General features: G+C 35.1%; 4 protein-coding genes and 2 pseudogenes across 4 annotated transcripts; 3 read left to right on the top strand and 3 right to left on the bottom strand.

The window, feature by feature from the left end:
• Positions 1-5,891: 5,891 nt before the first annotated feature.
• LOC120149019 (putative receptor-like protein kinase At1g80870) lies at positions 5,892-8,471 on the bottom strand. Its single transcript, XM_039161957.1, is given in 2 exon segments — positions 5,892-6,974; positions 6,977-8,471. Coding segments are annotated over 2 exon segments (2,160 nt in total). The 5' UTR covers positions 8,255-8,471; the 3' UTR covers positions 5,892-6,092.
• Positions 8,472-33,988: 25,517 nt separating this feature from the next.
• Positions 33,989-73,253, top strand: LOC120148937 (annotated as a pseudogene).
• Positions 73,254-73,871: 618 nt separating this feature from the next.
• Positions 73,872-78,015, bottom strand: LOC120148938 (protein LOW PSII ACCUMULATION 3, chloroplastic-like). The gene is made up of 12 exons (XM_039161899.1): positions 77,637-78,015; positions 76,942-76,972; positions 76,562-76,654; positions 76,423-76,485; positions 75,957-76,068; positions 75,726-75,811; positions 75,335-75,393; positions 75,144-75,246; positions 74,998-75,058; positions 74,678-74,760; positions 74,525-74,605; positions 73,872-74,177 (listed from the first exon to the last, which is right to left on the bottom strand). The coding sequence occupies exons 1-12, from the start codon at positions 77,954-77,956 to the stop codon at positions 74,118-74,120; spliced, it is 1,152 nt and encodes a 383-aa protein (XP_039017830.1). The 5' UTR covers positions 77,957-78,015; the 3' UTR covers positions 73,872-74,117.
• Positions 78,016-80,918: 2,903 nt separating this feature from the next.
• LOC120149040 lies at positions 80,919-92,470 on the top strand (annotated as a pseudogene).
• Positions 92,471-98,719: 6,249 nt separating this feature from the next.
• LOC120149022 (LOB domain-containing protein 24-like) lies at positions 98,720-99,458 on the top strand. Its single transcript, XM_039161959.1, has 2 exons — positions 98,720-98,872; positions 99,162-99,458. Exons 1-2 carry the CDS (start codon positions 98,720-98,722, stop codon positions 99,456-99,458), a joined length of 450 nt encoding a protein of 149 aa, XP_039017890.1.
• Positions 99,459-104,440: 4,982 nt separating this feature from the next.
• On the bottom strand, positions 104,441-106,506 carry LOC120148956 (probable N-acetyltransferase HLS1). Its single transcript, XM_039161913.1, has 3 exons — positions 106,294-106,506; positions 106,062-106,192; positions 104,441-105,372 (listed from the first exon to the last, which is right to left on the bottom strand). The coding sequence occupies exons 1-3, from the start codon at positions 106,504-106,506 to the stop codon at positions 104,565-104,567; spliced, it is 1,152 nt and encodes a 383-aa protein (XP_039017844.1). The 3' UTR covers positions 104,441-104,564.
• Between the last annotated feature and the right edge of the window lie 16,233 nt (positions 106,507-122,739).

Genomic DNA, 122,739 nt, shown 5'->3' with positions numbered 1-122,739 from the left:
TTAACAGGTCTCTGGGTTGTTTAAAATTTTTAGAAACAAAAACAGAAGAAGAAGAAAAAACGAAAATTCCAGCGCATTCTGAATTGAAACTCGAAATCCATGGCGATTCAAAGAGATATAATGTGTATGAGAAAACAATGAAAACCCCAGAAAAGAAAACAAATTAACAAAATAGATGGTTACTCAAGGGAATGGGCATAAACAAAACTTCAAATCAAAGCGAAAACAGAGGAGAAAGAAGCTTAAGAAATGGGAAATGGGAAATGGCTGAGGAGTTTGTGGAAGGGTGGTGAGCGCAAATAAGGCGAGTGACTGAAATAATATAAGCAAACAAATGCTGAATTTCCAATTTTTTTTACAAATAATAAAAAGTTAGGGTCTTTGATTTTAGAAAATATTTTTTATTTTTTCTGTTTTTATTTTCAGAAAATAGTTTTCATTTTCTGTTTTTTTTTTAAATTAGAAAACATGTTTGGTTGATATAAATAATTTAATACCCCAAATTATGGGTAGTGACTAAAATGTAAGTTTTGAAAGCTTAGTGGCTAAAATATAAACTTTGTAAAAGTTTATGCACCAAAAATATAATTTTAAAAGTTATATATTTTAGCATGTAAACGAACAGTTTGACCTAAAACAAGAATTTTCGTGGTAATCAGATTTTTTATACGATATTTGTATTAAAAGCTATAAAACGATAAAGTTTGGTATAAAAATCGGGTAATCGGATCGAATCAGAATTTTACAAAAATTTGAAAGATGGTAGATAAGAGTTGGAAATATCATTTTTATATTTTAGATCAGAGAAATTTAGAACAAATCAGTGTAATTTTTCAGATTTGGCCGAACAGTGAAAATTTAGTGACTAAAATGTAATTTTTGAAAATTACATGGCCAAAATAGAAAATCAAATCCAAGTTGATTCATCTTTGACTAAAGAATATTTTAATGGAGAATATAGTAATGACATTTGGTAAATTTTAAGATTCATTAATGGCAACAATGGAATTTTTCATTAATTGAATTTTAAATTCAATTAAATTAGTTTAAATTGCCATGTGTACTAGGAAAATTACTAGAAAAATCAAGAGTTCTCCTCCTCCATCTGCTTGCTGCCGTGAAACCCCTACAAGGTGAGAAAAAAAATCCTTTTTCATTTTCGAGCTATTTTAGTAGGGTTTTGGATTAAATTGTGAAATAAAAAAATGTTCTCCGTCAAATTCTCTATCATTTGGTATAAGAAATTCATATTAAACATGCTTGAATGTTGAGATTTGGTGATCAGGGTTTATAAATTTTAAGGATTTGATGAAAGATTTTTTATGTTCTTGATTTTGGAAATTAATTCTAACGCTTATGTGATGATTAATATCATGCGTGAAGTCCTATATTAGATTCAACAAAGTTGAAGTTTATTGAGGTTGGATTAATTTTTATTTAATTTGATGTTGTAATGGTTAGAATAGCATGAATTTGGTATAAAGGAAGTTGAATTCATGCTTGAAATTAAATGGAAATCAAGCTTTATGGTTCTTGGAATATTTGGTCATTCAAGGAAAAATAGGAGAAAAATATTGAAAAATTCCCTATGATCTAGAATTGATATTAGATGTGTTCTATGTGACTTGGAGATCAATTTGGGAAGCTTGAATTAGAAAAAGGGTTGTTTTACAAGTTTTGAGAATTGTGGCATATTATTGTATTAATGTGATAATTGGAGGGTTCAATGTTGAATTTTAACATTTGAAATGCTGGAATTTTTAAGTTGGGAAGTTGGTTGGAACCAAATTTTAAGTTTGGTGAATTTTAGTGGTAGAATTCGAAAAGTCCTAAAGTTTAGGGACTTGATTGTGAGTTATTAAATGTGAAAGTATCATTTGAGTAAAATATTACTATTCTGGAAATTTTATTAGTATGTTGATTTTTGGATTTTGATTACAAGTTGGGGGCAATTTGCGAGTTTATTAAAGTAAAGGGTTGAATTTGAAAAGTGATGACTTGTCTACGACGTGCTAAACTTCCATTACCGTGCAAATTTAAGCCTCATCCTTATCGACGTCAAGTTTATGGTTGAACCTTATCCGCATCAATTTTTACATTAGATGGCATTTTAATTAGTAAATTATTAATAATTATGGCAGACCCTTATCCCCTGTCTACATTTATATCTTGATATACCTTGGCTAGAATCGTTAATGAAGTAGTCAATATAAGTATTAAGACATTAAGGCGTTGATTTTTTGTGGGGTAATTGTCACAGAAAAGAAGCAAATGGAGGTGTAAGACCTTTATTTGAAACCCTTCCAACGTGCCAAATCTGACAAAAGAAATATTATTATTTTTAAGTTTTCGAGTTCAACACAAAAAATGTAAGGAGTATACAGTTTAAAATTATCACCGGTCAGATATTATTTTATATTTATCTCATATTAATAAAAAAATTCACCTTTGGAATGAACACCATCAACAATGAGCTTCCAGGCCTCAACTGGCTCCTTTGTCCATATACCAAATGCATAGGCATACCTTTATTAATGAGAAGAAAAAGAAAGGATTTCATGAAATTAAATATGGCTCCTTACTCCATTGCATATGGGAATAGAGTTATGTTGTCGTTGTTTAAAGAAAATGTAAAGTTTTCAACATTCTATGCACACAGTACATAATTCTGCTAATAATAGTCTATTACCCTTGAGCCTCCGGTAGCCTCGGAGGTCGAAAGACCTCCTTTGGACGTTCTCTGGGAATAGTAGAGAATGGCATGTGGTTGGTCTGGTCAATGGTGCCAATGCAACCCTGAAAAAGATAGGCAAAAGAGAAAAGAGGTAAATTGCAGCTAGTTAGTGGAGAGTGGAGAGTGGAGAGTAGAAAGAATCAGGAAAAGGTTAACATTTTGTTTTGGTGAAGGCTTGAGATTAGGATATCCATTATTAATAAACATGATTAATTTTATTTGTTTTATTCTTATGACCATGAAAAGAGATTGTTGGAATTCAACTTAGAGGTATGAACATTAACCGATTAGATAGTATCAGTATTAATCATTATAATATATAGGGTATAGTTTATCCGATCATTCTTTTGTAAGTAGACTAAAATTATGTTTTGTGATTGGTGATTGGTGATTGGTTGTAATTGGTTTTTGTTGCAGACTCTGTTTTTTTGGGTAATAAAAGAAATTATTCAAAAAAGAAAAAGAAGTTCTCCATCTTATAATTGAATAAAATAAAATATACAACCATCATACCACAGTGTTGTTGTATGTTAACATTCACCATCATCAAGGTTAAATGACGCTAATATAAATTAGGGTAAACTACATTAATGGTCCCTATTATTTGAGTAAGTTTTTGTATGTTACACTAAAGTTTCAAAATTAATAAATAGGTCACTAACAATATCGATTTATAATAAAATGACTACTAACATTATCAATTTATAACAAAATGAACACTCCATCATTTATGTTAAATTAATGACATGGAAACATTAACAAAAAGGTTAATATTTCATTTTACCCTTAAACTACTGTTAAAATATCAAATAGATCATTGAATAATAATTTTATATCTAATTTAGCCCAAAAAAATTTCATTTTCATTTTTTTCAAAGCAAACCATTACCTTCATTATATTCAAACCGCTCTCTTTATAAAATGAAAATCACACTTAAACAATTAGGAGCACTTTCCTTAGTATTTGTTTTAACCACACTTAATCAAAACCTAAAAAGTCTAAAACTATCTTCAACTGCAATACTAATCTTCGAAACTCAATATTTTTGTTCCTATCTTACAACGTTGCGTTGGAGTAAAGTACTTATTGGTGTGCTCTATTCTCTCTTTAGCATTTAATTTTTGGTTCGTGTGTTACTAATTGTCTAAAATATATAATGAAACAGAAAAAAAAAATAACAGAATGGTTCGCCCTTTGTTTGTTTGTTTTTTTGCAATAAAGAGAAGACAACTTATTGTTTAAATATAGATGTTTTATTTAAGTGTAGTTGAAATAAATGCCAATAAAAATGTTCATAATAATTTAAGTGTGTTTTTTGTTTTGTATGGTGTGATTTGGATATAATGGAGGTGGCGGGGTATTTGGAAAAAATGAAAATTAAAAAGCTTTTGGAATAAATTAGATATAAATGCATTGTTCAAGGATCTAGTTTGAATACCTCAGATAATATCATATGACTTTATAAAAGAGTTTAAAATGTATGCCATATAAGGTACTATGATATTTACTCTGTCTTCCGTTGCAGCCTTCAGGTACCATGAAGACGCAATACAATGCGTTCGAAGTGAACCAAACCGGGTATGACAACTGCACGACGGAAGGAGCAGTGGCTAGGATTTTATACCTCTGAATAAGGCCAAGAGGTACTACTTCATTTGTGGGAATGGGCAGTGCTCCAAAGCAGATATTTTTTAGGGGGTAAAAGCTACAAGAGGCGTACCCTCGGTGGCAGGGGTGGGACAATGCTAACCGTTGCGTGAAGCATGTGTTTTGTTTTTCATTGAGACAACAGCCTGACCCCATTATTCTTTCATTAAATCAAAGTGAAGAAATATTACCGAGTGATAACTACACTTTATCCACCCCGATAATGCCACCACAATAAAACAGTAAATTCAAAGAAACACTATAATTTTTTTTCTTCATGATTTTGGTCTAAGAATTTGCCACGACAGTCACATTGCACCTTTTTTTTTCAAACGAGGGGGAGCTGGGAAGGAAGAGAGGGTCACTTTGGCTTATCCATCCTATTCTTTGCCTGTCACCCCCCATGGCCCCCCTCTTAAATTTCCAATTCCAATCATACACTATGCTATTAATGTATTCCCATCTTATTAAAAAATTTCATGTTATTGACATATGTATGCCCTCTAAAAAATATTTATAGATATGCGTTGGCTTAGACTATTAAAAAATAGAGTGTCATTTTTTCTACGGAATTCAAAAATTATGTTTGTATGACTTAAATACATGCACATATTTTACTAAAATCATGCAACTTACCACCACTTGGAGCTCCGGAAAATCTGGGGAAAAATACATTGAATACTCTGGGAAGCAACGAAAGCTTAATCTATTTCATAGATTTGGGGCTCCAATCTAATATTTAATTACATTTTGATCTTAGCTAGGTTTATAGAGATCCTCACTGAGTTTTCTTTGACTGTAATCCCCAGTGTTTTAGCTTCAGTCCATTATCATGATTAGGAAAGCGACTTTGTTGTAATAATAACTGCAAACCAAAATAAGTTCAAATCAGCAATCATTTCTGGTGAAATCAAAAAGCTATCTCTATCAAGGGGATAAAAATGCAAGAGGATTAAATAAGATGGACCGACATAAATTAAATTAATCCATGGTCCATTAATTCCCTGCAAATATACAACCCCAAAACTCCAGGGGGAGCGAGTGAGTGACTTTTATGTCATTATTGGAAGCATTGAATGCGGAGTTTGAATATTTATTTCTTCTTTTTATCGTGTCGTCACCACCACCACGGGGCATCTGCTACCATTTTTCTATAAAAGTAGATTGCTGCCTATAATTGTAAATAATTCAAATTAAAATTTCAAATGAAAATTAAGAAGAAAAAAAAAGCAAAAGGTGTTGCACCGAAATGCTTTTTTTTAGACTGTGCACCGTTGTTGAATAGTAAAAGCTGCATAATGTAGCAGAGAAGAGAGGGACAATACAAAAAATTGCTTCCAGAAAACTAAGACCCCATGCTTCCCAGTTTCCAAGCAATGCATGCCACTGCCACTGCCACTGCCACTGCCACTGCCACTGGTCATCTATATTCATAATGTTCGAATGAAGATTGTATGGAAACTTGCCTTCACAATCATAATTATATGCCTCGTGTTAGTAGAGAAAAAAAAAACAAAGTAGAAATAGTTCATATAATATACATACAACATCATCATAATACACACCTTCAGTCCCTCCCCATATACGTTTTCAAGTCACAACTTTGCAATCAATATCATCTAAATCCTATATTACACTCATCAACAGTCACCAAAACTCCAAACATGACAGCAAAAGCAGAACCAAAACTGAAGGATGACCAAAAATAAACTAATCTGCATTGGCCTTCTGTTTTCTCCTTGATCTGCTGTATAATTTAGATGGCGGAGACGGAGAAAACTCCACCGGAACTGGTGGGAGATCCATCTCCCCTTTCAAGATCTTTACAATCTCCATGATATCCGGTCGCAATTCGGGCATTTTCTGCAGGCAACTAAGTGCTAGATTTATGCACAAGCTTGCCTGCTCCTTATTGTATTCATCTTTCAATTTCTCATCAACGAGCTCTAATATGTTTCCGGATTGAGCTAAATGCCTACACCAGCTTATTAAGTTTGCCTTTTCGAGCTTCATAGGTGAAGCAAGGACATGCAATGGCCTCCTGCCAGATACGATCACAAGGATCAAAACTCCTAAACTGTAAATATCAGCTTTCTCCATTAGGTAGCCACACCCACTGTACTCCGGCGCAACATAACACAAAGTCCCTCTCATGCTCGTCGTGCTGCTTAGCTCACGACTGAAAAGATCCCCACTCCACATGTCGCTTTCAATGGAATTGTTGTTCTTTCTCCTCCATCCCCTTCTAAAACTGAACTCTCCATTCGCATCACAGGCATCTTGATCCGGTTCCCCGAACTTCTTGCTCCGGCTGAAATAAAACCCCCTTTCCAGATCAAAATGTGGCATTTTAAACCCTTTCTTCCACTTAATCTTAAGCTGCCTCAGCTTACTATCCTTTTTCCTTGTCTCACCTAAATGGTCATCTTTCCACCATTCTTGCATCTTCCTGTGCGTCTTTTTCCTGTTTTTCCTTTCTTTTGATTTAGGTTCTTTCTTCTCGAAACCCTTATCCAAAGCATCAAAGTCAAGTCCTTGCATCTGGGGTTCACCAACATCTAACTTATCCAACTGAGTTGAATTGCCCAACTCAATTTTCTCAGGACTTGCCTTTTCTCATCATCCCAATCAGGATTTGATGGACATATTTGGCTCCCAATCCACTCCATAACATAATCTTTACTGCACAATTCACCACTACCATCTTGCCTCCACCACCAATCCTTTCCCCATTGTTTCATACTGGCCGGCGTACCTGACGCCTCATCAGCACCCAAATTTGCACCAGAATTCAGCTCCTTACTATGATCAATACTACCCAACTCATCATCATAAGGCACAAACTTAGTATTCCAATCATCCCCACCAGTATCCACACAGGTAACCTCCTTCCCTTTTCCATTAATCCCACCCTTACAAGCACTATCACTGGCTAAGTTTGCATTAAAATTCAAAGAACTTAAACTCAGGGCCCTAACATTATAACACTTTGTACTATTTATTGAAGAAGAAGAAGCTTGTAAAGCAAGGGCAAAGTCTACCTCGGTGTTGTTACTCTCCATAGGAGTCCCAATAGCTGGTTTGTGTTCACCAGTAGTTCCTCCCAAAGACCCAGACAACTCTTGGCTCTTCCATAGCTCTTGACTGAACAAATCCACTCCAAACTCACCTTCTACCTTAATTCTCGACAACCCAAAATCTGAGATCTTTGCTCTATAATCAGAATCAAGCAACACATTGCTGGGCTTGATATCTCCATGAATTACCGGAGGATCACAACCCAAGTGAAGAAACTCGAGAGCTTTAGCAACATCGAGGATGACATCAAATCTTCTCTGCCAATTCATGCTCAAATTACCATCTCCAAAAAGTGATTCTTGCAAGTTTTTATTAGGCATATACTCGTAAACAAGCAAACGCTTGTTTTTTTCAACGCAATACCCCAAAAGGGTGACCAGAAAAGGTGATCTTAGCCCACCGAGAATCTGCAACTCGTTTTGGAACTCTCTCTCGGTTTGCAAGGAGAGCGTGTCAAGCCTTTTGATTGCAAACAATTTACCATCACTGACAATGCCACGAAACACGGTGCCTGAACCACCTTTGCCTATGATATTTGCGTCATCGAAATCATCGGTAGCGTTCTTCAAGTCCTTGTAACAAAACCTTTGGAGCTTGAGAGGAGCACTGGAGTCAAAAGGGATGGTTCTAGCTCGGTTTGAAAGAGAGTTCCAAAGATGGTAAAGGAAGTAAATTATAGTAAAGAGGATAACAGCGGAAGAAGAGATAGTTAAGACCAAGAATATAACTCTTGTCTTGTTGAGGAAACTTGGTCTTGGCATGTTTGAACCTGGAGATAAAGGCCTTGAAGGCATGCTTTCTTTTCTCTTGTTTCAGTTTCTGAGTATCTCAAATTCTCTTGATCTAGTCCCTGGATTCAGCAAGAAAACGAATTGGAAATACAAATCAGGAAATGGGTTTCTTTTTCTTTTAGCATTCCTATCTTCAAACAATGCCTACTTTTTTTGAATTGTTCTTGTAAATGTTGATTTATTGCTCTGTATCCAATGTGAGATTGCTTTACAGTTGGATGATGGAGCGAAAAATAAAATCTGATAATTGTAGTTTAGCGTATGATGATTTATGATTTTGACAAAATTTTTAATGGGATTCCTTTTAAAAAAATTGATTTATGAAAAGGATAAAAGAGGGTCCCCGAGAGTGTTCGACTGAAAGAGCATGTTTTGTTTGATGCAGATAAAGGCGATACTACTACTGTAAGATAATAAAAACAAAGTATATGGGGCGCGCAATATGTGGATTGCGTGATTAGGCTAACATCAATTACTCTGTTATATGATAAATGAGTTGAGTTGAGCTCGAGTATTATTGATTTCGATTCGATTTGAAAATTTAAAAATAGAATTTGACTCAATTCAAAAGTTCTTAAGTCTAAAATTATTAAGCTTGACTCGAATTTAAAACTATAAATAAAAGCTCGTAAAAGTTTGTAAAAACTCAAAATGGAAAAAAACTTAAATTTAATTCAATGGAAACTAAAACTCAAATTTAAACTTTAAATGTATGAAAATCTTGTAATGATTTTTTTTAAAATAACGCATAAATTTTATTATTATTAATATTTTTAAATAAAATCTTAATATATTATTTTTTTTCAAGTTACTCGCGAATTTTTAAGTTGATTATCAAATAGTTCGTTTCGGTTCGTTAAGAACTCGGGTCGAATCTATTCGAGTTGAGTATTTATTGATCTTCGACCGAGTCAATCTCAAATAACTCACGATTTGTTTCGTCTTATCTACGGTCTAACTCTGTACAACTCACACGTCAAATTATTTGTTTAGAATTTTTTAATTATTAAAAATACATGTATATCACAATAGTAGTAGTAGCTTGAACTTAATAATTTTAAAGAAAATAATACTGCTCTTTGTTAATAAATTATTTGATGAATTCTATTATTTTATTATTTATGAGTGACGTATTTAATAAATCATAATAACATTTATTATTTTATACGAGTCTGAGCTAGGGCTATAAATGAGACGAGACATGTCGCGAGCTACTCGAGATCGATTCGATCAAGGCTCGATAAATACTCGAATCGAATGGACTTGAGCTCGACTCGAATTCTTAACAAGCCGAAACGAGCTACTTGATACTCGACTCGAAAAGCTCGTGAGCAGCTCGAAAATATAATATAATAAAATTTTATTTTTAAAAAAATAAATTATTAATAATATTAATATTTATATGTTTATTTTTTTTTAAAAATACAATAAGACTTTCATATATTTAAAATTCATGTTCGAGTTTGAGGATTCAATCTTGTTAAATTTACGAATTTTTTTCCTATTTCGAGCCTTTTCGAACTGCTTACAAGTTTCAGTTCAAGATTTCGAATTTGAGTCGAACTTAAAAATTTTAGAGTTTTAAAAGAGTGTTACTAATTTTCAAGTTGGAATGTCATTTTCTTAACATACTTTACCACTAAGGATGCATCGTTTCTTTTCCATCAAAGATGTATCCATGCTGACTATATTTTCAAACCAAAGTATATCATATTATGCTGTCAAGTAATGGGTGGTGGAATGTGGCTATTGTGATTTGTGTCTACTTTCTTTCTCGTGCTTAGAGCCTACATTATTCGTGTATTTTATAATTTTTATGTTATTAAATTAATATATTTATGATTATATTATGTTATAATTCTTTTTTACGATGTAATGGTTTAATAGCAGAACTAAACATGGATGATATTGATATGAGTGGGGTCTTTCGTTGAGAATTAAAATGAAGCTTTGGATACTTTTTCCCCCCTCGGTCCTAAGCTATTGATGTCTTTGCATTTACTTTCTTTGCTTTACAAGTTAGGGGGTTAGGATCAAAGAATTTCATTCCCAAGAGAATGAAATCCACATTCTCATGTTTAGTTGACCGGAAATCTCATTTTTGGTAATATTTTATTATTAATAGTAGATTTTTTAGAGTATATTACCAGGAATGTCATTACCTTCCTTTCCTTAGGTATTGTTGGATTACCTTTATTTTGGACTAAAATGTCTTTAAATTTTTATTTCTTTTCAAAAATATCTTTCTTCTTTAATTGAATAATAAAATTCTACGAAGGTTAAATTACAAATTTATCCTTAAACTATTTTAGATTTACAAAAAAAAATATAATTAAAATTTTATATGAAGTTAAGAGATTATAATAAAATTTTACCATTTCATCAAACTTTTTTATATTTTCAATTTTGTAAAAAAATATAATTTTTATGAATTTAAATTTTTTAAAGAAAATATATAAATATTTTTCAACTTGTTAAAAAAACAAATATATAATAAGAATAATTTGGTCAAATATACATTCTAATAATCTTTTATTCCTTTAATCAAACACGGTAATCTTACATTTCTGCTAAACCGACCAAACACAAAATACAACAATCCTAATAATCATATTCCCTGGTAATCTTACATTCCCACTAATAATATATTTCGTGAACCACGTGTTTTCATCTTTTGTCGTCACGTGTCCTCAAAAAACATTTCTTTTAGAGAAAATAACCTCAGTGACCAAAAATGCCTTATAATATACGATTTTAACTAACTTTTTTTGGATTTGCCAAAATGACCAACTAAATCGCAATGCGATCGATAATTCGCAACGCGATCTCCGGTATCGCAAATCAGTTTCTCGATTCGCAACGCGATTCTGACTATCGCATTGCGATTTTCGTAAATCGCAATGCGAATACGTAAATCGCAATGCGAATACGTAAATCGCAATGCGAATACGTAAATCGCAATGCGAAAACGTAAATCGCAATGCGAATACGTAAATCGCAATGCGAATACGTAAATCGCAATGCGAATCTAATTATTGCAATGCGATTTACATAGCGCCATTCGTATCCAACGCGTATTTTTTTTCAAATTCCAAACACGAATATATTAATATATCGGAACACTGAACCGTCCACAGTATATCCCGTAATCGCAACTCATAACCTAAAACCTTAAATCACAACTCAGTCTCATCTCCATCTCTCACTCTCTAAGGCGACATCCGTCCCCGTCTCCGACGAAATCAGTCCCCATCTCCGACGATATCAGTCTCCATCTCCAGCGAAATCATTCACGGTCAGAAATAGAAAATCAACCAAATCAACCACCGAGGGTTAGTTTTTTAATTATTTTTATTTTGAAATTTTTGCATTATTATTAGGTTTTTCATATTGTAATTGATGATAAGTTTACTGGTGTTTTCAATAATAGATTAACCATTTCAATTAGATTGCTTATTATATTCATTCGATTGCTGCCAATACTTCTAAAATGTTTAGTCTTTAACCCTGTGAAGTTAGTATTTGTCTTTGTTTTGTCTTTTGGTTGAAGTAATGCAATCCATTCAAGTTTCTTTCAATTTTAGTATTTGAAACCGAGAATGACTATCGCAATGCGATTCTGTCGTTGCGATTTTCATTTCGCGTTGCGATTCTTGCGTTGCGATAGTCAAATTCGCGTTGCGATAGTCATTTTCGTGTTGCGATTTTCATTTTCGTGTTGCGATTTAAAGTTTCAGAAACTATTCTTCTTCTGCAAATTGAAACTTGAATGAATTGCATTACTTCAACCAAAAAACAAAGACAAATACTAAATTCACAGTGTTGCAAATTTAAGTTTGAAGAATAAACTACTACTCTTTATGTTTATTGTTCTTGTTATATCTTCACAGTGTAGTTTTTGGTATATCTAAATTGGTATGTTTATTATTTTTGTAGAACTTTTATTCGGCTCAATTGACCTTAAGAAATAAAGTAAGCCTGGCCAAAACAATTGCGTCGAAGCTTTCACCTGCACAAAGAAAAATATTTGAGGATACTTGCTTCGACCCATGGCTGAAAGTACAACATCCGGGTGGAGATGCTATGTTGACCCATCTGTTTCTTCAAACTATGACTAGCGATCTACCAGAGACTATACAACGTCGTGATGAAGAGATATGGTTCGATTTTCCACCCGCGTATACGTGTTTTGGGCGGGAGGAGTTTTGCTTAATCACCGGTCTACGCTTCGGACACGATGATGTAGATCGGTACACTAGACATATTACCCGCCTATCATGGTTTTCTCGGGTTTTTCCTGAGCTGTCAACGGAGAAGTTGAATTTACACGTGGAAGACTTGACGAGATTATTGAATAAGAAATATGGTTTTACTCGGATGGATGACGTCGATGTTGTCCGAGTATGCCTTCTAATACTTTTGCAAGTCAGCTTTTTAGGCAGAGAGGCCCGACAACCTATTCCTAATGATCTAATTAAATTGGTAGAGGACCTAAATGCATGGAACTTGTTTCCGTGGGGTTCGTATCTATGGAAAGCTACATGGAATAAGTTGTCGTCTGCCTTTGATGATCGAAAAAGTTGCTTGGCGATGGTTCCAAATACACTTTGTCAGGCTTTATTTGGGCCTTTAAGGTAATAATTTTTATATAATGTTTCCAAAATTATAATTAATTCTTTAACAATTACTAATGTTTGTTATTATATTGTTTGTAGATTTGGATATTTGAGGCCTTTCCGCCATGCAGACATATGCATTAAAAACTTCTAATGATATTCCTAGGGCTATTTCCTGGAAAAGGAAACGATCCTTGCAGCAATGGGAAGATTTACTACCGTATACTACAATAAATAATGTAAGTTAACACAAATACTACCATATGTTTATAAACAAGTTATTACTAGTACACGTTTAACTTTGTTTGAGCTTTTATATTGTTAGGAGGCCAACACCCACGGAAGCTGAGCTTGCCACTGATTGGTGGCAAGCTAGTAAGCGTTTATTTGATGGCACGGATGATGAGCAGCCACCACTTCGAGAGCCATCACCTCACCCAGAGCCATCACCTGATCGACCCGAATATACACCTCCACAACGAGAGTCATCACCTATTCTGTCACATCATCGAGCCTCTTCTCCACCATCACCTCATGATAGGCGACCGATAAAGATGTCACAACGTTTATCTCTCTCTGTTGTCCACCTCCACGGGATGAGTTAGGGGAGTTACGTAATGAGGTCAATGCCTTGCGTGAGGAGGTCGGTACTTTACGCGATGACAATGGTGCATGGCGTGTTGAGGTGTCTACTTTACGTGGTGAGGTAGCAGCTCTACGTGAGATTGTAGCATCGTTACAGAATGAGGTTCATACTCTACGCAACGAGGTAAGTTTAATATTTTTCATATTTAACTTGATGATAAATTTACTCATAATTTCACTTAGATTGCTTAGTAAATTCATTCGGTTGCTGCCAATACTGTTTAACTGTTTATTCTTTAACCCTGTGAAGTTAGTATTTGTTTTTTGGTTGTCTTTTGGTTGAAGTAATGCAATCCATTCAAGTTTCAATTTACAGAAGAAGAATAGTTTACTATCGCAATGCGAAAATGACTATCGCAACGCGAAAATGACTATCGCAACGAGAGAATCGCAATGCGAAATGAAAATCGCAACAACAAAATCGCAATGCGAAAATGACTATCGCAATGCGAATTTGACTATCGCAACGAAAGAATCGCAATGCGAAATGAAAATCGCATTGCGATTCTCTCGTTGCGATAGTCAAATTCGCGTTGCGATAGTCATTTTCGCGTTGCGATTTTAAGTTTCAGATTCGATTCTTCTTCTGCAAATTGAAACTTGAATGAATTGCATTACTTCAACCAAAAGACAAATACTAACTTCACAGTGTTGAAAATTAAGTTTCAAGAATAAACTACTACTCTTTATGTTGTCATTGAACCTGCACTAAACCTATATGTTGTCCTTTTAAATGTTTATATAAGTGCTTACTTCTGGAATATTATCTGATGCATTTTGTGAACAATGATATAATAATGACTTGGGTGAATACCTTGCAAGTTTGAAATATATTTGTCTTTGTTTTCACTGTTTAATATCATGTATGTTTATTTACTGATTTATGTATTAATTTATTTTTAGCGGCCTGCTAAGGTGGATGCTCTACGTTGGGTTTTTCTTGTAAGACGGAGTTCACGCATCAGACGGTGTGCACGTGCCATTACTTCTTCGTTCACCCCAATAGTGCGAAGAATCCGTAAGAAAAAACCCGACTCACCTGTCATCGTTCAAGAGGCCTCCCCTATCGTTCAAGAGGCCCATATCATCCCTCAAGAGTCTCCTCCCACCGTTCAAGAGGCCACTGTCATCGTTGAAGAGGTCCCTCCCAATATTCTAGAGCACGATTCACACGGCGTAATATATCGAATTATTGAGAAGCCCCCTCACGTGCCGGACATGATGGATGACTGTTGGCTTTCGTATAAGTTACCGGCTAGTACCATTCCGGCAGATGAAGTGGAGAGGAAACAACTACCAGAAACAATTCTGGATAATACCCTTTGGGCTAAGACCGCAGTTGATTTTTATCTACATGAGCGGAGCCAAGGGTGTTACGATGACATATACAAACTCAACGATGATATGCATTTGTTGATTGAACGGTCTTGGTGGGGTGTATTATTAGGGGTTGAAGACAACGGCTATTTCGATGGGGGAGTAAGTCTTATATTTCTTCTTATATTTCAGTTTGATTTTTTTTTAAATTTATGTAATTCACTAATATATGTCTTTTTTTGTAAAACAACATATTGATGCATGGGTGACACGTCTTCTAATTGAAAGGAAATTGAAGAAAAATATAAAAAAAAGCACGATATACAATTATGCCGACGTCTTTTCACGTAGTTCACTTGAAGAATCAACGACATGAATCATATGTGTTGGCTAATGGACAAGCTAAACTTTATCCTGCATGGTGGGAGGTCGATAAGGTTAGTATTTATTTGTTTAAATATTTTAAAGGTGTTCATAAATAAGTGCGCAATTTGAATTATTACATTTCGATGCAGGTGTTTTTCCATGTTTTGGAACGTACTCATTGGCTTCTCGTCGAGCTTCAGCTCCCATCCCTAAAGACAATAGTATATGACAGCATGATAAATTATATATCATTGTCTGATTTGAGAGATATTATTAAGGGATGGAGCTCTCATTTGGCTAAATTCTTGGATGCAATTAATTATTGGACTAATTCTGGAAATAAGAAGCCAAAGAAGTTCAATGTTACAGTTATCAGAGATGAGACCGTGCCACAACAAACGAAGAAAGCCAGAGGGGATTGTGGTCATCTCGTATGCATGTGCTTGGAGCGTTTGACAAAAGGAAGTACACAGTTTCTACCTCCCACCGATAGAGATAGAGGTGCAGTAGGCTTGTGGTTTCGGCATTTTATGGCTAGAACGATATATGCAAGACGTTGCCTACCTGCATCCGCGTTATGAAAGTGGCCATAAACAATTTGTAAGTCAAATGCAAGTGTTGTTAAACATATATACTCTTTTTGGTTTGAAAATGTTTGGTTAAGTAGCTAGAATTCAATAATTTGATGTCTGTAGGTTTTAGATGTGTAGAAAGTGTTGTTGATTCAATGTTTGGTTTCTGCAGGTTATTCATGAAGTGAGCTGCGTGAAATGGATGTATGGGTGCAAAAGTTGATTCAATAATTGATGAGGAAATAATTCTTATTATTATTTTTTGATTGTTTAATTGATTTGTAAAAGATGATTTGTAAATGTTGATTTGTTTAATTGATGTGTACATAATTATTATTTGTGCTTGTTTAATTGATTGAAATGTAATAGTTAATTTGTTGATTTCAATCTGCATTATGTTGAATGCAAAACAGACTATCGCAATGCGGAAATGACTATCGCAACGAGAGAATCGCAATGCAAAATGAAAATCAAAACGAGAGAATCGCAATACGAAAATGAAAATCGCAACGCGAAACTAAATTCGTGTTGCGATTTTCATTTTCACATTGCGATTTTCTCGTTGCGATTTTTATTTCGCATTGCGATTCTCTCGTTGCGATAGTCATTCCCGCGTTGCGATAGTCATTCCCGAGTTGCGATAGTCAATTCCGCGTTGCGATAGTCATTTCTGTGTTACGATAGTCATATTCGCGTTGCAATTTCCGCGTTGCGATAGTCAAATGAATGTCTAATAAGTGATAACAACTGAACATATCATAGCAATGTTCAAACTCAAGTTACTAATACATGCCTAACTGAAAATGTTAAAAGTTCACACATAATATACACATAATACAACGTTTGCATTTAAAAATCACCTAAGTTAACAGTCCCAAAAGGTGAAGCCGGTTGTGATTGGGATTTTGATGAGGATCCATATTTTGGTAGAGGAAAAGATGATTGTGATGGCACTGGTGATCCACATGTCAACCTTGTATGACCACTTTCCTTGCACCGACTACATATCGATCTCTTCTTCTCTTTACCCTTAGACGGTATACGATCGTGACTTTTTGGTCGGCCAGGTAGCCTTCTGTCCATGGCTGGTGGCAAACTGTTTGTAAGTCATCTGGTATGTCCCACTCAGAAGGATGTGGAATAGGGTAGACAATCTCGACATAAGTCTGTCGATATATTTCTGTAGTGTAGCAATCCATAGCGTATGCGCTTGAATCATCTTGGTTTAGATGAAGAGCAACTTTTATAACATGGCCATACGGATAACCAAATGTTTGCCATTTCAGACAACTACACGTGTTTGCATTTAGATCGACAAGCCCATTTAAGTTATTATCCAGAACTTCAAACAAAGTGTTTGAACATGGTTCAACTCTCTATGATGTTGACTTCACAACACGTTTCGTTATCTTTTTTTCAGTCCATGGTGTAACACGATATTCCAATGTTCCTGTAAATTTAAATAAATAATACTTAGTAAAATATATGATAAGTTACGAATTTAAAGAAATAATACCTGCATGGTTTCTTTTCTTGTAGTACCACTGTTGAATAGAGGCTCGAAAAAACTCCATTAACATAGTAATGGGTAATTTCCAGGAATGACGACTTAGAGCGTTGATTGATTCTGCACTATTAGACGTCATGAAACCATATCTTGCTCCAAGTTGATGTACTCTTGACCATCTTTCAAACCCGACATCTTCTAGTGTTTGAGCACACTGAGGTAAAACACGACTTAAACAGTTTATATGCTTTCCCGATAAGCTTTTACAGTCTTCTAGTATGTCCATTTGTGATTTTTTATACCAGCAGACCTTGATTTTAGATTTCTATACAAATGAACACCACAAAGTCCATGAAAAGCATCTGGGAAACACCTTCTAACAGCGTTGTCAATTGAGTTTGCCCTATCGGATATGATTGTAAGATTGGTAATAGGACCTATATAATCCCTAAGATGCCCCATAAACCATGTCCATGAATCAGAGGTTTCATATTTGCCAACCCCGTAAGCTATTGGCAGTATCCCATTGTTAGCATCCATGGCTACTGCTAATAAGTTTACTCCAAGGTATCGGCCTTTTAAATGTGCTCCGTCAACTATAATAACTGGGCGCATGCAAGTAATAAACGAACGAATCTACAAAATCATATACACAAGAAATATAATCATTTAAATGTGAAATGCATGTAACTAACAAAAATGAGTCAACAAAATTATATTGATTTACTAACCGCAACACCAATGGCGATAAACAACAACTCAAAGCGTCCATCTCTATCTGTTTTGATATGAGTTATCGACCTATGATTTTTCAGCTTTAAATTGTGACAATAAGCCGACAGTTGGGCAAACGATGCTTCTGGCGACCCCCTCAACAATTCCAAGGCATAACATTTGGCTCTCCAAGCTTGAGAATATAAGATACTAATCTTGAACCGAGCATTCATGTCAGTCATAATTTCATGTCCCCGATATACCCTGCCATTCAAAAACATTAACTCAGCCAGAAAACCACCCAACACCTTTTTGTTTGCCTATCTATGGTGAGGAAAAACTTGGGTTCTTGAACATGTATGTTTATCAATAAAAGTCCTAACTTGAAACATTTCGCAATCTTTTATCCTCTTTGCAATCATACGCCACGTACAGTTTTTGTCAATCATACACCTTGTTTCGAAACGATCTTTTCTTGATTTGTTAACTTTTAGTTGATAGCCATCTTCCACACATTTCGTATACAAAGCTATCTTCAAGTCTTCCTTTGTATCAAAACAATCATCTTTCTTGATACGAATAATTTTTTGTGTAACAATCAACTGCTATCTTTACCAACTCTTCTTCCGGTATCTGAAGTAATTCTGGCATATTCCAGTTATACTCCCGTGTCATTTTCTTCGGGGACTTTTCTTTGGGGATTTCTTCTTATTCTTTTTCTTCTTCAGGATTATATGAATTACAGAATGGATGTTCAACATGTTCATTTACAGTCGTAACTTCCTCCTCATTATCATCAACAACATCTTCCTCGGCAACGGCTGTTTCATCATCAAAATTCGGGTATTGACCAATATCAAAATCATTACACGCAGGGTCTATTTCTTCTTCTGAAAAATCATCAAAATCCGAGTATTGACCAAGATAAAAAGTCCGGGTATTGACCAAGATCAAATTTCGAATACTGACTAGTACTCACAATTTTTTCTGTTGGCTCATCATCGTCTAACTGGTCAATACGAAAACCGGAATTTGGTGCTGAAAGTTGATTGGGATTTGGATTAGGGAAAGGTTGTGGGTTTTGAGATTGTGTTTGGTATTGGAAATGTGGTGAAACAATATTTGCTTGGTGATGAAATTGTGGTGGAACCATTAAATTTTGAGCACCATAAACTGGGGTTGAAAAACTTAGTTGATTACTACCCGCTACTGACCCAACTTCACTACTTCTAGGTTCAACAACATACAATGTAACATCATTACTTGAAACACTAATGTAAGCAATGAATCGTTCAACATCTTCATTGTCGGTTAACAAATAAACTTTACCATTTCTCTGATAAAATAGCCTAAATCCACTTAGGGGCTCTAAATTCAATTTATTTGCAACACGTAACATTAGAGTTTCATAAGTTAACTTTTTTAATGAGAGTTTTAGTTGAAGATTCATGGGTAAAGGCATATATTGTAAAACACCATGAACATTCTCCCATGACCCTCCAAAACACAAATCTATCCAAACATGATCAACATTAGATGATTTCATTATTGTAAATTAATTTACTAAACAAACGAGCTGCGAAACTAAAACCTGTTGCCGGATAGGGAAGGATGTCGTTGGATATAGGAACGGATGTCGCCGGAGAGAGTGATAGATGGAGTTAAAATGAGTTACGATTTAGGGATTTAGGTTATGAGTTGCTACTGCTGCGTAGTTATATACCCAAAACATTTGTGTTGTGAAACTAAAACCTGTTGCGAATTCAGAAATCGAGTTGCGAATTTGAAATTCAGTATTGCGATAGTCAGAATCTCATTACGATAGTCAGAATCTCGTTGCGATAGTCAGATTCGCGTTGCGATTTACGTATTCGCATTGCGAATTAGGAAAATCGCAACGTGAATTTGGAAAATCGCAATGCGATAGTCAAAATCGCGTTGCGAATCTGGAAACTGATTTGCGCTACCGGAGATCGTGTTGCAAATTATCGATCGCATTGTGCTTTAGTTGGTAATTTTGGCAAATCCAAAAAAAATTGATTAAAATCGTATATTGTAAGGCATTTTTGGTCACTGAGGTTATTTTCTCTTTCTTTTATTAGTTGTATTATTATAAGAGAAAATAACCTCAGTGACCAAAAATCACATATAATATACGATTTTAACCAACTTTTTCCGGATTTGCCAAAATGACCAACAAAATCGCAATGCGATCGCTAATTCGCAACGCGATCTCCATTATCACAAATTCGCGTTGCATTTCGCGTTGTGATAGTTGAAAATCGCGTTGCGATGGTCTACAGTGTCGTTGCAATTTTCCCAATTCGCAATGCGAATAAGTAAATCGCAACGCGAATTGGGAAAATCGCAATGCGATACTGACTATCGCAATGCGATACTTACTATCGCAATGCGATAATACAAAATCGCAACGAGATACTGACTTTCGCAACGCGATTCTGACTTTCGCAACGCGATAATACATAATCGCAATGCGATTTTCAAAGCGCCATTAGTATCCTGGCCAAGTATTTTATTTTTAAATTCCAAACACGAATATTATATATTGGAACTGAACCGTCCACAGTATATCCCGTAATCGCAACTCATAACCTAAAACCTAAAATCACAACTCAGTCCCATCTCCATCTCTCACTATCTCACCCATCTCTGACGAAATCCGTCCCCATCTCCGGCGAAATCCGTCTATCTCCATCTCTCAGAGCCACCCTCACAATCAGAAATGGAAAATCAACCAAATCAACCAACGAGGGTTAGTTTTTTTAATTATTTTCTTTTTGAAACTTTTGCATTATTATTATGTTTTTCATATTGAAATTGATGACAAGTTTACTGGTAATTTCAATAATAGATTAACCATTTCACTTAGATTGCTTATTAAATCAACCGAGAATCGCAACGCGAAATGCAAATCACAACGCGATTTTAGTTTCGCGTTGCGATTCTCTCGTTGCGATAGTCAAATTCGCGTTGTGATAGTCATTTTTGTGTTGCGATTTTCATTTTCAGAAACTATTCTTCTTCTACAAATTGAAACTTGAATGAATTGCATTACTTCAACCAAAAAACAAAGACAAATACGAAATTCACAGTGTTGCAAATTTAAGTTTGAAGAATAAACTACTACTCTTTATGTTTATTATTGTTTTTGGTATATCTTCACAGTGTAGTTTTTGGTATATCTAACTTAGTATGTTTATTGTTTTTGTAGAAATTTTATTCGGCTCAATTGACCTTAAGAAATAAAGTCAGCCTGGCCAAAACAATTGCGTCGAAGCTTTCACCTGCACAAATAAAAATGTTTGAGGATACATGCTTCGGGCCATGGCTGAAAGTACAACATCCCGGTGGAGATGCGATGTTGACACACATGTTTCTTCAAACCATGACTAGCGATCTACCAAAGGCTATACAACGTCGTGATGAAGAGATATGGTTTAATTTTCCACCGGTGTATACGTGTTTTGGGCGGGAGGAGTTTTGCTTAATCACCGGTCTACGCTTCGGACACGATGATGTAGGTCGGTACACTAGACACATTACCCGCCCATCATGGCTATCCCGGGTTTTTCTTGAGCTGGAGAGGTCGAATCTACACGTAGAAGACCTGACAAGATTGTTGAATAAGAAAGATGGTTTTACTCGGATGGATGACATCGACATTGTCCGAGTATGCCTTCTAATTCTTTTGCATGCCGGCTTTTAGGCAGAGAGGCCAGACAACCTATTCCAAATGATCTAATCAAATTGGTAGAAGACCTAAATGCGTGGAACCTGTTTCCGTGGGGCTCGTATTTATGGAAAGTTTACATGGAATAAGTTATCGTCTGCCTTGGATGATCGAAAAAGTTTGCATGGCGATGGTTCCAAATACACTTTGACAGGCTTTATTTGGGCCTTTAAGGTAAGAATTTTTATATAATGTTTCCAAAATTATAAGTAATTATTTAACAATTACTAATGTTTGTTATTATATTGTTTGTAGATTTGGATATTTGAGGCCTTTCCCGCCATGAAGACATATGCAATAAAAACTTCAAATGATATTCCCAGGGCTATTTCCTGGAAGAGGAAACAGACCTTGCAATGGGAAGATTTACTACGGTATACTACAATAAATAATGTAAGTTAACATAAATACTACCATATGTTTATAAACAAGTTATTACTAGTACACGTTTAACTTTGTTTGAGCTTTTATATTGTTAGGAGGCCAACACTCCTCTACAGAGGCTAACACCCACGGAAGCTGAGCTTGCCACTGATTGGTGGCAAGCTAGTAAGCGTTTTTTTTATGGAACGGTTGATGAGCAGCCTCCACTTCGGGAGCCATCACCTCGTCCAGAGCTATCACCTCACCCAGAGCCATCATCTGATCGACCCGACTATACACCTCCACAACGACAGCCATCACCTATTCTGTCACATCATCGAGCCTCTTCTCCACCATCACCGCAAGATAGGTGACCGGCAAAGATGCCACGACGTTTATCTCCCTGTTCTCCACCTCCACCTCAACAGGATGATTTAGGGGAGTTACGTGATGAGGTTAATGCCTTGCATGAGGAGGTCGGTACTTTACGCAAAGACGATGGTGCATGGCGTGTTGAGGTGTCTACATTACGCGGTGAGGTAGCCGCTCTACGTGAGATGGTAGCATCGTTGCAGAATGAGGTTTATACTCTACGCAACGAGGTAAGTTTAAGATTTTTCATATTCGTAATTCATTCGGTTGCTGCCAATACTGCTAAACTGTTTTTGTTAGTATTTGTTTTTGGTTTTGTTTGTCTTTTAGTTGAAGTAATGCAATCATTCAAGTTTCAATTTGCAGAAGAAGAATAGTTTACTTTCGCAACATGAAAATGACTATCGCAACGCGGAAATGGCTATCGCAATGCGAAATGAAAATCGCAACGACAAAATCGCAATGCAAAATGAAAATCGCAATGATAAAATCGCAATGCGAAATGAAAGTCGCAATGCGATTTGTGTTTCGCGTTGCGATTTTGTCGTTGCGATTTCATTTCGCATTGCGATTTTGTCGTTGCGATTTTCATTTCGCATTGCGATTTCATCGTTGCGATAGCCATTTCCGCGTTGCGATAGTCATTTTCGCGTTGCGATTTAAGTTTCGTGTTGCGAAAGTAAACTATTCTTCTTCTGGAATGTTTATATATGTTGTCCTTTTAAATGTTTATATAAGTGCTTACTTCTGGAATGTTATCTGAGCATTTTGTGAACTATGATAGAATAATGACTTGGGTGAATACAATGCTAGTTTGAAACATATTTGTCTTTGTTTAATATCATGTATGTTTATTTACTGATTTATGTATTAATTTTTTTAGCGGCCCGATAAGGTGGATGCTTTACGTCGGGTTTTCCTTGCACGACAGAGTTCACGCATCAGACGTCGTGGACGTGCTATTACGTCTTCGTTCACCCCAATGGTGCGAAGACTCCGCAAGAAGAAGCCCGACTCACCTGTCATCCCTCAAGAGTCCCCTCCAATCGTTCAAGAGGCCCCTATCCTCCCTCAAGAGTCCCCCCCACCGTTCAAGAGGCCACTGTCATCGTTGAAGAGGTCCCTCCCACCATTCCAGAGCCCGATTCACATGGGGTAATATATCGAAGTATTGAGAAACCCCCACCGGTTCCAGACATGATGGATGAGAGTTGGCTCTCGTATGAGTTACCGGCTAGTACCCTTCTGGTATCTGAAGTGGAGATGAGACAACTACCGGAAACAATTGTGGATAATACCCTTTGGGCTAAGACCGCAGTTGATTTTTATCTACATGAGCGGAGCCAAGGGTGTTACACTGACATAAGCAAACTCAACGATGAAATGTTTTTGTTGCTTGATCAGTCTTGGTGGGGTGTGCTATTAGGGGTTGAAGACAATGGCTATTTCGATGGGGAGGTAAGTCTTATATTTGACTTATATATGATTTTGATTAATTTTTTTAAAAATTAATGTAATTCACTAATATATGTCTTTTTTTTTGTAAAACAACATATCGATGCGTGGGTGTCACGTCTTCTAATAATAAGGAAGCTTAGGAAAAATAAAAAAAATTCGTGATATACAATAATGCCGGCGGCTTTTCACGCAGTTCACTTGAAGAATCAACGAGATGAATCATTTTCGTTGGGCAACGGACAAGCTAAAATTTATCCTGCATGGTTGGAGGTCGATAAGGTTAGTGTTTATTTTTTAAATTTTCTAAAGGTGTTCATAAATAAGTGCGCAAATAAATGAATTATTACTTATGATTGCAGGTGTTTATCCCTGTTTTGGAACGTCGTCATTGGCTTCTCGTCCAACTTCATCTCCCATCCCTGAAGATAATAGTATATGACATCATGATAAATTACATATCACTGTCTGATTTGAGAGATATTATCAAGGGATGGAGCTCTCATTTGGCTAAATTCTTGGATGGGATTAATTATTGGACTCATTCTGGACACAAGAAGCCAAAGAAGTTCAATGTCACAGTTGTCAGAGACGAGACCGTGCCACAATAATCGCCGGGAGGCAGAGGGGATTGTGGTCCTCTCGTATGCATGTGCTTGGCGCGTTTGACGACGGGAAGCACAGAGTTTCTACCTCCCACCGATAGAGATAGAGCTGCAGTAGGCTTGTGGTTTCGGCATTATATGGCTGGAGCGATATATTCTAGACGCTGTCTACCTACATCCGCGTTATGAAAGTATCCATTGTTAATTGGTAAGTCAAATGCAAGTTTTGTTAACATATATACTCCTTTTGGTTTGAAAATGTTTGGTTAAGTACCTATAATTCAATAATTTGCTGTTTATAGGTTTTAGATGTGTAGGAAGTCTTGTTTGAGCAAATGTTTGGTTTTTGCAGGTTAATCCTTAAGTGAGCTGCGTGAAATGGATGTACGGGTGCAAAAGTTGATTCATTGATTCAATAATTGATGAGGAAATAAGAATTATTATTATTTTTTGATTGTTTAATTGATTTGTAAAAAATAATTTGTAAATGTTGATTTGTTTAATTGGTGTGTACATAATTCTTATTTGTGCTTGTTTAATTGATTGAAATGTAATTGTTGATTTGTTGATTTTCAATCTGCATTATGTTGAAGGCAAAACAGACTATCGCAACACGAAACTGACTATCGCAACACGAAACTGACTATCGCAACGAGAAAATCGCAATGCGAAATGAAAATCGCAATGCGAAATGAAAATCGCAACGAGAAAATCGCAATGCGATTTTCATTTCGCATTGCGATTTTCTAGTTGCGATAGCCATTTTCGCGTTGCGATTTTTCATTTCGAATTGCGATAGCCATTTTGCGTTGCGATAGTCAAATGAATGTCTAATAAGTGATAACAACTGAACAGATCATAGCAATGTTCAAACTCAAGTTACTAATACATGCCTAACTGAAAATGTTAAAAGTGCACACATAAAATACACATAATGCAACGTTTGCATTTAAAAATCACCTAAGTTAACAGTCCCAAAAGGTGAAGCCGGTTGTGATTGGGATTTTGAAGATGATTTCGATTTTCAGAATCTCGTTGCGAAAAATCTCGTTGCGAGTATTATCTCGTTGCGATAGTCAGTATCGCATTGCGATTTTCCAAATTCGCATTGCGATTTACTTATTCGCATTGCGAATTAGGAAAATCGTAACGCGATACTTACTTTCGCAACGAGATAATACAGAATCGCAATGCGATTTTCAAAGTTCGCAATAGGTTTTAGTTTCGCAACACAAATTTTTTGTGTGTATATATCTACGCAGAAGCAACAACTCATAACCTAAATCCCTAAATCACAACTCATTCCATCTCCATCTATCACTCTCTCCGGCGACATCCGTTCCTATATCCGTTCCTACATCCGGCAACATGTCTTAGTTTCGCAGCTCGTTTGTTTAGTAAATTAATTTACAACCATGAAATCATCTAATGTTGATCATGTTTGGATAGATTTGTGTTTTGGAGGGTCATGGGAGAATGTTCATGGTGTTTTACAATATATGCCTTTACCCATGAATCTTCAACTAAAACTATCATTAAAAAAGTTAACTTATGAAACTCTAATGTTACGTGTTTCAAAGAAATTGAATTTAGAGCCCCTAAGTGGATTTAGGCTATATTATCAGAGGAATGGTAAAGTTTATTTGTTAACCGACAAAGAAGATGTTGAACGATTCATTGCTTACATTAGTGTTTCAAGTGATGTTACATTGTATGTTGTTGAACCTAGAAGTAGTATTGTTGGGTCAGTAGCGGGTAGTAATCAACTAAGTTTTTTCTCAAAACCCACAACCTTTCTAATCCAAATCCCAATCAACTTTCAGCACCAAATTCCGGTTTTCGTATTGACCAATTAGACGATGATGAGCCAACAGAAAAAATTGTGAGTACTAGTCAGTATTCGAAATTTGATCTTGGTCAATACCCGGACTTTGATATTGGTCAATACTCGGATTTTGATGATGTTTCAGAAGAAGAAACAGACCCTGCGTGTAATGATTTGATATTGGTCAATACCCGAATTTTGATGATGAAACAACCGTTGCCGAGGAAGTTGTTGATGATAATGAGGAGGAAGTAGAGGCTGTGAATGAACATGTTGAACATCCATTCTGTAATTCATAATCCTGAGAAGAAAAAGAAGAAGAAAAAGAAGAAGAAAAAGTCCCCGAAGAAAAGAAAATGCCACGGGAGTATAATTGGAATATGCCAGAATTACTTCAGATACCGGAAGAAGAGTTGGTAAAGAAAGCAGTTGATTGTTACACAAAAGTTATTCGTATCAAGAAAGATGATTGTTTTGATACAAATGAAGACTTGAAGATAGCTTTGTATACGAAATGTGTGGAAGATGGCTATCAACTAAAAGTTAACAAATCAAGCAAAGATCGTTTCGAAACAAGGTGTATGATTGACAAAAACTGTACGTGGCGTATGATTGCAAAGAGGATAAAATATTGCAAAATGTTTCAAGTTAGGACTTTTATTGATAAACATACATGTTCAAGAACCCAAGTTTTTCCTCACCATAGACAGGCAAACAAAAAGGTGTTGGGTGGTTTTCTGGCTGAGTTAATGTTTTTGAATGGCAGGGTATATCGGGACATGAAATTATGACTGGCATGATGCTCGGTTCAATATTAGTATCATATTCTCAAGCTTGGAGAGCCAAATGTTATGCCTTGGAATTGTTGAGGGGGTCGCCAGAAGCATCGTTTGCCCAACTGCCGGCTTATTGTCACAATTTAAAGCTGAAAAATCCTGGGTCAGTAACTCATATCAAAACAGATAGAGATGGACGCTTTGAGTTGCTGTTTATCGCCATTGGTGTTGCGGTTAGTAAATCAATATAATTCTGTTGACTCATTTCTGTTAGTTACATGCATTTCACATTTAAATGATTATATTTCTTGTGTATATTATTTTGTAGATTCGTTCGTTTATTACTTGCATGCGCCCAGTTATTATAGTTGACGGAGCACATTTGAAATGTCGATACCTTGGAGTAAACTTATTAGCAGTAGCCATGGATGCTAACAATGGGATATTGCCAATAGCTTACGGGGTTGGCAAATCTGAAACCTCTGATTCATGGACATGGTTTATGGGGCATCTTAGGGATTGCATAGGTCCTATTAGCAATCTGACAAACATATCTGATAGGGCAAACTCAATTGACAACGCTGTTAGAAGGTGTTTCCCAGATGCTTTTCATGGACTTTGTGGTGTTCATTTGTATAGAAATCTAAAATCAAGGTCTGCTGGTATAAAAAAACACAAATGGACATACTGGAAGGCTGTAAAAGCTTATCGGGAAGTGGATTTCAATAAGCATATAAACTGTTTAAGACGTGTTTTGCCTCAGTGTGCTCAAACACTAGAAGATGTCGGGTTTGAAAGATGGTCAAGAGTACATCAACTTGGAGCAAGATATGGTTTCATGACGTCTAATAGTGCAGAATCAATCAACGCTCTAAGTCGTCATTCCCGAAAATTACCCATTACTATATTAATGGAGTTTTTTCGAGCCTCTATTCAACAGTGGTACTACAAGAAAAGAAACCATGCATGTATTATTTCTTTGAATTCGTAACTTATCATATTTTACTAAGTATTATTTATTTAAATTTACAGGAACATTGGAACATCGTGTTACACCATGGACTGAAAAAAAGATAACGAAACGTGTTGTGAAGTCAACGTCATGGAGAGTTGAACCATGTTCAAACACTTTGTTTGAAGTACTGGATAATAACTTAAATGAGCTTGTCGATCTAAATGCAAGGACGTGTAGTTGTATGAAATGGCAAACATCTGGTTATCCGTGTGGCCATGTTATAAAAGTTGCTCTTCATCTAAACCAAGATGATTCAAGCACATACGCTATGGATTGCTACACTACAGAAGTATATCGACAGACTTATGCCGAGATTGTCTACCCTATTCCACATCCTTCTGAGTGGGACATACCAGGTGACTTACAAACAGTTTTTCCACCAGCCATGGACAGAAGGCTACCTGGCCGACCAAAAAGTCACGATCGTATACCGTCTAAGGGTGAAGAGAAGAAGAGATCGACATGTAGTCGGTGCAAGGAAAGTGGTCATACAAGGTTGACATGTAGATCACCAGTGCCATCACAATCATCTTTTCCTCTACCAAAATATGGATCATCATCAAAATCCAAAGCTCATATGGTGTCAAGAAAAAGGCAATCAAAATCGCAATCATCTTTAAAATCCCAATCACAACTGTCTTCACCTTTTGGGACTGTTAACTTAGGTGATTTTTAAATGCAAACGTTGTATTATGTAGATTTTATGTGTGAACTTTTAACATTTTCAGTTAGGCATGTATTAGTAACTTGAGTTTGAAAATTGCTATGATCTGTTCAGTTGTTATCACTTAATAGGCAATCATCTTAATGTCTATCGCAACGCGGAAATTACTATCGCAATGCGAAATGAAAATCGTAACGAGAGAATCGCAATGCGAAATGAAAATCGCAACGCGAATTTCGCAATGCGAAATGAAAATCGCAACGAGGGAATCGCAACGCGAAATGAAAATCGCAACGCGAAATTAAATTCGCGTTGCGATTTTCATTTCGCGTTGCGATTCCCTCGTTGCGATTTTCATTTTGCATTGCGATAGTACTTTTTGCCTTCAACATAATGCAGATTGAAATCAACAAAATCAACCATTACATTTCAATCAATTAAACAAGCACAAATAAGAATTATGTTAACATCAATTAAACAAATCAACTTTTACAAATCACCTTTTACAAATCAATTAAACAATCAAAAAATAAGCAATAATTCTTAGAGAAAATAACACTTCTACTATTGAATCAACTTTTGCAGCCATACATCATTTTCACGCAGCTCACTTCTGAGATTAACCTGCATAAACCAAACATTTGCTCAAACAATACTTTCTACACATCTAAAACCTACAAACAGCAAATTATTGAATTCTAGGTACTTAACCAAACATTTTCAAACCACAAGCCTATAAACATACCAATTGTTTATGGACATTTTTATAACGCGGATGCATGTAGGCAGCGTCTCGTATATATCGATCTAGCCATATAATGTCGAAACCACAAGCCTACTGCAACTCTATCTATATCGGTGAGAGGTAGATACTTTATACTTCCTGTGATCAAACGGTCCAACACCAAGCATACGAGAGGACCACAATCCCCTCTGGGTCCTTTCGTTTGTTGTGGTGCGGTCGTCTCTGCTAACTGTAATATTGAGCTTCTTTGGCTTATTGTTTCCAGAACGAGTCCAATAATTTATCGCATCCAAGAATTTAGCCAAATAAGAGCTCCATCCCTTAATAATATCTCTTAAATCAGCCAATGATATGTAATTTATCATGCTGTCATATACTATTGCCTTAAGGGATGAGATCTGAAGCTCGACGAGAAGCCAATGGTTACGTTCCAAAACAGGGTTAAACACCTGCAATCATAAGTAATAATTCATTCATTTGCGCACTTATTTATGAATACCTTTAAACTCAATCTAAAATAAACACTAACCTTATCGACCTCCCACCATGCAGGATAAAGTTTAGCTTGTCCATTGCCCAACGCAAATGATTCATCTCGTTGATTCTTCAAGTGAACGGCGTTAAAAGACGTCGGCATAATTGTATATCGTGTATTTCTTTTATTTTCCTTAAGTTTCCTAATTATTAGAAGACGTGACACCCACGCATCGATATGCTGTTTTACAAAAAAAGACATATATTAGTAACTTACATAAATTTTAAAAAAATTATCAAATTAAAATATAAGAAAAATATAAGACTTACCCCTCCATCGAAATAGCCATTGTCTTCGACCCCTAATAATACGCCCCACCAAGACCGATCAAGCAACAAATAGATATCATCGTTGAGCTTGCATATGTTAGTGAAATACCCCTGGCTTCGCTCATGTAGATAAAAATCAACTGCGGTCTTAGCCCAAAGGGTGTTATCCAGAATTGTGTCCGGTAGTTGTTTCCTCTCCACTTCAGATACCGGTATGGTACTGGCTGGTAACTCATACGAGAGCCAACTTGAATCCATCATGTTCGGCACGTCAGAGGGTTTCTCAAGAATCCTACATATGACGCCATGTGAATCGGGCTCTTGAATGGTGGGAGGGACCTCTTCAACGATGACAGTGGCCTCTTGAACGGTGGGAGGAGACTCTCGAGGAATGATAGGGGCCTCTTCAACGATAGGAGTGGACTCTTGAGGGATGACAGGCGAGTCAGGCTTCTTCTTACGGTGTCTTTGCACTATTGGGGTATACGGAGACTTAATAGCACGTGCACGCCGTCTGATGCGTGAACTCTGTCGTGCAAGAAAAACCCGACTAAAGCATCCACCTTATCGGTCCGCTAAATAATTAAATACAAATATCAGTAAATAAACAGACATGATATTTAAACAGTGAAAACAAAGACAAATATATTTCAAAATTTCAACCAAAAGACAAAACAAAGACAAATACTAACTTCACAGTGTTAAAGAATACACAGTTTAGCAGAATTGGCAGCAACCGAATACATTTACTAAGCAATCTAAGTGAAATGGTTAATTTAAGTGAAATTACGAGTAAATTTATCATCAAGTTAAATATGGAAAATCTTAAACTTACCTCGTTGTGTAGAGTATGAACCTCATTCTACAACGATACTACCATCTCACGTAGAGCAGCAACCTCACCACGTAAAGTAGACACCTCCACACGCCATGCACCATCGTTATCGCGTAGAGTACCGATCTCCTCACGCAAGGCATTGACCTCATCACGTAACTCCCTTGACTCATCCCGTGGAGGTGGAGAACAGGGAGATAGAAGTCGTGGCATCTTTGCCGGTCGCCTATCATGAGGTGATGGTGGAGAAGAGGCTCAATGATGTGACGGGATAGGTGATGGCTCTCATTGTAGAGGTGTATAGTCGGGTCGATCAGGTGATGGCTCTGGGGTGAGGTGATGGCTCTCGAAGTGGAGGAAGTGGAGGCTGCTCATCATTCGTGCCATCAAGAAAACGCTGACTAGCTTGCCACCAATCAGTGGCAAGCTCAGCCTCCGTGGGTGTCAGTCTCATTAATAGAATGTTGGCCTCCTAAAAATATAAAAACTCAAACAAAGTTAAACGTCTACTATTAATAACTTGTTTATATATGATAGTATTTGTGTTAACTTACATTATTTATTGTCGCATATGGTATTAAGTCTTCCCAATCCAACAGACGTTTCCTCTTCCAGGAAATAGCCCTGGGAATATCATTTGAAGTTTTTATTGCATATGTCTTCATGGCGGGAAAGGCCTCGAATATCCAAATCTACAAACAATATAATAACAAACATTAGTAATTGTTAAATAATTAATTATAATTTTGAAAACATTATATAGAAATTCTTACCTTAAAGGCCCAAACAAAGTCTGACAAAGTGTATTTCGACCCATCGCCCCGCAAACTTTTGCGGTCATCAAAGGCAGACGATAAACTTAGTCCAGGTAGCTTTCCATATATACGAACCCCACGGAAATAAATTCCATGCATTTAGGTCCTCTACCAATAATATTAGCTCCTGAGGAATAGGTTGTCTGGCCTCTCTGCCTAAAAAGCCGGCATACAAAAGTAGTAGAAGGCATACTCGGACAACATCGATGTTATTCATCCGAGTAAAATCATCTTTCTTATTAAACAATTTCTTCATGTCGTCAACGTGTAAGTTCGGCTTCTCTATTGACTCATCAGGAAAAACCCTGGATAACCATGATGGGCGGGTGATATGACGAGTGTATCGGCCTACATCATCGTGTCCGAATCGTAGACCAGTGATTAAGCAGAACTCCTTCCGCCCAAAACAAGTATACGCCGGTAGAAAATGAAACCATATCTCTTCCTCACCACGTTGTATACTGTCGGGTAGATCGCTAGTCATGGTCTGAAGCCACAAATGGATCAAATTAGCATCTCCACCCGGATGCTGTACTCTCAGCCATGGCCCGAAGCAGGTTTCCTCAAACAATTTTCTTTGTGCAGGTGAAAGCTTCGAAGCAATTGTAGTGGCTAGGCTAACTTTATTCCTTAATGTCAATGAAGCCGAAAAAAATTTCTACAAAAACAATAAACATACCAAGTTAGATATACCAAAAACTACACTGTCAAGATATACAAAAAACAATAAACATAAATAGTAGTTTATTCTTGAAACTAAAATTTGCAACACTGTTTTGTCTTTTGGTTGAAATGAAAATCGCAACGAGATAATGAGAATCGCAACGCGGAAATGACTATCGCAACGCGAAATGAAAATCGCAACGCGAAATGAAAATCGCAATGCGATTTTGGTTTCGCGTTGCGATTTTTATTTCGCGTTGCGATTCTCTCGTTGCGATAGTTATTTCCGCGTTGCGATTTTCATTCTCGAAACTATTCTTCTTCTGCATTACTTCAACCAAAAGACAAAACAAAGACAAATACTAACTTCACAGGCTAAACAGTTTAGCAGTATTGGCAGCAATCGAATGAATTTAATAAGAAATCTAAGTGAAATGGTTAATCTATTATTGAAATTACCAGTAAACTTATCATCAATCTTAATATGAAAAACCTAAAATAATGCAAAAATTTCAAAATAAAAATAAAACAAAACTAACCCTCGGAGTTTGATTTTCCATTTCTGAATGATTGTGAGGGATTTTTGACTGTGAATGGTTGTGAGGGATTTCGCCGGCGATGGGGACGGAAATCTTCAGAGATGGGGACGGATTTCGCCGTAGAGAGTGAGAGATGGAGATGGGACTGAGTGTTGTGATTTTAGGTTTGAGGTTATGAGTTGCGATTACTGTGGACGGTTTAGTTTCCGATTTATTATGAAAAAATTCGTGTTTGGAATTTGAAAAAAAATACGCGTTAATACGATGGCGCTATGTAAATCGCGCGATAGTAAGATTCAATTCGCATTGCGATTTTCCTAATTATGAAAATCGCAACGCGAATACGTAAATCGCAATGCGAATTAGGAAAATTGCATTGCGATAGTCAGTATCGCATTGCGATTTTCCAAATTCGCATTGCGATTTACTTATTCGCATTGCGAATTGGGAAAATCGTAACGCGAAATTGGAAAATCGCATTGCGATAGTCATAATCGCGTTGCGAATTTGGAAATTGATTTGCGATAATGGAGATCGCGTTGCGAATTAGCGATCGCATTGCGATTTTATTGGTCATTTTGACAAATCCGAAAAAAATTAATTAAAATCGTATATTATATGAGATTTTTGATCACTGAAGTTATTTTCTCATATTATAACTTGTTCATTTTTTTTAAAGGACGCAATATTTTTTTTTTAAATAAACCGCCTGATATTATTAAAAACTTAAAAAGATGCGTATGTTCGAAAAAAACAAAAAGCTGATATTTATACTTGAAAACAAAAGGAAACTTCTTCCGTCCGGCCGTTTTGTCTCCTCACCGCTGTATACTCGTTCGTCTGATGCTCCGTTGTGATAAGGTTCCATGAACCATAGATCCTCGTCGCCGTTGTTTCATCCTGGGTCTAAGGTGGGTCGATACACCTCCTGTCTTCAGATACCTGATGCGTCGCTTTCTCTGGGGTTTCCTCCACCCAATATTGTTCTTCTCCTATTGCCACTGTCTTGGTCATTTGATGGGTTGTTCTATTTCCTTCACGAGGGGTAAAACGGAATGCACAATACTAGAAAGCTCTGGATCTATGTTTCACTTCCAAGATAAGTGCGCTAATCTCTTAGTTGTCCGGGTTTGGTGTGTTGAGCTTCTCCGTCACCGCTCGAAAATCACCCTCCAAAATTACTCGATTGAAGCCCAGGTCTGACGCAAATTGCAGTGTATGAATCGCCGCGAACACCGTAGGAATTCTAGAGGTAACCCTGCTGCATGCACCCATCTCTAGCCCTAAATGATTTCTGATAATCAGCGATTCAAATCGCGGTCGCGTTTTTAATTATTTCGAGGTTACCGTAGTTGTGGCCATCGCAGGTGCTATCGGACGCTATTGCGGGTGTAACGAGGAGCTCGGAAGGCGGTAAAACCACTATGTCACGGACAAATCACGGTCGCGGAACGTTTTTTTTAACCCTGCTAATAATAACTCTCGTTTGGCATCTCTTCTCTGTTTGTTTGAAGCTTGCATCATAGCTTACTTTCACCATATATGAAGGGGGGACCATCTAACTTCACCCCGATAGTGGTGGCCCATGGTTATTCCGTTTACCCTTTCAAGCGCTTGAGTTTTACTTCGGATCAGGGTAACTACTTCATCACTTTGCATGAACTTTCCTTCATGAATTCGAATGTTCGAGCATACCACAGTGTCCAAATACCCACTATAACTTCTGTATGTTTTTTGCTTTGAGGTGTTTTTAAAAACCCAGCTCAACCACTCCTTGAAATTCCATCAGCCACTCCGAGGAGGCCACAGGTATTGTAAACTATGCCATATTGCTTTAGCAAGTAAAAAATCTCTCAAAATGTGAATGCTTGATTCAGTCTCATCCTGGCATAATGGGCAATGCGGGTTATTGGTAATCCTGCGGTTGAATAGCACCCGTCTTTTGGTCCATAGTCGTGATAATGTTTCCATGCATTTATAATGATTTTCCTTTAACAGTTGCATATCCAAAGCTTCTGTAACGCAGATAAATTAATATCTAAATTACTGACATCTTCAATTAATAATTTGTAGCCACTTCGAACAGCGTATTCACCAGTATGTTCACAACTCCATACTTGCACATCGTGTTGATCAAACGTTGATATTGGAATCATTTTGATGTCTGTTGCCTCCTCAACATTGAAAATATGTCAATTACATCTGCACGTCATTTTCTTGTATTCGGGTTGATTAAATCAACCACTCGATCAAATTCATCGTTCCTTGTTGAACTAATCTTCCTTGGTGTCCTTCCTAGTAGCCAATAATCACTCCAAATGGAGACGTTAAGGCCATTTCCCACTTTCCATCTACTTCCTTTCTCTAAAAGCCCTCTAGAACTCCATATGCTCTTCCATATATAGGATGGTTGCGAGCCCAAGGTCGCATTGAGGAAATTTGTAGAGTGGAAATACTTGGCCGTAACATGCGGCTAACTAAGGAATTGGGATTGCTTTGAATCCTCCAGACCTGTTTTGTGAGGAGTACAATGTTAAAATTCGTAAAATTTCGAAATCTCATTCCCCCGTTTTCTTTTAGCATACTTATCTCAGGTACACCAATGCATCCCCTTCTTTTTCTTCGATTTATACCACCAAAACCTCTTCATTATACTCTCTAATTCTACACATTACGTTTTTAGCAAAAGAAAACAATTCATCGCATAAAGCGGTAGAGCTTGCAACACTGATTTAATAAAAACTTCCTTCTTCCTTTGTGATAGCGACAGGGTACTACATGATTTAATTCTAGACTAGAATTTGTCCTTTAAAGAGATAAAGGTTTGCTCTTTACTCCGTCCGACAAATGCTGGAATACTCAAATACCATTCGAAATTTGCAACACTACTTCCATTATCCTGTGAACATCTTCCATATTCGAATCACACATATTAGAATTAAAAAATAAGCCTGATTATTAATAACATGACCCGAATTCTTGCCATATACCCGTACAATATCCTTTAGTAGTTATCCCGCCACCTTGCTATTGCTTCCTCAAATATTAGACAATCATTCGCAAACAAAAGATGTGTGACATGGAACATACTTGTTTATTCAGACCCCCTTCAATGAATCTATTTCTACAGCTCGTTTTAGGAGAAATGAGTCATTCGTTGCATATCTAGAATAAGTACGGACTGAGAGATCACCTTGTCTCCAACCACGTTGAGGATGAAACTGTTCGCCCACTCAACCATTTATTACCACCACATATGACACCGTATAGACACATCAATTAATTAGGTTTATCCAATGGGGAGAAAAACCTATTTTTTCCATCATCCGTGAAACAAACTTCCACTTCACCCTATCATAAGCTTTGCTCATATCAAGATTCAATGCAAAATAACTTGTTCTTCCTGTTCTTTTCTTCTAGAAAGAGTGAAGAATTTCATAGGTCGTAACTTTGTTGTCAGTGATCAATCTCTCTGGTACAAACATACTCTGAGCTTCGTCTATACAAATGTGTAGATACTTCTGCATACGATGAACAAGCATCGTGGAGACAATCTTGTAAATTGCATTACACAAACTGATTGGTTTAAATTGTGTCATTCGAGTTGGGCTTTTCACCTTTCAGATAAAAACAATGTGTGTTTGGTTGATCACTGCCATGTCTTTGCTGTCATTTATCAGATCCACACAAAACTTTGCGACTTTGGGCACCACAACATACCATGACCTTTGGTAAAATACTGCACCCAATCCATATTCTCCTGATGCTTTTAGAAGGCTCATCGCCTTTACTGCTTTGGTAACATTGTAATACGTGAAGGGTTTTTGAAGGTTGTTTATTTTCACAGTGATCCTATTTTCAACTTCCACAAAATAGTGCCTCATCAAAATATGTTTAGTTTTATTCGAACAGCTACACAGAGTATTCTTTAGCAATATTTGGATAAGCATCTCATCCTCCTATTTCTCGCCATCTTCATCCATCATTGTCCTGATCTGATTTTTTCTCTTTCTTTGGGACACAAATCTATGAAAAAAACTTGTATTGTAATCCCCATGTTTCAACCAGTTCACCCTTGCCCTCTGCTCCCAATACAACTTTATCATATTAGCTTCCATATTTAGTTGCAGTTTCACCTCTGTAGTGTCTCCTAAAGACGCATTTGTGGGGTCTAGCTCCATCAATTCATCTAGTCGCCTTCGTAAGTCCTTCTCCATTATACCTCTCTCATGCCTGATTTTTCGAAACCAGTTCTCCAGACCTTCCTTCATGCGCTCTAATATTTTTGAAACTGATACTGTAGTCGTTGTCCAAATCTTCTCAACCTCCGCCTCATATGAATCCTCATTAGCCAAGTTGCTTCAAATTTAAAGTGTCAATGTCTACCTTCTAATTTCTCTCCCACCGAATCTAGTAATAACGAACAATGATCTGATAAGAGTGTTATAAGTGAGATAATTTGTGGTGTGGAAATAAATTCCGCCAACTTGAACTCGCCACTCCTCTGTCCAATCTCTTGGGGATATTATTTTATTCTCTTCGACATCTTATTAAAATCTTTAATGACTATCCAAGGGAGATTCGAATCATCCGCCAGCTGACTTAACAAGTCCCAAGATTGTCGTCTTCTATTTTCCTCTGTTGCACCATAAAAGCTTGTGCACCTCTAGTTAATATTCTCCTCCTTGTTTGTAATAATCACATCGATATGTGATATCAAACAGGAACACGGAATAAAGATCATATGGACCCCTCCAAGCCATGAATAGCCCGCCACTACTCCCCCTAGCATCCACTTCAATCCAATCCCACTAGAAAAACCCAACGATCGCCTTAATCTCTCCATTCGTGTCTTCTATAGTTTTGTTTCTAAGAAAAAAACTACAGATGAGTTAATGTCTCGCAACATGTGTTAGAGACGATTAACCGTACGGGGCTGACCTAAGCTCCGAACATTCTAACTTAAGAGTTTCATTGCGTCTGGCTGACCTGAATTTGCAGACCTACCGATCTCAAGCTGTTTGCATTCTCGGAATCAAGTTTTGTCGAACTTGAAACTGTTGAATGTGAATGCCTCTGTCCTTCAATCCCTCATCTTTCTCCAATGGTTCTTCTTCCTCCACTCTCGTCATGTCCATATCTAAACTATTTCCATCACTCGATTTATTTTCTTTTTCAATCGAGAGCTTTTTCAGTATAGGATTTACCCATTCCATTACACCCCTTGCCTCCTTATTACCTCTATTCATCTCCTGAGACGTGGGAGCCTTGCCTACTTCTTACATTTGACAATGTTCGCTGCCCCCATATCTGATGTTGTTATGATCTCAATTTGAATTCACGGACTGATTTGAAAAGCTCTGGATCTTGGTGGAGCTTTTAACAAGGCATCCTATTAAGGAACGAGCATAGACTTATCCTTCACCAATCTAATTAGACAAAAACCCTCTCCATGCCTTAATTTTCCACACAGATGGCAAAACAATCGTAGTTTTTCATACTAAAAAGAAACATAGATGGATTACCATTTGGCAGCGCTAGTTTTTTCTTCCTTTTGAGAGGATAACGCACATCAATTCTCACCCTTGTCCTCGTGCTTCCTTTGTAACCCATATATTCTGCTTTTGTGTCGTACAATAGGAATTTGCCAACGAAATTTCCTAGTTGTCTCGCTATAGGTTCTGAAATATTACATGTTGGCAAATCATTAAATTGAACCCAAAAATCAACTGTGTGAAGGGGTGCTATTTTTGGGTCTTCTCTTTGTTATAACTTGTGGAAAACCAAAAATATGTGAATTAAAGTACCATGGGCCATTGCTTTCAATTCTTTCAACATCTCCGTCATGGTATAGACAAAAAAAAAAGCACCTTCCTTCTCCCAACTCGGTAAAAGAAATCCCGCTAATTGGTCTCTATACATTCGCCATCGTTGTTTGCATCGCTTGAAAAAATATCAAACTAGATGTAAGAAACATCTCTACAAGGTAATTTTGGAAAGTAAGCCTCCCACGTCGTCCTGTTGATCTAACAATATGGCTTCCTCCTTTTCATCCTCGATATTAAGCTCTTCCAACGTACGCTCCAATGTCGCCATTGATGAACAACATTGATAGTTTGTTGTTAGAAAACGATTTGATCTATCTGGAGTTTCAAGACAAAAAACCTTAATATAGCCAAACGATCGAGAGTAAAAGGTAAAACCCTGAAAATCTAATGATGATATGACGCAATAAACTTTGAAATTAAGGGCCAGTTTGGTAGGTTTTTAAAAAGTAATTTTTAAAAGTACGGTAAAAAAGAATTTTTAAAAGTGAAGTTGAAGTGCAGTTTAAAATTTAGTTGTTTGAAATTATTATTAAAAAGTGAGTTTAAAAAAATAAAATGTACATTACAAACATTATGTTGTAAATTAAAAATATAAAACTTAAATTATATTTACACTTATTAATACTATGATATATAAAATATATCATTTAATAAACTATAATAAAATATAGCAAATATTTTAAGATATCTCATTAATAAAATATATTTTATAACCCACTATTAATAATTCAATATATATAAAATTATAAACCATGAATTATATTTAATTTTAAATAATAAAAATAAATTATTAAGTTATAAATTATTTTTAAGGATGTTATATTAAATTTTATTAAAATAAAATGTAAATACATAATTGAGTGTATCACATACATTAATAAGGGTAAAATTATAATTTGTTCTCAAATACAAAGTTGAAAATGAAAAAATTACAAATTTTAACTTTTGTGGTTGGTTTGGAACCACCGTTTTTACCGTAATTTTTTTTTTATTTTTTATATGTTTCATATTGATTTTGTTGTCAAAATAAATTTTAACTAAAAATACATTTGAAAATTACAAATTTGTTCCCAAATAAATTTAATGGAATTAATATAAATATAAGATAAGGTTGAGGCGAGGAATTAAAAGTTGAGGCGACATTTTCTTAACGAACTTTTACTGTATTTTATATCATTAAAGTTCGTAAAATTTAATGGTAAGTTTATGCAGTAAATTTTAATAAAATATTTTATTTTCACTCAATTTTTCTCAATTATGCGGGCAATTAATATTGTATTTTATTATGATAATAATAAAGTAAAAATAAAATATTTTATAAAAGTTTACTGTATAAACTTACCATTAAATTTTACAAAATTTTAAAATTGTATTGACTTTTTAATTTGTATATGATTTTTTAATAAGTCCCATGGAAGCATCTCTCCCTTTTTTTTCCTTTTAATAAAAAACAAATTATAACAAATGGAATTTAATGATGTCATTATTTAATTAGTCAATATCATATCAATAATTTAACGGGATTGTGAAGATTCAAATTAATATAAGTATGAATCGAAAAGTTAAATTAATAACACTTACAATTCAAATAAATATTCATTTGAAACAAAAAATTAAATTTACAAATTAATTCGAACCAAAAATTAAATTAATATTTAACTTGAATTAATGGTTTTTTTATTAGTTTAGGTGATTATAAGGTAGTATATGAGGGCATTTCATAATTCGGAGGTCTTCTACGGAAGCTGCTCTCAACCTGGTGTTAGGGGCAATCTACTATCTTACCTCCCCTTACCCCATTACATATGAGAATAAGGGACAACCAACCATATGCTCGAGAGACTCAACTATCTGACAATATATATTCAAACATCTTTATATATATTATGTTCGAACCCAAAATCTGCAGAGATAATAATTATATTCAATTATTGAGATCAATTAATTAATGGATAAAAAAATAAATATCAAATTGAGAAATAGAAATATAGAGCGCCTCAATTTATTTCATTTATAGAGTGAAAGTAAAACAAATTTTTAACCAATTCAACGACCTTCAGATTGATTATATCTAAGAAATTCATTAATTCTGTTAACAACAAAATGATGACTCTATTTTTAATATTCATCATGCTTTTTTCAACTTGATTTCTTCAATATCCATCACATATGATTGTCGTCGAAATCTTTTAAATTGTTGAACAGTCAAAGATTTTGTCAATATATATGTAATTTAACACTGAACAGGTAATAATTTACTTACAATATCTGAGATAAGTTTTTTTACGCAGATTAAGATTTACATGTTTGGTCTTAATATGTAATATTGGGTTTCTTGCGAGTGTCCCCGTACTTGTGTTGTCACACCAAATAATGGGTGGGTCTTCAACTGTTATCCCCATATATGTCGTCATAACTCTAATCCACATCACTTCTGGTGTAGTATCAGCAAGACTACAATATTCTAATTCAGCAGTTGATCGTGAAACAGACTGTTGTTTCTTCGAACTCCAATATCATAGAAAACACAATATCTTGATATGGATTTTCTGTCATCATCTCTACCACAATCTGCATATGAAAATGTAACTATATTTGACAACATGACTTGTTCAATTGTAAATCATAAACAAAAATTTGTGTTCCTAGGGATGGGCATGGGTCGGGTCGGATTTTTGGTCCACCCGACTCGACCCGAGAACAATGACTCCTCCATCCGAAATCCGACCCGACCCGGATAATATATACCCTCCACCTGACAGAACCATCTCGGCTTTTTGAAATAAAATCCGAATCCTATCCGACCCGACCCGAAATAATAAAAAATATTATTTTTATTCAAGGTAATGAATTATATATATTTGTTAGTTATGTATCTTCATATACCTCATGTGCTACCATAGAACCCGGCTTGGGCATCCATGATCAATAACATAAGGTAAATTATAGAATATGAAAGTGGCTAAAAGTTGTTCTTTTTCTTCTTCAAATTGGTTGCATTGGTCTATTTGATATACAACACTAGACATGTTTGACAAGTTCGATATAGAAAATGCAGATAGTCGGGCCGTTTGGTACTTACTGGCAATAGAACGTAAAGATACATGGTGGTGAATTGCTTGTGAAGAAAGTGGAAAGTGCAACATAGATTTATTGTACTGCGGCAACAGGCATATGCAAGGTTTTCCAGAATGGCGAAGGGTGAGAATCAAAGAACTTGATAGTCAATGTGCTCTTGAAGATGATGATGCACCATTCAATTATGGGATCTACACACGAGCTATAAAATCTGAGATTAATTCATCCAACATTTTTTCCCGAAATTCTGTTTCTGTCTCTGTTGGGTTTTACAGAATCTAAGGTCTAAACTTTCTCTTCGATACACAACACATGTATGCACACATTTTTATTGTCTTATCTATTTTATGTTTGTAGTAAATCATGACCTCTGTTAATAAGCTACCAAGAATACTCGGATTTGGGTTGACTGTTGCACATGGTACATGCTGAACATTAGTATGTCTAATTTTTTAAGTTTTTCCATGTCTTTGGAGGATGCTTGAGCCGGTAATTCAGGCTAATATATGTGGTTGGTTCTTGCAGGATAAAAGAAATTTTCTGCTTGTCTGTCGTCGTTTTTGACGATTGATTTTCGTATAGTTTCTATTAGATTCTTTTATCGCACTCCGGGGTGTTGCATTAAATGATAAAAGTTCATTTCATTTTGTGCAGTACACTTGTTCAGGGCCTTGAAATCAGCACATATTCAGGAGAGGTTCTCTTTTCCATAGCAATAGCAATCTTTGGGCTTATCCTTATGGCACTTTTGATCGGAAACATGCAGGTAAATTGAAACCCTTTGCCACGTGTTAATGCCCAAAATAATTTTTGGTCATTAAAAGGATGTATGTTAACTCTTAAATCCTTTTTATTTCCATTTTCATGCTACCCTAAGTTTCTGGAAGTCATACGCCTGGAAGTGCCTGAACTCCAAAACTGCTGGATACCATTTTCTAAATGATGTTAACATGAACAATCTGAGCTAAACCTTGAGTTCTTTGCTATGACCATTTTAGATGATTTAGATTTAGGTAATGTTGCATGTTACTTCTCTTGCGTGGACCAACAAAATTCTGGCTTTGATTCTGAATTCTGTTTTCTAAGTTATGAGTATGATTCTCAAAACTGCCAGAAATGGCTGGATGTTAACTGCCAAGTGATTATTGCACGTTTAACTTTGGAGGAAGAGGAAAACAAATAAAATAAGAAGTTAGCTAGCCTATACAAAATTGCTGCAGTCCAAAAGTTTCTTGTGATTGCAACAGACCTGTAGACACTAGTTTTTTACCCATTTATATTTATTTATTTATTTTTATTTTATTATTATCATTATTATTAAATAATATTTTTTACATTTCCAGGCTATTTACAACCCAGTGGCCCAACTGGAATCAACCCAATAACCCAAAGGCCCAAACGAGTTGGTCCAGACGCACCAGACCCGAGAAACCCTAACCCTTGTAGGGTTTCCTGATGCTTCTAGAAGACCACGCGGTGCCACCTCTGCTTCCAGCCGTCGCTGTCGACGTTTCCACTGCCAGGTGGTCCAACCAGTTGCTACCGACGTTGCTGCTGCCACGACACCTTTTGGAAGTCTCCAGAAGCACCACACCAACTGCCCATGTTGAAGGCTATGGTGAGTCACCACCATAGTTTGGTGACTCATCAAAAAAGAGCCCTTGTGACCGGTCCGAGGCCATCGCCCGTAGAGGCTATAAAGCCATCACCTTCCATGCAAAATAAAACAGAGAGCAAGAACGGAGGAAGAGACGACGACAACAAGACAGAGACCAACAGCAAGCACAACCAACAACGGCAGCCAACCACAGAGAATAAAAACAATGGAATACCGAAAGAAACTTACCGAGAAAATCAACCGTCATCAAGTTTTTCGAAGGTAAAACGTTTAGATCTAGCGGTTTCAGTGAGTTTTTAGGGGAAAACAAGTTTGGATTTGTGTTTAGGGTAACTGGGGCTTTAATTTGGGGTCGGTTTGTAAATTTCGGCCACCGTGAATGGTGGCCGGTGGTGGCCATCGTCGCCGGAGCACGGTGGCCGATGACATAAATTTAGAGAGAAGGGAGAGAACTCTCATATTGGAGATAGAGAGAAAAAAAAAAAGAAAAATGAGGGATTTGGCCCTTAAGGGGTCGAGTAAAAGGGTTTAAATACCCTTCCCCATACGACGTCGTTTTGGGAGAGGGGTGTGTCTGTAATTTCCCTTTTGGGAAAATCATCTCCGCAGCCACTCAAAATTCGTAAACTTCCATTTTGGTCACTTGTTTCATACTTTTAATTATTTTAATTTTGTTCTCGCATTTTATTTTACTATATTTTAGTCCCTAATTTATATATGTTTAAATATTTAGGGTAAATACCCATTTTAGTCCATCATAATTTTATTAATTCATATTTATATCCCGAATGAATTAATTAGGTTAAATTACACTATTAACCATTATCTTTCATAATATTTCGAATTAGTATCTTTAATTTTAATACTTTATATTTTAATATTATTAATTTTAATTTCTTTTATTTTGATCATTATTTATTTGCAATTTTATTTTGTTTTTATTATTACTTTCTATATGTTTAAATTATTACTTTAATTATTATTATTTTCATCTTAGTCATATAAATATATATTTAATTAAATAATAATATTTATTTATTTTTAATATTAAATAAAAGGACAGTTTTAAAGCAACTAGATGTTCTATTTTGATATTTTAAAAATAAATAAATATCCTACTTATAAAAACCAGAAAATACATATTGTTTTATTTAAATTATTTTCTTAGGAAAATTATTATTTTTAATATTTATTTATTTTCCAAATATTAAGAAATGACAATCTTAAAGCAACTAGATGTCTTATTCTGATATATTAAAAATAAATAAATATCCTGCTTATAAATATATATATATATATATATATATATATATTTAATTCATTATTTTTTAGGAAAATTATTATATTTTTATTAATATTTATTTATTTATTAATATTAAAGAAAACGCAGTCTTAAAGCAACTAGATGTTATTTTCTGATATTTATAAATAAATAAATGTCCTATTTACAAAACCCTAAATATATATATATATATATATATTTAATATTTTTTCCTTAGAAATATCATATTAAATTTGAAATAACACTAATGTAAATTAAATTCATATTTGAATTCTTAAATTCTATTATTAGAGACAATTTATAATCGACAGGTACCAATTTTGGGCGTTGTGGGGGTGCTAATCATTCCCCAAACGTAATCGACCACGAATCCCTTTTTATTTCTAAAAAGAATGAATTTTTGGTTAAATGCAGACAAGTTTATCTTTTAACTGATGTTTTCTTAAAAACTCTTTTAAAGGATAATTTTTAGGTATTCGACCTACCTAACCCAAAAAGGTCAATGGCGACTCCCAAAACATTTTTTAAGTCAAAATCATTTTTATCCACATTATCTTCCCGCCAAGTAAAATTTCGTGCCCGGACGAAAACTGGTTACAAAAGCTTGGTGACTCCGCTGGGGACCTGGTCAAGCTTTAAAATTAATTATAAATTCTCTCTATCAATTAGAAATTAGAAATTCATATTTATTTAATTTATAATTCTTTTCTTTCAAATTTTTTTATACTTATAGTTTTTATACTATTATATATATATATATATATATATATATATATATATATATATATATATATTCTTCTTTATTTTGTTTTATTTTCAAGTATTAAATTTCATTATTTAATTGTTTGTCAAAGGTTTGAAAATTTCTCCTCACACACAACACTTGCATTGCATAAACATAATCTCTATAATTGAGATTTGTCCCTTTTAAGTGGGAGTGAAAGCGACGTCTTCGTGAGAATTTATTCTCCGTGTCAGATCTAGCAAGTAGCTTTCGGGGTTCATATGCTCTATGTCTTCGTGAGAATTTATTCTCCGTGTCAGGCATAGAGAAATGTGTCCCCTCGAATTGAACTCGATCCGCTTAAGTCTATGATGGACTAGGATTGAGGGTTTGGCAGCCCAAAGGGGCATCAACAAGGACAGTTCGAGTACCTTTACTCTTAGAACTGAAACCATGCATATAATAAACCTTAGAAATTATCCTGATCTAAGATAATACTGAAACCCTGTTCATAGGTGTTCACAAAGGAGAAATAAGATTTAGCTTTCAATATTTTATTTTATTTTTTCTTCTAAATAAATGCATGCGAACTAGTAATCATGCGGTTAGGTTAATTTTTCCAAACAAAGCATGGAACTTAAAAGCATGAGGTTAGGATATATTATATACCATGATAGATAGAATCTTTTCTTTCCATTAATTGGTACTAACCAATTTATTTTTTCATTTCTCATTTTTATTTTTCATACATTTTATTTTGCTCTAACTTGTTTATATCAATTTCTTTTGTTTGCATTGCATGATCATGGCATAACCAAAAGGTGTTGACTTGAAAGATTGTTCATCAAATTGGAAAGAATTCATAAATGGACAAAAAGTTTTATGATCAAACAAAATATGACGCAGTCAAGGAAATACATCTTGAGGAAACTCCGAGGATAGAAACAAGCTATGCACATAAAGATCATGTTATATTAATACCAAAAGTATTCCACAAAGATCCTGTTAGATTGATACCAAAAGCATTCTATGGTAAGAGTATCAGTCAGGGCATTCAGAATAAAAAAGGTTTTTATGAAGCTCAAGCATGTTATTTGAAGGATCAAAACAAAAAATTAAGCAAAGAAATGGAAACCATGCATGAAGATTTCCAGAAAATCAGTCAAGCATTTCAAAATGCTGGCATAAGAAACACCCCAGAATAGTGGATAACATGGCTCATTAAACTGAAAAAGAACTGAAACATATATGAAGATCTTGTCCAAGAACTTCTTGAACACAAAGGCTCTCTTACAAGGGAAAATGAGCAACTCCGAGAATTGACACAGAAGATGAAGGAAAAAGAGAATGTCATGGAAGAAGCTGCAGTAAGGAATTGAAGCAGACTGATAACTCAACTTTTAAGTATGAATGGAAACTAACTTGGCTTTAGAGAAGTTAGAAGGGAAAGTTATCCCATATATGTAAAGTTTTGTTGAAGTTAGGACTGAAAGTTGTCCCCTACATGTAAAAGTTTTGTTTGATACATGGAAACTTTTATGTTCAATGAAATCTGTTCTAAGATGATCACTCTTGAGTAACACCTTTTCATACATGCATTTACATCTTTGCATTTTTACGTTTGTATTTACATTTTCATTTTTGCATTTGCATCTTTGTATAATTACATTTTGTTTTGAACTATTTTATATGCATTTAATCATGACAACGTGGAATAATTCGTGGAGAATTCCATGACAGATTTTTGAAATCAAAGTGGAGCTAACTTGATCTTCCTAAAGAGGGATAATAGCCATGAATGAGATTTTAGCAAGGGTTGGTAGAATTGAGAAACTACAAGATCAACTTATCAAGACTCAATAAGAAATGACCGATCATGCAAAAAGGTTTCAGGTTGATTCAAAAGAAAAAATGACCATGTTAATGGACATGATGAATGATATGATCCATGGAGGGAAACCTTAGAGGATCCCGCTATGAAGGCTATGAATGAGGTTCTGAATGATAATGATGAGTTCGACGTGATAGTGTCTGATGATCAAGAATCTATTAGTGAGTATGGTAATTCAAGACAACTTCAAGATTTGGTCCCAAGAGGCATTGGTGAATTAATGGTGAATGAAGAATCAATGAAAGAAAAAAATTCCGTTGTAAGAAATAAGCTTTACCCAAAGAAAAGGGGCATAGAAAAGGGTCAAAGGCTGATAAAGAAGAAAAAGAATGTACAGGGTTTTCAATTTCCTCCCTTCCACTTTTCAAGTGAAAAAATACATTAAAAAATGCTCTCAGCCAGATTAACTACTCCACAACTTGTTCAGCCACATTGGCCTCCAAATGAGAATTGGACCTATAAGGAGGTTCCTTGGATAAACCAGACTGGAATTCCAAATTGTTCAGCTAAGGTTCCTGGTAACCTTGAGGGAAATTTCCAAGATCCTTTAGAGCAAACAATTCAAAAATGCAAGGTAAAAGAAGGGGTTAAGGTTCAATGCTCAGAAATCGTTGCCTCAACAGAGATTAATGTGACCAAATCATGCGAAGAATATCGGGCGCAAGAAAATGAGAAAGGAAATCAAAGCAAAAGGGCTTCCATAAATGTAATCCGAGATTGGCCCATAGGTTTAAAAATAAGCTGGGAAGATGCAACCATAAAAACATCTCAAATACCCATATCAGACTTCCTGAGGATAAATGAAACTTGGGCAGTTTAGAGAACATGATGAATACTACGCCAATCACAGCTGGAATACGTGTTCAAAACCGGGACAAAGCTATTGTCACCAATAATAATTGTTTTGAGCCCAAATTCCAACTGATAAACGAGGAGATAAGATCTGACCACAAAGCTGCTAAAAAAGGAGTAGAGATTGGTACACCTGAGGAATCATCCAAACGACCCCAGATAAGAGAAATGATCAAGAAATAGGGGGCAAATGAGGACAAAGACTCTGATCCTGTTACATACCCAAGATTAGAGGAGTAATGATGCATAATAAACAAACAAGTGGGAGTTAATATTTACCACTGTAGTACTTTCTATTTTCAGCATCTTGTTTGAACTTGTCGTTTGTTCATTTCTCTGTCTTGGTGTGCAATAAATAAACTTGTGTTGCTTTTATGGTTATGAGCAAGGAATCAAATTTTAATCTTGAAATTTTTAAGTATCAAGTATATTAAATATCCTTTTTCAAGAACTATAGATCTTTGGTAAGTGGTAAAATTATACATTCCATATCCCATCCAATGCCAATTACTTGACCCTTACTAAAACCAAATCTTGACCATACATTTATCTGAGACTCTGAAGTCATGTCTCTACATGTTTTTGAGACACCAAATTCAAATGTTTACTTTCTTGTGTAGAGTTGGTTGATAACCTTACACCATACACATGACTTCAAAAGTCACACCTTTGTCCTTCCAAATACAAAATCATCATTTTATTGGTGAAACCAAAAAAACCTCAAAAGAACCAAACTTTCAATTACCCATGAATTTTCATGCAAGAAATGATGAGATGAGGCATCATTGACCAACTTATCAAAGATAATTTCGAGTAATTGGGGCATACTTGAAGTAAGAAGGAAAAAAAGGAAGATAGATTGATTTGAATAATTATATCATGCATTAATTACATTTTTATGTAAATAAAGATTAATCTTGAATATTCATCCACTTGGGGATACCTCTTTTTACAAAGGCTTCTGTGTATGAGATGACGAACGATATTGTTTCATTTATCCTTTCAAATATATGTATATATATATATATATTTCCCTTGTTGTCCCCTTTTGAGCCTATACTATTTTTTTTCTGATTCAACCTTAACCAAGGACCACCCTCTACATTGGGGGGGGGGGCTAGAAGAAGGATATCTGCTCAAAGGAATAAAAATTTTCAATTACGAAGGCAAATCGTCATGAAATGAAGAGAGTTTTGATACCACAAGGTAGATCAAATACCAAGTGCTTGAAGATCAATCCATTCAAGAATAACGAAAGAATTTTTGAAATGCAAGAGGAAAAGGAGGTTCTCAAAGCAATTGGAGTCGTATACTCATTCATCAGAAAAAAAAACAAAAAGAAAAAAAAGGAAAAAAAGAAGAAATAAAAAAAGGAACAAGAAAAAAAGGAAAAAAGGAAAAAATTGAATCAAGATGGGTGACTCATTGAGCCTCAAGTTACAAGGTTGATCAAGTGCAATAAGTTCACAGATTCATATTCAACAAGAAGTACAAGAAATGCTGGAGATGAATGAATCTTATGGAAAACCTCCCAGCAAAGCAGATCCAAGTCAAGCAAGACAAGATTGAAGGCATCATAATGAATTGATCCTTGGTTCAATTACCCTTAAACACTTGTTTGGGCCTTTTTATCCATTTCTTTCGTAACCATAAGCCCTGGCCTACGTTACGTACCTGAAAAGTCCATTCTAATCATACATGGATTTCTATGTGAAAGAGGTTATCTTCAGATTTCATTCCGCTTTTCAGGATTGATTTTTATTTGCAAAAATTGGTTTTTAAAATCTTTAATGCATGATATGAAAAATGATAAAAGGGGGGGTTCAAGATGTAAATTTTTTTAATAACATCTTGAAACCAAAGGAGGATTCGAGTTAAAAACCTGAAAAGGCGGCTCGAATATCAAATGGTGCAACAACGACATAAGAGACGATCTTAAGCTCTTAATGAAGCACCGCACATCCCAAAGACATTCCTGAGATTCTGGAACCAAGAAGTATCTCTATGAGATGAGCATAACAACCATTCCTTCAAGATAGTGGAAGCTCAAAGAGACATATATGATGGACTAACCTGAAGAGACCTTACTTTACCAGAATCAACATAAGCCTTAAATCAGTCAATAATTTTGACACTTGCCATAGGACTATAATTTTTTGATTTAAAAGTGTAGTTGATTTATTTGATATTCATTAAACTCATGCTTATGATTTGATTCTATTGTGAACCTGTGATAGGCAACATTTTACAAAATTCTTTCATTCTTTAATAAAGAAGAAGAAAAAACATTTTCAAACAGGGCAGTCTCAAATGAGGAAAGTCATTGAAGCAAGTTGTTGCATATTATACCTCAATTGAAGAAAAAGAATGAACGAGGACATAATGATGAAACATTTCACATCTCTTGAAAGCAAGTGGTTCAAGAAGCCAGAAAGTTTGGAGAATTGAATTTGTAAGTGACGCTCTCCTATGACATTATTAGTAATTCATCAAGAAAGATTATCACTTATCTCATGCTGGGGGCGATAAACATCACCAGACAAATTATTTTCCCCAGCCATCAATCCATGTTCTCTAGAAGATTACATCACAGAGCTATAAGTCCCATTAAGGTGTATTATGGGAATGAACAAGTCCACCATCTGCACTCTGGTTATACTATGATGCTGGCTCAAGTCTTGATACATTATTGCTACTTCTTCCATGTTGATCATTTTCCTTGTCAAGATTATATCCATTATGTCCTTCAAAAGATTGCTGAACTTGAAGTGGAGAACTTATAGGCACAAAATAAGACATCGGAACAGATTCTACACTTGTAGCCCTTTCATATGGAGTAACATTGGTTACAAGATTCTGAAAGTTGAGATAACCAGTTTTACCATCAACTAATTTTTTCCATGGTTTGGGAAGAGTAGGATATGGAGGCGTGTATCTTGGAGCAGTAGAAAAGACAGTTGTTGTAGCAGTCATTGCAAGGCACCAATAAAAATCCTCGAGTCCATCCCTGTGATGTTTATTTCTTCCAGTAAGGTTGTTATACGAGATACCACCGACAACAGGGTCGAATCCGCCAAATCTACTCATCAATTGCTCTAACCAATCACCATTCAGTTCTTGCACATTTTTCTTCAAATGTATGCCGAGCTGGTAGAGGGTAACCTCTGCACTACTGATCCCAGAGAAAAGAGACAGAACATTGATACTCCTGGGGAACATGTTTCTTAAAACCGAAAGATGATAAGCCATTGTGTCGGCCTGGAATGGATTACCAAGTGATTTATACCACCCTGTCCGACTAGATCCCTCAAAATCCAGAAAATAGTCACCTCATTCAGAAGAGGCACATATCTCAGACATTTCTGTCAGAAGGATTGATTACTTCTTAAATGATTATTGCAACAACATGAAAATCTTTAAGCTACTGAACAACACCGATGTTTAATGACATCATAATGAGAGCATTCAAGATTAGCAGATTTGTGTACAGATCACGAGTACCCTCAATGGGGCATTAGCAAAATTGAACTTCATGGGGATTATGAGATTCAAATCAAACAAACATTGAGAGTAAGCCTTACAATTTAGAATGTTGGGGTATTTTGAAGGCCCAATTTAGACAGATCCATTTTGAAGGCCCAATTCTTGTAGGCCCATTTCAACCAGAAATAGAATGTTGGGGCATTTTGAAAGCTCACAACAATATGAATATTTGGGTATTCTTGGAGGCTCATCTCAGCAAGAAGTAATGCTGAACACATTTTTAACATCTGTAAAGCAAATGTTGGGGCATTCTTAAGGACATTTCAAACAGAAATGATCCATGTGGGGCATTTTGAAGACCCACATCAGTATGAATATGTGGGGTATATTGAAGGCTCAGATTAATAAGAAGAAAATGATGGAGCATGCTGAAAGCCTATTTCAATCATAATCATGAATATTGACACATTTTGAACATTTGTATTAGTCAATGTTAGGGCATGCTAAAACCCCTTTCAATCATAATAAAGAATGTTAGAATATTTTGAACGTTTGTATTAGCCAATGTTGGGACATGCTGAAGATCCATATTATCTTATGGAAAGATCATTGACTTTAGCAAAATATTTCCAATGAGATAGAAAGGTATGAAGAATAAAAATGGAGAAGCAGTGGCAGTCAAGCTGACTATACATAATTGCTTCGTTCATTAAATAGTTGTATTAGGGTTCTGATGTTGAACAAATATTTACTCAACAAGTATGGTTTCAAATACCCAATCTTCTTAACCATGTGTCACATGACAACATGTTCTTTGTTAAACTACATCACGGTTGCATGAATAAAGATGGTCCCTAGGCAGACCATTTGATCTAGGGTTCAGTTCCTCAAAATCTCGACTTTGAATTTTTTTATTCTGTGTGTCGGTGATGATTGAAAATATTTCTTTGAGATTCCTGGCAGTTAGTTTCAACCATACTGTTGGGGTTACGAAGCTGTTTTACACATCAGTTTTTGTTTACTTGATGACATTGAATAAAGAGGCTCAACTTACGTATATTACCCTTATTCCCGTTGTTACTGGGGTTATCATTGCCAGTCAGGATGAACTGAGTTTTCATCTATTTGTTTTATCATATGTGTTTCATCTACAACAACAATAATTTCCTGGACCTCCTTTTGTACATGGTTCATATAGCTGATATGTTTCTACTTCCTACAACTACCATTATGAAAGAAAACGTGATCGGTATAACACTTTTCCCTTGCCCAAGATGATATCAAGATCAGTTAGTGTCTCTTATTCAATTCATCACTAGCATATTTCACGAATTTGACCTAGTTTTGGTCATGAAACACACCAATATCTCACTTGTATTCTCATCGAGTTTTGTTCTCAAGTGGTCTTGTGACATCATATAAAAGTTTTGAGAACTATGAAAGAGCTTCATTGACCAAAAATCTGTGCAGAAGCCACAGGAAAGGATGAATGTATTGTCAAATGTTTTACGAACATCTGGACAAAAGCCACAGGAAAGGATGAATGTGTTGTCAAATGTTTTACGAACCAGTGATTATAATGCTTAACCAATGTTGAGATCATATGGTGTTTCCATTTATGAATCCAATATGAAGTTTGTCTTCTTCAACCCCAAGGTTAAAAGTAAGATATGATGAAGATCTCTTTCCACAGAAGGGAAGCTAAAAATTTTAACAACAAGAAACTAGTGGAGCCAACTAAGATTGAATAATAGGTTGTTGTTAAACATCTCGACATGATATGGTCTGAATGGCTTTGTTCAATATCCAATTAGATATAGAGACATGAAAGGAATTAGGATAAATCCTCCTTATGATAGGTTTCAAGAGTCAAATCAGAACATACTCTACTCTCCTAATTAATTTGCTGAGTTTGACATATCTACATCTACACTCTTCAAAGATGATAGATTTTGTCTTCAAATATGATATATTCTCTTTTCAAAGATGAAAGCTTTATTAGATTTCTACACAAGTCTAGGAAAAGAAAGGCAATTTTATCAAAGAACAAAATAGGGCATCAAGGTTATAATTCTGATTACAGCCAGAGTTCCATAAATGAAACATTTCTTATGAGACTTAAATGAAGCAAAGAAGACACAAAGATTGCTCTTCCAAATCAGAAATGCCAGCTTGAAATGACATTTTGACAAAGTGAAGGAAGACCAAGTTTACCACTTTGAAGTAAAAAATACACTCAACATTCATGCATCATATTTAGGCATTTGCAAAAATAGGGACATTTTCATTCATTTTATCAATTTGAATATTTAATAGGAATTTCAAAAATTAGCAAAGATTTCAGCAAAGATTCAGATCCATCATTCGATGGGTCAACATTTCCAGATAAAGTTCATAATGAGAAGAACTCATCTGAAGAGGAAGAAGAAGTTTATAATGAGAAGAACTTGTTCAACTTTATCTTGACCGATGTATCAACTTTTCCAGAGAGTTCATAATGAGAAGAACTCATATGAAGAGGAATAAAAAGTTCATAATAAGAAGAACTTGTTCAACTTTAGCTTGATCGATGGATTAACTTTGCCAGGTAGAGTTCATAATGAGAAGAACTCATCTGAAGAAGAAGAAGAAGTTCATAATGAGAAGAACTTGTTCAACCTTTTGCTCAAATTCATCACTCGATGGATCATCATTTCCAGAGAAAAGTTCATAATGAAAAGAACTTATCTGAAGAAGGAAGAAGAAGTTCATAATGAGAAGAAATTGTTCAACCTTTTGTATGACTCTATCACAGAAGGAGATAGATCAACATCAACATTTCCAGAAGAGTTCATAATGAGAAGAACTCACCTGAAGAAGAAAAAGTTCATAATGAGAAGAGTTTGTTCAACCTTTTGCATGACTCTATCACAGAATGAGATAGATCAACATCAACATTTCCAGAAAAGTTCATAATGAGAAGAACTCATCTGAAGAGGAAGAAGAAGTTCATAATGAGAAGAACTTATTCGACCTTAGCTTGATTCATCACCTATGGAGTTGAATGAAAGAAGAACCTCCCTTGAGGATCAACATTTTCATAATGAGAAGAACTCATCTGACAAGGAAGAAGAAGTTCATAATGAGAAGAATTTGTTCAACATTTTGCTAGATTTCATCACAGAAGGAAATGGATTATCATTCCCACTGGAAGAGTTCAAAATGAGAAGAACTAGTCCTAAAGAAGAACTTGTTCAACTTCTGTCTTAATCAAGAAAAGTTAAATGGATAAAAAAACATATTGTCTTTTCATCTTTGCCCTATTCTTGTTAACACAAGAATGAGCAAAGAGGGGCAGCTGTAGACACTAGTTTTTTACCCATTTATATTTATTTATTTTTATTATTATTATTGTAGACACTAAATTTTTAGCTGCAGCAGCCCTTCCACGTTGCAAATTCCAGCAGCTTCCAACTACAGCAGCCCCTGCACGTTTCAGCTCTACTACAACACCCTTTCCAGCAGCTTCCAGAAGCCAGCTGCCCTTCCACGTTGAAGCTATAGGGTGAGTCACCAGAAAATCGCCCTATTAACTGGTCCATAGCGAGCCTTGGTGGTGGCTATAAAGCCACCAAATCTGCAAAATCAAAAAAGAAAGAAAAAAAAGGAACCACCACCAAAACCACGAGCAAGCAACGAGAGCTAGCAACGACAACCAGCAAAAACAGAGAAAAAAAAAAGAGAAGAGAGGAAGAACAACGGCCAGAGAGATACAGAGAACAACCACAACAACCGGTAGACCACATAAATCAAAAGAAGAGAGAATAGAGAAACTTACCGAGGAAACCATAGTCATCGGAGACTCCTCGCGTCATCGGAAAGCCGAAAGCCGAAGGTAAAAAAAATTAGATCTACAGGAACCTAAGGGTTTTTAGGGAAAACAAAGACCGGATTCGGTCTTAGGGCGTTTAGATCTATATTTTAGGTAAAGTTGGAAATTTTCGGCCACCGGAGACGGTGGCCGGCGGCAGGGATTACGGCGGCAGACGGCTGCCGCCCGGTAACCGGCTTCCCTCCGATGAGGGAAGTTAGAGAGAACCGAGAGAGCTTCTTCTTATCTCGTTTTTGAGAGAGAAGAAGAAATGAAAAATGAGGCTGCTGGCCCTTCGGGCCAGCTATGAAGGGTTATATATATCCCTTCCCGAACGACGTCGTTTTAGGAAGGGGTATATGCGTAATTTACATGTATGGTTAAACCCTTTCCGCAGCCATCCTAACTTGTAATTCTTACATTTTAGTCACTAAATCAAATTTATAATCCTTTTAATTTGGTCTCTAAAGTTTATTTATTTATATTTTAGCCCTTAACCGTAATTATAAATATTTTAGATAAATTACTGATTTAATCCTTTAATTTTAATAAATAATATTTTAATCCTGAGTATATATTTTTAATTTATTTTAATTTGGTATTCGAATTTTATATAATTTTATTTTAGTCACTAAATTAAATAAATAAGGAAAATGACATGTTTAATCCTTATAATTTTAAATAATTATGAATTAGGTATTTAATTTTAATTTTATTATAATTTAGTCACTAATTTAAATATTTTCATTTATTTTACTGCTTTTAAATATATATAATTCTAATTGTATTTTTATTGTTTTAATTTTACTTGTTTATATATTATTTTTATTATTATTATATAGTCATATAAATATATATATAATAAATAATAATTTATATTTTTTTTACATAAATTATTTTAATATTTATTTATTTATTTTTCAATATCGAAGAAAATGGCAGTCTTAATACAACTGGATGTCTTATTCTAGTATTTTAAAATTAAATATTATAAAAAAAATTATAATTTAATTTAAATTATTATATTAATATTTAATATCAAAGAAAAGAGCTGTCTTAAGGCACCTAGAAGTCCTTTTCTGATATTTCTAACTAAATAAATATTTTATTTATAAATATACATAAATTATTTTTTCTCATAATTATAATTTTGAAATAATAGGATTATAAATTAAATATATTTTAAATTTTTAAATTTCTAATAATAGAGACAATTTATAATTAAAAAGTGCCAATTTTGGGCGTTGTAGGGGTGTTAATCATTCCCTAAACGTAACCGACCACGAATCCCTTTTTATTATTAAAAAGAATGAATTTTTGGTTAAAGCGCAGATCAGTTTATCTTTTAATTGATGTTTTCTTAAAAACTCTTTTAAAAGATAATTTTTTTAGGTATTCGACCTACCTGACCCAAAAGGCCGATGGCGACTCCCAAATTATTTTAAAAAGCATTTATTCACATCACTTTTCCCGCCAAGTAAAAAAATTCGTGCCCGTACGAAAACCGGTTACGACAGCTTGGCGACTCCGCTGGGGAAAATATCAAACTTTAAAATTAATTATAAATTGTCTCTATCAATTAGAAATTAAAAATTCATATTTATTTAATTTTTAATTATTTTATTTCAAAATTTTTATTACTTATTATTTTCATAATATTTATTATATTTATTATTTATTATTTTATTTTCAAATATTAAATTTTATTATTTATTTGTTTGTCAGAGGTTTGAACATTTCTCCTCACACACAACACTTGCATTGCATAACATAAGCTTTCTAATCAAGCTTGTCCCTTTTTAAGTGGGAGTGAAAGCGACGTCTTCATGAGAATTTATTCTCCGTGTCAGACCTAGCAAGTAGCTTTCGGGGTTCATATGCTCTATGTCTTCGTGAGAATTTATTCTCCGTGTCAGGCATAGATAAATGTGTCCCCTCGAATTGAACTCAATCCGCTTAAGTCTATAATGGACTAGGATTGAGGGTTTGATAGCCAAAGGGGGCATCAACAAGGACAGTTCGAGTACCTTTACTCCTAGAACTGAAACTATGCATATAATAAACCCTAGAAATTCACCTGATCTAAGACAGTACTGAACCTCTGTATACACAAAGGAGAAATAAGTTCTAACTTTTCGTCTTTTGATTTATTTTATTTTCTTTTTCCTAAATAAATGCATGCGAACTAGAAATCATGCAGTTAGGTTAATTTTTCCAAACAAAGCATGGAACTAGAAAGCATGAGGTTAAGATTTATACATTGATAGATAGAATTTTTATTTCTATTAATTGGTACTAACCAATTTATTTTCCTTTCTCATTTTATTTTGCTCTAACTTGTTTGCATGAATTTCTTTTGTTTGCATTGCATGATCATGGCATAATCAAAAGATGTTGACTTGAAAGACTGTTCATCAAATTGGAAAGAAATCGTAAATGGACCAAAAGTTTTATGATCAAACAAAATATGATGCGGCCAAAGAAATACATCCTGAGGAAACTCCGAGGATAGAAGCAAGCAAAGCACACAGAGATCCTGTTATATTAATACCAAAAGTACTCAACAAAGATCCTGCCAGATTGATACCAAACACAGTCTATGGTAAGAGTATCAGTCAGGGCATTCAGAGTAGAGGAGGTTTTTATGAAGCTCAAGCATGTTATTTGAAGGACTTTAATGACCAAAACAAGAAATTGAGCACAGAAGTGGAAACCATGCATGAAGATTTCCAAAAGATCAGTCAAGCCTTTTGAAATGCTGGCATAGGAAACACCCCAGAAGAGTGGATCACAGGGGTCACCAAGCTGAAAAAGAACTGCAACATATATGAAGATCTTGTTCAAGAACTTCTTGGATAGAAAAGTTCTCTTACAAGGGAAAATGAGCAACTCTGATAAATGACACAGAAGATGAAAGAGAATGTCATGGAAGAAGTTGCAGTCCAGACAAATAATATGGTTCTTAAGTGATAGATTTAGCTGACTTTACAAGGAGATGAAGCAGACTGAAGACTCAACTTTTGAGCATGAATGGAAACTAACTGGGCTTTGGAGAAGTTAGAAGTGAAAGATATCCCTATATGTAAAGTTTTGTTTGATGTACCGAAACTTTTGTGTTCAATGAAATCTGTTCTAAGATGATCACTCTTGAGTAACACCTTTTCATATATACATTTGCATTTTGCATCCTTGCATTTTTCATTTTGCATTTATACTTTTATGTTTGCTTTTGTATTGCACAATTTACATTTTTATGGTTACATTCACATTTTTATATTTGCATTTTTACGTTCGTATTCATATTTTCATTTTTTGCGTTTGCATATTTACATATTTACTTTTTTTTAAACTATTTTACATACATTTAAACATGAAAACATGAGAGTAATTTGTGGAGGATTCCATGACAGAATTTCTGAAATCAAAATAGAGCTAACTTGGTCTTCCTAAACAAGGATAAGAACCATGAATGAGATTTTAGCAATGGTTGGTAGAATTGAGAAACTACAAGAGCAACTTATCAAGACTCAACAAGATATGATTGATCAAGTAAAAAATCCCATAATGATTTAAAAGAGCAAATGACAAAACTGATGGACCTGATAAATGTTGTACTCCATGGAGAGAAACCCTTAAAGGATCCCATTGTGAAGGCTGTGAATGAGGATTTGAATGATAATGATGAGTTCGATGTGATATTGTCTGATGATTATGAACCTATTAGTGAGTATGGTAATTCAGGACAGCTTCAAGATTTGGTCCTGAAGGGTATGGATGAATTAATAGTGAATGAAGAATCAATGAATGGAAAAAGTTCACTTGTGAGAGATAAGTTTTACCCAAAGAAAAGGGACATAGAAAAGGGTCAAAGGCTAGTCAAGAAGAAAAAGAATGTGCAGAGTTTTCAATTTCCTCCTTTCCACTTTTCAGGTGAAAAATCATATTCAAAAATGCTCTCAGCCAGCTTAACTACTCCACGACTTATTCAGTCATAATGGCCTCCAAATGAGAATTGGACCTATAAGGATGTTCCTTGGATAAATCAGACTAGAATTCCAAGTTGTTCAACTAAGGTTCCTGATAACCTTGAGGGAAATTTCCAAGATCCTTTAGAGCAAGCAATTCAAAAATGTAAGGTAAAAGAATGGGTTAAAGTTCAACACTCAGAAATTATTGCCTCGATTGAGACTAATGTGATCAAATCATGTGAAGAATATCAGACACAAGAAAATGGGAAAGGAAATCAAAGCAAAAAGGTTCTCATAGATGTAATCAGAGATTGGCCTGTAGGCCTAAAAATAAACTGGGAAAATGCAACCATGAAAACATCTCAAACACCCATATAAGACTTCCTGAAGACAGATGAAACTTTGGGCAGTTCAGAGAACAGGACAAATACTATGCCAATCACAGCTGCAATATGTGCTCAGAACCGGGACAAAGCTATTGTCACTAATAAAGATTGTTTTGAGCCCAAATTCCAAACGCTAAACAAGAAAATAAGATCAGACCACAAAGCTGCTAAGGAAGAAATAGAGATTGGTACGTCTGAGGAATCATCCAAACGAGCCCAGATAAGAGAAATGATCAAGAAATGAGGGGCAAATAAGGATGAAAATCCTGGACCAGTTACAGAAAAGATGTGGCATGATAAATAAATAAATAAGTGGAAGTTGTTATCTACCACTGTAGTACCTTTCTATTTTTAGCATTCTGTTTGAACTTGTTTTTGTTCCTTTCTCCGTTTTTTTTGCAATAAATAAATTTGTGTTGCTTTTAAGGTTATGAGCATTGAATCAATTTTGTAATCTGGCAGTTCTTTGAATATCAACTGGATTAAAAATTCTGCATGATTAGAGTCGTAATCTTTGACAAAATATCAAGATTGAAAACCAGAAAAACAAGGACCATTGATCTTACCTCAGAAGAAATACACCCAAACAATATCCTATTATAAATATGAGATAGCCTACTCCTATTGAAAGGAATTACAAAAAGGCTTGGTATTTATATATAGGAGCGTACAACATGGGGCATCCTTGGTGTATTACATTACAAAATTGACTAGAGTATTTTTCTATTGATGACATTCGATGATGAACATAATTTTTACAAATAGGTAAATCTAGTTTAAATAAGTTTCTTGGGAATTGAACTCTAATGAAGAGATTTTCTGACTTCCTCCAAAACACCTAGACTATAACAGGTTCTTCTTAACAAGCTTAATAAGTTTGAGATGTATACTCATATTATTATTATATACAATAAAGCTTGAGTTATCCCCCTAAAGCAATTGGTTAATAGCCCTAGCTTTATGGATAATATTCAACTAGTCTGTTATGCTTGAGTTATCCCCCTAAAGCAATTGGTTAATAGCCCCGACTTTATGGATAATATTCAGCTAACCCATTATATTATTATATGCAATAAAACTGTTCCTCTAGAGCAATTGGTTAATAGCCCTGGCTTTATGGATAAGTTTCAATTAGCCTGATAAAGGTGATTATTTTATTATATACAATAAAGCTGAATTCAGCTTGCCAAAATGGCAAATGTGTTAAGAGATGGACTAAGGGAGTTGTGAAACACCTGTTATAGTCAACTTCACACAAGCACTCAGAAATTTCATTGTTAGACCGATATTTTCGCACTAATTTGGTTAGATAAGTCTAAATGAAGGATTTCAGAGAATTGAAATGGAAGCGTTCTGAAAGGTCTAGTAATTGGTAATCCTAGTTGCGTCATTTTGTATGCATCCGGTTAAAATACCAAGTCCTTAAAGTAAGGCATGTGACAAAGTTCACAAAGAGAGAGGAGTGACATCTTAAATAGATGTAAACATAGAAAATAGGAAAGCCATCCTGAAATCAAACCAAATTTTGATACTTGTCAAAGAGCTATAATTCTCAAACATTAAAGAATTGTTGATTCTTTTGATATTCTTTGAATTCATGCTTATGATTTGATTCTATTATGAACCTGAGAAGGGCATTACTTTGAAAAATTCTTTCATTCTTTGATAAAGAAAGGATAAAAAAACATTTTCAAACAGGATAGTCTCAAATGAGAAAGGTCCTTGAAGCAATTGTTGCTTATTCTACCTCTGTTGTAGAAAAAGAATAAACGAGGCCAGAATGATAAAGCATTTCACTTTCTTGAAAGCAAATGGTCCAAGAAGCCGAAAAAGTCTGGAGAATGGAACTTGCAACACTCTCCTATGACATTATTAGCAATCCATCAAGAAAGATTATCGCTTATTTCATGCTGAGGTCGATAAGCATCACCAAACAAATTATTTTCCCCATCCATCAATCCATGTTTATGGCAGATTACATCACAGAGATATAAGTCCCAGTAAGATGTATTATGGGAATGAACAAATCACTACATGCACTCTGGTTATACCGTGATGCTGGCTCAAGTCTTGATACATCATTGCTACTTCTTCTAGGCCGATCATTTTTTTTTTCAAGATGATATTCATTATGTCTTTCAGAAGATTAATGAATTCGAATTTGAGAACATATGGCACAGAATAAGACATTGGAACAAATTCTACATTTGTATGCCTTTTATATAGGGTAACATTGGTTACAGGATTCTAAAAGTTGAATATGACCAGTTTTACTGTCAACTAAACCGTTCCATGATTCGAAAAGAGTGGGATATATTAGAGCAGCTGAAGAGAGAGTTGTCGTAGCAGTCATTGCAAGAAAATGCACCAACAAAAAAATCTTCTAGTTCATCCTGATGATGTTTATTTCTTCCAGTAAGGTTGTTACGCTTGATGCCACCGACAACAAGGTCGAGTCCGTTAAATCTACTCATCAATTGCTCCAACTGATTATTATTCAGTTCTTGCACATCTGTTTACAAAGATATGCCAAGACAGTAGAAGGCGACCTTTGCATCACTGATCCCAGAAAAAAGACAGGACATTGATACCACCATGGAACATGTCTCTATACAGATCCTCGTGTATGGTTTTTAGGGAAACCTAGAAGTATTTCCACCTCATCAGGTTCAAGTGGAACCATTTTATTCCTTCCAACCCATACCAGATTCCATTTTCTGCACTCATCAAGAACATACTTCTGGACACTCGAAGGTGGCTCATTGTCATAAGCTTCAAGAGCCTTACAGATCCTTTCTGTCAATTTGGCACTTCCTGTACATGTTTATAAACAGTTCAACTTTGTTCTTGGATCCCAGGAAGGCCATCATTTCTTTGTCAATGGAAAAATATCATGTATAGTGCGTGGAAAAAACAAGATAAGAGGAAATCTGTTCTCAATTGGCATATTATGAATATAGCCTATTTTCAGCGTAACAACATGAAAATGCTTCGAATCTACAAATTCTGGCTCTACATCGAATAAGTACTGTGATATCCCAGTCCAAACATTAACTGGAGCAAGTGCCACGTTCTCGTAGTAGAAATAAGGAGACCCAATAGCATCTTCTGGAAGTGTTCTTTAAGTTATATGATCTGATTTGGTATGAACCCCAAAACCAATCATTGGATTTAAAAGATTAATTTGCTCATAGTAGAAATAAGGAGACCCAATAGCATCTTCTGGAAGTGTTCTTTGAGTTATCTGATCTGGTTCGGTAGGAACCCCAGGACCAATCATTGAAATTGAAAGATGAACTGCATGATCGTCTTCATTAAGAAGCTTCTTTTCAAGCTTCCTCTTCTTCTTCCTTTTCAAAAATCATAGCCCAAGTTTCGCCTTTGCTTGTAATTGGGGTCATTGTATAATGTATTCCTACCTTCTACTGGAAGAAGTACGTCAGCAGTCTTAGCCATTTGATCAGCACATATAAAATCAGTCAACTCTGCAATTGATGAATCTGGACCACATCTCTCCATGGCTATTGAAGCCTCAGCCTCTGAGAATCCCATTTTTGTCAAGTATAACAGTTTACTCTCCTCATTAGAATCAGAATTTAGGATTTCCTCAATATCAGAAGAACTATCAATATCTGTGAAATCATCCTGAAATATTGCTTTATAATCAGATGAGTTGTTATCAGAATCAACATGTTGTATGAGTGCAGATTTTTCAAAAGCCTGTACCACTGTATATGTAGTCTTGCTGTTGCATCAGATTACTGTTCACATAAATTGGTTTCTCACCCACAGAAAAGTATATTCCAGAAATAGCCTTCACTGAAAACAAGGTTCACTATGTCAGCCTAGAATAAATTACCAAGCAATTTATACTACTTTGTCTGACTAGACCCCTCCAGATACAGAAAATGGTCACCTCATTCAGAAGACACATATTTCATACGTTTTTGTCAGAATGATTGAGTACTTCTTAAATTTGTGACAACATGAAGAGAATTTCTCCAGTTACTTGACAATACTATTGTTTAGTGATATCAGAATGAGAGTATTCAAGATAAACAAATTTGGAGCACGAATAAAGCTACAAGTACTTACAACAGTTCATTGTCAAAATTGGAACTCGTGGGGATCATGACATTTCAGTCAAACATACATTGAGAGTGAATAAGACAAATCTAGAGGGACATCTTGAGGGCCCATTTCAATCAGAAATAGAATATTGGGGCATTTTGAAGGCTCACAACAATATGAATATTTGGGCATTCTTAGAGGCTCATCTCAATAAGAAGTAATGTTGAGCACACTTTTAACATATGTATCAGCAAATGTTGGGGCATTTTAAAGGTTCCTTCAGACATATCCATGTGGGGCATTTTGAAGGCTCAGATTAACAAGAAGCAAATATCGAGGCATGCTGAAAGCCCATTTCAATCAGAATTAGGACTGTTGATGCATTTTTGAACGATCGTATCAGCAAATGCTGGGGCATGCTGAAGGCCCACATCATCATGTGCTAAAAATCATTGACTTGAGCAGATATTTCCAATGAGACAGAAAAATATGAAGAATAAAAATGGTTAAACAATAACAGTCAATCTGACTACACATAATTGCTTCGTTCATCAGGCAGTTGCATTAGGGTCCTGTTGTTGAACAAATATTTATTCAGCAAGTATGGTTTCAAATACCCAATCTTCTTAGACCATGTGTCACATGACAGTGTGTTCTTTGTTAAGCTACATCATGGTTGCATGAATAAAGATGGTCCCTTTGTAGACCATTCGATCCAAGGATCAGTTCCTCGAGACCTCGAAATCTAAATTTGGCCTTTTGTGTGTCGATGATAATTGAAAATATTTCTTTGAGATTCCTGTCAGTTAGTTTCAACCATACTTTTTGAGGTTACGAAGTGTTTTTTACATCAGTTTTGTTTACTTGATGACATTGAAGAGACAAGCTCATGTATATTGCTCTTTCCCGATGTTATTGGGGTTATCATTGCCAGCTAGACTGAATCGAGTTTTTATCTATTTGGTTTATCATGTGCTTTTCATCCCCAACATCAAGAATTCTACGGATATCTTTCCATACATGGCTCTTATAGTGGGTGTGTTTCTAATTTCTACAACACTCATTATAGAAGAAAACGTGATCAATATTACACTTGCCCTTGCCCGAGATGATATCGAGATCAATTAGTGTCTCCTATTCAATTCGACACCAGCACATTTTGTGAATTTGACCAACTTTTTTATCATACCAGTATTTCACTTGTATTCCTATTGAGTTTTGTTCTCAAGTGATTTTGTGACATCATACAAAAACTTTGAACACCATGCAAAAAGCTTCATTGACCAGTAATTCGAGCAGAAACCACAGGAAATGATGAATGTGTTGTCAAATGTTTTACGAACCAGTTATTCCGATGCTAAACCAATGTTGTTATCATATGGTTTTCCTTTATTGATCCAAGATAAATTTTGTCTCCTTCAACCCCAAGATTAAAAATGAGATATGATGAAGATTTCTTTCCACAGAAGGAGAACTGAAATTTTAAACAAGAAACTAGTGGCGCCAACTAAGGTTGAACGACAGGTTGTTGTTAAGCATCTCGACGTGATATGGTCCAAGTTTCCGTATTCAAGATTGGATTAGATGTGGAGACATGAAAGGAATTAGGATAAATCCTCCTTGTGATATGTTTCAAGAGTCAAATTAGAACAGACTATACTCTCCTAATTAATCCCTGCTGAGTCAGGCATATCTACATCTACACTCTTCAAAGATGATAGATTCTCTTTTTAAAGATGATGGATTCTCTTTTCAAAGATGAAAGCTTTATTGGATTTCTACACAAGTCCAGACAAAGAAAGCCGGTGTTACCAAAGACAAAATAGGGCATCAAAGTCATAGTTCTGACTACGGCAAGAGTTCCATAAATGAAACAATTCTTATGAGAGTTAAATGAAGCAAAAAAGACACAAAGATACAAGTTGATCAGATGATTCTACAGAAATGCAAGCTTGATAGCATAAGTTTCTACACTGATATCCAGAGGTAACCCTGGCAATAAATGATGAAGTGAAGGAAGACCAAGTTCACCACTTTGAAGTCAAATAAAGATTGCATCAATATTCATGCATTCATAAGAATATCATTTACACAATAGATAATACATTACATTGATACATATGATTGCATTCAAACATAAGGTTTTGCAGATCTTCATATGAAAAAGAAGATTCATGATGAACAATACCTTACAAGAAGAATGTAGAATTCAAAACCTCGAATGCATGAATCACGCCAACATCTGAAGAATAGATGGACGCAATCCACAAGAATGAACATTATTTTGAGGTTGGGTCATGTTACCCAATCAACATGTTATTTTGAAAAATAATGAGAAAATGATTTCCATAGTTTCTCATTCAATCTTTTCTAAAAATAAAATTGTTGAAAAGTAAGAAAACGATTTTCATAGTTTCTTACTTAGTAAACTATTTCCCACATCTGTAAGTCCTACAGTGTATGATGTTTCCAAAAAGCCTTCGGGAGCTTTTTGATGTTTTCAAAGCCTTAGGGTCATCTATAAGTCCTACAGTGCATGATGTTTCCAAAAAGTCTTTGGGAGCTTTTTGATGTTTTCAAAACCTTCGAGTCAGCTGTAAGCCCTACAGTGCAGAATGTTTTTTTATTATTAAAACATTTCCAGGTAGAGTTCATAATGAGAAGAGCTCATCTGAAGAAGGAGTTCATAATGAGAAGAACTCATCTGAAGAAAGAAGAAGAAGTTCATAATGAGAAGAACTTGTTCAACTTTTCGCTTGAATTCATCATTCGATGGATCAGCATTACCAGGTCGAGTTCATAATGAGAAGAACTCATCTGAAGAAGGAAGAAGAAGTTCTTAATGAGAAGAACTTGTTCAACTTTTCGCTTGAATTCATCATTCGATGGATCAGCATTACGAAGGTAAAGTTCATAATGAGAAGAACTCATCTGAAGAAGGAAGAAAAAGTTCATAATGAGAAGAACTTGTTCAACCTTTTGCTTGAATTCATCATTCGATGGATCAACATTTCCAGAGACAGCTCATAATGAGAAGAACTCATCTGAAGAAAGAAGAAGAAGTTCATAATAAGATGAACTTGTTAAACCTTTTGCTCGACTCTATCCAGAAGGAGATAGACCAGCATCAACATTTCCAGAGAAAGTTCATAATGAGAAGAACTCATCTGAAGAGGAAGAAGAAGTTCATAATGAGAAGAGCTTGTTCAACCTTTTGCTCGACTCTATCGCAGAAGGAGATAGATCAACATCAACATTTCCAGAGACAGCTCATAATGAGAAGAACTCATCTGAAGAGGAAGAAGAAGTTCATAATGAGAAGAACTTGTTCAACTTTTGCTTGATTCTATCACATAAGGTATATCAACATCAACTTTGCCAGAAGAAGTTCATAATGAGAAGAACTCATATGAAGAAGAAGAAGTTCGTAATGAGAAGAACTTCGTAATGAGAAGAACTTATTCAACATTTTGCTCGACTCTATCGTAGAAGGATATAGAGCAACATCAATGTTCAACCTTTTGCTAGATTTCATCATAGAAGGGGATGAATTGTCATTTACAGTGGAAGAAGTTCATAATGAGAAGAATTTGTTCAACATTTATGTCCTAATCAAGAGAAGTCAAATGAGCAAAAATTTATTATCTTTTCGTCTTTGCCCTATTCTTGTTAACACAAGAATGAGCAAAGAGGGGCAGCTGTAGACACTAAATTTTTAGCTGCAGCAGCCCTTCCACGTTTCAAATTCCAGCAGCTTCCAACTGAAGCAGCCCCTCCACGTTTCAACTCTACTACAGCACCCTTTCCAGCAGCTTCTAGAAGCCAGCTGCCCTTCCACGTTGAAGCTATAGGGTGAGTCACCACCATAGTTTGGTGACTCACCGGAAAATCGCCTTATTAACTGGTCCATAGCGAGCCTTGGTGGTGGCTATAAAGCCACCAAATCTGCAAAATCAAAAAAGAAAGAAAAAAAAGGAACCACCACCAAAACCACGAGCAAGCAACGACAACCAGCAAAAATAGAGAAAAAAAAAGAAGAGAGGAAGAACAACGACCAGAGAGATACAGAGAACAACCACAACAACCGGTAGACCACAGAAATCAAAAGAAGAGAGAATAGAGAAACTTACCGAGGAAACCATAGTCATCGGAGACTCCTCGCGTCATCGGAAAGCCGAAAGCCGAAGGTAAAAAAAATTAGATCTACAGGAACCTAAGGGTTTTTAGGGAAAACAAAGACCGGATTCGGTCTTAGGGCGTTTAGATCTATATTTTAGGTAAAGTTGGAAATTTCTGGCCACCGGAGGCGGTGGCCGGCGGCAGGGATTACGGCGGCAGACGGCTGCCGCCCGGTAACCGGCTTCCCTCCGATGAGGGAAGTTAGAGAGAACCGAGAGAGCTTCTTCTTCTCTCGTTTTTGAGAGAGAAGAAGAAATGAAAAATGAGGCTGCTGGCCCTTCGGGCCAGCTATGAAGGGTTATATATATCCCTTCCCGAACGACGTCGTTTTGGGAAGGGGTATATGCGTAATTTACATGTATGGTTAAACCCTTTTCGCAGCCATCCTAACTTGTAATTCTTACATTTTAGTCACTAAATCAAATTTATAATCCTTTTAATTTGGTCTCTAAATTTTATTTATTTATATTTTAGCCCTTAATCGTAATTATAAATATTTTAGATAAATTACTGATTTAATCCTTTAATTTTAATAAATAATATTTTAATCCTGAGTATATATTTTTAATTTATTTTAATTTGATATTCGAATTTTATATAATTTTATTTTAGTCACTAAATTAAATAAATAAGGAAAATGGCATGTTTAATCCTTATAATTTTAAATAATTATGAATTAGGTATTTAATTTTAATTTTATTATAATTTAGTCACTAATTTTAAATATTTTCATTTTTTTACTGCTTTTAAATATATAATTCTAATTGTATTTTTATTGTTTTAATTTTACTTATTTATATATTATTTTTATTATTATTATATAGTCATATAAATATATATATAATAAATAATAATTTATATATATTTTTTTTTACATAAATTATTTTAATATTTATTTATTTATTTTTCAATATCGAAGAAAAGGGCAGTCTTAATACAACTCGATGTCCTATTCTGGTATTTTAAAATTAAATATTATAAAAAATATAATATAATATAAATTATTATATTAATATTTAATATCAAAGAAAAGAGCTGTCTTAAGGCACCTAGAAGTCCTTTTCTGATATTTCTAACTAAATAAATATTTTATTTATAAATATACATAAATTATTTTTTTCTCATAATTATAATTTTGAAATAATAGGATTATAAATTAAATATATTTTGAATTTTTAAATTTCTAATAATAGAGACAATTTATAATTAAAAAGTACCAATTTTGGGCGTTGTAGGGGTGCTAATCCTTCCCTAAACGTAACCGACCACGAATCCCTTTTTTTTATTAAAAAGAATGAATTTTTGGTTAAAACGCAGATCAGTTTATCTTTTAATTGATGTTTTCTTAAAAACTCTTTTAAAAGATATTTTTTTTAGGTATTCGACCTACCTGACCCAAAAGGCCGATGGCGACTCCCAAATTATTTTAAAAAGCATTTATTCACATCACTTTTCCCGCCAAGTAAAAAAATTCGTGCCCGGACGAAAACCGGTTACGATAATTATTATTATTAAATAATATTTTTTACATTTCCAGGCCATTTACAAACCAGTGGTCCAACTAGAATCAACCCAATAACCCGAAGGCCCAAATGATTTGGTCCAGACCCACTAGACCTGAGAAACCCTAACCCTTGTAGGGTTTCCTGATGCTTCCAGAAGACCATGCTGTGCCACCTCTGCTTCCAATCGCTGCTGCCGACGTTTCCACTGCTAGGTGGTCTAACCAGCTGCTGCCGACGTTGCTGCTGCCACGACACCTCTTAGAAGTCTCCAGAAGCACCACGCCAACCGCCCACGTTGAAGGCTATGGTGAGTCACCACCATAGTTTGGTGACTCACCGAAAAAGAGCCCTTGTGACCGGTCCGAGGCCATCACCCGTAGAGGCTATAAAGCCATCACCTTCCCTACAAAATAAAACAAAGAGCAAGAACGGAGGAAGAGACGACGACAGCAAGACAGAGACCAACAACAAGCACAATTAACAACGGCAACCAACCATAGAGAATAAAAATAGTGGAATACCGAAAGAAATTTACCGAGAAAATCAATCGTCATCAAGTTTTTCGAAGGTAAAACGTTTAGATCTAGCGGTTTCAGTGAGTTTTTAGGGAAAATAAGTTTGGATTTGTGTTTAGGGTAATTGGGGCTTTAATTTGGGGTCGGTTTGTAAATTTCGGCCATGAATGATGGCCGGTGGTGGCCATCGCCGTCGAAGCACGGTGGCCGACGGTGGCCGGACTCTCGCCTGTGACAGAAATTTAGAGAGAAATGAGAGAACTCTCATATTGGGGAGAGAGAGAAAAAAGAAAAATGAGGGATTTGGCCCTTAAGGGGCCAGGTAAAAGGGTTTAAATACCCTCCCCATACGACGCCGTTTTGGGAGAGGAGTGTCTCTGTAATTTCCCTTTTGGAAAAATCATCTCCGCAGCCACTCAGAATTCATAAACTTCCATTTTGGTCACTTGTTTCATACTTTTAATTATTTTAATTTTGTTCTCGCATTTTATTTTACTATATTTTAGTCCCTAATTTATATATGTTTAAATATTTAGGGTAAATACCCATTTTAGTCCATCATAATTTTATTAATTCATATTTATATCCCGAATAAATTAATTAGGTTAAATTACACTATTAACCATTATCTTTCATAATATTTCGAATTAGTATCTTTAATTTTAATACTTTATATTTTAATATTATTAATTTTAATTTCTTTTATTTTGATAATTATTTATTTGCAATTTTGTTTTGTTTTTATTATTACTTTCTATATGTTTAAATTATTACTTTAATTATTATTATTTTATTATTATTATTTTCATCTTAGTCATATAAATATATATTTAATTAAATAATAATGTTTATTTATTTTTAATATCAAAGAAAATGACAGTCTTAAAGCAACTAGATGTCCTATTATGATATTTTAAAAATAAATAAATATCCTACTTATATAAACCAGAAATACATATTGTTTTTATTTAAATTATTTTCTTAGGAAATTTATTATTTTTAATATTTATTTATTTTCCAAAAATGTTAAGAAAGGACAGTCTTAAAGCAACTATATGTCTTATTTTGATATATTAAAAATAAATAAATATCATGCTTATATATATATATATATATATATATTTAATTCATTATTTTTTAAGAAAATTATTATATTCTTATTAATATTTATTTATTTATTAATATTAAAGAAAAGACAGTCTTAAAGCAACTAAATGTCATTTTCTGATATTTGTAAATAAATAAATATCCTATTTACAAAACCCTAAATATATATATATATATATTTAATATTTTTTCTTTAGAAATATCAGATTAAATTTGAAATAACACTATTGTAAATTAAATTCATATTTGAATTTTTAAATTCTATTATTAGAGACAATTTATAATAGATATGTACTAATTTTGGACATTGTGTGAGTGCTAATCATTTCTCAAACGTAACCGATCACGTATCCCTTTTTATTTATAAAAAGAATGAATTTTTGGTTAAATGCAGACCAATTTATCTTTTAACTGAGGTTTTCTTAAAAACTCTTTTAAAGGATAATTTTTAGGTATTCGACCTACCTAACCCAAAAAGGTCGATGGCGACTCTCAAAACATTTTTTAAATTAAAATTATTTTTTATCCACATTATTTTCCCGCCAAGTAAAATTTTGTGCTCGGACGAAAACCAGTTATGACAAGACCTACCTTCAATCTCTTACAGTTCGTCTTGAGGAAATGAGGATCAAAAGGCATGACTCCGAGTTATGGATGCATCATCGTGCGCTTCCTGAGGATCTCAAGGTCAGAGTTCGGCGTTATGATCAATACAAATGGATGGAGACTCGTGGAGTTGACAAAGAGAAATTAGTCCAGAGTTTACCAAAAGATCCGAGGAGGGACATTAAGCGACATCTCTGTTTGAATCTGCTCCGAAGGGTAAGGATCTCATTTCTTTTTTGCTCTCCATCAAGCAACTGCTAAATTTCCGTGGGTGACCTAGTGAACGTTTCATACATTACATGTTGTCAAAAGTTGCGCATCATCATGTAGACTCCGCACCTTATGAGTTAACTTAGAGATTGGATTTGAGTTTCTTGAAACTCTTGTTGCGGTATGCAGGTTCCTCTGTTTGCCAATATGGATGAGAGGTTACTTGATGCAATCGGTGAGCGACTCAAACCAAGTCTATACACAGAATACACTTACATAGTCCGTGAAGGGGATCCAGTAAACGAGATGCTTTTCGTCATACGTGATCTCCTTGAAAGTGTGACTACAGATGGTGGGAGGAGTGGTTTTTACAACAGAGGTTTGCTGAAAGAGGGGGACTTTTTTTGGTGAGGAGCTCTTGACTTGGGCGCTTGACCCAAAGCTAGTTCCAACTTACCATTATGTACTCGAACAGTCATAGCTTTAAGCGAGGTGGAAGCTTTTTCTTTAGAAGCTGAAGAGCTGAAATTCGTTTCGAGTCCATAGTAGGCAGGTTCAGCACACTTTCCGGTTCTACTCACAGCAATGGCAGACTTGTGCGGCCTGTTTCATCCAAACAGCATGGCGCAAGCATGTGAAAAGGAAAGAAGAGGAACTGCGACGTAAGGAAGAGGAGGAGGATCTAGACTATATTTATGATGATCAGCAGGCCTTAATTGATCGAACTGATAGCACTGCAGAATCCCACAGCCTTCGTGCAACTGTATTTCATCACGGTTTGCAGCTAACATTCGTGGACAAAAGGGTAAAGGCACGACTAGTTCAAAGAGCTTGCTCAAGGTTTCGAAGCCAAAAGATCCTGATTTCTCCGATCTTGACTCATAAAATCAAACAAGCTATTTCTGCCTCCACACTGGAACAAGTTCAAGGTGTTTTGGTATCTGTTACGACTGCAGAAACGATCTTACTTTAGTAAACTCGTCTCGTACACTTGTCTGCTAACTTTTTTTAAAACACACACACAACCCTGAAAATAGGCAAAGGGGCTACGAATGTTGGTATCTGAATGTTAAATCTGCTGGATTTTACATGGTAAAAGCATAAATCCAAGACACAAGTCTTGGGTTTGTACAATGACATTAATTTTGTTTGAAAATTAGATGTAATACTATTGATCACATGTATATTTATAGTTATAGTTGAGCATGACACTGACGTTTTTACTTTATTTCTAGTACTAACCTTGAACAAGTTTCAAACTTCCTTTTGTGTGGAGCTATATCCACATGATCCAACGAATTCAAACAATAAATAAATAAATTAGATCTGTCCATTCGCAATCTTATTTATATTGAACTCATTCTATTTCCATATTTGTATGGTTTATTATGATTCAAACAATAGTAACTTGCATGGCAACTGCTAGAACAGGTCAAGATTATGGCATAAACTGTTGCTTAATTACCAAATTAAAAGTTAACGAAAAAAAAAAGAATATTTGACTGATGTTTATCAGGAAATCATATGAACAACCTTGAATATCACTTTACTTCCTCTTACTGTCTTCTCCACTAGTCTGAAACAAACAAGTTCTTGTTGCTTACTCTGATTTGTAAGAAGGGGATTAATTACAGGGGAATCTAAACGAAAGGGTTTAAAAGAAATCTATAAGGAAAAGAATGTTCCGAGCATCATCAAACTTCACCATCTATATGCGAGACATCTTGCTGTATTTAACATTCAGTTTGCTCAACTACGCCATGCAGAAGATACCTCCAATTCAACATCCTCTTCCCACCAAGTGGAAGTCTGCAATATTAGATGACTTCATTAGTTGGTTAGCTAATTAGATTTTCAGGATACTTAAATCTCTGCTACATAACATATATATATATATATATATATATACACACACACACACTACGTTGCCAAAATATGTATACTTTTTATCTGATACAAAATGTGTTCCTAGTTTCCGAGAATACCAACTGAAGTTCTACGGTACATTAAGGCCCATTAGCCCAGAGATGTAAAACCGGAAGGCAAAAGTAAGTTGGAACTTTTTTCAGGGTGGCATAGTGGATATTGCTATGAGCATTCAGTTTAAGAATCTCAAATGATACAAGGTAATGTAAAAATATAATAGACAAAAAAACCTTGTAGCCTCTGCGAAGAAATTCTAGTTGGCTTCCTTGTTCCTCTTGCAATCCAAGGACCCGCAGCAGTTCTTCCTTGGTCTAGACAAAACCGAAAAATAAATGTCATCACAAAGAATGCAACACAAAATGACCAAGAGTTGAGACAAATACCTCTCCCAGAGTGAAACGAGTTGCACTCTCAGCTACACAAGCATAAGAACCATCCGATTGCTTTAGCATCACCTGCCAAGGTCCTGCACATATTCTAAGTTAAAACAAGGAGATATGTAAACACACGTCATTATACCCCAAATCTGACTGCAAGTTAAAAGCTCGTTTTTCACAAAGCAGTGAGAAAAAAGCTTAGAGATTTTGACAGGTGCAAATCTGCAAGCACCAAGTTGCCGTAGTTGATTTGTACAACGTTTTTAATCTATGATAGGACAGAAATGGAGCAGTTAAATGGAAAATTTCAAGGTTTACTTGCGCACCAGGATACTGGCGAAATAGTGCTCCACTGTAGTTCACGACAAAAGGTGCAACAGCTACCGTCTTACAACAGTTGGGAAGAAAATGGTCATTAGAACTGTATCAGAAATTAAACTCAATGAAGCGAAACAATGTATTTAACAACTACCTTGGAGTACTCCCTAATCCGTATATAGAAGACGGGGATGAATCGTGAAAGAAATCGATAGTGCAAATCTTTGGGAGGAAACCCCAAAAGACCCAAGTCAGCACTGCAAACATAAGCAGCCCCAATAAAAAGTAAATTCACTGATCTTTATTGAATCCTCATTAAAAGGGGAAAATGTAGTAAAGTTATACCGTAAAGTGTCAAGTTCAAGATTGAATAGAAGTGTGGGGGTGGACGGTGCATACTTTTCCTGCAAAATCAAAGCACAGTCACACAACCAGGAAGAAATTAAGACGACATCAATATGTTATTCCCCTAGGGCCTAAACTAAATTTTAATCATGTACTGACTCAATATATCTTACAGTGAAGATTATTTAAGTTATTTCCTGTTTTAAATAATTAGTGATCAGACATGATTATTCCTGCATATAAACTCATCAGATTTGCAGAACCAAGAAAGCAGAAGTGCATAACTTCAAAAAGCCACCATTTGAAGGTCAAGCACGTAGCAAGCTATAAACACAAAATAAATAGGCTCGTGAAAGGGGTGAAAGGCCATACAAAAGTATAAGAATCATACCACATACTTCTCTATAACAGAAAGTTCACGTGTGCTACAATTAATAAATATATAAAGAGTCGGTGGCTCCTTGGATTCCCAACGACCTGCATTGCAGAGATTGCAGAATGTTCAAAGGCGTGTGTAAGTAGAAACAAGTTAAGAGGATATGAATGAAGGAATTTAACAACCCAATTCATTGATATATGGAAAGGAAAATTCCCACTCAAAGCTCAATGTTCAGGAACAAACCTTCATTTTCATCTTCAAAATCAAAATCCAGAGTGTTCTTGATAGATTTGAAGAATGTGGTGACAGCTCCACTAGGGACATCGTCAAGGGAGCCTATAGATATACCATCAATCTGAAAGGAAGAATCAATAATTACAATCCCTTAACTCCAAAGGCAACTATGCATATGAATAAAGGATCATGAAATTAAGGCACAAGGTTAAAAGCGTACTGCCCCTATATAAAAGCTATAACTGCATGAATAGACAGGTTATATATTTAAATATAAGTGTCAGAATTTATAGACCCTCAAACCATCTAAGGAATAAAATGCATATCGAGGCCAAATGACCAATGAGATACCCCTGTAACCCCCATGTGTACTTCAGTGGCTGAAAAACAACAAACCCCTTGCCATTGAAAGAATCCACCTGCACAGAGTGGAACAGAAAAATAGAAAGTAATCTAGAGTAATTCATTTTATTACCGAGTCAAGGGCTGCTTTGAAAAGCTCTGAGGCCCTGCGCTTTTCTGGTTTATCAGGAAACACCTGAACAAGAAGTAAGAAATTATAGTTATCTTTGAAACGAAAGGAACAATTTTTCAGCAAAGTGAAAGTATCTTACTATGCAAGCTCGAGTTTCCACTTTCTGTTGGAGTTTCCTGACAACAGCCAAGGCAAGTTGAATGTTGGCATCGATGAAATCATCTGAAGATCCCTTCATATATTTATACATCAGAGAAAATTATGTACTATAACAATTCACCTTGAATATCAATATTATAATACAGTAATTATGATTTATTAAAATACTACACCTAGAGCAGAGGCAACAGTACCGGATTTAGGTTTCTCATTTCTATTACTAAAACAAATGGACAGATTAGAAGCAAAAACAAGATACAAAAAGTTTTAAAAATAAATTGCAGTAAATATTTAAATGAGCAAGAAAATCAATGAAGGGTCATTCAACCCATTTGAGAAGTGAAGAAACGAAAGAGGTACCTTATAAGAAGAAATATTGCTCGGTAAGGGCCTGTAAAGGCAGAAAATCCATACACAAAAAAGGACCAAATATTAGAAGGAAAAAAAGTAAATAGACAATCAACTGAAATGCTTAACCAAAATGGATGAGCTGAAGAAGCATGTATGAGAATTATGAAATTATGAGAAGACTGAAGACTCCTCATACAATTTCACACCAGTAAGTTCTAACAGCTAAGTGTCCAGAGAAAAATATTTACTCACGTGGAAGTATAATCAACTACTGCCTAGTGGCTAATAACTTAATGCCTATAATACACACCACCCAAAAGTTTCACATGAAAATATTATATTTCTTTTAAGAATAAAATGTATGATTTCACATTAATAAACAACAATTTTATTAGAATTGTTGCTAAAAATCAAGTCATTTATTCCCATCCGTCATGACTAAGTTTACATTAAATATTAGGAAGCATAAGCAGATAGAATTTAAAAGGGAAATATGGGAAGCAGCCAAAGTACTATTAACAGGTGATTTCGCAAATTTAAACAGGCAAAGCTTGTCATACTGAACCATATCAAGGCCAGCAAAATTGGGATAGCTATGGATAACTAAAGGGAGAATGGGAATCAAGAAAAAGCTTTTGCAAGCCTCATAATACCCAAATAAATGGGAAAGAGTTCTCAAATTAAGAGAAGGATAGAAAACATACGGGAAATCAATCTCGATACGGGTTTGGCCATCTTGAATAGCATAAGCGAGGGAGTTAGCGGCATCGGTTACGAGAACATCGTATGACTTAGGCTTGTAAAGCGCCACTCCTTTCTTGGGATCGAAGATTTGCGTCGGTGGTGCAGTGGGAGGGGTTGTTTCCTTGTTGTCTTTGGTGGCGCATTGGATTGGAATTCTTGGTCCGGCAGAGAAAGTGGCTAAACGATGGGAAGAAGCAAGGTGAAGGGGAACGAGGGAATGGCGAGGTGGACAGATCGAGCGAGGTGAATAAAGAGAGACGGCCATGAAATTCATGGCCATTGTAGCTGCTGAGCTAGTTTTGCTGAAAGTCTCGAGAACTAGAAGAGAGGCGCGATGGAAACCTCTGTCAACAATGGATGAGATTATATGATAACCAGCTTCAGCCACGTGTACCTCTTTTCAAATCATTTTCTTAATAAATCATACTTCATTCATTGTTTCATATTAACGATGCACATAATTTTAAGAGGTAATTTAAGAAATAATAAAATTATCTTTAAGAAATAATTGATAGAATTACTGATTTATTTTGACAGGTATAAAAAAATAGACATATAAAAATGAAAAGAAAAAGAAAAATATTAGTTTTTATTAAATTTTATAATTAGACATTTTGAATGAAATTATTTTAAAAATTAAAAATAACTTCTAATAGGACAGAGGGAGTATTCACTTCTAATCATTTTCTGTTGAGCAATAATTGTAGATATTTATTCCATATTTACTAACATTAATGAATAATATTAATTTAAAAATATATTATTCAGAAAATAAATTAATTATTAAAAAGAATTAGTACAATCTAACAAATGTATATATCACCGGTTCCTTGGGATCTTTGTGCGTGGACAGAGAGAATCAGTGACAATCTAATAAAGAAGAGCTTTTGTTTGAATAATTTGATTATCTCAATCTGATTAATGAAATTCCACATAAGTAAACAAAAATTATATTAGAGTAAATACATTTGTCACTTGTCAGCCCAATATTTTAAATTTTAGTTATATTATCATTTGCTATTATGTTAGTGTCTATGTACATGGGGAAAAAACCCCGAGAATATAGATGCCTAAGATGAGAGGAAACAGCCGAATGCAGTAAGCGATTAGCTGAAGAAAAATATAATGTAAATTTGTTGAGTTCGTGACAGCTGAGCTGAGCTGAGAAGAAGACTATTCTTTCTTTCACACCAACACAGATTTTTTTATTTGGATGGAGAGATTGAAGTCATGAGATGAATGATGTGATTTTTTCAGCACGTGCCTAATTCTCCTTTCGTAAGTTCATTTTTCTTCTCTAACAAAATTAAGTCAAAAGAATTACTATTATTATTTTTGGGCCAGCTTACTAATTTTGCTTGGTCTGAGCGTTTCAGCTTTATTTTTGTTTAATGTTGGTCGTAACTTCTAAATTCTGTTTGTTTCCTGAGAGACTATATTCTCTTGGATTTTAGCAGGAATCGATAAATGACGCATGTTTTTTTAAAGCACTATATACATGGTGTTAAGCCTCTGTTTGTTCGCCGGGAAACGGGGCGGGATTTTAAAATTCTTAGCTATTAGTTTCTTTCTGTACTTTTGTTCCAATTTTAGTTTGAATTTTCCTTCTATCTTTGATAGTTTACATGTTTAAACTTTAAAAGATAAACAAGTCATCACTTTAATATTTTCCTTTGTTCATTCTTTTTTTTTCTTTTTCCAGGTTTGGGACGGAAATGGCTTCTCGCAATGTTTTGATGACTAATATCCTTCTCTTATTTAAATTATTTTTAGGCTTCATCTTAAAACAAAAGTAAAACACATTGTTTCTATTGAGTTTGGTTTCCTTGTTCGTGTTTACGGTCTTAGGTTTTGATGTAAATGCTGCAACTATTGTCCTTTCATTTCCTTTTTAACATGCCTAATGAGAAATTTCTATTTTTCATGATTTCATGCCTCTTGGAATGGAAATGCTTTTTTTTAAAAGAAATATATGGTTTATGCATCTGCTGTTGCTCGGGTTTGAAGTCTAATCCTTCTTATTTGTTATCATGTGACATGCATCAAACTAAGCAATTAATATTCTTCATACCACCCTTTCCCCATTTCCTTTCAATTCTTGCTCTCTTTAAAAGGGAGGAAGTTTGACTCAAATTTTAGTATTTGAAGGGCACACCATGTAGAGGAGTTTTATTTAAAAAAAGGAAGAAGTTTGACTCTGAAAGCATATATAGATGCAGACCATGTAGGGTCGTTGATAGAAGATCAACCTCAAAGTGTTATACTGTTTTGGAAGGAAGCCTAATGGCTAGATCCAACGAAGAAGTAGAATTTAGGGCGATGACACTTGAAATTTGTGAATTATTTTGGAAGATTTGAAAATTAAATGGAACGGTCCAATGAAGTTGTAATGTGATAATAAATCAACAATCAACATTGCTCATAATCCAGTTCAACATGACATGACGAAACATGTTGAAGCGGATAGACATTTCATAAAGGTGAAACTTGACAATGGCCTAATTTGTACTCCCTAATGTCCACTGAAGATCAAGTTACAGATATACTTACCAGGGTTACCTGGGAAGTATTTTTAGAAGCTAGTAAGCAAGTTAAGGATGGAGGATATCCATTTCCCAGCTTGAGTCAGAAAATAGATTCCTAAATTAGAAAGATCATGTGTAGTTAGATGGGATTTTTTTAATATCTTTTAGTAGTTATAATCCTAACTTTAAGGATTATATCTTTCCCTAGAATTAATTACTTTCCTAGCTTAGGAGTTTACTAAAGTTATGATTACAACTTGTATATATAATTGTAACCTTTCTACATCAAAGATATTGACAATTACTCTAATTTTATCACAAAGCTTTATGCAATCCAAGCTTTCACTAATTGTCACCCTTAGCAGAGTAAAAGTGACACATGTTGATCTTGAACTCCAGCAACCTGACTTAAATTTCTTGAAACTTAAAACCAATTTGAGTTGATATGAAAAAGACAATAGCTTAAACATCAGAAAATCTAGTCTCAAAATCTTTTCATGCTCTGATATTTGATTAAAATTCTTCTATGGATCTAATTGCTTCGGAATCCCTCTTGTCTGACTACCAGTGATCTGATATTCTCATGCTATATAAGTGCTGCGTTAGGAGAATTTGAAGCAACTGTAAAGGAGAGAAGAGGGGTGTGAGGGGACATAGAGAGAAGGATATCATTGATATGTATCCTTTTTTTTTCTGATCTAGACATCTAGTTACTAAATGGTGTTGCAGCTGGTACTTTGCATCTTCTGCATCATTAATTCTTCTCTGACCATGGCGAGGACATTCTCGTTTGCATTTGGTGGTCTAAAAGCTGCAGTTCAGGTGCATAATACACTGCTTAATAAGGTTCTTAATACTCCTGTCCAGTTCTTTGATCAAACACCAGGTGGACGAATACTTAACAGGTTAGAATAAGATACCTTATTGGACATCGTGAAAGTTTATGATTAATTAGCACATATAAAACTTACGTTTTTTTGCCATATGGGTTCTCATCAGATCTCTATACAATTGACGATTCTCTCCCATTCATCCTCAACATTCTTCTGGCTAATTTTGAGGGCCTATTGGGAATAGCGGTAGTTTTATCTTATGTTCAAGTACTTTGGACATCCAATACTTTGATTCTATGATCTTCCGGATTTCAATAATTAAATAACACTAGAGATGAAATTCTGATGGAAATGATTTACTTGAACGCCGTAGGTCTTTTTCTTGCTTCTACTATTGCCATTTTGGTAACATCTATTAATCTATAGAAAGCTACAGGTATTTGCTGGACTTTGTCGTTTCCATTCCTTGAAATACATTTATCGCTTATACTTCTTACGGAGCTTAAGGAGGTTTATCTGTTTATATGAGTACATGCTTAAATGAAAACTTGTTTGAAATGAGAATGGTGGGGAATAAATAAAATTTTCAATTTCAAGAAACAAAATGGCTGGTAACCTGAAGAAATGGAGCTGAAGATATATAAATTATTGGACAATTGTAAGTATTAAGGTGGATGTGATACCCTTGGTGCCAGAACTCAGTATATGTATTATGATTTATACAAGACTAATGGAAAAAGAAAGAAAAAAACCGACTTTGAAACAAGGTAGAGTTCAATGGATCCTCCTGATTAAGATTAACAATGAAACTTATTTTATGTTTGCAGCATTTCAGTTGAGTATTCTTACTCGGTCAAAATTTCAGTAGTTCTTCTACAGGTCAACATCTAGGGAACTGCGAAGATTGGACAGTGTATCACGTTCTCCAATTTATGCATCCTTCACAGAGACACTTGATGGATCATCAACTATACGAGCTTTCAATTCAGAGGTAGATTTTGGGTCTTAATAACCCCTTTTGATTAGTTCTTTTAGATGTTTGTGTGTTAAAGGCGTAAAACAAAACCGTTCGAAATAACACGAGAGTCTATGTAACCTTTTAAGTTCTTCAGAACTTTTTGTAAGAGTGCTTGTCTTAAAAATGAACGCTACTCACCCTATACCTGGAAGTGTTTTATGGGCTGAATTTTCCATGTTGAAATTGTGAAAGATAAAATGCAAATGTAAACATTATATTTTGTTTAAAAAGAATCTACAGAGCTCATAATTATTCTGCTATTTATGAATGGAATCTGCGTAGAGAGACTGATATAATTTTAGAGGAAAAGAACCTTATTGATGGTTTCGACTTGGTCTAAACATGATTATTTCTTGGCTAGATTCACTGAGTTTTTAGAACTGTATCAGAGAACTTCATATTCAGAGTTAATCACGAGTTTGTGGCTTTCCCTGCACCTTCAGGTATGTTGGCATGTGTCCAAGAGTTAGCTAGATATTACAAAACTTTACGCAGTGAAAGTTATACTTTGAAGTTATAACTGTAATTAGTACTTTTTTTGGTTCTCTACAGTTATTAGCCGCATCCATAATCTCATTTATTGCTGTGATGGCTGTTATTGGATCCCATGGCAGTTTACCAATTAGTTTTGGCACCCCAGGACTGGTATTATGGTATATTCCTGAATTTCTTTGAAGTTGAACTTTAGGTTATTCATTTTAGGAGTAAAAGGAAATGGTTAGAGCTCTTTAATATTTCCTTATATTTGGGAATCAAATGGATAATCTGCGTTCTATTTTCTTTTACAGGTAGGATTAGCTCTTTCATATGCAGCTCCAATTGTTTCCTTGTTGGTAAGCTTCTTGACAAGTTTTACTGAAACGGAAAAAGAAATGGTTTCAATGGAGAGAGCTCTTCAGGTGTAGAGATAGATCTTTTTTTTTTTTCATTCATATATATTCTTCCTGCTGATTATATGTTGATACTCTTCTGTCTAGTATATGAACGTGCCTCAAGAAGAACCCCATGGATTTCAGTATTTATGTTTAAGTTGGCCTTCTCAATGAGTAATCGATTTTCAAAATGTTACCGTGAAATATATGCCATCTTTGCCAGCAGCACTAAATGATATCACCTTTACCATAGCAGGAGGGACACAGGTTAAAGAGATTTGCAGTTTTGTTAGTTGCAACTTGATCAATCTATGACTTGAAGTCTTCAGTTGGGATGCAGATTTCTGTGATGGTGTTCTTTTTAATATATATATATATATATATTCTCAGGTAAGAATTGTTGGAAGAACTGATGCCGGAAAATCTAGTGTTTTGAATGCCCTTTTTCGCCTAACCCCAATATGCAGAGGGTGGATTTTGGTGGATGGCTTGAGCATAGTTGATATTCCTGTTAGAGATCTCCGTGCACGCTTGGCTGTTGTTCCCCAGAGCCCATTTTTATTTGAAGCATCATTATGGTACTCATTTACAATCTAATGGGTTTTTGATAATTTGCCTGACATATATGGTGATAACTTCATGGCACATCTGATCATCATATTCTCATGATTTTGTGGTTTGTGATAACCAATACTAATATATAACTGTAAGATCATAGTCGATATGCAAATCATAGCTCATATAAAATGTGAGGAGGCCATTGCACCATAATAAATAATAATCAGCTTGGACTTGGTTACAATTTTGTTAGTTTTATGTTGGTGTCTTCCTAGTTATTTTTAGGGACAACCTGGATCCTCTCCAGCTGAGCAACGACACAAAAATATGGGATGTTTTGGAGAAATGTCGTGTAACGGAGGAAGTAGAAGCGGCAGGAGAGCTGGAAGCTCAGGTAAAGGAAGCTGGGGCAAAGGCAGCTCCTTTGCCTTGCACGTGCGCATCTCAAGTCTTCTAAGGTAAATTAAGAGACTACACTTTGATACTTTTATTTATTTTGCGGTTTTACTTGCTTGGTTCCAAATGTTCTCACATTCTTTTGCATGGAAAATTAAATCCACGTTCCTTTCTTTTGGAAGATTTAAACAAAGAGAAGATAAATTTATAATATTAAATTCAAATGTAAAACAGTATCCGACCCAATATGTTGCAGTGCCTTACTGCCTTGCATAGCAGTGAAGTGAATTTGGGTAGGCTAATAGTTTTGCTTGGCCTTTTTTCTCCACAGATTTAGAGAAGATAGCTGCTTCTATCTTTTTGAAATAATTACATTCATTGTCGAAGCAATCCCTTGCTTGGTTGACGAAGGAAGAAAGGCACTAATTGTACTGATTTGTATTTTAGGTTCTTTGTTTGGATGAATGCACGGCAAGTGTTGATGATAAGTGTTCAGAATCATTAATCTTTGCTCGTTTTTTCTTCGATTTTGTGGAATTAAAGTTGTTGAATTGATTGTGTTATGTTTGTTTTTGTGCAGATCCTTATTTTTCAGAATTAGTGACAAAACGGGCGTATTCTGTATTTTATTATTATTTGGTCATGGTTGTTGACATGAGCACAACTCTGGGCACGACGTGGTCTGACGTGGCGGTTTCTAGAAGGTTCAGTCAGCGACGGTTTCTAGAAGACTTCCTCCGCACGCCTTCTGGAAGATGGACGAGCAGAGTTACATTAGGAGACTAGTTTTAAGTTTGAATTTAAATTAAACAATTATCTTTAGGATTATTTTATTTTATTTTCTTTGTTTATCCTTAAGCTTTGAGAGGCTATAAATACCCACTTGGGGTAAGCCTAAACTCATCACTCAAATTACATTCTTTCGTTCTCTCTAGTTTTTATAAAAGCTTTCTCTTTTTACTTTTCAAAGTCTTCATATTTTCTTTTATTTTCAAGTTGTTTTTAATATGCTAAGTATGACTTTTGTCATGCTTAGCTAAATTTTTCATAAGCCGAGAGTTGACGCGATGACTCAATTCCAACAGGAGAATTAAAACAGTCCCTTAATATCTTCGGAATATCTTTCTCAATCTCTGCGCTTATTTTTCAAAATCAAAATAGTTTTCAAAATCAAAGATTGACTTTGGTCAAGAGGTTGTTGCGATTAAACGTGTGGGAGGAAGATTCGGCTTATAGAAAGCAATTCGACTTCCTGGGACCACACTTGGTGAGATGGCTTCGCCAAGAGAGAATTGAGATCGAATTGACGGTTATTGAAGCAACAATCCGAGTCGGTCGCCATGAACTTAAACGGTAATTGATCTACGGCAATTGATGTAGTTAGAATCAATTACCGAAGTCGGAATCAAAGATTGCCTTGGGTATTCGGTATACAAGATAGAGTCACGGGGATAGCCCTTGTAGACAAAGTAACCGACGTGAATCCCGAAGGGAAAATCTTATTCGATGATCTAAAGGAAATTGAGTCAAAGCAAGGCTTGAGGCTATTTTTACAGTATTCATTCACAATCTTTATTCTCTTATTTTTACCTTAATAGCTTTTATTTATTTAATCATTTTTATTACTATTTAAATCTCATTTCACCAAACCCCACATTTTATTGTCTTTTGCTTGGTTTAAAACCAATCAAACATAAATTTGTGATTTTCTAAGTCCTAAGGATTCACCCTTATTTCTCTATACTACGTATTTCCTTATTGATTAATTGAGAAAAAAGAATTATTTTGACATCGAAAACGACAGTTGTCAAATTGGCGTCGTTGCCGAGACTTCGCCAAAGTTACTAATTTTTGTTTGTTTTTTTTATTTATGACCAGGACTAATCCGGGAGTATTAGTGAAGTAAGACCCGGAGATCGAAGCCAAAGCTAGGATACTCCACGCACAGACGCTTCGGGAAAGAATGAGACAACAATCAAATCCAGAAGAAAAATCAAATTCAGGTGAATCCGTTAATACATTTCGATGGCAGATCCTACTATTCGGGAGTTAATCTAGACACCTACTGAACAAGGACCTTTGTGCATTGATTTTCCCCAAGGCGAAACTCTATACCAATTGAAAATCGGCCTTATTCATCTCCTCCCTACATTCCATGGATTGCCAAACGAGATTCCACACAAATATCTCATGGAATTTAATATGGTCTGTACTAGCATGAGACCACATAGAGTAACTGAGGACCAAATAAAACGTAGAGCTTTTCCTTTTTCCTTAGTCGATTCGGCTAAGGAGTGGTTATTTTATCTTCCCCCTAATTCTATTACTACATGGTCTCAAATAACTCGTCTTTTTCTTGACAGGTTTTTCCCTGCGGCAAAAGTAAGTGAACTACGAAGGAGAATAATTGGAATCAAGCAACTTTATGGAGAATCACTTTACGACTATTGAGAGAGATTTAAGAAGTTATGTTCTAATTGCCCACAACACGGGTTAACTGAACAAACACTCCTTTAATACTTTTATGAAGGATTATCTCCCCTTGAAATAAGATGATCGATGCTGCCAGCGGCGGAGCCTTAGTGAATATGACTCCTACTGAGGCTAGGACTTAATATCCACGATGGCCGCAAATTCCCAACAGTTCCACACAAATAATGAACCTCTCGAAGAGTTCATGAGATAAGTTCATATTCGTTAGAAAATAAAATAGATGAGTTAACTGAAGTTGTCAACTCTCTTGTTGCAGGAAAGACAGGACAAAACCAATTATGTGGAATATGTGCATTACCTGATCATCCAACAGACGATTGTCCATTGATTCAAGACGACACAACAGCTCAAGTCAACGCAATCAGAAACTTTCCGGGACCTCCTCAAAGAGCCTATAATTCCTACGACATACTTATAACCCAGGATGGAGGGATCATCCGAATTTCAGTTATACTAAAACTCAAGGCCGAATCAAGGTTATCAAGCGAGACCACCTCCACCACCACAACAGCCGCAGAAGACATCATTAGAGTCAATTGTCAGAGGTTAGCACTTTTCCAAGAAAAATTCCAGATTCGTACTGAAGCTTACTTCCAAGAGACAGACAAGTAGCTAAGCCAACTAGCTCAAACCGTAGGATGTTTGGAACCACAATATAAGCTTTATCTCAAACCGAGGTAAACCCAAGGGAGAATGTCAGCGCCATCACTCTTTGAAGTGGTACAGTAGTGGCACCACTTGTTTCTTCAGACAAAGCAATCCAAAAAAACAAGAAGACTAATGATTCAGGATCACAAAAAAAGAATGACGAATAACAAATGAAAGATCCAACACCATCTCCCTATGACGTGACACCACCTTTTCCATCAAGGTTAGTTAAAAAGGATAAACAAACTGAGGAAAAGGAAATATTAGATGTACTTCGGAATATGGAAGTTATATACCTCTCCTTGAGGTTATCCGAAATGTTCCAAGGTATTGTCAGTTTTTGAAGGACCTTTGCACAACAAAGAGAAAACTTACCGGAATGAGAAAGTGAATTTGGGAGAGCACGTCTGAGCCGTTTTCCAACGAAAGTTACCACCGAAACTTAAAGACCAAGGTATGTTTGCAATACCCTGTAAAATTGGTAAAGTTGAGATAAAACAAGCCATGTGCGATCTTGGAGCATCTATTAATGTAATGCCTCTATCTGTTTATAAAATGATTACTAACAAGTCTTTGAAGGACACAAGGATCTCAATACAGCTTGCTGACAGATCGGTGGTATATCCGGAAGGACTCTTAGAGAATGTACTGGTGGAGGTAAACGACTTGATGTTTCCTACCGATTTTTATATAATCGATATGGAGAATGATCGCACAAGCACATCCTTTGATATCTTGTTGGGGTGCCCTTTCCTAAGTAATGCACACACAAAAATTGACGTAAGATGCGGGACTTTAACCATGGAGTTTGATGGCGAGATTGTTAAATTTGATGTGTATAAGAAGATGAAACACCCAGACAAAGTGAAGAGCGTAAATTATGTTGGTATTATCGATCCTTTGGAAAACAAATTTGTAGAAACTAATTTTTCTTTTGATCTATGCAGGGAGTTAGAAGATCATGATGAAAAAATTAGAAAGTTGAAAAAATATTTTCAGATTGTGTTGATTTGATTCTTTCTAAGTCTAAATTTTGCCTTCTATTTTACAGGCACCAAAAATTAAGTCGAAACCATCGAGGAATCATTTGAGGAAATTAATTGTTGGTAAAAAAGATATTTTGACAGGCATACTTTTCGACAAGATTTTTAAATTAGAAAATATCCGAAGAAATCTTTATGAGAGTTTTCGAATTTCTCATAAGGAATTTCTTAGTTGGAAGAAGCGAATGAAGTTGAAGTGTATGTCATAGAACATGTAGTCTGAATCAGGTCATTGAGCTAACGATGTTAAACAAAAGTGCTTCATGGGAGGCAACCTGTTGTTTTTAATTCCGTTACATTTTCAATTTTATTTTTAATTTTTATTTTGATTAAGCATGTTTCATTTACTTTTTATTATTATTTTACAGGAACCAAGTGCTTTTCAAACTTAAACAATGAAGATTTGAGAAATTATCATCCGAACAGTGCCAAATTCGGACACCAGGAGCAGTGTAATGGCGTGCAAGCAGTGTGGTATCGATACCCCTCTGACAGTATTGATACCGTGGAAAACAGAATTGAAAGAGGGTATTGATACCTTCAGATGGTACCGATACTACTATATAGTGGTATCGATACCCCTCTGGTGGTACCGATGCCGTTGACTCTCTACGGTGCACGTTAGCACACTTTTAAGGAGATCGGCGCACGTTAGCAAAACCCAAAAATTTCCCCCCTTTTTGTTATCTTTCTGCCGCACACATCCCCAATCCCTTCTCTTATTCTTTGTTTTACTTTGACCATAGACCCCACCTAATCTCTTTCAATCACCCTTTTTAATTTTTAAACTTCTTTTTATCCTAATTAAAAACAAAACCGTATATTTCATTCAAGCTCAAACACCCCCCACACGCACAGAAGAAAACAAACCCCAAACTTTTTCTTTTTCCTCACAACACTCCCTTTCTTCCCCAAAAAAGAACACCATCGTTTCTTCTTCTTCTTACCATCGTCGACCTTATCGAACCCGTATGCCTTCGCTAACGAGTTTCCATGCCATCGCTCCTCTCTACTCCACGATGGTGCGCACGCGAAACCAACCCGACAACTCCATGCTCCTCCGCCCCGGACCGAGTATTCATCGTTCCTCTTTGCTATTCTCGTTATCTTTGTCATTCTAGTCCATGACAACTGTGGCCACCTCTTCCTCTTGACCACACCTATTGGATTTCCATTGTGTTCCAATCATTCGACGACATCGGATAATACTCCTATGGTAGACTCCAATCCTATTTCATTCAACTATTACTAATGTATTATCTCGTTTATGGTTTTATAGGGGATTTAGATGCTGGTTTTTCATCGACAACACCACTGATAATGTTTCCATTTCACGGTATCAATCCAGATAGCCCGCTTTACTGTCCTAGTGCCTCCTACCATGGTCGTGGTCGACATTAAATCGGGGAGTATTTTATTCCTTCTCTTGCACTTTAGTTTTACGTTTTGAGGCAAAACGCTTTAAGTGAGGGGGAGTAAAGTGTAGGTTGAATTTCCTCTTGTTTATCTTCATGTTTTAATTCTAGTATGCGTTGGTTGGATTTGCGAAAATTTCGTTGAAATTCTTTGTCTTGTTGAATATTTGTGTAATGCTATGCTTGTTTGGGAACACATGATTGTTTAGGTTAGGATGTTCTTGATAGCGAATAGCATGAATTGTGATAAGTTGGTATTTTTGTGACATTCCATGACTTTGTTGGTTGAAATGTGATTAGCTCAATGCATGAAACAATTTGGTGAGATTTGAGCATTTACGAGCATATCATTTTCACTCTCATTTTGTTGGATTGAGTGTGTCGAATTTTGCATTGGTATTCTAGAACCTGCATGTTAAATACTGTCGAGATTACACATGAACATGATGCTTAAAGATGATTTGGGAGCCTTAGGATTAACCATTCCGTTTTCCCACTAAATTGTCTACCATACATTTTCCTCCTAGTTAACCACTTTTGAGCCTTTTCCCGCTTCTTTGTTCTCACCACATTTATAAACCCGAACTTTTTATTTTATCCCTCTTTTCTACCTATTTCAGGGCAAGTGAACCGTCAATCCATTGTATGCTCCATCGGGAAAAAAGCAGTTCGAAAAAAGAAAAAAAAGGATGTTGTTCGAAAAAAAGAAAGAAAAAAAGACGTGAAAAAAATGGAACAACAACAAAGAGAAGAAAAAAATGCACTTTGAAAAGAAATTTTTTGTTTGATATGTTGTCTTTTTATCTTGTTGTGCTTAATGATTTGATGGAGTTGAGATCATTATTTGTTAGTTCCTTACCTTGAATATTTAGCCATATATTTAGCCTTTTCCCCACATTTACATGAGCCCCGTTACAACCAATAAAAGACCCTTTGATTTATACATCTTGTTCTTATTAGTAGTGGAGATTTGATTTGCTTGCAAGCCTATGGTAATATCGTGTCAATTCTGACATTGAGCGTTTCTTTACCTCAAACACATTGAGTGATTTGAGTGAATCCCGGTAAAGTGTTGAGTTATAAGCATTGAGATTAATGAATGAATGAATGGATATTATAATTGAACTTAACTTGTTCTAATTGATGATGTTCAATTGATTGATTTCTTGACTTGAATAGTTATTGTGGTCTCTACCTTGCTTTCCTTGAATGTGAAACTTGACAAAGAATGATAAACAGTGTTTTTGACAAAAATGATTAATCATACTTGAGGAAAAGCATGAGATAAGTGAGGGGAAATTTGATGAGTGTTCAAAATCATTAATCTTTGCTCGTTTTTTCTTCGATTTTGTGGAATTAAAGTTGCTGAATTGATTGTGTTATGTTTGTTTTTGTGCATATCCTTATTTTCCAGAATTAGTGACAAAACGGGCGCATTCTGCATTTTATTATTATTTGGTCACGGTTGTTGACATGAGCACAACTCTGGGCACAACGCAGTCTGACGTGGCGGTTTCTAGAAGGTTCAGTCAGCGACGGTTTCTAGAAGACTTCCTCTGCACGCCTTCTGGAAGATGGACGAGCAGAGTTGCATTAGGAGACTAGTTTTAAGTTTGAATTTAAATTAAACAATTATCTTTAGGATTATTTTATTTTATTTTCTTTGTTTATCCTTAGGCTTTGAGAGGCTATAAATACCCACTTGGGGTAAGCCTAAACTCATCACTCAAATTACATTCTTTCGTTCTCTCTAGTTTTTATAAAAGCTTTCTCTTTTTACTTTTCAAAGTATTTTCATATTTTCATTTATTTTCAAGTTGTTTTTAATATGCTAAGTATGAATTTTGTCATGCTTAGCTAAATTTTTCATAAGCCGAAGCTGACGCATGACTCAATTCCAAAGGAGAATTGAAACATGCCCTTAATATCTTCGGAATATCTCTCTCAATCTCTATGTTTATTTTTCAAAATCAAAACAGTTTTCAAAATCAAAGATTGATTTGGTCAAGAGGTTGTTGCGATTAAACGTGTGGGAGGAAGATTCGGCTTATAGAAAGCAATTCGACTTCCTGGTAACACACTTGGCGAGATGACTTTGCCAAGAGGAATTGAGATCGGAATTGACGGTTATTGAAGCAACAATCCGAGTCGGTCGCCACAAACTTAAACGGTAATTGATCTACGACAATTGATGTTGTTAAAATCAATTACCGAAGCCGAATCAAAGATTGCCTTGGGTATTCGGTATATAAGATAGAGTCACGGGGATAGCCCTTGTAGACAAAGTAACCGACGTGAATCCCGGAGGGAAAATCTTATTCGATGATCTAAAGAAATTGAGTAAAACAAGGCTTGAGGCTATTTTTACAGTATTCACTCACAATCTTTATTCTCTTATTTTTTCCTTAATAGCTTTTATTTATTTAATCTTTTTATTACATTTAAATCTCATTTCACCAAACCCCCCATTTTACTGTATTTCGCCTAGTTTAAAACCAACCAAACATAAATTTGTGATTTTCTAAGTCTCTGATGATTCGATCCTTATTTCTCTATACTACGCATTTTCTTATTGATTAATTGAGGAAAAAAATTATTTTAACATCGAAAACGACAGTTGTCAGTTGATATGCATACAAGTTCAATTTCACAGAAAACTATATCCACGGAATGCCGAGGAATGACAGTGATCACAATCGCGCACCGGATTTCGACGGTTTTGAATATGGACAATGTATTGGTTTTCAATCAAGGAGCCCTGGTGCGTTCTCTTCTTAATTTCTTTCTTATGTGTTTAAATTCTCGATCTTGCTTATCCGTTGCAATGATGATATCCAGTGCTTTAAAGAATAGTCTGGTTTCTACTCTTGGATTTTTTTTAATGGTCAAGAAATTTATTGTCACTTGTACAGGTTGCGGAAGGTAGCCCAAATGCTCTTCTACAAGATGAATCCTCCGTATTTTCAAGCTTTGCTAAAGCGTCTGTAATGTAGATGGTAGAACCAAATATTTTTAAAGTTGTTTCAGATGAATCTTTCTATGGCGTACCTAAAAAGATAAATAAAAATATTGATAGACACTCTTAATTTATACTCAAAGAATCATTACTTAATGATTATATACAAAAACGGCAGTGAAAGGAGCTTTGGGTTTAGCTGGACTAAGTCGGTCTCATTCCAAAAGAAAATTTGATTTTGATCCAATTCAATTAAGAGACAAAATTCCTTTAAAGCCTTGTGTTTTAGGCGATGATATCTTTTTAGATTCTTCACTGCACAAGAATAATATACGATTGTTCGTACAGTTTTAGATACAAAATGTTAAATTTATTAAAAAAATTATTAATTTACAAAGTTATATATGTTTAAAAGATTCTTAACTCATTTGACTAGAGGTACTTAATGAACTGAGTAGTTCGTGAGCAGTTCGGACTCAACTCGGTCAAAATTTAGTAAAAACTCGACTTGAATTTGACTCAATGTAACACCCCAATTTAGGGCTAAATTTTAGAAATTATAAAGTGGTGGATTTAATTGGTATTTTAGAATAAAATTGAGGATTAAATTATAAAATCGTAAAGTTGCAGATTATTTTAAGAATGCAAGAAATTTAATGGCTAAACTCATAGTTTACCCATTTTTCTTTTGGAATGAATTATAACCCCTCCCGTATGTTTTTTCTACAGATTTTATCATTTTTCTCTTCTCTTCAACCCTCCTTTAAACTCCGATCTACTCGTCGTCTGACCTCCGATCGACGAACCGAAACCACCATCGTGTTCGTTGTCGACCGAGGAACAAAACCCCTCAAACCTTTCATCGTGAATCGTCCTTGTTCGTCATTAATTTCAGTCGGAAGTATCGTCGGTAATAACTCGATTTCAGTTGGTTTTTCGTCGATTCAAGACAATCCGATAATCCGTTTTCGACACCTCCGCACTATCGTGTTCCTTGCATCGTTCTGAGTCCACCGGTATTCTCCTTTTCTCTGTCATCGGTGGCGCGTGGAGGGGTGAGATCGTTAAAGTTTCCGATGTTTCGAAATCGAGCTCTCTGTTCAAAATTGTGAACCGAGCTTGGTAAGTGTCTCAAAATGCCTTAAAATAATTTTAGGAATTTTTTCGGGAATTTTACGACACTGTATCACTGTTCACGCGCCACACGCGCCACCCTAGAGATTGGGCATCGAATGGGTGTTAATTTTATAATTAATTTCCGTTTGAGTGCTATTTGTGTAAAATCCATGTGTTACTTTCGTAAATATTTGCAGAAGGTGACTAATTTTGTAATTAATTTCTGTTACGTATATTTGTGTAAAATGGTCGATTGTTGACCATTGACATGCGTTGGCCGGCGTTGACCAGAACTTTGACCGGCATTGATCGGGCATTAAACGACCTTTGACTTTGACCAAGTATACCTATACTGACGTTTTTCGACGTTCCAAGTTCATTTCACAATCCGTTTTTCGAAATTCGGACTTGAAGGCCTCGAAATTGCTAGTCAAACCCATTGACTTTGACCGAAAATTCCAAATTTTCAAAAAGTCATATTTTATGCTTTCAACGTTTTTCAGAATAAAGCTCCGTTTTTATGTAATTTCTGTTTGTATGGATCCGAGGAAATATTGGAAGATATTTCAAGATCGAGGGCGTTCGAATGGAATTTTTATGGTCGATCAGTATGCCACGGAAATTGAGGTATACTTTACTACTCTTTATGCTTTATGAAACATGTTGATATTGGTAAATGCATGAATAAGGTAATGTTGGTCACTTTTGTGGAGTTGAATAATTTATTCACTCGATATGAATGTGGTAGAAATTATGTAACTAAATACGGATCGAATGACTAATATAAGAGATTGAGGAATTGTTAGAATTAAATTACAAGTTTGTGATTAGTGATAAATAAATCAACCCTGGATTTGTAACTTATATTTTATATCATCAAATGTTACATGTTAAAGGTACTTGGATGGGAAATTATGAGAATATTTTGATTAGGTAAAATTACAAAATTACCCTTATATTGGAAAATGACAAGAATTATCCCTGGAAGTGGATTAATAAATCTGAAAAACATATTGATCTGATAAATATATTGATGTGCATAAGAAATGTTAGTTTTACTTGGAAATTATGGATAACCGGTTTTTAACCCCAAGAGGGTTTATGCAAGATACTAGAAGTCTGTTAAGGAATCATTTCAAGATCAAAGAATGTTCGAGGAAAAACTAACCATAGGATCTCTAAATTATAAGTATACTTGTTAAGAGTTAATACCGAAATCATCTGGTTAAGAAATTACAAAAATGCCCTTGAAAGGTAAAAATAGCTCGAGTTGACCCTGAATGAAAAAGTAATTTGAGGATTTGTATTTAACTCAATGAATTACAGATTTAATTGTTAAGATCCTTTCTTTGTACAGAAAATTTCTGATAACCTGTTGGTAACTTTGAGAAGACAATTGACCTAAAATCTCCGAGTTAAGAAAAAATTATCGATGGTGCTCTTTTGTCAGAATTATTTGAAAGGTCTGGAATAAATGATAAGTTGGAGTTAAATAATAAGACAGAATGGAAGGAAAGGATTGAAATACACTGAATCTATAAAATGACCAGAATACCCCTGTAATAAAAAGACTCAAGAATATTACCAAGCTCAGGAATGATTGGATATTCTCGAGCTCTGAAAAGAATGGAATGAAACTGAGCACCAGAATGACCAAATACCCTTATGACCTAAAATTAGTAGAAGTGTTGGATTAATTAAGGAATCCAAATAAGCATGGATGTGGTACTGCTCTTAAAAGTTATGGATCACATATTAAGCCGAGCAATCAATGCTAGTGTATATGTCAGTACCTGAAATGTATAGATGTTACTTGAATGCATGTTCGTCTTCTCAAGTGTGGTTCGATGATAATTTTGAAAATACTCAGCTCAACTCAACTCTAGGTCGTATTCGATAATAAGAAATGAATATTTGTTAGACAAATCAACCACGAAGACCAAATTAAATTAAACAGAAGTACAATATGTATCTGAAATTCAGAAACGTCTGGATTATCTGGAAAGCTCTGAAGTAACCGGGATAGACTTGACTGATAAACGAAATGAGTAACCTCAATGACTGAGGATTAAATAGGTGATTGGATGAGTTTGGGAACACTGTTGAACTTACATGATGAATTATCCTTATGGGTCATAAAATATGAATCAAGTACGTGTGTATTTCTTGATATCGTTGAAATATGGAAATGAAATAAAGACTATTGGAAGATCTATTCAGCGATGATTACGAAGGTGATTTATGGACAAGAATTGTTGGTATTAAAGAGTAAATACTCTAAAAAGGCAGTAAATTGATGGGTCACATGCATTAGTTCTGAGAGATTGTTTAGCTCAAATTGTTCAATAAAATGATCGATTAACATGGATTGTAAATGTCTTGAAGCTTTTTCTCCTTTATTAGCTCAAATCACTCTGGGCATTCTGGAACACTTTCCTGATGCACCCGAAAATATAGTGGATTCTAAAGTATCAACCTTAAATGTCTGGCTAGATCGGTTAGTAATCGATTCTCCTCAATAGAACATTGTTCCTGGAATCCGATCAAATTGCTCGAGTTTCATGTTGTTCTTGTTGATAACGATAAATGCCTCTGAAAAATATACATGGATACTCTAGTGTGTTCTAAATGAATTACATGACGATTTTATATGTTTTGAAATGATTTTAGTACAAGTATTGATTTACTGGTTTATAACCATGACAACATGGTAAGTGATTTATGATTATGGTTTTATCGAAAATATAAATTGTTTCTGATTTATGGAATCATAGAAATTACTGGTTTATGAATTATGGTTTTATGTTTCACTGGTTATACTCGAACTGTTTTACTAAGATATTATATGGGTAGACTGGAGGTACAACTCTGATCAAGCTGGAAATTTCTTACGGACCTAAACGGATCTTTGGGTAGGCTTTCAGGCCCAAGGTACTCCCTTGGGTTAATCATTTGACTACTTATGGTGTACAGGTGGAAATTTGATATACGATTTATTTCATAATCACGGATATGACATATTACTGGATCACGATCCAGGTATTACGATTTACGGATAAAACTGATTTCTACTGGATTTAGATGGATAGGAATCTGGAGTATAAAGGCACATCCCTGATCCGGCTGTAAGTCATTACGGACCTAAAGATATCTTGGGTAGGTACCAAGGCATATCCTTAGATTGGTTCCCTTTGTTGTGTGCACAAGGTAACCCTACACCTAAGGATATCTTGGGTAGGTCCCAAGGTATATCCTTAGGTTGGTTCCCTTTGTTGTGTGCATAAGGTAACCCTACGGACCTAAGGATATCTTGGGTAGGCCCCAAGGTATATCCTTAGGTTGGTTCCCTTAGCTGTGTACTTAAGGTAACCCTACGGATCTAAGGATTCCTTGGGTAGATCCAAGGTATATCCTTAGGTTGGCTCCCTTTTTGCTGTGTGCTATGGCAAGCCCTATGGATACAGTTCTGGGGAACTGTATAATGGAGTTTGGTTGGGGTTCAACTATGGTTTTAAAAGATTTATATATTTTCACTGGTTTTGATTGGAACACACTAGACATCCTATTCGATCTCTGAAAATGTCCTACTTTGAATGATTCCTATGAACTATGATCTTCTTAGCTTCAACTTGATGAACTACTGATGGAACCACAGATTATTCCGCAATGGGTATACGTCTGATTCAATAAGGAAATTATATGGCTTTCCATTTATCTGCATGTCATGTAGCATAATATGATAGTTCTGTATTATTGAGCTTTCCGAAGCTCACTTTATTACTCACCATTGCAGGTTAAAAGAATTGTACCAGTATAGCTATTAACATCAGTAAGGGAGTTCTTCCGGCGTTGCTTGTAGAGTATGGTACATGTGATTAAGGGGCATGTAATTGTATTTTGTTTTATATCTGAGTTTGAAAAACCTGTTTTATTTCTGAATAATAATAAATCATTTTATGATTTGACATGTTTTAATAAAAGTTTTAAAATTTTCGTTATTTTTACGGTGGGTCGCTCCAGTGGCCCTAATGTGACACTCCAGATCGGATCGGGCTACCCGCGTCGGTCTGAGGGGGTTACACTCAAGACCTTAACGAGTGGAGTTGAGCAAAGTCCAACTCGACTCGACAAATTTGCGAGCAACTCATTAATATTTTTTATATAATTTTTTAGTAGTTATCTTACAAATTATTTATTCAAAAAAATACTAATTTATAAGTATATAATAAAAATTATAAAATACTAATATATTAATTTTTTAATAAATAATAAATTATTAATTAATATTTTACTACACTAAAACAAAGCACCTGTTTATTAGTTAATGTATTTGTAAATTGTTATTTTGGAGTTTAGACTTTGAAATTACTTTGTACACTCTTATATTTTTTGGTTAAATTTATTAATTTATGTTTATATTAAGTTCTATATAGTATTAGTAGATTTTATCTATAGTTAAGAAAATAAGGTTAAAATTTCGATGAGTTTAACGAGCAAAAGTTTTTTTTAACGAGCATGAGTCGAGCAAAATTTTAATGAACTTAACGAGCAACAAAATTTTTTAATGAGTACGATTTGAGCATTGTCCAACTCACGATCGACTCGCTTGATAAGCACTCCTACATTTGACAATGAAGGCTTAAACACCTTTAACATATAATGTGTTCAAGCTCGAAACCTTTAACGATAAAAATCGTCCTTTTATTTACTGAGTTAACTTGGTTCTTAAAATTTTAATTAAATTATTTTAAATTAAAACTGAATAAATAAATTTTAAAAAAATATTATTATATCAAATTACATAAAATATTTATACTTTGTCCCAATTTTATTGAGAGTATTTAAATGTAACAAGGCCCACATTCCCAGGGGTTTCCAGCCCAGCAAATTTAATAACCGTTGTGACAATTTTATTTCCCGGGGGGGGATTGCCTAGTATAAATAGATGACATAAGAAAAGTTGCCATACTTTCTTCCACACAAGTCCAAGCTCTCTGCAAATATGGCAATCCCCCTCCCATTACACCCTTTCCCTTTCAATTTCCCAGTTTTTGAAAAAACTAGCCGTTCCTCTTTTTCTACTTCAATTCTCTTATATATCGATAGATTCATTTTCCAAATCATAGATTTAGAAAATCTTTGTGTTTGGGTTTCAATAGATTCTTGAGCAATGAGTTCTGGTCGATGTGCGGCTTGCAGATATTTGAGGAGAAAATGTACGCAAGGCTGCATTCTCTCTCCTTATTTTCCGTCAAATAATCCCCAAAGATTTGTTTCTGTTCATAGAATCTATGGTGCCAGTAACGTCACAAAATTACTTCAGGTATCCATAATATAGATTTTCTTATTTTTGGGTTTTGGATTTATCTTTAGATTTGTTGCTAGATTTTAACGATTTAAAAAATGTTTTATTAACGATTCTCAAGATAATACAAGATTTCTTGTCAATTAATAAGGGTGGCATTACTTGATATTTATTTATATTGGTTGTCATAAAGATTTTGGATATCAAGTATCATAGGGCAGTCAACGGGAGATACTTGTTTTATGCATAGAAGTATTAGTTTTTTGAACAAGCTATACTCTTGACTTACTTTTCACCGGGTAATCAGCTACTCCCAACCCATTTGCGAGCCGAAGCAGCGGATTCCTTATACTTCGAGGCACAATGCCGGCTTGAAGACCCTGTCTATGGCTGTGTTGGGCTCATATTTATGTTGCAACAACACATAAATGCTGTGGAGAGTCAGCTAGTTAAGACTCAAGCCGAGATTGCGGTTATGAAATCCCAGGGCCAAAACCGTGAAACTCAACAAGCTGAACCAGATTTCAACAATTTGTTGCTTCGGCAGTCAGACAATGAGGCCCCCCTAAGTTTCCCCAACCAAGTTTCTTCTGGGTTTATATAGGGTTCTGTGTGTTCAAATATGGCGAATAACATGAAACAAACTTAGTCATCATGCGGTAAAATTGACTTGACAAAAGTCAAATTGAAATAGTGGCATATTCAAACATGTTTAAGCCATATTATTTTGTTTATGTGAAATACTATATATATATATATATATATATATATAAAGAAGAGAGAAAGAGTTCAAATGGTATGATCATTATTTGTTTATGAGCTTATACCATATGATTCTTATGCTTTGAAGTTTTATTATATGACAGGAATCCATATTCCTTGTTTTCCATAGCACTGAGCACTAGTCTTTATTTTCCTTAGAGAATCCATGCCTGGTACCCATGTCAAATGTTTATCCAGAGATAAATAAGAGGATGATCTTCCTCTTCAAATACATTGATGGTTGAGCTATTTACTATCCTAATCATAAAAGCAAATGTACTGCTTAAATCATATTTCCTTGTGCTAGTTGTGCATGCTTCCTTTGTTGACAACTAGTATTGGCAAAGATAAAATAGTCTTGGCATCTTTTCTCTAATATGGTCTATTCTTGATAGCTAAGAGAAACTTTAGACCAGATGGGAACTGCATCAATATTATATATGTTCACGTTGTTAATAATTAGGATCCTTATACAGAACCTTATTGAAGTATTTCCGAGTTTCTGGCCCTATTTAGTGAACACCTTTCGGATGTCATCTGAGTTGTATTTTGTAAGTTGGGAGTCTCTCTAGTCATTGATTTCAGAGAATTCCACCTCCTACTGTAAGCATACTCCTCTCTTTTTTTTTTCTTTTTTTTTTTTTGGAAAATCTTAATCTGAACTTTATGTTTGTATAAGTTGAGAGTAGTTCTATTTGACTGGTGTAAGTGAGAACCCAAACTAGTTAGCAAAATGAATTATTTGTCAATGATCAGTTTCTTTCTTCCCAGGTGTCTGCCACGTTTATTCGTTGACATGCATCTGGTATAAAGTAATTAAAAGGGTTTACTTTAGAATGCTGATTTAGCTACGGCTCATCAAATTGGTTTCTGAGAATTCCACTCTTATTTGTTTATTTTGTTAGTTTAATGATTTAATCATTTGGCTGTATGTTATATCAAAACCTGACATGTGAAGGCTGCTTGAGAAACTAAGAAGTTGTTAGAGAAGAAAGAGCAGAGGAACCGAGGAGGAGGGGGTAAATATATCAACACTGTTTTCTTGAGACTCTTAGGTTGCTACTCCTTTTCATAGTCCATCTTAGAGGTCCAGAAAGCATTCACCTTTGATTTTTCATTCTTATGATTGAAATTTCATTTCTCCACAATCAAGCAGGATAACCAACTGAAAGAGTGGAAAAACTAATGCAAAATAAAGCAGCAGGTCACCATCAGTTTGTAAAACAACGCTAGTACGAACAACAACAAAGGTATGGTACCGAACAGAGTCAAATAACAGGAGATAAGATATCATCAGTACTTCTTTGCATCATAGAAGTTGTATGGAGCATGAATTCTCTGTTGCGTTTCTTTAACGTCCTTTGCATTTAGTTTTAGTCGCATTGAGTTCTTGAAATGAAGTCAAGGATTTTCATTCTCACTTCAATACTATTTTTTTCTTCTCTGGAATTCTCTAAACTCTGTAAATGGAGTTAGCCTTCAAGTGCACACAGTTGCCGCCTGCGTTCATGAAATCTTTTTTGTGATTTTGAGAGTGGTAGGTATAACAGAAGACAGATTCTTTCTTTTTTTGGGTTTTCAGTGGATATTACATCCCGTAAAGCTCTTACAGGGATAGTTCGTCCTAAAAATTTTAATTTTATATATTTTAATTTTTTTAAATCTGTTTTCATTTTCTTACAAGTCCCTTAAAATTTTACAAATTTACCATCCAAATATTAAACCATGCATTCGGCTCTTACTATCTTTTCTCCTCCTAGGTTCAAGTAACGTGAACAATATATTAAAACTTAAAAGCCATCTCTTGGAGGTTTGGAGGATGACACCGTGCCATTTCTGTTAAAATTTCAAAGCTTAAGAAAACTACAAGTCTACTTGAATTATCACAACCCCAAGAACGTAGAATCTGTTATTTTATTTTTTTTCCAGGAAATTATTATTTAAAGAAAGTAAAATCACGTCATAAATGAGATAAATTAAACTAAATACTTTACAAAAGTTGGGTCTGAATTTTTTTTCCAAGTAAAACAATTAAAATCCAATAATTTTCGGTTCACTAAATTCATCTCAAACGTGAAACGATTAGGGGTGGCAACTGGCAACATGATGGGACGAGTACACTTCGACACCAATTCAATATACTCTAACTCAATCTAATTTAAGTAAAATATTAATTAATTCTTCCTAAATCTAATTCTAATTTTTTTCTATGAATCTTACATCAGCCCAACTTCGATTCAATATGCTACCATAAAGAAAAGAGAAAAAATATAAAAAGAAACAAGAGAATAAAGCAAAATGAAGAATTTGAACCTATATATAAAAAAATGTATGATTTTATAAATATAATAAAATTATTATGTGATGTAAATGAATAAACAACCGATAAAATAGAAAAAGAAGGGAAAAGGTCGATGTGACATATACGAGAGATGATAAACCTATCAAATGATTTTAGTAATAAAATAAAATGTTATTTGTTCTAGAAGTATTGAGTTTAAGTAATAACGTTATTGAATATATGTGAGTTTTCAACCTGTTAAGAAATTTTTGAATAAATATTATTTTATAATTATTTGATATTATTTTAAAAATATATGAGAGAGGCAAGAAGAGAATTAAAATGAAAAATGGGAAAGAAAGAAAATTGAAGAAAAAAATCTAATATATAAATATAAGGGTTAAGATTGAATTATATAGTATAAAAAATCCCGACTAACCTTATTTTTTAAAAAAAAATTATCACCTCGTGAAGATTTTTTCCCAAAAAATTACCGTGACCGGTATATTTACAGATCTAACAACGATTAGACTATATTTCGATCTAACACCCTTGGCAGTAAAGCGCGCCCCCTGCACCGTGTTATATGTTGATTTGGCACCACGTGAGGTAAGGTGCGCCCCTGAAGCGTGCCTTATGCTGACATGGATACACTTGTGTAAAGCGCGGGGTAGGTGTTTAATTACACATAAGGCGTGGGGCAGGGGTCGTGCCTTACCTGTGAATCTGACACGCGTCAGGAATACGCCCCAACTGAGTGATCCGGCCAGATGAAAGTCGCCAAGGTGTCGCAACCACATGCAGTGAACTTGGTTGTGCGATTTGTCCGGCATCAACAACCATCCTATCAGCTGCAGTATGCATGCCCGTGCATACATTTTAACTCATCCTCAGACGAGTCCTCGCTCAAATCACGAAAATTGGCATCTAATCAATTTAACGGTATCCGACCACCGTTAAAATTTTCCGGGACATGTCCTAGATTATCCCGACACAAAGTAGTCCAGGAACCCTGCGTGATCCCCGATATCACATCTCCATCCATCGGAAGCCCCAGGTGCATAGAAACATTCTCAAGTGTAATCGTGCACTCTCCGCACGGAAGATGGAATGTGTGGGTCTCCGGCCTCCACCGCTCTACTATGGCAGAAATCAGGTCTGGCTCTATCTTACAGTGACTCTAATATCTACCTATGTAACCGAATCCAGCATCTACTAAATACGACAAGACACAGCTAGGTATCACTAACTTAAGATTCCTAATAAAATGATCTAATACACGGTCCTTCTCCTAAAATTAAACAATTACAAAAATTAATTCTTAATCTAATAATCATGCATTAAATAAATCAACAAATTATTACTAATAATTTAAATTAAATTAAAACGTTAAAATGTTACCGTATCAGCAAAGTGTCGAGATATATGATTTGCATCCAAGCGAAGTAGACCGTCTGCCATTTTATATCTGCAAAAAAATTAAATAAGTAAAATATTAAATAAATTAAATACTTAAATAAATTAAATATAAAAATATTAAAAATATAATAAAATATACTTTAGAAGAGATTATAAGAATATTTGAAAGAAGTTGAGAGAAATTGAGAGAATTTGGTGTGATGAAAGTGATTGAGGATGGGGATATTTATAGGGACCATTAGGGTGTGAAACGTCGGGGTATGAGGGTAATTATGGGTATAGCGCGGGGCAGGGGGCGTGCGCTTGTCAGATTCACAGGTAAGGCGTGGTCCTGCCCCGCGCCTTATGTGTAATTACACACCTATCCCGCGCTTTACACATGTGTATCAATGTCAGCATAAGACGCGCTTCAGGGGGCGCGTCTTACCCCACGTGGCGCCAAATCAACATATAACTCAGTACAATAAGTGCGCTTTACTGCTAAATATGTTAGATCAAAAAATATAATCTGATCAATATTAAATCGATAAATATACCGATCATCGGTAATTTTTACTTATTTCAAACATCCAAATATATGGTAATCCCTAGAAAAATAACATGCAAGGACAGCTACTGATTCCTTCTGTCCTGGAAATAAATGTGTTTTGCCAAGTGTGCCAACCTGGGCTGCCTTGGCCCCGCAATCCTCGATTTTCTAAGTCAAGACAGATAGGACACGTGCTAGTGAGGGAGAGCATTGGCCATTGGTCCCGAAAAAGGGAAGTTCACAGCTTGACAAATGGCAGGGGATGGATTTTTTAATGAACAGTATTTTAGTTTTATTAAGGTAATATATAAAATAAAAGTTATTATATATTTGGATTTTAATTTTAGATCCTTTATTGGATTTGATTCTCGGCCGAAAGGGTCTGTGCTTTATACTATAATAATAATAATTGGATGGGTTATTTATTTAAAGGTACTTATAAGAGTAACACCATGGTTTTGTCAATATCCCTAAATTTATTAATCTAAATTCACTCTTTTAACTACTCCATATTATTTCCACAAATTAAGATAATCATCTTTAAATTTAAAAGTTGAAAACGATGGTCAATAATGACCATTTAATTAGTTTCCTTGATCTAGTAATAAACAATTATATTAATGCTTATAATGAAATTATGACTTTCTAAGATAATCATCACAAAAGAAGTCAAATATCTCGTGGGTCAACAAAGATCAGCGGTGAAGAAGGTCGAGATTTCAACCAATCAAGGACCCACATAAGTCACCGGACCCATCGTGAAATTTTTTCATGCACCACAAATCCTCGGACATAGAAAACTTGGTCCAATGTGGGATAAACTCTCGAACAGGGTCCCTCTGTCCCACCTCCGCCACCACGGCGCCGCACCCATCATCGTCACGACCCATGTTATGGGCAAAGGCACAAAGAGATTTCATGAGCCGGCCTCCATTCTTGCCTTCCATGTGTAAACCGTACAAAAAATAAACCCAAAACTTCCTGAAAACGTCGGGAAAGGAAGGCAACATCAGCCATGGCATCCAAGCATCAAGCACCCTTGAAGCCATGCAACAAGCGTACGTCAACGTCGACACCCCTTTAACTTGCAACCTGAACAGTTGCTTGGTGCTCCAAACACTCGTAATGGCGAAACTCGATGGAAGAATCCCTGTTTTGGGATCCCATTCCGGGAGACTCTTCTTCGGTAAGGCCATGAACGTCCCCAAACTTAACTTGTTGTACAAAATCTCACCTATGTCTTTAGGGAAGAATTCCGAGTTTGCGAATACTCGACGGTAAATGGTCTCGGCGAGCTTCGGGTGGAGTCGGACGATGGCTATGCTGGAGCCTAACGGCTTGTAATGAGCATGGACCGGCTGCACCAGCATTGTTGGGGTGCGGAATTTGGTGTATTCAAAATTTCTGGTGAACAAATTGATGGATGCTTCGTTGGTGCAATCTGTGGCCATATATACATACTCTGCTCCATTCTGCTTACACCATTCTTCTAATTTCTGAACCAGTTTTTTCCCCATGCCTAGCCTCCTGCTTTTCGTTGGAAAAAATAACATACATGATTATGGATTACACTAGAAAATAAACAGCAATAAAGGCTTAACAAAGTAACATTCCAAAGCACAATGATAAGAAGCATTACGCAATAAAAAATGTGGTAATAAAAGAGTGTGGTGTAATTCATAAAGAATGACATAAGGAAAGGCGGCAGCATCAAAAGAATTCAGCGGACAGTTTAGTGGACCATTAAGAAGAAAGAAGCACATATATATATATATAATTTCTTCTTCTTTTATGGGAATATCTCATTTATAATGAAGTGGATTCTAAACAAGTGTCAGTGCAAGGCTAGCTGGCATTCTGTGATACCAGCAGGAACCTTTGTTTTAAAAGAAAACTGTAATTAATTAAAACAGCCAAATTGGAGTTGAACAAAGCATGAAAAGACAAAACAGTGTGAGAATTAATATCCGAACATAAATCAAACCAATACTTATTTGATCACAATAAAATTTAGCAACTTAAAATGAAAATTAAACCCTGATCCTTTCAAATTGATAATTTAACATTTAATTCTTAAATTTTATGTTATCAGTCTCTCTGGAACTTTCATCCTAACTCCATCCTTATATATATATATATACATATATATATACATACATATTGTTTTGATATTTTAGGCAACAGAAACAATAGATGAATTTAAAACAAAAATAAACCTGTGGGAAGGAGCAACCCTTAAACCCAGAATATAAGCCAACTTTACATATACTGAATGGCCCCTTGTGACCGTTTTTATACAGCCTCTTATAACTCCTACTATCTCTCTTTCATCTCCATATTCTGCTACCTGTGATTAAATCATTTTTCATTACTATATATATAATATGTATTCACGGTAATAAAATCATAAGCGTGCAACACTTGCAATGGTTATTATAAATGGTATACCAGCATGATGTGAGAAGGGAAATGGCGGACTCTACAAATGGGGTCGCCTAAAAGGTCAGCCACAAGTGAAGGCTTTCCTCCTTGCCCGATTTCGCATCGTCTCTCCATCTCCTCCACACCCGCCCTGTCTTTCTCTTCATCGTACTCTCTTACCACCGTTAACATCTCGTTCCCCGCCGTTGGAAAATTCACAGCAGCTACTTTCAAGGACATGTTTGAAATAAAGAAGAGTAGCAGTACTGGTAAAGTGGTAGTAGGCAAGTATTTGTCTATGTAGTTGTGGATTTGTTTTGCCTTGCTTTCATCTCTCTCCATATATAAGGAGTGTACTGTCTGATGTGGCGAAGTACTTTAGCAGTTTTAACGGAGTTTATTCCATTTCTTAGGGATGACATGATGAACCATTCTTTCTCGCATTTTATCAACGTTCAATTATTAATACATGTTGAATAAAAAATTACTCAAATAAATTACTATGTTTTTTATCTCCTCATTTTTTCTACATTTTTTCTTAATTTTTTTATTAGGAAGGTAATGTGACTGGCTTTACTCGAATAATTATCACTCATATTTTATTATAATTTTTGTTGGATTCTTCTTATTTATCATTTTTCCCTTTTATTTTCATATCTTTATTTTCAAATTTTAAATTTTTTAATTAACTTACCCTTATTCCCATATGTAATGGGGTAAGAGAGGTAGGATAGTAGGCTGCCCCCAACGCCAGGTTGAGAGCAGCTTCCGTGGGAGACTTCCGAATTATGAATTTCCTTTTTTAGTGAAAATAGTTTATGTTTTTTTCTATTATTGTAGTATGTTTTTTTTTCTTTTCTATTGTGAGGATTAGTTTTGACATTGTTTCTACAATTAAAATATATTTTGTTATATTATTGACCTATTAATGATTTGAATGACTAAATTAGTTCTCTTATATTAATAATCATCTTAGATAAATTATACTTGAGTTATGATAAGGTCAATTGTCAATGTATCGTTATTATTATATTTATTTTTATGTTAATATTTATAATATTTATTGTTTACTACCGGTAGTGATTCCTGTTTATATTATTATTTTTTTAGTTGTAGCACCCCAATAGAGATTGCATGAAATAATGATAGCAGAGATGATTAGAGATAGTGGAGCGTAGGCTTAGTACCGGATGATGTGGTCTAATCATCATTACGGACAACATTAAATTCACCCAACGCATGAGTAAAATATGTTTCTTTTCAGTAATGTTTGAAGGTGCTTAATTAGCATATAATTATGGGACAGGTGTAAGATTAGTGAAGAGCATAGAAGCTTCCCCAATTGTGTTAAAATTGCACAAATATTATATTTCCCCTCTTCAATTTGAAACAAGATGATGCAAAAGAATAGTGCCCAAAGAGAAGCAAAGCAAGTTCCCCCCAATTAAAGGAAAATTAACCTTAAATACAAGTGGATGAGTGTGCTTTGATGTTGTGGCACAGATAGGATATACCAGGAGTGGGACAACAGATAGTCCAAGCGGCAATAGCCACATTTGTTGCACTCTAAAGATTGCCCACATTTCCAAACAAGGAATGAATACTTCACACATTCCTTAATTTGGGATAATTGGATTGTACATTATTACCTCTATTTTTTTTCTCCTTGGTCCATCTAATAATCTTATTGTGTTCATTATCCAAAATGTAGTTAACGGAAAAGGGGTACCATAAATAATTTTTCTTTGTCTAAATTATTTTATGCATAGAAATAAAAGTTCTATATCTAAAATTGATGTGACATATTATAGCAGAGTGGGGTGACCTATATTATATCAGGGTAGGGGTGGGAGAATTTTGGTGATTCTGATTCATTTAAATATGAGGAATTACAATTTGAATTATTGTTTGTATTTGTAATGTACTGATAAGAAAATATTAGTTCAGTTTCCTTGCAAAATGCAATGCATGAAATGATATGAGAGTACATTAAAATACTGGCAAGTGTTTGTACTTGTGGAAACAGATGATCAGTTTGAGAAAAAACTTTAAACAGATTACATACATGCTTACAACATAATTTCATGGCCTGTCCTTTGTAACCCTTGTTATTTGGTGAAAATTTGTACCAAGATATATTGCTGCAAGATTCTTAAGATTTGGGGACCTTAAAATTATCAGACTACACCACACTCGTGTTCTTTCCACTCAACATTTGCTCAATTCTGCCATGGCAATCAGTCAATTTTTCCACCACCATGTTGCTTTCGAAAGTTTTAGAATATTGTTTTTTTTTTATAAAAAAAAAAACACTACAAGCCCTTTATCCGGAACAATCTCGGGGCATCTTCACACCTTGTTTAATTTACTGGTGTTACTTTAACCATAAAATACTGCATATTTAGGGCACTAGGCTGGTCCGGTTCCATGTTAATGTCATATCTTTATGGGCCACTTGGTGTAATTCAATACTACTTAGAATGTTTGACGTTATTAAAAGAATGAAATCATAATAATTTAATTTACATAATTTATTAATTAATTCATAATTAAAATTTTAACATCATCAATTCTTTTATGATCGGTCGTTTTTAAATATATATATATATATATAAAAGAATAAAGAATATTTTTGTTCAAACACCACTGTTGTGTGGTGAAATAATGGAGTCTTTGATATAAAGAAAAATACGGTTCCATTGTATCTTTCTTTTTCAATTTCCTTTGAAGATTTTCTCTTAAAATCTTTCCTTTTCCAGCTTTTGAAGGATACTAAATTCAAACAGACCCTTTTGCCTGTGGTTGTTATCAACCCAATTGTCCATTCAAATCGCAAAAAGTGAAGGTTTAATGTAACATTCTCCAAATTTAAAAAAAAAAACTACCATATCTAATCCCTTTGGTGTAATTTCGATTACAGTATCCAAGTAAATATTCTGCTTTTCTCAAGAATCAAACAGTCTCATCCGTAAAAACATTATCAAGGAGAAATAATGGAATAATTCTGAGCTTAATTATTCCTTTGAGTGTAAGATGAGACATTCCCTATAGAGTTTGATAAGCATGGGTTTGAACCAGAGAAAAAAGGGAGGGGATCAGTGTAAAGGAATCGATGCAATTTACCTTTAGCACACTGCTTTACATTATACAAATCCATTATAGTTTAAGCTCTCATTTCCCCCCAAAGATATATCAAAACAAATTCCAAGTGGTACAATGAATCACTTACCATTCATTGTATGTAAAATTCTTTCATTTTATATAAAAATATGGTCATTCGATGAATTTATTTTGATAATTAATATTAAGTTTTATGTATTGGTATTATCTTAAAATGTAGACCTTAAATTCTAATATAAAATTTTTATTTTTGGTAATAATAACTCTACATAATATAATTTCTCTATAAATTTAATAACAATAAAACGGAAAAGAAGCAAAATCCAAAATACATTAGTTATTTTTAAAACCTCAAATATATAGAGCGACCCCATGCGTGAAATAAAGTAATATAACAAATTATATACTATTATTTTTGCAACAATCCAGCTCAGTTGGTAGAGCACAAGGCTTTTAACCTTGGGGTCGTGGGATCGAGTCCCACAGAGGGCATTTCATAATTCGGAGGTCTCATACGGAAGCTGCTCTCAACCTGACTTTGGGGGCAGCCTACTATCCTACCTCCCCCTTACCCTATTACATATGAGAATAAGGGTCAGCTAATTTTTAGAACTTTCTAAACAAACAAGAAATCAACGACTATCATTATAAAGTGACTGAAGAGAAGAGAAGAGAAGAAAAGCGAAAGAATAAATAAAATTTCATATTTTAAAGTATCATATCAATTTATATAAGATTTTATATATAATTAATTTATTTTATGTATATTTTAATATAATTTATGTTTTATTATACTTTTATATAACATTTCCATTCATCTCTTATTTTGTTGTATTTTTTAGAAACGTAAATAACGCATATTATAATATATTCCAGATAATAATAATAAAAGGCAAAGACAAATAAGAATTGCGGAAGGCGTTGTGCATGTTCATGTTCCGGAGGCTCTATCTAAAAAGTAACATAAATTTCGCTGAAACATAGAGATAAACATGCAAACTTTAACCTTTTTAATTATGTGACTAAATTAATTAAAATATTAATGATTATGGAAAAAGCAAATGTCTTTTTTTTTCTTGGCACCACATGGAGGTTTATGCGGGGGTGTGGTCCTTAACCTAAAGAATTTTAAGCCCCATATAATAATATGCCTGCATATTGCTTTAGTTAATTAATTAATCAAATTATTCATTTATAATAATCGTTTCTATAATCTGATTCAGTTGTTATTTATAAGGGATTTTCCCTTCTGTAGGGTCTAGATAAACATACATATATTATACACAGGGATAAAAAAACTGAAAGCGAAGGATTTCAACTCGTCCCGACCTATAGGATGAATTTTTGGAAGACGAAAAAAAAGTTTTCGATCAGGTTTTTAATAAAAATTTAAGGTCAGATTAATCCTTTGTTAATAATGTTATAATTGAATTTAAATAAATCTTTCTCTTATAAAAATAATGGTTTTATTATAAAAATATCCAAAATTATAATAAAAATTTTAAATTTGATAAGTGCTGTGTTAGGGATAGGCTGATGGGGTGCAAGGACTGTGTCCTTCCCCACAGAGAGCTGGGGCTTAGCTTAATTGTTTGATTTGATTTGTTTGTTTTGGTTTGGACATCTTCAAGATTTCCATGAAAAAAATTTGTTTTAACATCTAGCTGCTCTAGATGAAAATTCAATGTAGCACACATTGCCAATACTACTCGAACTGTTGTTAGTCGAACCACATGAGAAAATATTTCATTAAAATCAATACATTCTTTTTGAGAATATCCTTTGACCACCACTCTTGCACGATACCTCTCAACTTGATTGTCACCATTTCGCTTGATTTTGAAGACCCATTTGTTACCAATTGGCTTCCTTCCTTGTGGTAGTGGCACAAGGTCCCATGTATTATTTTTATGAAGGGATTTGATTTCTTCTTGCATCGTCATCATCCATAGTGAAGCATCTGAGCTGTTTATTGCCTCCTGGTATGTTGATGGCTCACCGCCCTCTGTTAAAAGGCAGTATGCAATATTTCCTTCTATAACATAATCTGAGTGCCAATTGGGACGTCTTCTCAGACGATCTGATTGACGAGTTGTTGGAGCTTCAGAACTCTCTGGTTCTTGTTCATCATGTGCTGGTTCTGCTTCTGAAGAATCTCCTTGTTCAACCTCCTTTTCCACATGTATCTATGTAGTCTCTGACTTTTCAGCGCTATCATCGTCTTCTTTTCTTTGTAGTTTATCTTCTACAAAGATAACATCCCTGCTAATGATAACTTTGCGGGCAGTGGGATCCCACAAGCGATACCCCTTTACACCATCAACATACCCCAAAAATTTTCATTTCCTAGATTTTGGATCCAGCTTTGAAATTTCTTGGGAGTTGTACATCACGTACACAATACTTCCAAATACATGGAGGTTTGAATAATCAGATGGTTTACCAGTCCACATCTCCATTGGTGTCTTCAACTCTATTTCAATTGATGGAGCTCGATTCACCAAATAACAGGCAGTATTGACTGCTTCTGCCCATAATGATTTTTCTAGGCCTGTATCCCTCAACATTGCTCTTGTTCTTTCTAACAAGGTTTTATTCATCCGCTCTGCCACTCCATTTTGTTGAGGAGTGTTCGCCACTGTGAACTGTCTTTTGATGCCTTCTTTTTTGCAAAAGTCATCAAATTCTTCACTTGTGTATTCTCCTCCATTATCTATTCTGAAACACTTGATCTTATTTCCAGAATCAAGTTCCACCCGTGCTTTGAAGTTTTTGAAAGTGGAAAACACATCTGACTTCTTCTTAATAGCGTACACCCAATATCTCCTGGAGTATTCATCAATAAATGAGACAAAATATTTTGCTCCACCTAGGGATGTAACTGGTGCTTGCCATACGTTAGAGTGAACAAATTCTAGAATACTTTTGCCTCTAGAATTTGATGTGTTGAATTTCAACCGGCGTTGCTTACTTGTTATGCAATGCTCACACAAAGTAAGTGATACCTTTGTTAAGCCTGAAAGTAGCTTTTGCTCCACAAGGACTTTCATTCCTTGTTCTGACATGTGTCCAAGTTTCTGATGCCATAGCATTGCAAAATCTGAACTACATGAGGCAACAGAGGCTTCTGCTTCTAGCAAAGTCTCTCCCTTCAGCATATACAAGTTTGTTGCTATCTTTTCGCCTTTCAGTACCACAAGCGCTCCACAGAACACCTTCATGATTTCTTTCCGTGTTTCAATCTTGCTTGTATTATTATCCAATAATTCGTAGGATAATAAATTTTTCTTCAAACCTTTCACGTGCCGCACATCTCGAACAACTTTAATTGTTCCATAATGCATCTTCAATTTTATGGTTCCCACGCCAATGATCTCTAAGGCATTATCATTGCAACTATACACAGATCCTCCTAAGACAGGTTCATAATGATGGAATCATTCTCTTCTTGAGGTCATGTGATATGTTGCCCCCGAATCAATGAGTCATATATCTATAAATCTTTTTCTGTCTTCCACGGTGGTTGACGCTTCACATCATAGAGCATCTCCATCATCTGAAGTGTTTGCGGTATTGCCTTGTGGATTGGAGTTTTTATTTAGACTCCAACAATCCTTCTTCAAGTGACCATTCTTTCCACAGTTGTAACACTTTAAATTCTTCTTGCTCCTTGACTTCGATCTACCATATTTGTGACTGCTGTTTTGGACACGTTCTGTTGATCTCCCTCTCATTGTTGTCATCGTTGTCAACGCATCTGCTTGTTGCAGATTTACTTGTCTATCTTCCTTGTTATTGCGCCAATTTTCTTCTTGTAGAACAACAGTTGCAACATCATCGAAGACTAGACTGGTGACATTACTGTTTGTCAAGTTGATGATGAGTTTATCATACGAATCAAGTAGAATTTGAAGTAGAAGTTCAACACGTTCTTGTTCTCCTATTTTACAGCTTAAGGAAGTAAGCTGAGAAAATAAAGTGTTCGACGTGTTTAAGTGCTCCGTCACTGAAGTAGATTCTGGCGTCAGGAGAGTGTACAATTTCCTCTTAAGGAAATTTTTATTGTGCAATAATGTGGCCTCGTACAATTTGGTGAGATGATCCCATATCTCCTTAGCTGTCTTCCTCTCCTCGATGCTTGACAATACTTCATCTGCTAATGCTATATGAAAGTTTGCCATAGCATTCCCGTCCATTTCGATCCATTTGTTGTTATATATGAAATCTACCGACCTTTCACTGATAGCTGCTAGACACTTGTCTTTCCTCAGGATGGCCTTCATCTTCAATTTTCACAATAAGAAATTTCTCTCATTGAATTTTTCAATATCAAATTTCGTTGTCATAACTTCTATTACAGATAGCTCCCACTATTTCACTATCGTGAATAGTTCTCTGGAACCTTCAAAGAATGGGTAATACCTTCTTACTTTCTTATGTTGAATGATCCACCTTTTGGTGGCAACCACAAAGACAATAAACAGATATTACACACTCAAATCTGGCTCTGATACCAATTGTTGCGGAAGACAGTTATCGGATAGAGCAAAATCGCAACTGATAATTTGAGAAAATAAAAATGAAAATAAAGAAGACACAAATTTTACGTGAAAACCCCCTAAATAATATAGGGTAAAAACTACGGGTAACGGTAGAAGAATTTCACAATGAGAAAATAAGAATTACAACTTCTCTCGATTGACCAAGGAGAAAACAATGATAATTCTCTCTTAATAAAAAGGAGAAAACAACTCTCAAGAAACTATCTAAATTCTACCTAGTATTGGAAGAAAGCTAGAATGCTTTGGGATAGTTTTTAAGCTAAATGATCTAGGGTATTTATAGTTGAAGCTTAAGGACTAATTTGTAAATATCATAAATTACAATGGCTAAAATTGAGGTTCTACCATTGTTGAAAAATCAACAATTTATGTAGCCCTTTTGACAATTGCACATTCGGTGCATTAATGCACCGAAATCTTCCTCCCATATTTGACTTTCTACATTGTGATCATACAAAGATAACAACTCAATTAAAAAATATCAACAAAAAACAGATAGAAACATATCTAGTTGTATCAAAAATGAATAATAAAATGAGATTAAATTATTAAAAGACCATCGACAAATAATAAATTAGAGAGTGAGAAAGCTATCCACGAATGAAACTACATATCTAAATTCAATTTGAGGGTTTAAAATAAAGTATCAACAAAATAAAAAAGAAATATCATCTTGTTTAGTTGAGGTAACGTCAAGTCTTACTTGAGAAAATATAAACGAAAAGAACAACCAAACAACATATAAAAAGATCAAAAATATGTCAAAACAGAGAAACAAAGCATAAAAATATATAATTATTAAAATTTAAAATTTAAAAATACAATAAAAAAAAGAAATATCAACTACTGACAAGCACCATTAAAGTTAACGTTATTACAGACCAAATCAAAGAGAGAGCGGCGCGCTTGAATAGAGAAAAAACCCAAGTTCAAGTGAATTTAAACAAATCTAAATTCCCGTCTTTTGATAATGATGGTGTTAATTAAACTAAGATTTAATAGACTATTAATAAATAGTCAAACAGTAATTGAAGACAAACAACATAACACAATTAAACATTTTAATTACTATTTGATTAAAGTGCAATTCGTTCAAACTATTTGAATAATAATTAATTTGGCTTATATATATATATATCAAACATGTTGATTAAGGAATAAGAATCTGACTTCAAATCACAGGCAAGTTTGCAACAACTTTGGTGGGTTACCGATTGGTATAAGTGATATAATAACTAAAGGAAGCTATAAACTAATTAAAAGTTGCTTTACAAAAGAAAAGACCATGGAATTATAGCCATTCAACTAATTACATATATATTTATATTTACTTTATTTTTTTATTTTGTGTATAACAATCTAAATTCCATCTAGACATTACGATTAAATATAAAACTCACAATAATAATCAAGATAATCCAAAATACAATTTAATCATTTATGAAACACCACCTCAAACTAACTAATCTCTCTGGACATCGATGTTCTGCCTCATTTAAAATAAGTGTTGAAAATCAATGCATGGGCGGCTGAAAACAAGTGGGGCGGCTAAACAATGCATAGGCGGCTAAATGGTCAAAATTAGCCAATTTTTTTATTGAAATAAAAATGGGGAAAATGCAATTTTAGTCATTGCACTTTAGGGTATTTTCAAAGATTAGTCCCTAAGCTTCAACTATAAATACCCTAACTCATTTAGCTTCAAAATCATCCCAAAATGTTCCAGTTCTCTCTCAAGTGTATTTTGTAAACACCTATAATTTTTCTCTTTAGTAAAAGATCTGCAGCAGTCCGGAGACGTAAGCACAATTGGCTGAACTCCATTATCAATTTTTCGGGTATTATTTTTTTCGCTTTTATTTCGTATTCTCACTAATCTGGCTATAGGAAAATTACTTGTTACTCGTTTATTTCCCAACAACTGGTAATCAGAGCTTTTGGTTGTGAATTTTGTAAATAGTAAATTTTGTTAATAGTAAAATTTTGTCGGCGATACGAATTTGTTGACGGAGGTGTTATAATACACGGTGGTTCGTAAAAATTGTCAGAAACGATCCGAAGAAGCCAGATTCGAGTGGGAGCGATGGCTGCAGACGAAGGGAAGGTGAAAATTGAAAAGTTCGATGGTGCGGACTTTGACTTTTGGAAGATGCAGATCGAAGATTTTCTGTACCAGAAAAATCTATATCAACCCCTCTCAGGAAAGCAACCAGAGGGCATGAAGAATGAAGACTGGGCTCTTCTCGACCGACAAGCCCTCGGAGTTATCCGACTGACGTTGTCCCGAAATGTTGCTTTCAACATAGCAAAGGAAAAGACCATGGAGGGTCTTGTGGCGGCTCTCTCCAGTATGTATGAGAAGCCATCGGCCTCAAACAAAGTTCATTTGATGAGGCGATTATTCAATTTGAGGATGACGGAAGGGGCATCAGTGGCTCAACACCTGAATGAACTCAACACAATCACAACCCAGTTGAGTTCCGTGGAAATTGAATTCGATGATGAAGTTCGAGCTTTAATTCTCTTATCATCTCTACCAGACAGTTGGAATGCTACTGTTACAGCAGTTAGCAGCTCGTCGGGAAATAGTAAATTGAAATTCGACGATGTTCGGGATCTAGTACTGAGCGAAGAAATTCGACGAAGAGAATCGGGTGAAGCATCAACCTCCTCAGCCTTGCACACGGAGTCTAGAGGGAGAACTTCAGAAAGAAATTCAAATCGTGGCAGATCCAAATCCAGACGGGAAAAATCAAGAACAGGAAATAAAGATTTTACCTGTATAATTGCGGCAAGAAGGGTCACTTCAAAAGAGATTGCCGAGCACCGAAGAAAAATACCGGCGCACAGGATTCTGCCAACGTGATAAAGGAGACAGGTGATGCCATGATTTTAAGCATCAACAGTCCGAATAAATCATAGATCTTGGATTCAGGGGCATCTTTCCACTCCACCCCATGCCGAGAAATCATGGAGAACTATGTCAGTGGTGATTTGGGAAGGTTCATCTAGCCAATGATGAAACCTTGAAGATCGTCAGAAAAGGAGACATCCGATTAAAGTTGCCAAACCAGACCACCTAGACGCTGAAAGGAGTGAGACATATTCTTGGCCTCAAACGAAATTTGATTTCTGTAGGACAGCTTGATGGTGAAGGATTTAACACAACTTTTTCAGGCTGTGAATGGAAGATTACCAAAGGAGCACTCGTCATTGCTCGTGGTAAGAAAACTGGTACTCTCTATATAACCTCAAATTTAGAGAATATCATTGCAGTAGCAGATGCTGATGGAAAATCAAACCTATGGCACCAAAGGCTTGGCCATATGAGCGAGAAAGGGATGAAGACACTTTTGTCAAAGGGGAAGTTATCGGATCTAAAGAATGTAGATGTCGGACTATGTGAGGATTGCATTTTTGGCAAACAAAAGAAAATCAGTTTTGCAAAGATTGACAAGACACCCAAGACGGAAAGGTTAGAGTTGGTTCATACTGATGTATGGGGACCATCTCCAGTTCCATCTCTTGCAGGCTCACTATATTATGTCACATTGATCGATGATTCAACAAGGAAGGTGTGGGTTTATTTTCTGAAGAAGAAATCAGAAGTCTTTGATACCTTCAGAAAATGGTAAGCCATGGTGGAAAATGAGATTGATTTGAAAGTCAAGCGACTGAGGTCTGACAATGGAGGAGAGTACAGAAATCGTAGATTCAGAGAATTTTGCGCAAGCAATGGGATCAAGATGGAGACAACAGTTCCCATGACACCACAACAAAATGGCGTAGCAGAGCGCATGAACAAAACTCTGAATGAACGTGCCAGAAGCATGAGGATACATGCCGGATTGCCCAAATTTACATGGGTTGAAGCTATCAACACTGCAGCTTACCTGATAAACCATGGGCCTTCAGTTCCTTTGGATGGAAGAATACCAGAGGAAGTTTGGAGCAAGAAAGAAATAAACCTTTCACACTTAAGAGTGTTTGGTTGTATTTCTTATGTACACATAGATTCTGCTGAAAGAAGTAAACTTGATGCCAAGTCCAACAAATGTGCCTTTGTTGGTTATGGCGGTGATGAGTTCGGTTACCGGTTTTGGGACTATGAAAATCGAAAGATCATCAGAAGCAGAGATGTCATTTTCAATGAGAATGTGATGTACAAAGACAGGTCAACTGTAGAATCAAGTAGCTCAAATACCAAAGCTGAAACAAAGGAATTTGCTGAGTTCGAGGAGAATTCTAGAAATGATGTTCAGATCAATCCTGAAGCAGTTCAAGAAGAACCAGGCACCGGAATTAAGACGCTCCTCCAGAATTCCTAAACCAACCCAACGGTATTCTCCTTCTTTGCACTACTTGTTGCTGACTGACAATGGTGAACCAGAGTGCTATGATGAAGCAATGTATGTGGAGGATTCAGTCAAGTGGGAGTCTTCAATGAAAGATGAGATGGACTCGCTTATGTCAAATCAGACGTGGGAATTAGCTGAATTACCACCAGGCAAGAGAGCGCTCCATAACAAGTGGATTTACAGGATCAAAGAAGAGCACGATGAGAGCAAACGCTATAAAGCAAGATTGGTTGAAAAAGGTTTTCAACAAAAAGAAGGTATTGACTACAATGAAATTTTCTCTCCAGTCGTGAAGCTATCTACAATCAGACTGGTATTGAAAATTGTAGCTGCAGAGAATTTACATCTTGAGCAGTTAGATGTAAAGACAACTTTCCTTCATGGTGATTTGGAGGAAGAAATCTATATGAAGCAGCCAGAAGGCTTCATAGAGGCAGGAAAGAAAAACCTGATATGCAGGTTGAAGAAGAGCTTGTATGGTTTAAAACAAGCTCCAAGACAGTGGTACAAGAAGTTCGATAGTTTTATGGGTAGCAGTGGTTTTACCAGATGCCGAGCAGATCATTGTTGCTACATCAAGAGGTTCGACAACAACTTCATCATTTTATTATTATACGTTGATGACATGCTCGTTGCAGGCTCAGACATGCAAGAGATTATAAACTTGAAGCAAAAATTGTTGAAGCAGTTTGCTATGAAGGATCTAGGCGGTGCAAAGCAGATTCTTGGGATGAGGATCAAGAGAGACACAAAGTCGGGGACTTTGATGTTATACCAGGCTGAGTACATCAACAAAGTACTCTCCAGGTTCAACATGCAAGATGCTAAACCAGTAAGTACACCTTTAGGTGTTCATTTCAGACTCTCCAAAGAACAGTCACCAAAGACGGAGGAAGAACGAGCACACATGGTGAAGGTGCCATATACCTCAGCAATTGGAAGTCTCATGTATGCCATGGTTTGTACTAGACCAGATATTGCTCATGCAGTGGGAGCTGTTAGCAGGTACATGAATAATCCAGGCAAGGTACACTGGGAAGCAGTCAAATGGATCCTCAGATATCTGCGGGGTACGACAAACAAAGCACTTTGTTTCAAAGGTGGAGATACGATACTGACAGGCTATGTAGATGCTGACTTAGCCGGAAATGTCGACATCAGAAGAAGCACTACAGGGTATGTCTATACTCTCGAAGGAACTGCAGTGAGTTGGGTTTCTCAACTACAGAAGATAGTTTCTCTCTCCACAACTGAAGCAGAATATGTCGCTGTTACGGAAGCCAGCAAGGAGATGGTTTGGCTCCAAAGTTTCTTGGAATAGTTAGGCAAGAAACAAGAAAACAATGTCTTGTATTGCGACAGTCAAAGTGCTATCCATGTAGCGAAGAATCCGTCTTTTCATTCTAGGACTAAGCATATACAATTGCGATATCATTTTATCCGGTCTCTTCTGGAAGATGGGATTTTGAAACTTGAAAATATCAGTGGAGCTCAAAATCCGGCAGACATGTTGACAAAGACGGTGACCACGGACAAACTGAAGTTGTGTTCAACTTCAGTTGGCATGCTAGAGTAATAAGACCAGAAATACTGCTGCATTGATCAAGGTGTGAAGACAAATTAAAATCAGTCTTCAAGTGGGAGATTGTTGAAAATCAATGCATGGGCGGCTGAAAACAAGTGGGGCGGCTAAACAATGCATGGGCGGCTAAATGGTCAAAATTAGCCAATTTTTTTATTGAAATAAAAATGGGGAAAATGCAATTTTAGTCATTGCACTTTAGGGTATTTTCAAAGATTAGTCCCTAAGCTTCAACTATAAATACCCTACCTCATTTAGCTTCAAAATCATCCCAAAATCTTCCAGTTCTCTCTCAAGTTTGTTTTGTAAACACCTGTAATTTTTCTCTTTAGTAAAATATCTGCAGCAGTCCGGAGACGTAAGCACAATTGGCTGAACTCCGTTATCAATTTTTCGGGTATTATTTTTTCCGCTTTTATTTTGTATTCTCACTAATCTAGCTATAGGGAAATTATTTGTTACTCGTTTATTTCCCAACAATAAGGTTGTGAACTCTTCGATGTAGAATTTGAGATTATGATCTCTCAAATGCGATCTAATTATAGTTTCTCGAATAATTTAAAGAAAAGGTAATGAATAACTCTCCTTCATTAATCGAGGATTTTAAAAGATTTAATCATTTAGAATCCAATTAACCTAATTATTATTCGACCTTAATTAGTTTTGCTACATTATGAAGTAGGCTTTTAGCGTTATGCTAAACATCAGGAAATGAACATAAAACGTCAAACAGTTGCAATGAGTCAGTGGCCTTTAACTACAGGTCCTTTTCTTCATAAAATAAAGAGTATTTTATTGGTTTCACAATTATTTAAATGTTAATTGAACAATTAGATGAAGGTAGTTGATATATAGCTTCAATCGTTTCATTGATTTGAGAAATCGAAGCATTAATGAGAGATGGGAAAGTGAGTGGAATCTTATTGGATAAGGGCCAAAACCACGTAATGCAATAATATATGGTTCATGCGTATACCATCATTGTCTACTACATGTACTTTTCATTTGATCACAGACATCACCCGAAACATGACTTGATTTGGATAAGCATTGGGTTCAAGGAAAAGTCGTGACCCAAGCAATTGGTCCGACCTCATTTTCCATCCAGAAGTTGTAATACAATATTATTACACCACATAAATATAACACGAACAACATTACTTGAATTCGAGTCATATAAGATGAATATAACACCTTTTATCATTAGATTTTATGCATGGTGTATTCTAATTTGTTCCATTGACTTTCTTTTATATTACTATAGTTAATTTCACAGTATAACTATATATAAATATTCATATAAATTTTCGTTTGATGTTATTCTCTTGTTTTATTTTTTTATATATTATATATATTTATCATGTAATTAAAAGGGTAGGGGATATCGGCAGGCTTGTCGGTGCCACTGGAACCAATGTAATCCGAGGGAAAATCATCAATGTGGCCCTAAAATTCCTCACTTTTATTGCTTGAATCCTTTGCTATTATGTGATTGTTTTGAGATATTGGATGACACATGCATCACAATACTCACATCAAAGGAAGATATACTATTTCTTCCGATAGATTCACACAATCAAGCCTTGTACAAGAAGATCAGAACAACAATAGACTTGCAACGACATTTTGAATGAAATTCGGATGTTATTTGCTCGATATGTCTTTTGAAGATACGATCTCTGTCTCTTAGCTTTCCAACGGTACTTGAAATGCGTCAATTCGATGCCAGGAACTCAAAATAGGTCAATTTTAGTGAAGACAACACATGTAGAAATTCTTATACGTGATTAATACGAGATTTTATAAATATTATGAATTATCAATATTTTTATTGATTATTTGTAGTATAATTTAATATAAGATGATGCATTATCTTTTAATATTAGATTTATTATTTCATTAAGACTTAAGATAGAATTAAAACATGTTCTTTAGTTTATTATTATTTCATTAGAAAGTACAATAGAATCAAAACATTATTTTTAGTTTATTATTATTTTATTTAATAATTGCTTAGATTCATGGAACTTCTTTCCCTATATAAAATAAACTCTATTCACCATTGTACACCAGATTTATTTGATTACTAATACAATGAGAGTTTGTTTTTAACAGTGTTGATTACCTTGTGCCTTCGAAACATTCTTTATCATTATTAAGTTCTTCGTAAAGAGATCTTCACACTCTAGTTTGACATCTCATTGCAATTAGGAAGGTTGGTTAGAGCCGATTATCGAGTGTGCCTAATCAATTACGGCTAGGAGGGTTTGTAGGACAACTCTCTGTCAATTACCATTATCATCATTATCGTCAAATCACCATTATTGCCCATCACCACCAGAACCTTAATTTTGACTAAGTATTCCTATTTTTATTCATTCATTGTCTTTTTTTATTTTCTTTTATCTTTCTTTTATCTTAATTGTCTCAATCTTAATCTTGTGTTCTTATCTTAATTTTCTAGTAATTTTCTTATTCATTTAAAAACCTAGATTGTACAACAATCTAATCCATTTTCTATCTCATTTTGTGATTAAATCTAGATCCTAGACTTGATTCTTCAACTACAAATAACTTTCATCACTCTGCTGTTATCTTCTATCATTGGAGCTTCAAACCACATCAGAGTCGGCTTTTTCTCTTCTCATTTTCGTTAATATAGTTGCCTCACTGCACAACTTGTGAGCCTCATTAGTTCTCATTTTCTAGCATTATATGACGGCTTGTTACTCAACCAAAAATAAAAATTAAGGAAAAAAAGAACTTAAAAGTATAAAATGAGTGAAAGAAGGCACATACCTGTCCTGGGGTAGTGATAAAAACAATATTAGCATCATCTATTTCTTCCTCC

Source organism: Hibiscus syriacus, unplaced genomic scaffold, assembly GCF_006381635.1.
Source record: "Hibiscus syriacus cultivar Baekdansim isolate YM2019G1 unplaced genomic scaffold, ASM638163v2 tig00110988_pilon, whole genome shotgun sequence".
NCBI lineage: Eukaryota > Viridiplantae > Streptophyta > Magnoliopsida > Malvales > Malvaceae > Hibiscus > Hibiscus syriacus.
This window is presented reverse-complemented; position numbering and strand designations above follow the sequence as displayed.

Coding starts and splice junctions, on each gene's coding strand:
- LOC120149022 (XM_039161959.1), top strand. CDS start 98,720: ATGAGTTCTGGTCGATGTGCGGCTTGCAGATATTTGAGGAGAAAATGT. Junction 98,873..99,161: donor ACGTCACAAAATTACTTCAG/GTATCCATAATA, acceptor CCGGGTAATCAG/CTACTCCCAACCCATTTGCG.
- LOC120148938 (XM_039161899.1), bottom strand. CDS start 77,956: ATGGCCATGAATTTCATGGCCGTCTCTCTTTATTCACCTCGCTCGATC. Junction 76,486..76,561: donor TGGAAACTCGAGCTTGCATA/GTAAGATACTTT, acceptor CTTCTTGTTCAG/GTGTTTCCTGATAAACCAGA. Junction 74,606..74,677: donor CTCGTTTCACTCTGGGAGAG/GTATTTGTCTCA, acceptor GGTTTTGTCTAG/ACCAAGGAAGAACTGCTGCG.
- LOC120148956 (XM_039161913.1), bottom strand. CDS start 106,506: ATGTCCTTGAAAGTAGCTGCTGTGAATTTTCCAACGGCGGGGAACGAG. Junction 106,193..106,293: donor TCCCTTCTCACATCATGCTG/GTATACCATTTA, acceptor ATTTAATCACAG/GTAGCAGAATATGGAGATGA. Junction 105,373..106,061: donor AGGGTTGCTCCTTCCCACAG/GTTTATTTTTGT, acceptor AACGAAAAGCAG/GAGGCTAGGCATGGGGAAAA.